The sequence below is a fragment of the Capra hircus genome, chromosome 3 (assembly GCF_001704415.2).
Source record: "Capra hircus breed San Clemente chromosome 3, ASM170441v1, whole genome shotgun sequence".
Classification (NCBI taxonomy): domain Eukaryota; kingdom Metazoa; phylum Chordata; class Mammalia; order Artiodactyla; family Bovidae; genus Capra; species Capra hircus.
The window spans coordinates 107,680,686-107,823,078 of NC_030810.1; the positions used below are offsets into that span (position 1 = coordinate 107,680,686).

Here is a 142,393-nt window from a genome sequence, read left to right on the forward strand (position 1 = left end):
ACAGTATTTTAAAAAGCAGAGACATTACTTTGCCGACAAAAGTCCATTTAGTCAAAGCTATGGTTTCTCCAGTAGTCATGGATGGATGTGAGAGTTGGACCATAAAGAAAGCTGAGCACCGAAAAATTGATGCTTTTGAACTCTCGTGTTGGAGAGGACTCTTGAGAGTCCCTTGGATTTCAAGGAGAAACAACCAGTCCATCCTAAAGGAAATAAGTCCTGAATATTCATTGGAAGGCCTGATGCTGAAGCTGAAGCTCTAATACTTTGGCCACCTTATGCAAAGAGCCAACTCATTGGAAAAGACCCCGATGCTGGGAAAGACTGAAGGCAGGAGCAGAAGGGGACAACAGAACATGAGATGATTGGATGGCATCATCGACTCGATAGACGTGAGTTTGAGCAAGCTCTGGGAGATGGTGATGGACAGGGAAGCCTGGCACGCTGCAGTCCATGGAGTTGCAGAGTCGGACACGACTGAGAGACTGAACTGAACAAGGCTGGGCGTCTTAAGGAAAAGGAGAACAAGAGAAAGACTGGTATAGCAGCAGGAAAGCCCAAGGCCTGACATCTGGAAGAACTTACACTATTACCTGGGTTCAAAGACACAGAACTGGAGCAGGAATGAAAGCGAGCCCCTTTGCTGGAGGTGCTTTGGCAGAAGGGGTGCTCCTCTCACTCTTCTGGGCTGCAGTCGCTATAGCAGTGGGAGAGACACGGTGACCTCCAGCAGCTCCTCACTCTCGGGGACTCAGGGTTTCCTTTATGGTCAGGATTATTTTCCAGGCTGAAAATCAGAATCTTGGCCTTTCCCTTTTGAGTTTCTGGTGAGCAGCAGGAACACAATCCTCCACCCCCTCTGGGGGGAAAGAACACAGTTTATAGAATTGTTCTGCTGTTCTTAGCCCTCATTGAGACAAAGAATTCATTTCCGTCTCTCAGGGTGGCTTCTGCTGCTGATGGTCATAATTTGCCTTCCTCTCACTCCCTGACCTCTTGATCTCTTTGCTTTTGCGCTCAAAAAATTATTAACATTTCACTTAATTCCATATACAACCTCTGGCTGCTTCTCTCCTTTTTTTTCAGGGTGAAGGAGCATCCTTAGGGATTACTTCCTCTACCTCCACACCAGCACACTTCTCTGTGGGCAGGGCCCTGGGCATGGGGATCAAGACTAATCCAGCAGGAGAAAGACTGGAAAGGTCCCTGCTTTGGGGACCTCCCAAACTGAAATTAATCACAGCTAGCATGCTGCGATTCATGGGGTCGCAAAGAGTCGGACATGACTGAGCGACTGAACGGAACTGAACTGAGCACTTACTTCTCACTGGGTGCTCTGTACTGTTGTAAGAGCTATGTGGATATTGACCCATTTAATCCTCCTAACCACTCCATAAAGTAAGTACTATTATTATCTCTGCTTTCAGATGAAGAAATCAAGGATTAGAAAGGGGAGGTAAATAAGCTACCCAAGGTAACGCGGAAAGTAAGGGGCAGAACCTGGATTAGGATCACCTTGGGTGGTTTCTATGCTCATGTGTCTTGCTTTCAAATATTCTGCTGCATCTGCTGTGGAGAGGGGTTCCCAGCCTCTTCCTTGCCCCCGGGTAGCTCCAGACTGAGAGGACATGCTTAGGTCTTGCCCCAAAGGCCCCAAGTTTGATGAGGAGGCAGATATCCTGACCTGGGGAGGTTATGTCTAGTCTGATGGAAAAGACACAGGCTTTGCTTCCAGGACCATCCATCAGATACTGGAGACTCAGCCCCATGATGTCCCCAGCTTGACAAAAGTTATGTGATTAAATTCCAGTAGACTCAGTTAATCCAATTAGAATTGTGAACATTACCATGTGAGACCGTGAGAGAGATTCAGTTCAGTTCAGTTCAGTCGCTCAGTCGTGTCTGACTCTTTGCGATTCTATGAATTGCAGCACGCCAGGCCTCCCTGTCTATCACCAACTCCCGGAGTTCACTCAGACTCATGTCCATCGAGTCAGTGATGCCATCCAGTCATCTCATCCTCTGTCATCCCCCTTTCCTCCTGTCATCAATCCCTCCCACATCAGAGTCTTTTCCAATGAGTCAACTCTTCACATGAGGTGGCCAAAGTACTGGAGTTTCAGCTTTAGCATCATTCCTACCAAAGAACACCCAGGGCTGATCTCCTTTAGAATAGACTGGTTGGATCTCCTCGCAGTCCAAAGGGCTCTCAAGAGTCTTCTCCAACACCACAGTTGAATGGAGAAAAGTTGTGAGAGCTTGACTGGGGTCCTCCCTACAAGGAGGGGAGGAAGAAGCAGGATTAGCAGGAATCAGAACTGCTGGTGGAGGGAAGAGGGCACAGCACCCCATGGTGTGTGGTCTTGCTGAGGTCAAAGCCTGGAAAGCAGGGGTTTGCTTCCTGGTTCTCAACCCAGGCTGCCCATCAGAATTACCTAGGGAGGTTAAATCCCGATGCTTGGGGATTCACTATAGAACAATTAATTTTGGGGAGTGAGGCCAAAGCACTGGTGTTTTTTAAAGGCCCCTCAGGAGATCTAATACACAGCTGGTGTTGAGGACCCCTGGCTGGAGATAGGGTCTTAAACTCTGGCATCTGGAATGTTGACTGGCTTTTGTAGAGGGGAGTCTGGAGAATTGTGTTTGCTGTGAACAGAGCTGGTAAGAATCGGAGATTAAAGGGAGCAGGCAGGGTGGGAAGTTAAGGGACCAGGAGAGGGGAGTAAGATTACTACTTTGGCTGTCAAGAATCTAGAGAAATTTGGCTTCTCTGTTGCTGGGGTTTCGAGGTGAGATAAAAGGCCAAGGGAAAGGGAAAGCTCTGATAACCCAGTCCCTCGTCACATTGAGAATCACCATCAAACTTGAAGAGCAGAAGGTAGACAGGAAGCACTCACTAAGCTAAGAATATTCTCTTCCTTGAGCCTGGATTTTTTTCTTCAAAATTTTTCCTAAATCGTATCACCACGGGCCTCCTTTCCATGCAGAATAAAAAGGAGAAAAGGCCATCTCACCGATATTCCAAGAACATCCTTTCCTCAGGGCCCTTCTATTAACTTGCTGTTTCTACCTACCTGCTACAGTCTCCCCTTAGACCTTACCTGTGTTTCTCAATTTCTTCAGGTATCTGCTTAAATGTTATTTTAGCAGAGCAACTTTCCGTGACTCTGGAAAGAGTAGCAATTTCTCCTTTCCTTCCACTCCCTAGTCATCGTATCCTGTATCATAGCATTTACTACAACCTTGTGTTTTCTATTCTTTTTCTACTGCCTCTTCCTGCTCTCCAGTATAGAATACTCTGAAGGAGGGACTTTGTTAAGAAAAAAAAATTTTTTGTTTGTTTCTTTTTTCATTGTTATGGCTCCAGGGCCTAAAATTATGACTGGAACATAAGCAAACATTGAAGAATGCAAGATGGAAGAATATCTGCAAAATGCAAGATTAATAATGAGTAAATTAAAAGCCCTTATATGTCTGCATGGTGGTGTGTGGCTGTTTGTATGTATTTGTGATTATATTTATTCCTATTTCTCTGGGTTAGGTATACGCTTTATTTTTAAACTGTGTGTTTGACCGTACACATGTGTTTTAGAACATATGAAGGACCCTCTGGTCTGGGCATAGAATGCTTCTGAATGTGAGTTGGTGTTTCTGTGTCCTCCTATGTGGATGTGCCTGGACCATTCAGCCTAGTGTCAGTTATCTGTGGAAGAAAGAGGCATCATAACTGCCTCAAACCAGCAGAGGGCACCAAAGAGCCATGAACCTTGACTCCGGGGGCTGAAATCGGGAATCTTGGCGGGTAATGAGGGACCCAGGAGACTTAAAATCTGGGAGGAAAGAAGTGGAGACCTCTCTAGACCAATTTTGTAAAGTTGTGCAATTCATGTGCGATTTCTGTTATGTATCCTCAACTCATTGCCTAGGACCCAGAGGTTCAGGCACCCCGAGTCCTGTGAGCAGAAGCATCTAGGTAGGGGTTGGGAGAGAGGCTGGTTGTTAAGCTGGTTTCTTCAAGAAAGAGGAGACCCCCATTGAATGCCTTCATCAGTCTCACCAGGAATTCCTTCTCCCCAGCACCCAGAACCCTCAACCCCAAAGGATCTCAAACTCTGTGCTTGGTGATCCTCCTGCGGCTGCCCTCCTCTTCGCTATTTGAAGCCCTCCAGTTGAGTACTTCTCTTTCCGGAGGGGAAGAGAAGATCAACAAAGGAAGGAGTCATTTACTCCTGTCCTCCACCAGCTGAGGACTCCAACACAGCCTGGCCCCACTATGTGCTGGGTGAGGCCCCCTGGCGGGGGCCTCAGGCCAGTACAGGAAACAGCTGGAATTCTCCAGCTTTGCCTTTAGTAGGTGGGAAGTGGAGTGATTCCTTCCCCACCTCCAGCATTCATTAGTCAGTTGAGAATTCCCAATTTGAGAATCCAGAGGTTAGATTCTGGGTGTGGAATTAACAAGAGAGAGAGGGGAAAAAAAAGAAAAAAGGATTTTAAGCTTTTTGATTCCATGAACCACCGCCTGCCCACCCCCTCCTCTCCCAAACACGCTTACACACACCCAAACACAGACAAACACTCACACACCCTTCCCCACCACAGTCATCCCCTGGGCTAAATCTGGTCCTCAGCCCATGCCCCGCCTCCCCAATCCACTGCCTAGTTCGGTAGCCTGGGACCAGGGCTGTGTATATAGATGGGAGGGAGGTGCGGGTGGGCCGGGGTCCCGCCGTCTCTGCCCCAGCGCCTGCGACTCTCACGTTGTTACCCGCTTTGCCCTCCACCGCTTTCTCTCTTGGCGCTCTGTCCATCTCAGTTGCAGCGAGGGGTGTGAGTGTGAGTGCGCGCGCACTGGGGGGGCAAGGGGAGGGCTGTGGAGGGAGGCGCCGTCGGAGGGAGAGTAGACGTCAGGAGGAGGGACGGAGGGAGAGAGGGAAGGAAGACAAGCGGGGAGAAAGGGAGAGCAGAGAGCGAAAGAGACCCGGAGAGATAAAGCTCGAGGCGAGAAATAATAAAAGGGCGAGGGGGAAGAAAGGGGGGCGAGGGAGAGGGAGAGAGAGAGAGACGGGACCGCGAGGAAGGAGAGATAAAAGAGAAGCGCAGGGAAGGGAAGTGAGTTTGTGCGCGCGAGTGAGTGTGCGTGTGAGTGTGCAGGGGCGGGCGCGGGCGGGCGCGGGCGGGCGGGGGGCGGGCTCCCGGGCTCCCCTCCTCCCCAGCCCGCTCCTCTCGCTCCCTCGCCAACTCCGGGCCCCAGCCGCGGGCGGGCGCACGGCGGAAGGACAGCATGCTGAGCCTCCTCGTCTGGATCCTCACTCTCTCCGACACTTTCTCCCAAGGTAAGCTCCCCACCCCCCTGCTCCGCCCGCTCCTGCCCTTGCTCCCCCTCACGCTTCCCCCCCGGGGGCCGGAGTGTGCGCCCCGACCCGTGGAACGCCGAGGGGCTCGGCCGCCGGCGGCGGGTCCCCGGGGGTCGGGACGCCGCGAGGTGGGGGCTGGGTCCCCGCGCGGAGTAACGGGGGCTGGCGAGGAGGAGTTTTCCGTTGATTTGCCCAAGTTGTTTCCTCTGGCTGCGCGGGAGAACGGAGAATCGGGGCCGCAAGGGCCGGGGGTCGGGGTGAAAAAGGGATCCGACCGCTCAAAGTCTCTTCCGGAGCCTCTGGCAGCTCTACTCACCTCCACCCTCCGAGACCCGGAGTCCGGACGCCTGGGTCCCGGCGGGGGGAAGGCTGGGAAGAGGGTGGGATCTCAGATTCGGGGGGCCGAGGTGCGCGGAAAGCGGGGGACCCAGGCTCCCGAAGATGTAGCTGAGGGAATCCCGGCCCTCCTTCAGCCCAGCCCCTGGCGTGGCTGAGTCTGAGCCGCGGCTCCAGCCTGCCTGGGGCTGCCCCCTCCAGAGGAAGGGAGGGGTGCCTCGGGGCCTCTGGTGGGGATTTGAACCCTTGCCCGCGGAGGCTCCCAGTCGGGAGTGGAGTTCCAAAGGCAGCTTCGGGCCCGCTGGGTATGGAAGTGGCCATTCGCGGGGGCGGCGGGACTGGGGGCGGCTAACACCCTTGGGTCAGAAAAGTACCGATGTCGGGGCTTTATTTGGGACCGGCTGGGAAGAGCCTGGGAGATGGAGGAGAGGCTGAGAGATGCGGGAGAGGCTGAAAGAGATGAGGATGTTAGTGCTCCCAAGGCTGGGCTGGGGGGCGGCAGGGGGACTGAAGAGACCGAGGGTCAGACTTCAGCCCCTACTGGGGTCTGTTTCTTGTCTCTTGGATCTGACTCTAAGGAAGACTTAACCCTGCTGAACTAGCCGCCCCCCCCCAACTCCACCCCCACCCCCACCCCCAAGATGGAGCTGACACACAGAGATTGACATACAAACACCAAAAACCAGCCCTAGACACTGAGACAGACTATTCACCTACTGAGACAGACATACCCGCGAGCATTCCCCACACGGAGACAGACACATATACACAAAGACATTGACACATCCGAGGAAGACAGATTCCTCCCCCGTATCGGCGTGTTCATGCACCCAAACACACACACCACAACTCACAGACACAGGACATGGATGCAGTCGGGCATTTGCGAGGACACGACATGGACCCACACACAGAAACCCTTCTGTGAATCCCAACCCTCCAGGAAACAAAGAAACTTGAACAGGCATTCCTATAGGCAGATACCTATGGAGATGTTCAGGCAACAAAATGGAGGAGGTGGTCTCCTCTTGGGTGGCTTTGGGAGGGTGGATCTGGGAAGAGGAAAGTTATGGGCACAGAGCACCCCCAGGCGCGGCCCTGCTATCGGTTCCCTTCCTGGCCTGGTGGGTGTGTGTTAAGGGGTGGGATGTTGTATTGGACCCCTCCCCTCTCACCCTGGCGGGCCCTCCCTGGCTCTGAAGGCTGATCCTGGCTGAGTTGGTGGGGGCGGGCCTCCAATCATGTCCCCTAAGGCTCCCACCTCCCTGCGTCACACACACGCATACTTAGCATTTGGGTAGGGCCCACGTTCATAGTGTGAGTGGGGTGGAAGTGGTGCTGGGGGAAAAGGAGGCCTGGTCCTGGGGTTGGCAGGCCAAGCCAGCCACTTGGCAGAAAGTTGGGAGGATGACTTAAGTTCTGACTTTGTTCAGCCAGGCTGCTAGAGGAGGGGGAGGGGAGGAGGGCCCACCGCAGTGGGGGAGGGGTCAGCTGGGTCAGTACTGGTATGTGCTGGGGGCCAGCGTCTGTCTGCCCCTTTCCTGCAGCCTTAATGTGTCAGCAACATGGATACGAACAAGCTTCAAGGAACAAAAGCTGCAGTTCGCAAACAGGAGAGTCATGTGGACTGAGGCAGGATGGAAGGGTCCGAGAGAAGAGTGTTGGTTGCCTTTCTGTCTTGGTGGGGGAGGGGTCAGAGGTTAGCTGAGCTTCCATCACCCATCCTCCTGCAGGGGTGAAAGCAAGACCTGATGAAAGTGTACAAAAGTAGTTGGGGGTGGGAGGGGGGATACCAAAGGGAGCGAAAGGGAGAGGATAGAGCAGAGGGGAGAGGAAGTCACTCCTGAGTGTTCCTGGGAGACTGAGCAGAGACTGGAGGGGAGGCAAGGTTGGAAGGAGTGGGGACCTGGGGAGACAGGGATGCTTACGGGACAGGGCTGGAGAGGAGGGAGGTGGTGACAGGACCTCTCTCCTCAGCCTTCATCCTTAGAAAGAAGGAGTTGTAGGCAGGGACTGGGGCTGTGAGGGGAGAAACTGAGGGGGGTCACCAGACGTTTGGGGGAGGGTGATGGGCAAGTGTTGAGAAGGTGGGAGGAGAAGGCAGTTGAATTGAGGGGAGCGGAGAGGAGAGAGGAAAGGAACGTTCGGCCTAGGCAGAGAAATAAAAATCGCGTTTTAAAGAATTTCAATGGGCTTCATCAATCTTCATTTTTCACTAAATAATTTTCTGTATCTTATCTAAATGAAAACCATTATCCTTCCCCCCGTTTCCATCATGCGCTGGCTCCTCAGACTGATTGCGCTGAAAATTGAAATATTTATTCATTTTCTGGGAGATTTTCTCGCTCCCCAGTCTCAGGGAGGAGAAATTGAAAAAGAAAGATTATAGCTAATCAGAGCAATGTGGGATGACAGGCCGGCTCGGGGCGGGAGCTGCCTCCAGGGGAGGGTGGAGGTGGGGGTAGGGGGAAAATATGTCCCTCCAGCTCCTAGATGTCCCCTGGGCATCCCTGCCACCACTTGGCAAGGTGGCAAGGAGTAAAGGGAAGAGGCCCCAGGGCCTCCTAAATTCCCAGTAATCAACTGCCTGAGAACAGCTACACCCAGACAGAGAACAAGAGTCTGGAAAGAAGAGTAGCTGGGAATGGACTCCCTTCTCACCGTGCCCCCTCCTCCCCACCGCCCTGCCCCCCACCCCCCCCACCCCCGCACCACACACACACTTCAGATGGCCCACATTTCTAACCCAAAGCAGGATCTTGAGGCTGGGAAAGAGCAGGGGGAGACATGGCAGAAATCAGGATACCTGGTCCCTCTCCTTGACCTTGATTGGACTTCTGCTCAGACCCCGAGAGAAGGGTGTAAACCCAGTTTTCAGGGCCTAGCATTACCTCCAGCTATTGCTCTGGACCCCAGAAGATCCTGGATCAGGAAGAGGAGGAGAACGTGTCTCGGCCTCCCACCTTCTGCTGGCTCCCATGGTTTCATGGTTGGTTGTCTCCTCTGCCCTTGGCTCTCTGGTGGGTAGGAATGAAGCAGCCCAGCTTTGTCCCTGGCTCTCACCCCATCTTGACCTGAGAACCAAGTGCTCTGATGGAAGCTCCTGTAGAGCTTTATATCCTTGGGAACTAAGTCTTCATTTCTCTTTTATCCTTTCACTTTCTGACACGATGCTAAGTGTGCAATAAGTGCCCTTAAATATCTGATCAATTGATTGACTCGGTGAGAGCGCTACGATGTTGGAAGGAGGCAGTACTAAACGGTGGTTAAATCACAGACTCCTGTCCAGCTCCCTGGCTAAACCCCTTTCCTCCCAGGCCGCTGGATAGTTGTGTCAGTGTGAACAAGCTGTGTGCTTTCTCTGTGACTCAGTTTGCTCGTCTATACAGTCAGGATAGAAATAACATTTCATAGGGTGGCAATGGCGTGTTAATCCACATAAGGTGCTTGGAGCAGGGTCTGGAAAGACATGCCCTGCCAGTGCTTCTGTTAGGACTTTGTGGCTGGACACGGGCAGCCCAGTTGCTTGCTGCCTTTCCAGCTCCTCCTTCTCTTTTTGTTTTCTCTCCAGCTGCCCAGATTCTTGGTCCTGGGCTCCAGCATCTCTGCTTTGTATCTCTTGTGGAGAGAACTGGGTTGTGGAGGACCCAGAAGGGGAGGCTAACCAGCCTTGCTTGGTTGGCAACCTCAGGAAGGGTTTGGGGAAGAAGAGGACCAAATGGAAGAGGTTGGCATTCTAGTGAGAAGGAGCCAAAGCTCTTATGAGAAATGAGGAACACTAGCCCCGAGGTGGCAGCATTTCAGAGTCTGGAAATCATACGGATCATTTATGGAGCCCTTGTGCTAACTACTTTATTTGCATTATCTAATTTAATCTGTACAACAGGCCCCTGAGATCGGCTCTGTAATTATCCCCATTTCATGGCTGAGAAATCGAGGTTTAGACAGGTTGGGTATCTTGACGGTATTAATGGTTGGGGAACCAGCTCCCCTCAAGTACTGCCCCCACCTTTCTTTGACTGGGATCCCACATGCCAGCAGGGACAGATGCTGAGCCAGGACAGGGTCCTTCCTGATCCAGAGCTGAAGCAGAACTCAGAGGGAAAAGGAGAGAGTGCTCATAAATGGAAATTCATTCAAATTCCTAAAACCATCCTCCGTTCTGAGATTCTGTCCTACATTTTTGGGTGTTGAACAGGTTTTTCTTTGGTAATATAACAGTGCCCATAAATGTCTTTTAATTTTTTGTTTGTTTATATTTTTGTATTTATTTGATTGCTGCAGGGTCTTAGTTGCAACAAGTAGGGTCTAGTTCCTTGATCTGGGATTGAACTTGGGTCCCTTTCATTGGGAGCATGAAGCCTTAGTCACTGGACCGCCAGGGAAGTCCCGTATAAAGGGCTTTACTTGGCCAATGGAAAGGTTTGCAGTTGCAAATTACATACAGCCTTTACAGGTCCATGAGCTGCAAACTTGGGAACTACCCCTGCAACATGCAAGATTGACTTGTGGACAGTCATGCAGGGGGTGGGGTGCTGAGTAGGGGCCTGGGGAGAAAACCAAGACAGTCAGCTTCTAACTCAGCCCAGTCCCTGGCAGACACAGAGGCTGGGGTCTGGTGTTCTCATCTGCTTTGGCAGGCCCTGCCTGCCCTAGGGTAGGGAAAAGTGACTGTAGGAGAGGTGGTCTCCCAACCAAAGCCTCAAAGTGACTTCTTGTCGAATCCCTACTGTGCGCTCTTCACACTCGTTGTTGTTTATTCCTTATAACAACACCCTTGTGAAGGAAATGTTACCCCCATTTTAAGGATGAGGAAACCAAAGCCAATTTTAATTAACTTGCTCAGGGCCATCCCTGGAGTATTAGATCTCAGATTCAAACTCTTTGTTTTACTACAAAGCCCATGGTCCCCTGGGCACCCTCCGCGGCAGAGGCACCTGTGCAGTGGCCTCCCTTCGGTTGAGGTGGCTCTGGAGGGGAAAAGAGGGCATCTTCCTGCTCTTCTTCCCCACGGTGACCCCGTGCTCCTCCTGGTGCCTGGCTCAGCCTGCTCCCCAAGGGCTCAGCCAGGACGCCTAGCCCACCTGCATCTTGCTGTCTTGCTTGGATGACCATCTGTTTTATTTAGTGGGGAAGGGAACTCCTTGTCTGTCAGGAGCAGGAGGTTTACAAGGCCGCAGATCTCTTCTTCCCACTTGTAGAGTCTTTTTAACTTTGTATTGTTTAGTCACTGGGTTGCATTGGATACTTTTGTGACTCCATGGACTGTGAGCTGCCAGGCTCCTCTGTCCATGGGATTTCCCAAGCAAGAATCCTGGAGTGGGCAGCCATTTCCTTCTCCAGGGGATCTTCCCCACCCAGGGTTCAAAGCTGCATCTACTGCGTTGGCAGGCAGATTTTTTTTTTTTTTTTTTTTTTTTTTTTTAGCCACTGAGCCACCAGGGAAGTCCTGTATTTATATAGTGCGTTCCAATTTTAGCAACTTTTTCACATGTACAGTCTCATTTGGTAGATATATTACAACTGTCCTATGATATGGGCAGTGTAGTTATTATTTCCCCCATTTAATACATAATAAAACAGTCTTAGAGAGTTGAAATGACTTGCTAAGAGGAGGTTGGGCTGGAGGGAGGGGATAGGGGGCAAATGCCTCCATCATCCCAATTTTGGGGATGGTTTCCAAACAAGGATAGGGACATTCCTGTCCATGCATCCAGAACTGGGAAGGCTATGTCCCCTCCCTACCTACCAGCTCCTGCCTGGTTTCTTCTCAAGGCCTCCAGGCCACTTTACTTGGCCCTGTCCTGGAAGATGCTTTGACCTGGAAAGGGCTGGGATTGGGGGCAGGGGAGCAGCAGGCAGTGGTCAGCAGGAAAGAAGAAAGAGGCTGCCATGTCCTCAATTCTGAAATGTAATGTCAAAGAGAAGCTGTCTCAGGAGTCAGGAAAGAAAATGAGTCCATTCTAAGTGAGAGAGAAGGTGGTTCTCTTCTGTGGAGAGCCTGCTTTGTATTTTGCTTGCATTAGTGACTCATTTAATACCAACAGTAAGGACTTGCCAGGCAGTGTAGGGGTTAAGACACTGTGCTCCCAATACAGGGGGCATGAGTTCAATCCCTGATCGGGGAACTGGGATCCCACATGCCTCCCAGCCAAAAATAAAAAATAATTTTAAAAATTTCTTTCAAGTACCAACAGTAACCTGTTAGGAGTTATCCCCATTTTGTGAGTGGACAAAGAAAAACAAAGAAAGAAGTTAAGCAGATTGGCCAACGGGATCTATATAAGTAGTGACAGAGCCAGGACCGGATCCCAAGCAGGGAGGTTGGAGTGGGAGGCAGGAATGATTCCAGAGAGAAGCCCCTGAAGACCGATGGGCACACCCACCCGTTCCACACTGCCGCGGCACGCAGCTCTCACTCTGCAGTGTGTGTGTCCACATGCACACGTGTAGATTCCCTCGTGGTCTCCTGCACACTTGCATACACAGCCGCTTCTCACCCCCATACACCTATGAACAGGTCTCTCCCTTTCCCCCGGCCCATCCATTCACCAGAGAATACAGCCGTGTTCTGTGTCCCATTCCCTTGCCAGCCATGGCAGCCATCCTTTGAAGAGTCTTTGAAGGCACCAGCTTGTGTCTTGTCTTGCTCTGAAGATGCACACACTACAAGGTTAAGAAAGTTAGAAACCTCAGGTTCCCCATTGTGTGATTCTGGTCTCTCTCTATCCTGCAGCCCCAGCTCTTACACCTTCCCACCCACTGATTCACAGACAGTGCAACCTGACCGAGTTCTTTGAGCTCCCGGGATGAAAGCTGACTTTCTTTTTTGCTGAAGATCGCATTTTTCTTTTTCTATCCTGCTCTCCCCCACCCTGTATCAACTCTCTCCAAGCTCCCAATTTCTCCCCCTCCACATTTAATTTCTCCAGCAACTTTTATTAACCTCTGTAGTCTCAGGGAGCTGAAGCCTCATTCCTCTCTGCCCTCCTTGAGTCCATTTAACAAAATTGGGATCATATTGAAATAAATGGGCCTTGTAGCCAGCCAGCTTCCTCAGGATTCAGGGTCTTAAATCCAGGGTGGAACTCTGTAGTACTCCCTAGCAAATCCCATTAGTTTCCCAGGAGATGCTGCTGCTGCTTCATTCCTCCAGGGCCCTGACTCTGGGAAGGTGATGGAAGAATCTCCCAGAAGGTCATGGGGAGTGGGTTTGAGGCAGCAAGGGACAGCAGGTATCAGTGCTCTGTGCTGGCAGGGCTGTTCCCGTAGCCTGCCCCGCTCCAGGCCAGATTAGGAGTCACACATCCCTCTTCCCAACTGGCCATGTGATGCTTTTCTTCTCTGCCTCTTCTTTCCTTCTGAAGCAGTTGCAGGAGTCTATCCTCACTGTGTGGGAAGAGAGTCTGGACTTGGTTCCTTTATCCCACAGAAATGTGTTTTGTGCTTATGCTGTGTTCCAGGCACTAGTGTTGCCAAAAGAATAAAATACTGCCTTTGCCTTTAAGGGTCTCACTTTGTGATTTAGATGCAAAGTACTTAGCTTCCGGAGGTGTCAGTTTACTCTTCCATAAAATGGGGAGAATTAGTTTTTTTCCAAGTCAGCAAATGTACATTACTATATATGAAACATACATTATGTAGGCATTATGGGGAATTAAAAAAAAAAACCCACAATATCATATGGTCCCTTCCCTTTAAGAAACTAAGATGTACAAATATATGCAAAGGTTCCAGGTAATGCTAAGTGAAGTCGCTCAGTCGTGTCTGACTCTTTGCGACCCCATGGACTGTAGCCTACTAGGCTCCTCTGTCCATGGGATTTTCCAGGCAAGAGTACTGGAGTGGTTTGCCATTTTCTTCTCCAGGGGATCTTCCCAAGGTAATGCTAGGCTGGGTGCATTTGGTGCCAGGAGAGCAGTGTGCGCAGTCAGAGCTGGGGAGCTTGCTGTGGGCTGAAGAGGCCAGGAAAGGCTTCATGGAGGAAGCCGGTCTAAGGATGGACAGGATGTGGATGTGGCAGGAAGAGGGAGAGCATTACCAGGCCGGCTGAACTTCCCGAATCAAGGTGTGGCTGCCGGAATGCGCAAGGTCCATGGAGGCTGGTGGCAGCTGAGGATTTGGGTTAGGGAGAAATAATGAAGGTGATCCAGAACAGTAGTCTGGGGCCTGACCCAAAAAAAGCCTGGAAATGCCAGGCCTGAGACCCTCCTGTAAGAAGGAAGAGACAGGGATTTCTGTTTTTAAAGCAAAGAGAAAGAGAACTTGCTCAATCGTGTCCGACTCTTTGCAACCCCATGGACTGTTGCCCACCAGGCTCCTTGGTCCATGGGATTTTCCAGGCATGAATACTGGAGTGGGTTACCATTTCCTTCTCCAGGGGAACTTCCTGACCCAGGGATTGAACCCAGGTCTCCGGAATAGCAGGCAGACGCTTTACCATCTGAGCCACCAGGGAAGCCCTTTTAAAGCAAAGGAAGTGTTAAAAACTTTGTGATCCCTACTTCATTCTTCACCCAACCCTCCTCTCCTCTTAAACTCCTCATCTGTTGGAGCCACTATAGAGGTTTGTGTGCCTATACGCTCAGTCCCTCAGTCATGTCCAACTCTTTGTGACCCCCATGGACTGTAGCCCGCCAGGCTCCTCTGTCCATGGAATTCTCCAGGCAAGAATACTGGAGTGAGTTGCCATGCCCTCCTTCAGGGGCTCTTCCCGATCCAGGGCTCAAACACCCATCACTTGCGTCTCCTGCAAGGGCAGGCGGATTCTTTACCACTAGTGCCACCTGGGAAGACCACTGTTGAGATTTACAGCCCCTTAAGTTGGCAAAAAAAAAAATGAAATGGGCAGATGGTCGGGTTTGACTGGGTAGAAATGGGCAGAAAAACTTAAAATCAGTTCACCTTGGGAAGTCTCAGATCTGTGACCAGAGTTGGGGAGGCTTGAAATGATGAGATCTTTTTTCTCTTCGAATCCTCAGGTCTAATAAGATAAAGAGGCAGAGTTCAGTGGTGAGCGCTGCAGCTTGGTGGATACCTAGGTTCTTTGTCCTATGTTCTTTGGGAGCCTGGGCTGGGTCTGCACTGCCCAGAGTCTAGGGGAACCACCTGGTTTCATCAGAGGGCCAATCTGGATTTATTTAGTCCCTGCAGGGTCAATCCTGGGCCATTTCCTCTGGTCAGTGGCCAGAGATGTGTGTGCATTTGGGGGCTGAGCCTAGGAGATTCTTCAAACCTCTTCAAGGAAGCTGTCTCTGGCTTTTCAAATGGAAACCTTTGAAGATTCCCACCATGGGAGTGAGCTATAGGGGTGAGTGCCAGTGTCCCACTAAGCTGGTGTGTTTTTAATGGCTGGGCTGGGCTGGGTATGCATGTAGGCACCAGAAATCCAAGGTAAGTGAGATTTGGTCCTTGTCCTTGAGCTACTCTGGGGCGGGTGTGGGAGATGGATGTATAAACACATATTGACAATACTATAAGATAAACGCTGGAAGAGAGGTATGTGAAAAATGCTGAAGTCTAGCTATCGGAGAGTGGGGAGTGGAAGAGGCCGCCTGGCAGGGGGAGGGCACAGCCACAGATGTGAGGCCGGGGCTGCGGCTGGAGCCTCTGGAATGCAGCGCTGTTCAAGATATCCCGGCTCGGACAATCCCTGATTGTGCCCCCTGCTCCGGATGGAAGGAGCTGAGGAATCCGAAGGAGTGAGCGAGGTCCCTCCCGAGGATTATGATTTCCAGGAACAAAGGCAGTTTATATAAAGCGTGCTTTCCCCAGATCTCCCAACCTCTTGTGTCCAGTTCCCTCTTCCCTATCCCTACTCCCACCCTACTGAGCTGATTTCTAAATTAACTTTGTCCTTGGTTGAGTCCCCCCTCCCCTTTCCTGAATTCTCCCAGGAACAGCCTGGGGCCCTGCTCGCTCCATTACCCAGCATTGTCAAGCCATGAGGTGCTTTTAACTGCTTCTTCCCATTCGATTCACTTAACTGGGAGGTTATTAAAAGGAAAGAAGCTGAGATGGGCAGATGGGGGCAGAGAGAGAGAGAGAGAGACAAGGGAGCGGGAGCAAGCAGACTGGTTAGGTGAAGCCCCAGAGAGAAGTCGGGGTTTTCTTCTTTGTGATTCCCTAGTCGTCCAGTGGACTCCTGGGTTTTAATCCCAGACCCTGAGCAATTGACCTCAAACCCTGTGTTCTGCTCTGAGCCTCAGCCCCTACCTCCTTGGAAATCTATCTGCTTGACCGCACTGTGGGGATGGTTTGAGGGGACTCCCAGAAGCCCCTGAAGCCCGCTCCATCTTTGTCCACCACCTCTCCCATAATCCTGTTGCCAGCGCTGCCGGCTCTCCAGCCTCCATCCCCAGTCGGCTACTGCCTGGATGATGTTTGATTCTACACTGATGTGCCTATCACCCTGCACACATCTGGGACTTCTTCCCTTACCAGGCCGTTGGTGAAGTGAGAATACAAATTCATTTTAATGTCAGTTTGAGCCAAATATAATTAGAAGGGAAAATATGACTTGGCAAAAAAAAAAAAAATTTAATGCATTGCAAAGCAAGTTGAAATGACTTCTGGATTATCTGCATTGCTGCTGCTCTCCATTTGTGCAGAAAATTGAGAGAGGAGCCCGTAGAGCCCGTAAAGCCCGTATCTAAGGGATTTGGTTTGTGCATGTTGCCTTTGGTTTCATACCAGGGTCGTGTCCTAAGCCTGGTCTCTTTCAACACACCCTTGGAATTGGATAACGCCTCAAGTGCCCTGGGACCTCCTGACCAGAGGGCCTATGGGAAAGGCAGAGAGGCTGCCACCCGCGTGAGCAGGACCAAGTCATTTCACTAGAGCCTCAGTTTTCTCATCTATAAAATGGAGACAATAAGACCTACCTTAGAAGGTTGCTGTGAGGACTGAATGAAGGAATCGATGTTAAGGAACAGTATTTGGAACACAGTCAGTTTTCAGTAAATCATATTGCACAGTGCCTGTTTTTTTATAGCTCATAGTCCAAGGCAGATCAGTAGGATGAGTGAAGAACAAATAATGGTGCAAATACAGATAAGTCAATGTGAACCAAGCCAGTGATGTTGGTAATCCCTGAATTTATGGTCTCTGGAGTGCCGTGCAGTGGGAGCTTTGAGATGGCAGCAAATAGAAAGCACCTTGCTTTAGAATTAGGTCTGATCCTGGCTCTGAAATTTCAGTGGGCTCTTCATTTTTGTGAGCCTTAGTTTCCTCATCTGTTAAATGGAGTGATAGCAACAATTTACCTCTACTTTAAGCCCTGGGAAAGCACTCCTTGGGCAATGCACAGTAAGCAGGACCAGAAGGTTTAGGTTTAAATCCCTATCTCTCCACAAGGTTTCAACTCAGTATGTTAGAACAGTGATTCTCAAACTCCAACATGCTTGTGAAGCACCTGGGGAATCTGGTTAAAAAGTGCAGATTCTGATTCAGAAGATCTGGGGTCGGGCGGGATTTCTGTGTTGGCACCAGGCTCCCAGGTGATGCCAATGCTGCTGGTCCTTGGACCACACTCTGAAGTGTTAAGAGGATGTGTTTCCTCTAGGGAAATAGAGCTTCAGCTTTCTAATGGGAAGCAAGGAAAAATAGAACTCATTTACCTGAATTCACTTTTGGTTGTATAACGGAGCCTGGATGGGTCATTGATTCAGGACCATCGATATGTTTGTTTTAGAGAGGCAAGCTGTGCGACAGGAGAAGGGGCAGTGCGTGCCTCAAGCCTAACCTGCCCAGCCTTATTCCCACCACCTCCCACGCTCCCAGCTACCTCTATTTCACCCCTCCAAGTGTTCACCAGCTGCTGGCTGCAAAGTTGAAAAGCAACTAGCCAGTATGTTGGTGGAGACATGCCTCCTCCATGCCCGAGCCAGTCAGTCCTCAGTCAGCCTTCTCCCTTCATTTTTTAAATGAGAAGAGTGACTCCTCAATAACCCAGCTCTCATTTGGTGCGGTTTTAGGGGGAAAAACATTTTGACTGAGCTGCTAGCCAGGGCCTAGGCTTTGTTGGCTTTGGCTTGAAGGTTTGATCATGAGCAAAGTGAGATCTGGGAAAGAAGGTGGATTGTAGACCTACTTGGGGTCATGGTTTTCAGGGAGGAATGGAGGACCACCCCTGGGCAGGTCATTTTCTCACACTCATGTAGGCCTAATGGTTGTTCAGGCAACATGATGAGCTGACTCACTCCCTCCCTTGGTGATCTGGGTGCAGAGCCTCAGGCTGTCGAGACAGGTCCACGGGCCAGAGAAGAGCGCCTCTGCCCTCAGAGTTTTCTGATATAATGGGACAAGTTTGCTCCGTATATCTAGGGAATCCTGCCCACTAGGGGAAAGAAGAACCTCCAGAAAACTGACTACACTTTCAGCCACCTCCAAGTGCAAACTACGCACATCCATCCTGAGGAGTTTCAGAGTAAACAAAGAAGGAGGTAGGGTCAGTCAGACCAGGCTTCCTAGAGCATAGATCCTAGGGTCAGGAGTGAAGGTGGAGGGATGATTCTGCAAGAATCTGAACACCTCTGGACTCTCAAGATCTCTCTCTTTAGGCAGGACCAATTTGAATCAACCTGGATGCATCCGTGTTTGTCCTTTTTCTGAAGAGAAGGGAATTTCGTTTGCTCTCTCTGCCTGCTCACCTTCATATCAATTAATCCCTGGCAAGCAGAAAGTTCTTTGTGTCTAACCCCAACCCTTCCTGCTCTTCCATGGAAAAAAAAAAGCTGTCTTATTTGAGACTATAATTGAGTAGGAGTCCAGTATTCTTTATGCCTGGAAAAATAACATTTCCCCTTTTTCTCTCAGTGCAAGCCTAGAGAGGCCAGAGGTGACACTGTCTTTGAGGCCTCAGTTGAGGTTGAGCAGCTTGTCTCTAGGGAGCAGGTCTACTTCCCAAAAAACCGCCAAGGCTCTCTATCTTGCCAGTGTCCCCAGTCAGGGCCAGAGCAGTAGTGTTCCCAGGAACCCGGCTGAGCCACCATGCCATTCCTTGTCCAGTTTCCCATTCTAGTTGCTTCAGTCGTGTCCGACTCTTTACGACACTATGGACTGTAACCATGAGGCTCCCCTGTCCATGGGATTCTCCAGGAAAGAACACTGGAATGGGTTGCCATGCCCTCCTCCAGGGCATTTCCTGACTCAGGGATCGAACTCGTGTCTCCTGCATTGCAGGCGGATTCTTTACCACTGAGCTGCCAGGAAAGCCACACAGGGATGTCCTCAACCAAGCCATCCATGCCTGGGTGGACAGGGTGGATCCCAAGTGACATCAGTGTGGGCAGAGAAAGAAAGGGATAGGGTGTCTGCCTTTGGAGATCTACTAATCTGATGGAGTGTGGACTAGGATACCAGACTGTATTGCTGCTGCTGCTGCTGCTGCTAAGTCGCTTCAGTCGTGTCCGACTCTTTGCGACCCCATGGACTGCAGCCCTCCAGGCGCCTCCATCCATGGGACTTTCCAGGCAAGAGTACTGGAGTGGGGTGCCATTGCCTTCTCCGACCAGACTGTATTAGATCAGTGCAAACTCTTAGCCCTAAGCTTGAACTTGAGGGCGGAGGCTTGGTTTCTGCTGTCAGATAGCTAGTTGTAATAGAGGAGACAGGTTGCCATCTTCCTCAGGGTCTAAACACACACAGATCATCTAAATTAGGGGGGCATTTTGAACCCTGTTGTACATTTGCACAGGAGAAGATGGAAAGAGATACTAGAGCTGTGGGATCGGTCAGGGAAGGTTTCCAGGAGGGGACAAGAAAGGAAAATGGACCCCAGTGGGAAGGACTGGTAGGGCAGGACCCAGTGGGAAAGAAGAGACTGTTCTTACAGGAGGGTTGGGTGGGAGAAGAGTGGGAGCTGGATGGGGGAGGGCTATCCAGCTAGGGCCCTGTGGGCTGCTGGCTCCGGGAGCCACGAGCTGTGGTGTAGCCTTGTCAAGTCGTGGCCCCTGCAGCATTCGCACCGGCCGCGTGACATACTCCCACATGCCAAGGTGGGGAGAGGAATGGTGTTACAGCAGCTCCTGGTCCCTTGAGGACAGGGGAGAATGTGAGTCCTCAAAGAGGAGGAGCTGACATGTCTGTGGGGAGACAGGCGCCTGGCCCTCTGGTCCTTCTGGAGGAGACAGTGGGGGTGTTCCGAGTTGGCTCTGCTGTGGAGCCTGCCTGGGGGGCAGCCTGTCTTTGTCACGGGTTGCTACCCTGTTTCAAGGGTAGCCACAGCCCGAGGGCCTGGAAGTGCTGCCCGGCGGCCTGGCACGGGACAATCTGTCCACCAGCGCAGACGCGCGCTCCACTGCGCCGGGTCTCTCCCTGCCCCCAGCTGGATGCTCCCTGGACCCCTTCCTCCCGCTGTCCTTCCCTGTCTGTCGGTCTGTCACTCGGCAGGAGTGAAATGTGCCCTACTCCTGGAGCATTTGGTGCTTGATAATTTGTGGATTATAGCTAACTCTCGATAAAGATTCCCCTAATTGCTTGGCTCACCTCAGGTTCTATCATCAAAGCAAAGCCGTGAGGCCCCCCTCTCGCCCTCCTTTTCTTTTTATTATCTCTTAATTAATCACTCTGGCTTTCACACTTAGCAGATAATTACAGTCTCCTGGGCACGCAGCTCATTTTCATAACCTCCTGCTCCAAGCCCGCAGCAGAGGGGGGAGGGGAGGAAGCGGGAGAGAAGGGGAGAGTGGGAACAGAGATGCTGGAGGGAGGTGGGGGCAGCTGGCTGCAAGTGCTGAGACCAAGGGAGGGGAAGAAAGGGACGTCAGGCAGCAGCACTGAGCGGGCGCGTGGATTGCTGAGCGGAGCACCGGCCCAGAACCCCTGGTCAGCCCAGCAGGCTGGTGGAGGCTCTGCTGCTGGTGGTCAGGGATATGGTCAAGCTCCCTGGGGGAGGCTCCACCTGGTCCATCAGAGCTGATGCAGCCAGAGCTGCACATCGCTGGCTGCCTTGGCCTCCCTGGTTGTGTGGGGGGATGAGGTAGGGTGGGATACAGCAGGAGGTGGTGTGGGCTGGTGACCAGAACACTCGATGAGGAGCAAGAGATGGTCCCAGTGAAGTTCATCGACCCTATGCGGAGAAGTGAAGTCTGCAGCGGTGAGAAAGGATGACAGGGAAAGACAGGGCAGGGCCACCACCCAGTTAGGACCCACGACTTGGCCTGGGAACATTTTCTGGGGAGAGCGGGACACACATTCTGGGGCTGAATCCCAGGGCCATGTGCGCTAAGTCGCTTCAGTTGTGTCCAGCTCTTTGCAGCCCTATGGGCCGTAGCCCGTGAGGCTCCTCTGTCCATGGGATTCTCCAGGCAAGAGTACTGGAGTGGGTTGCTATGCCCTCCCCCAGGTGATCTTCCCCACCCAGGGATCAAACCTGCCTCCCTTAAGTCTCCCAGGCTAGCACGTGGGTTCTTTATCAATAGTGCCACCTGGGAAGCCCACTCAGGGAATAACCACTCCATAATGGTGATTGGATGAAGAAAGGGAAGGCCTAGCTCTTAGACTCACACCTTGCAGGTGCTGTGCCAGGAGCTGACAACATGCTCCATCTCACAGATGAGGAAAACTGTGACCCAGGAAGAAGAGGTAAGGGAGGGAGAGAGCACTGTTCCTGCTGGGCCCTCAGCCCTGGCATAACCACAAACCTTGGGGCTTTCCTTGGGCTTCCAACCTGAAGATAAACAGCAAGGAGGATGTCCAGATGATGCATTTGAGAAGACTGAGAGATAGTAGAGTTTACTCAGAGGGTTAGAGGCAGAGCGGGACTGGAACCCAAAGTTCTGGCAACTCACCGCTGTTCCCCACTGCTGTTCATCTCGTCTCTGAGGGCAGGGCTCCTGGTCTGCAGGACGTGGTGGAGAATGGGGGACATCCATTCTTTCGCTCTCCGTATGGAATTTTCTTTCTTCACCCTAGCACAATGCTTGGTCTTGAGAAAGAAAAGAATTGGGTCCTATCAACCTTTTTGCCATTAACTAGCCATGAGACCTTGGAATTGTCATATATCTGAGTCTCAGGTTCTCCGTTGGTCAATGGGAACCTTGGAAAGACTGCAGACGGTATATGTACACAGAGTTCCTGGCATATGACAGGTGCTTAACAAATGGGAGCTGTGACTGCTATTGCTATTCCTATTGTTATCACCACATGGAAGCACCTAGCCCATGACCTTAGAAACCACATCAAACAAGTTAATTTTTTAAAAAGCTGATGAAGGAGAGAGAGTGCTTTGTTCACCTTCCTCAGTAAGGGAGGGCACAAAATTTCTACACTGTGCCACTTCTGGGATGTACTCTTAAGCAGTGACAACCCAGGTCACCCTGTCCCAGTGCAATTTTTCTTTTCACAAAGAAGTTGTCTGTTTCGGCCAGGGCTACTTCCAGCTCACAGCTTATCGGCATCCAGCTCCAGGTAGGGTTGACATCCTCCCTTTGCTGACCTCTACGCCTCAGACTGCCCACTGGACCTGCAGCAGAGCCCCTGTGCCAGAGGGTTAAATGTGTCCAGTCTCACTCAGATGGTTTGTAGCTTCTGTCTCAGCTCCTGGTTTCCCAGGCTCTACCATAGGAAAGTCTACATTCAGGAGGCAATATGGAAGGAGCACTGGGTTTCGAGTCTAGCGGTGAATTTTAGCTCCATTTGTGGTTGTCGGGACGTGTGCCTTATGCGGTGACCTGAGCCTGTTTTCTTATCATAAAATGAGAAGGGTAATAATCTCCAAGATTCTGGCTGCACCGTTTTCTGACTGTTTGCCATCCGGGGGGAGTTCACATAAAGGACTGCTTCTTCCTGAATGAGGCCCTGGATCTCTCTGATTTGGTTTTTGAGCCAAAACCAGAGGGATTGATTTCAGAGAGCCAGCGTTGGGGTGCCCCTGGAGAAGCATGGTTTGTTTAGGAACCAGGGTGGAAGCAAACTTTTTATACATTTTTCAGATCTGGTCTGGACTCTGGGTAAGGACAGCAGAAGTACCCTTCTCCCTGCAAACACACACACACACAGACACACACACACACACACACACACACACAGAGTCTGCTGTCCTTGGAATGGAGATGATCCAGCCTGCTCTGGGAAGGTTGGGGACCCTGGATCAAGGATGTGGGTGCTCGTGTATGCCTGTTGATAAGAGTTTGTTCCTTAAGAAACGTGCTCTGATCTCACCCTCAACTTTAGCTTTGGTCTGTGAAAAGGTTTCGCAGAGTCTTGTGGGAACATAAACATTTGGCAGATTTCTTTCCCTGAAAGCTATTTCTTCTTTCTTTTTCTGGGAACTTTCGCCAGCAAGATCAAGGCCCCTCCACCCTCCCCTCCTCCCTCCCTTCTGCCTGAGACACCCTACCCCCTCTCTCCTCCTCCCCACAATGAAAACAAAGTCATCTGGTGGGTACTGGGGATCATCGCAGAGCAAACTCAGCCAGAAGAAAAGAGTGAGGCAAACAGATAGCTCTCCCAAGAGAAGAAATTATAAGAAGGGAGGGGAGAGAGAGAAAATAAGCAAATGGCATCAGTGGTGAAAAGTGAATTCCAGGCATTTAAAATTCTTTTGGTTTTAATCATCTCAGAGGCCGACCAGAGCTGAGCTGTTGGGGGGAAGGGAAAAAATGAAAACCAGGGCCCTCTCCTAGGAGCAAGAGCCCAGGAATTTCAGTCTGTAAAGACCTAAGGCCTGCGCTATGTAAGCTTCTCCATCCTCACCCTCCACCTCCCGCATCTGATTCTCAAAAGGGTTACCTCCTCCAAGGGCCTTTTCTGACTAACCTTCCCTTTATCTCATTTCACAGGCTTAGTTTATACTCAGTTTTAAAGCACTGACCTTTCAGTTTTCTACCAGATTGCAAGTTCCCCAAGGCCCTGGATTCTGTTTTGTTCAAAACAAAACAAAAATAACAAACAACAAACCCCAGCCTCTTTCATAAGTCATGCCCGGGCCTTCTCAGTGAGGGTCAGGGCCCCCAGAGAAGCTTCTGGGCCTGTTTTCCTCATTTGTAAAATGGATTTGAAGAGAGGAGCTGAGCCTGGAAGAATCTCCAGGAGGAACTGGGAAGCTGGGAGGGAGCCTGGCAGGTCCCGGCGCCTCCTGTGTGCTGAGTTCTGTGTTGGGTGCTTCGGTCTCGAGGCCTGTCCTTTCTTCTTGCCCCCCTCCCTCAGGGCTGGGGCTGGTTGTTAGGAAAAGCAGCAAATGGAGCCCGTGGACACCGGGGTTGGGGATTTGGGGGGTGGGTCACAGATTCTAAGTTCTTCTCGTTCCCTGGCCAGAGGGACAGGGTTGTTTAAAGGGTCTGGATATCTTGACAGCCTAGTCAGCTGATAGGTGGCGAGGCATGGAGAGGAGCCCACCCGAGGTTTCAGAAAAGTGTTAGTTGCTCAGTAGTGTTTGACTCTTTGCGACCCCATGGATCGTAGCCTGCCAGGCTTCCCTGGCCATAGGATTTTCCAAGCAAGAATACTGGAGTGGGTACCCATTCCCTTCTCCAGGGAGTCTTCCTGACCCAGGGATTGAACCCAGGTCTCCTGCACTGTAGGCAGATTCTTCACCCTCTGAGCCGCCAGGGCCTCCTCCTCTCCTAGCCTGACCCCTCCCTGTGTGCTCAGCATCTTGCTTCTTTCTGAGCGCCCTCCCTCTCCTCCCCCTCCTCCGCTATCTCCTTCACCATCTGGAGGCGGCTCTTTCCTTTCTCCTGACCACTAGGTGTTTCTCCCACTTTTCCACGTCCTCTTTCCCTTTCCCTTTCCGACTTTGTTTCTTATAATGCACCTCCCACTGTCTTCCCCCAACAGGACTATAGACATTGAAAGCTCGAGGGTATATTTGAGCTGATCTTAGATTGAGTGACCTGGATTTTCATCCTGACTCTTCTTGGGCAAGTGATATGCTATTTTGGAGCCTTGGTTTTTTCATCTGTAAAACAAGGAGTCACTAGCTTCCCGGGTGGTACTAGTGGTAAAGAACCCGCCTGCAGGAGATATAAGAGACACGGGTTCAGTCCCTGGGTCAGGAAGATCCCCTGGAGGAGGGCATGGCAACCCACTCCAGTATTCTTGCCTGGAGAATCCCTATGGACAGAGGAGCCTGGCAGGTTACAGCCCATAGTGTTGCAAAGAGTTGGACACGAATGAAGTGACTTGGCACTCACAGATGATGCCCTGGAAGTATGCTTGAGCTTCTGAGCAAAAGGGCAGGATCTGGAGTTCAGCTTGGGTTCAGATCCAGAACCTGCTGCCATCATGACCCTGTGCAGGTCCCTCTACTTTGGTGTAGAAGAATAGCAGCATCTGCTTCGTAGAGTGGTGATAAAGATTGAATTAAATAATCCGTGTAGAATGCTTCGAAGAGGTATCTGAGATGCTTTAAGTGGTTTGTGATAGCTCCTATTGCTGAATTGAATCCTAATATTTTGTGGTGTGGAGTGATGAGAAGAGCCCTTGGATTTATGAAGACCTGGGTTCAGATTCCAGCTTCCTTCCTGATTTTCTGTGTGACCTTGTGCAATTTCATTTCAAGTTGTGAAGATAAGTTAATGAAAAGTCTCTGGGGACAAGGGGACCTTCTCTCTTGATCTTGCACCTGCTCCACCCTCTGTGCCTAGAAAGATGCCTGACATGGGCACTCAGGAAATGTGTGTGACCTAAATCATAAGATACTAATCTATGAATGAGGACATTGAGGCTCTGAATGGGAAAATGAATTGGTTGAGATAGATACAGCTAATGTTTGGTGTGTTTGCATGTGTGGGTGTGTTTGTGTGTGCGTGCATGCAGGGAGAGGGGGTGCTGTTGTGTACTGTAGGATGTCTAGCAGCGTCCCTGGCTTCTGCTCACTAAAGCCAGTAGCAACACACTCTCCATTCACTGGTGTGGCAATAAAAGATGTCTCTTTACATTCCCAAGTGCCCCCGGGATAAAACCACCCCGAGAAAAAGTGAGAGTGAAAGCTGCTCAGTCATGTCCGACTCTTTGTGTCCCCATGGATTGTAGCCTTCCAGGCTCCTCTGTCCATGAAATTCTCCAGGCCAGAAGATGAATGGGTAGCCATTCCCTTCTCCAGGGGTTCTTCCCAACCCAGGGATCGAACCCATGTCTCCTGAATTGCAGGCAGATTCTTAAGCATCTCAGCCACTGGGGAAACCCAAGAATACTGGAGTGGGTAGCCTATCCCTTCTCCAAGGGATCTTCCTAACTCAGAAATTGAACCAGGGTCTCCTGCATTGCAGGTAGATTCTTTGCCAGCTGAGCTACCAGGGAAGCCCCGGAAATCAAGTCTTCTGACCCCCAATTCATAGCTTTCTCTAAAATGCCAGATTGTTGTTTATTTCTCCCTTTACCCAAGTATTTAACCTTGACCTGTATCATACAATTAAGAGAGAATGGTTTATGTTGTTGAGGAGTAAGTAGACTATTTCAATCTCTAGACCATTTTAGGAATGATTAAGTCTCCACTTAGACCATAACTTACCAACAGAGGGGCCAGGAAATGTCCGGGTAGCTGGCAAAGACAGCCACTTGGACAGTCCGTTCATGGGGAGTGAGTGGAGGCCCCGACTTTCTTTAGAAACATGTGATGAGGATTTCTGGGAGGTCTACCCCACCTCTGCCTTGAGCAGATAAAAGCAGACCCCTGTGGTGCCAGACCGTAGGACTAGCTCTTTTGGGTCTCAGGCACCTGATTCACCTCCCACTTCCCTCAAATACTTCCCTCCTCAACCTGGCCCCTACCCCCAACAGCTATAGCTGCTGAGACTTCTCTGATGTCCTTGGGCACCTTAAAGTACAGAAAAATCAAAGATTTAATCCAGCCCTTGAAAGTTGCCAATGAAAACCAAGACTCAGGAGTATAGGTGACTCACTGCCCCAGAGCAGATACTAGAAGTTCCCCCTTCACCCTGCCCTGCCCCCCATGCACAACACACACACACACACACACACACACACACACACACACACACACACGCCACCCAGCAGTTTGGAAAACTACTGCTTTATCTCCACAGACCTCCCTGTCTCCTCCCCCACCATTCCCAATTGCACAGATTAAGAAGTCCTTTCTTGGTGCCTGGGGGGTGGGGGGATGGGGAATAGATAAGGAATCTATTGCCCATTAATTGCTAGAAGAGTTGAGGCCCATAGAGGAAGGTGGTGGTCCCCAGAGAATCTTGGGTAACACTGGTCCTGGGACTACCAACAGATCACCTCCCCGCCACCCGCCGCCACCACCCCCACCACCACCAACTTCCCTTATCCTTCGACCTCTGCCCCTGTCTCTCCTAAAGGGCCTTGTCTTGCTGTCATGGCAACCAGGGGATTAGGGCCATCTAGGAAGCCCAGTGACAGGGGAGAGGGCTTAGAGGAGAGGCAGGTGAAAGGAGGAAAGGAGAGAATGAGGTGATGATAAGGAAACTGAGTCGGGTGGGGGGAGAGCAGGGCAGAGAGGAAGGTGAAAGGAAGGGAGGGGATGAGAGAAACCTCATCCATCCTAAGAGAGAGAAGGAGGGAGGGGCAGGGAGGGAAGAGAGAGAGAGAAACCTCAACTTTTATTTAAAATCAGAGAGCAGTTGTACGCCTGGAGTCGTTGCCATGGCAACGGCAAAGAAAAGGAGATAGAGAGCTTGTGAAGCCGTGAAAACCCAATAGGGGTAAATGTTTAAAGCCAGGAACAAAAACCATTCAGAGATAATTAAGTAACAGGCTGCAGGTTCCAGACTCCTGCCCATTGTCAGGGGACTTGGCCTGAGATGCCAGCTTGCTCTACCTCTCCTTCTCCCCCGCCTTTATCCTTGTCCTCACTCACCAAGAGGATTTCCAAGCAGCAGCTAGGGAGCCCCAACCCTCCTTCCAACCTTATTCCCTTTAACTGGGGACTGCCCCTCTCACTCCAGTGCCAGCTCCCTGGACCAAGGCTGGACAAGCTTTCTGTCCTCCCCTATTATGAAAAATACAGTCTTTGTAGGGAAAAAAATGCTTTGGTCAGATAGAAGAACTTGTGGATGCTAAATTGCTAGATGGACAGTTAAGTTGCGGACTTTCTTCCCTTGGAGGACTTCGAGGTTAAGGGGTGCAGATGTCGCAAGCAGGCTGACCTCTGTGCTGACTGTCACCCTCTGGGTCTCTGAAATGCTGGGGCGTCTGGGCTCTTCCTTCAGAGGTGGAAGTCTGGGAGCTTTGCTGGGGCTGTTTAACTGTGTTTAATTCTACCTCTAATTCCTCTTTGAATGCTCCTTAGGATTTTTTTTCCCAGCAGGCTTAATCTCCCCAAGCTTCAAGATGGCCAAAAGCTAAGCTGATATTTTGAGGGTTAGGTATACTCGGCAGAAATAAAAAAGGAAGAAAATGCCAAAGTACTTTTTTGTATTTTAAATGAGTCTCACTCAGTCACCTCACTCCCACCCTAGACATCACAACAACTGGCTGGCCCCTTGCCCCGTCTCCTCAGGGAAATACTCTTTTGAGTTCTGCCTCCCCCTACCTTCAGATGCCTCCCAAGAAATCCTGGATATCAGAGAAGGCTGTGATGTTCTTTCCTTCCTCTCATCTCGGGATGCAGTTCTGAACTGAAGGCCAAAATAGCTAAGTTGCAAGAGTCCTGTTTTATATCTATAGCCTTCCCCCACCCTGCCACCCACTGTTATCACCCACCTCCAGTCCATTCCTCCAGATACTCTCAATTTTATCCTTAGACTAAGCCAGCCGGTCAGAGAGTGGCAAACCGAGAATGAATGGTTTGAGCCCCTCGAAGAATTGCTTTTACTGAGCTGAGCCTTTGGCACTGTGCCATCAGCCTGCACTGAGGAATGTTCTAAGGGGCAGCCCTGTGCAATTCCTTATTTTATTTATGGTAGGGACGTTACCCAGGACATGGTTATACACAACACAGTGAACCTTGTATGGGGATCCACAGAAGAAAGTTCTGTAGTGGTACTTTTCCTAAGGTACCGGTTAGTGTTTATTTTACGGGTACTGTAAATTGCATCACTAATTCTGAATTTTTTCCTCTGCATATGCTGCTTGGAAGCTAAAGGCTAATCTTGCAGGTCCTCTCTGATGAGGGACTGAGGATCTTGTGGCAAATATTTAGTATATAACTTTACCTGTCCCTCAGTTTATTTCTCCAGTGCTTACTCTCTTTCCCTGTTTGCCTAAGCATCACCATCTGTGCACAGTGTCTCATGTCATCTCTTCATTTACTGTTTTTTTAAAAGAAATATTTACTTATTATTTGGCTGCACCGGATCTTAGTTGCAGTTGGGGGCACTTGGAAATGTAAAGAGACATCAGTGGGAACTCTTAGTTGCGGCATGTGGAATCTAGTTCCCTGACCAGGGATCGAACCTGGGCCCCCTGCATTGGGAATGCTGAGTCTTAGCCACTGGACCACCGGAGAAGTCCCAATTTATTGTTTACATAATTGACCCTGTGTGCGCTGCCTCGAGTCTTTTTTGTAATGAATAAATGAAATGAGTTAAAATATATAAAACGTATAGCATAGTGCCTGGCACACAATAAGCTAGCAGCTACTGAAATGTCAGCTACTATTTTAAGTAACAAATAATATAAGTTGTCTGTAGTCTTCCTTTTAGAGGTGCTATAAAGATGGAGCAGAGGCTGTGGAGAGCTGAGTCCCCCAGATTAAAGTCCGTCTGTAAATACAGTTAACTCCCAATTGACCCAGTAGCGGGAGAGCCTTGACAGAGATAACACTCAGCCACTGTTTCTTTTTAATCTTTTTTTATTTTTTTAACTTTGGGATGCATCATGGTGGTGCTCATGATGATAATAATCAGATTTACTTTGCTTATTAGAGTTGACTTGGACGGCTATTTAAATGAGTTTCTAATTCCCTGCTCACACCAAGACTGACAACCGAGACATTCTGGGTGGCAAAAGGAATCAACCTGCCTGGGATTAAGATTTTTCCATGGATAATTCCCAGAGTGCGAAGCCTATATGCGAGTAACGGAGAGCTGATAGCGTTTCGTTGGATGTGTGACGCCCAGCCAGAAGAGGGTGAGAACTAAGCCCAGGGAATGTAGTAGGGTGAGACAAGGAGAGGCTGACAAAACGTGACCTCTGCTTCCGAGCTTGGTGCAACCTGATCTCTGTTGTGTGAGGTTGGCCCTTTTTTTCCCAGTCAACCTTTCATTGAGTCCTGGAGGAAGAAGAAAGCACAGACACAAGCAACAAAAAACAGTCACCCATAACCAACTTGTTTTGTCCAGCCCTGCATTTACTGAGCATTTACTATATGCTGGGCATTGCAAAGTACGCGGTATGCTAGGAGAGGAGAGTTCTCTTTATGGCCTCAGGGTGGGCTTCTGGTCTTTCTGTTGGAGAAACTGTCCAGTGAGCACACAGTCCTGAAATGAGCACCTCCAGTCACTCGTTATATTCCTCCTTTCCCCCTTCTGCGCGTGCATTGCTTAAGTCCCTTTTAAGCTCTTCTTTCCAGGTTCCTCTCCAGCCCTCCCTCCTTTTCTATTACCGTTCCAGGGTCCTTTTCTCTTCAAAGTTCTTTTCACACTTTTCAAGATCTTTCTCTTTTGTTTCTATTAAAATAATTATTTTAAGAAAGAAAATAGCTTTGTATTGTTTTTTTTCCTCTACCTTCTCTTCTTTGAAAAAAAAAAAACTCTTTCCCAATTACTTACAAGAGGAAAAAAAAAAACCCAGCAGCCCTCCCAGTCTCTCAGTTCTTTTGCTCAAAAGACAAAAGATCCTTCAGAATTAGAGAGAAAGGGGGGAAAGAAAAAAAAAAAAAAAAAGGATTCCAGTTAAAAATCCTCGTCAGGGTCAAAAACCTGACAGAAAAGCTTTGTTTGAAGGGAATGTGAAGGGGGGGGGGAGGAGGGAACTGGCAACTAGCAACTCTCAACCTCAAAAGGCAAATATCTTGAGGGTTGAAGGGAATCTGGAGATAGTGAGCATTCCCACTGAAGTATTGGAATAGCTTTGATTTCCTTTTTAACCAGAGAGTCTTCTCCTTCTGAGGCTACTAGAATATGCTGAGAAGAACTCAGCATATTGGGAAGGAAAGAGAAGATGGAAACTACTGTTTTAATGTCATCTGGTTGAGAATTGCCAAGAGTCAGAGTTGGGATGAATGGAAAGAAAATCCAGGCCTTGAAATCTCAGGCCCCAAAGGGCTACACTGCTGTTCCTGGATTAATACTTTCTGAGAGCGAGAACAGGGAGGGAGTAAGCAGGGTATAGGCACTGGGGGGGACCAGGGGAACTTACACCGTGAAACCCTAGGAGAGATCTGTGGGCAGGGGGGCGGCCACAGGGCAGGGTTGTCCTGCAGCTTGGATGGAGAGAGATGGCTGCCCACCTGGGAATGAAACCTGAGAGGGTGTGTACTATATGGAAAGAGATGGAGGTGGGGAAGCAAAGTTCCAACTGATCATAGCTTCTCCAGGACTTACGGGCATTAAAGATTCAGAAATGTCCTTTAAATTGAGGAACAGTGAAAGCAGGGTGACATGGGGCATTACTGAAAGAGTGTCACGAATGAGAAGACTAGAATGAGGAAGAAACCACAAAGCTGGACACCTAGACAAAAACGAAGTGCAGAAAGAGGACAGGATCCCATATAAATGCCTACCTTCCCAGGAGGCCATGCTGATGCTGGTAGATGGGGCAGCTTGAGAACTGTTTGTAGCCAGTGTTTAAATCCCAGGCTGCTTTTGCCCCAGCACCTGGTATCCAGCCATCGATTGATGTGTGACAAGGGAATATAAACCCATTTTAATATTAGCCTGAACAAAACATGATTAGGAAGAGAAATTTGCTTCAGCAGTTCTGGCTGCTGCAGCAAAGAAGTTACGTAAGGTTTACATAAATGACTTGAGACCACCTTCCCCATCCCATTCCCAGGTCTCTGACTTGAACAAAGAAGTAGAGGCCCAAGAGCCTCCACCCTTGCCTTCTGAAAGTTCCAGAGACAGACATGCTGCCTGGGAGCAGAGCTAAGACCTTCAGCCTATAAAAGGACATTGAACAAGGGCACAGATCAAATAATTCAGTACATAATGACATACAGGCAAAGGGGAAAAGGGGGAGAGGAGGGCAGGGAGGGGCAGATTGGAAGGGGAAGGAAAAATTGCTGAGGCAAAGTGTGGCTCCTGACTCCTCTCCTGTGATGGGGGAAAGCAAAAAAAAAGAAGGAGCAGAGTTACCCTGGGACAGTTGCCGAAGAACAGGATGGATTTAGGAAGGAATTAACTCTATATGTCCTGTGTTATTGTGGCTACAATTTAAGGTGGGCCAAAGAAAGGAGGCGGAACATCTTGGCAGGGACTCTTTAGGTGATTGGGAAGGACTGAGGGAGTCGGTGGCAATGGGGGTGACTCTCGGGATGACGTTCCTGTGGTACGGAGACGTCCCAGACTGAGCTCCACGTGGCCCCCTTAGAGCAAGCTCTTCAATCAGGGTACTTCATCTGGGTGGAGGAAGGCAGGAGTGGAAACTCCAGGCCTAATTGCTAGGTCTCTCTCAGCTCTTCCAGGGAGCACAGGGCAGGAAATTCCTCAAATTCCAGGCTTGTAGGATCATTGCTGAGCGTAACCGCAGAGCGAGGGAAAGAGGCAGAGAGGCAGAGAGGGCGTCCTCTCCATCTTTTTTTCCTCCCCAGTTTTAAAGCAGCAGCAAATTAGAAGGATTTAGCGGGGCTGATGGCTAACAGAGAGGTCCCAAACATAACAGTCTCCTGTAAGCAAAGTTCCAGGTCTGGGAGTCCCAGAGAAGCTAGACCTGGATTGAGTAAGTCTGAGGTTGAAAATAGATTGCTGTGGACTGGGAGAGGAATTTTTCCCAGGGTGATTTTTTTGTTTTTCTTTTTTTCTTTTTAAAGCTCTAAGGAGTAACTAGTGGAAAGGAACTTGCTTTAGTAGGGCATGAGCAAGAACTGTCTTGTTGAAATAAATGATGGTGGAGCAGGGAGAACATTGAAAGAGATCTTGGCGGTTTACAGAGTTTCGTTTTGCTCAGAGGAGATCAGTCAGGTCTCCTCCCACAGCACTGGGTGGGGGGGGGGAACCAGTGCTGTTCCTCACGCTGTTCCCTGCACTGCTCATACATGTCCTCAGCCTCCATGCTCATTCAGACCAGTGACCCCTCTTCCCACCCCAGGCCCTCTGAAATCTGGATTTGCCTCCAAGATGTACTTTTAGTGCCTCTCTCTTAAGTAGTCTTCTCTGCTCCCTCCAAAAATCTGTTCTTTCCTGGGAGCTTCTAAAGCAAATTGCTTGAATTTCTTGATTTGGCAGTTATATTCTGCCTTAATCATAGTGAGTTGTTTACCTCTGCCTGTCTCACCAGACTGGAGGATAGAGTGTGTCTTGTTCCTATTTGTAATTTCCCTCTTCTCCCCAGCACCAGAGTGCCTCCTGCACAAGTCCACACACACATACACACACACACATATGCACACACACACACACAGCTGTTGAATGAATATTCTGGTCATTGGCAGGTCCCCATAATGAAATTTTAATTCAAAATCTGGTTCCTCTTCCAGCTAACCACTTCTGTTCCTCCCTATCACTTAATATGTGCTCAGAGAATGCAAACACTTTTTTAATATTATCTTCAGTAGAACATAATTAGGTGCCACTAAAAATTCATTATCATGCTTTCCAAAGCCAAAAAGAAATGACTTTTCATTATCCATACCACCGGTCTTCCTCAGTGGTACCAATAACTGAGATGCGAGTGTTTACACCAGCACTGATGGTGGGACCCCAGCGGAGGGCAGTGGCGCTCACTGGGGTGGAGGGGGCAGGGGCATGGCCCTCGGCCTCTGTACGCCTTGCTTCTCAGTGGCTGTGCATTCTGGGATCTGTCCAGGGCAATTAGTGTTGGTGCTCTCCCCTCAGCAGCAACCTAAAAATGGCCAAAGTGGGCTGGCATCAAGGAAGTAGCTCCACCAAAACCTCAAAAATTCAGTCCAAAGTGTTGTACCCTGGATTTCATTCTAGGGCTGTTGCAGTCATTCTTGGGACAGAAATAAGGAGCCTTTTTGGTTCTTCAGACCCACACGTCCCCTTTTGTTATCAGATCTCTCTCCTGGGCAGCAAGTGCAGATTTTTCACTGCCCTTGAGTGTGGGTTCTCCACCAAACAGTTCAGCTGGCTGCATGGTGTCAAAATGACCCCTTGGTTTGGATACTTCGTTCAGCTGGCGAAAGGATCGCAGTGAAGACATTGTCTTGGTCTCCTTCCTGATTACTGAATGAGCTGTGTGACTTTGAACAAGTTGCTTAACCTCCCTGGGTCTCAGTCTCCTCTAGTGAGGAAGTTGGGCTAGGTGAAAGCAGAGGCTCTTTTTAGCTGTTGCTTTCATGTCTATATATAAAGTTATTATGTTTTTAACTTTCTTCCCTTACCTGTGGGAAGACTGAGAGAGGGGTCTTTATGAAGGGAGTTTTCTTTAGTCCTTTCTGTGCCGTTGTCAGGCTTCAGGGGTAAATTATACCTCTACTCACCAGGAGAGATATATATATAAGAAACTACAGATAAATATAACGTAACCTGAGGCGTTAAATACTGAAGGGACTGCACGTAATGCTGGCTGTGGTTATAGACGGTGTGGTTTGGCCAACCTTCCTTAAAAAGGTAAGTCTGGAGCAGGGCGCAGAAGGAAGAGACACGGCTCGGATTGCAAGGCAAGAAAGAAATCCAGTCCAGGTGTGTGGGCGGGGGCGTTGGGGGTGGGTCTTGGTGGGCAGCTATTAAAGCCTTGTGCACCTGGATTCTCATAGGCAGCTATTGTGGGTTCTTGAGAAGTGGGTCAAGATAATGAAGTTTGAGAAGCTGCAGTCAGATCTCTGGGCGAATGGAAGTGGGGAAAGTCAGAAGCAGGGAGGATGCTGAAGGGGCCATTATCATCCAAATGAGATCAGTGGGATGCCAGCAGTGTGGAAAACTTTGTAAGGATCTGGAGGAAGGGAGTCTCAGAATTTTATCGGTTCAGTCATTTAGCTTGTGGTAAACACCTCCATGTGTTCTGGCATGTCAGTTCTGGAGGTGCCTAGTCCGTGGATGAGGATACTGAAGATCAGATAAGGGATGGGGCTAGTCCAGTGCCACGAAGCTGATTCTGCTGAAACCAGGGCTGGAAATCTCACATGCTGATTCCCATTCCAGTGCTCTTTCTATGACAGCTAAGTACCACCCAAATTCCTTGAACTCAGTTTCCCTATTAACTTTGAGATAGCTTCTGAGGAGTTCCTCTGAATTTAGACTGTGTGACCTTAACACCCCCAGGGAGCTCTGCAAACGATGGGCTGTCCCCAACAGTCAAAAGTCAGGACTTGCCCCAGATGCTTTGCCAGCTGTCAGAATCCTAGGCTCTGAGATTTAAACTCCCCACACAGCTTCCAGCACCGATTGCCCAATAACTTGATCGGAAGGGAGGAAGGGGATCCAAGTGTTCAGGCAAGTACTGCTCTGCTGGGCTCCTCTCCTGCCTGTCCACATCTGTATCCCTTTGAAGAAAGTGAGAACATCTGCGAGCCTTCTGCTGAAGTGCCGTGGGCCCTGTTTCCAGGCTGCTGCTTCCTTCTGTGGATTCTAATCCGAGTGTGCCCAGTGCGGGTGCAAGTGAGGGGAGACCTAGGACTTGGTCCAGGAGGATCCAGGAGTGACCGCCCTAGATGATGCTAGGGTCCACAGGTGTCTTCTGGAGTTCTATTTTGGAGTCCTGTGTGGCTCCCACAATTTCCTCTGCACAGCTTTGGCCTGCAGCCATGAAGTGGGCCGAGCAATTGCTAAGTTCCTGGCCTGGAAGTCCATGCCTTTCTCTTTTGGCCTTGGAAAACAGTAGAAGGTGCAAGTTGTACCCCTAAGTGATTGTTTTACATCCCCATTGTCTTTTGGGAGTGATAGGGAGTGACAGGAGGGGGCTGACCCCAAATGGACATGGCTGTGCTTTATCATCTTTATCAATGAAAACCTCCATCATCTTACTGAGGGTGAGGGCTCCGCTGCTTCAGAGGGTCAATAGTGTGTTTTCATTTCAGTTAGTTTCAGTTCGTCAAGCAATTATTGAGTGCCAGGCACTGTTTGGTGCTGAGGAAACAGAGATAAATACAGTATGGTTGCTTGCCTTCAAGGCACACAGTTGAGTCAATTTTTATTTAAGACCAACAACACATCGGAGAAGGCAGTGGCACCCCACTCCAGTACTCTTGCCTGGGAAATACCATGGACGGAGAAGCCTGGTAGGCTGCAGTCCATGGGGTCGCGAAGAGTCGGACACGACTAAGCGACTTCACTTTCACTTTTCACTTTCATACATTGGAGAAGGAAATGGCAACCCACTCCAGTGTTCTTGCCTGGAGAATCCCAGGGATGGGGGAGCCTGGTGGGCTGCCGTCTATGGGGTCACACAGAGTCGGACGCGACTGAAGTGACTTAGCAGCTTAGCAGCAACAACACATATCTCAGACAGAGCAGAGACTGACTACAGGGAAAGGTATTTGGGGATAGAGAACAAGGGACAGTTATGGAAATCCCCTGCTAGCAGACCAGGCCAGCTATTCTGCCTTCTCTGAGGGGACGGCAGCTTCAGGACAGTGGAAGAGCACAAGAGGAGGAGTTGGGAAACGTGGGTGTCTTCTCCTTGCATTACCATACTGTATGCACCAGGCAAATCATGTAACTGCTCTGGCACTGCGTCCTCATTCTAAATTGTGTGTGTGTATTAAGTCTCTTCAGTCATATCAGATTCTTTTCAACCCTATGGGCTGTACCCCACCAGGCTCCTCTGTCCATTGGATTCTCCAGGCAAGAATACTGGGGTAGGTTGCCATTTCCTCCTCCAGGGGATCTTCCCAATCCAGGGATCAAACCCATGTCTTTTGTCTCCTGCATTGGCATGTGAGTTCTTTACCAATTCTAAACTGAAGGGCAATTAAATAATTTCTTAGATAGCTTCCATCTTTAAGAGTCAATCCAGGAAGACTTCCTGGAAGAAGTGCAATGTCTCTGTTTGAAAAATGGGGGAGGGAGGAGGAATATTAAGTTACTGTTCTGGAAAAGGTATCCGTGCTGTGTAGTATCATCTGGAAAAAATAGGTGGGAAAGGGTGGAGGGGGGGAGAGAATGGAGACAACAGATTTTTTTTTTTAATATATCTTTTAAAAATATTTATTTATTTGGCTGCACAAGAGACTTAGTTGTGGCATGCAAGATCTTCAGTTGAGGCATGTGGGATCTAGTTCCCTGGCCAGGGATTGAACCTGGTCCCCCTGCATTGGGACTGCAGAATCTGAGCCATTGGACCATCGGGCAAGTCCTGAGACAACGTGTTTTGAAAAGATACTGTGAATAAGTAGCAAGGGAACTGGCAGATCTGGAGGATGAGTGTGGAAAGGCTTTTGGACCCAGTGCTTAGATCATACGGGTTTGTAGAGAGAAACTTGAAACAGACATAGCAGATGCAATCCGGATGTTTTCCTTAAGCAAGTATCCCCTCCAAGGCTCTGCAGGGTCCGCCCTGACCCCAGAATAAAGGCAGCTCACCACCAGCTGTATTTTTAGGAGAGACGGTGGTGTGGCGAAAACTATGACAGTGATTCCTCAAAGGCTGGAATGGCTTGCCCTCAGCTGAGGAAACAAGACCAAGAAAAAGCGGTCCTCCCAGCAGCTGTGGGCAGCCCAGGTGTGGCTGGCTGATACCCTGTCACCAAGGCGGCCATGGCAACTGCTCCAGAAAGCCCCTTTGTATCTGCCTCCTCTGGGTGGAGAAGCCATCGTGGTTTCTTCTCCGTGGTCCTGACTCCACAAGCTCTTCCCTGCCACTGTGTTTCATGTTGGGAACTCACTAGTGGGTTGTGAATGGAACAGAACACTTAGGATGAGACAGGTCATGAGTGTCCTCCCCCAAAAATCCCCCCATTCTCTCCTGCCCACCAGAAAAAGGACAGAACGTATACAGATTCCTCAAAACGCACCTTTCTTTCAGTGTGGTGGGTGCACTGAGTAGGAGAGAGTGAGAGCCAGAATGGAGGGGACACAGTAAGAAAAGGTGAAAGAGAGAAATAGAAGTGGACCGAGAAAGAAAACATGGGTTTCCTTGGTGGTTCAATGGCTAAGACCCTGCACTCCCAAAGCAGGGGTCCCAGGTTTGGTCCCTGGTCAGGGAACTAGGTCCCTCATGCTGCAATGAAGATCAAAGATTCCGAGTACCCCAGCTAAGACCCGAGGCAGCCAGATAAAGAAAAGAAAAGAAAGCAGAAGAAAGAAATGGAGCAAAAGCACAAGTGAAGTGAAGTTAAAGTCGCTCAGTTGTGTCCAACTCTTTGTGACCCCCATGGACTACACAGTCCATAGAATTCTCCAGGCCAGAATACTGGAGTGGGTTGCTATGCCCTCCCTCCTCTAGGGGATCTTCTCAACCCAGGGATCGAACCCAGGTCTCCCTCATTGTAGAAGGATTCTTTACCAGCTGAGCCACCAGGGAAGCCCCAAAGAACAAAAGAGGCAAGGAAATAAGGCTTCTGAGGTTGAGCATGTAGCAGGAAGGGCAGGTGGCCCAGAGAAATTGGCTGAGACCAGAAGCTGGGAGGCCAGAATCAAGAGAAGATGGTCTTGGGGGATGGGAGGAAGGAAAGGTCCCGGGGCAAAATAGGCAAAGAAAGAAGAGGAGAAACAGTGAGATGAGGAGGGAGAAGTACAGCCAAGAGTGGTGCAGAAGAGAAAAAGGAGCAAAAAGGTTAATGAAGAGGGGAGGCCAGAGGGGTGAGGGGACCGAAGAAGGAACCCGGAGCAGAGAGGAGAGGGCAGGGAGGGAGTGGAGTCACCGAAGAGGCACGCCTGGCTGGGTTAATGAGCCACTCTGCCTCTCCCACTCCCCAGGAGAAGTGCACTAATTATGCCTCCATCCTCCCCGACAGGAGGAGGTTGGAAATGCCCTCACCCAGCTGAATGGCCGGTGGAGTGAAGGGTGGGAGGAGGCCAGGCTGGGGTCAGGGGCAGGATGGCAGATGGCGCCCCTGCCCCGGATTAATCAGGCCTCCCCCGGGCTGGTGGTGGGCAGGCACGTTGCCAGACGTGGGTGGTGCGGTAGGAGGAGGCACACCTATCTCAATTGGCCTTGTGGACTGCTGTCCTCTTGGGAGTGTGCTAAGAAAGCCAAAGAGCTCGTGAGAAGCGGGGAGGAAGGAACTGCGGGCAGGGGTTTCTTCTCCCCGGCATGGGTTATTTTCCCCTGCCCAGGATCACTGCTGGTACTGATGCTCTGCCTCAAATCTCAAAGGCACTAAAGTGAATCAGAGGCAGGTGAAACTCTAGCCTCAGGCTGCCCCAGTGTAGCCGCTACACTGTTGTGCTGGATATCAGAGGAGCCGAGTTTCATATACTAACACCTGGACTCACTTATCTGCACTCGTGTATCATACACCCTCTAGGTGCCGTGGAGGATGGGGGGCAAATGGGAGCCTAGCAATGTCCCATGAGTGGTTTATAACCTAAACCAGGGAGAGATGGGGACAGTATACTTAGGGAAATCCAAGGGAGTGAAGCACTCTATGGAATTCCAGCTGTGTAGCTTTTAAGGTCTTGAGCAAATTTCCGAGCATCCGTTCCCTTGTGCATGAACCATGTGCCAGGCACCTTTCTGAGCAACATTAGTACATTTATGCATTAACGATCTTTGGTTGTCCAGGTATTTTTCATCCCCATTGGACTGAAGAGGAATCTGAGGCACAGAGAAGTTAAGTGACTTGTCCAAAGTCTCACAGCTAAGACATAACAGAGTAGCTGCGATTGCAGTCTGTCTGGCCTGAAGGTCCTGCTGCCAACTACCTGCCTTGCTCTAAGGCCTTTCTCTGAGATGGAGATGATGAACTGAGTGCAGGGCTGCGGGGAGGAGTGGATCCGTTGGAAGCATCTAGCGCACACTGGGTTTTTGATACCTTTGTGTCCTATTGGAGCAAGGCAGTAGATGCTATATTGCCCTGTGAGTAGCAGAGCCAGAAAGCTCAGAGCAAGGACAACTGACTTCATTTTTGGGTGCTCTGGGAAAGCTTGACCATCAAAGAGAATTAATTGTAGGGGCAGGGCAGGGGTAGCCCCCAGGGAAGAAATGATAATCCAGAGACCACTTCAAAAAGGGCCAATACTCCTGCCTTCTCACTCCACCCCCTTGCTGGTTTTACTAATTCAATTTCTTCCGACTCCCCTACACAACCCCACCCCCAACCATTGCCAAGTCCGTAACAGAAGGCCAGCTCACTCTTGCCTCTAGGCTTGGAACAAGCCACCATTGTCACTACCTGGAATGCCCTCCCTCACTCTACTGCCTACCCTTGACCTTCACTGCGTGCAAAACCAGCCCCAGCACTCCAGGAAGAACTGTGACTTGATTTGCCTGCTGATCGGAGTCTCTCCTGCCTGGGCCCCTCAGAGTGTCTGCACTAGTCGGTTTATGTTATTTTATTGTATTTTTTTATTTATTTGGCTGTGTCAGATCTTCATTGAGTCATGTGAGACCTTTCATGTGGTGAACAGATTGTTTAGTTGGGGTGCGTGGGCTCAGTTGCTCTGAGGCATGTGGGATCTTAGTTCCCCGACCAGGGATTGAACCAGCATCCCCTGCATTGCAAGGTGGGTTCCCAGCCACTGGACCACCAGCAAAGTCCGCTAGTTGGTATATTGCTTGAACAATCCCTCCCCAACACTAGGGAATGTATAGATAACCGTGTGTATGTATGTCCCATCCAGAATGAGTAGAAATGGATTGTTGTTGGTAGTTTAGTCTCTAAGTCATGTCCAGCTTTTGCGACCCACCCCATGGACTGTAGCCCAATGCAGCTTAAATGAATTGAGGGTTAATTTGGGCTATTTCTTTTAGCTGTTGCAAAGGTGGATAAAAGTCCAACTTATCATTCTAGCAACTAGCTATCGAAAAGATCTCTGGTGTATTCCATTTGCCAGTAATGTGCCAGGCCTTCAGCCAGCACAGGGAAGCCAGTGAACAAGTTTCCATCGCTGGGGGGCGGAAAACACGGGAGGCGTTTTCCCCTGAGAAACCTCAGGGTCAGCTCAGATGACATTTTTTTCATTAATTTTTCTCTCTTTCTTCCTAAATAGCAGATATATAACACCTTTTGGTTTACAGTTTCACAAACCCTTCTTTCCATTTTCATTACAGACCCATGAAGTAGGTATCATCTCCATTTTATAGGTGGACAAACTGTTACCAAGAGAGGATATTTATCTTCTCCGGAGCCAGGTAGAGCCAGGATGCAGACGGTGCTTTCTCTCCAGGTACTAGCGCATGTTCCCCTGCACAGCACCGTGTCATAAAAATTACCCTGCCTGGAGGCTTCATTTCTCCTTAAGTTAGAATAAATGACCTTTATCTCTGTGGTCATCTGCTCAAACCTTTATGAAGCACATAATTGTGTCTGGCTCGGAGTGGATGCAGTACAAAGGGATACGTATGGCCCAGCCTGTGCCCTGTGGGGCCTGCAGTCTCAGCCAAGGCACTGACATGGATAAGCCTGTACAGGGCATGTAGGCAGCAGAATAAAAACAATAACCTAACATGAATCGACAGCAAAGTATTTAAAGACTGTGCGAGGCAAGGATGAGTACGTTTTAGGGGTGGGACAGGATGAACAACTCTTGCCAAGCTGCCTGGGCAGTACTCCACAGTGCCAGACCATGGGAGTGCCTTTTCAATCCCCATCCTAATTCTCTCTCCTCTTGCTATAACAAAGTGTGTGTGTGTGTGTGTGTGTGTGTGTGTGTGTGTGTGTGTGTGTCTGCACATGTATAATTCTTCAGGCTGCCAATGCACAATTTGGGTTGGTTGTAAGGCAAGTAGTTATGGGAGTCCTATATTTAGATAATGATGGGGAAACTTTTAGCCCTCCTGTAGCAATATAGTAAAATTTACTCTCCTTCAATATACATCAAGTTTATCTCTTAACACGGGCACTTTTATGAGATGGAGTGAGCACCTGTAATGTAGGGAACAGAGAGAGAGAGAGAGAGAGAGAGAGAGAGGGAGGGAAGGAGGGAAACTGAAATCAGAAAGATATGAATTTTAATCCTCAACCTGCTAATATTTAGTCACATTCATGACACTGGGCAATTTATCTGAGCTGGCTGAGCCTCAGTTGCCTTGTGTGCAATTGGGAAAATTATCTCTGCCTCGCAGGGCTGTGGAGAGAAATAAGTGACATTGTGTATATAAAGCACTCTATAACCTGAAGGCCAAACATATTTTTGTTAAAATTTTTAATATGTTTTTAGCAGATAATGCACATGGCACAACATTTTTTTCATGTGAGAAGGTAAACTGAAAATCTCTTTCCCATTGTTGGCTTCTAGCCACCATTTCCCTTTTCCTTGTGTAGTTTGATCCTCAAAATTTCTGTATAGTTGGCAGGACAGGGTTTTTTATCCCTATTTTTTAGTAATGGAAACTGAAGCCCAGAGAGGTTAAACAGTTTGAAAACGGTGGAATTAGAACCCAGGTCCTCCTGTTAATAACCCAGCTCGTTGTTCTCTGTATGTCACACCAGAAGGCTTGGTCAGAAGGCCCCTGCAAGGTCTTGACCCTTGTGATTTTGGCTCAGAGACTTTCAAGAATCTTATGAAAGTTGTTGACTTCCCCTGCAATGCCATTCAGATTCTCCCATATAATTTTATGTGATTTCTGTAGAAGCCCTCCCCATAATGCCTTCCTTATATCCTCAACAGGTGTTAGCTTCATGGGACTTCTCTGGAGAGCGATGGCACATGCCCAGTAACCTGCAAGCAGAGACTGCTCCCCACGAAGCCCAGGGTTCTGGTCTTGGAAGATCTGGGTTCAACTCCCGGCCATGTATGCCTTAATGACCTTAGACAAGTCTGTTAATTTCTCTGAGCCTCACTCTCCTCAACTATTAGATGAGGTTGGTATTCTCTGCTCCCAGTGAGTTGGTTACTAACACTTATAAAGTCATTTTGAAAACTGTGAAATTATACACAAATCTAAGTATTATTTCTCCTCGTAAAGCCTGGAGGAACTGCCACAACCAAAAAGTAGAGTCATACTTGGAACTTCACCCACTAACTTGGAAAGTGCCCGTTCTGCTTGGTGGAGGCTGTCTAGCTATACTGCCCTCTCTGGAGCTGGCACTCAGAATCGAGGTCCTCAGAACTAGGTGTGAGTGCTGACTCATGTAGCTCTGAGCATCCCATCATCAAATTTCAGCTCCATCTGCTTGTCCTGGTCCAGAATGAGTGATAATCCCACTGTTAAGACATCTGTAAGATGGAGCCGCAAACAGCCTGGTAGACGCAAGGCTGCTGCCTAGGAAAGCTTCCCCTCCCCTCCCCCATTCATTAATGATTATGGGAGGTTTTATTCCCCCCAACTAAATTGTTAATTAGATATCATTCTGAACAGGGATATTACACAAATGAATTAAACTCAAACCAATCAACAAGCCAGTTCTGTGCTTCAGGTCTCCTGAATGCAAAGGGAATTGAAGGCAGTAATGGGAAACAAACAGTAGGATGTCTCCCGTAATATAATATGTAGGAAGGTTCCCTTTGCTTCCAGCGCCACGCCTTTGACAGCAGAAACTTTTCCTCCTGCTTCTTTTGCCTTCATATTCCTTCCTCTTTATTCCTTTCTTTCTCCTCCACTCGATGTGCACACACACACACACACACCATCCTGGACTGCCCAGTGGACCGTGGTACTTCCCAGGTAGCCTAGTCTTTAGGCTTGGGGCCAGGGTGGGGATGAGAAGAGACTCTACCTGACCCCAATCCTAATCCTTTCTGTCACTCAGCATGTTTCAATGTGGATTAGTTGATAAATCTTTCAGAGCCATTAGTTTTCTTATTAGAAGATAGAGTACAGAATATTTGAGTCCCATGGGTATGCAGTAGGTACTCAATAGATAGTCTGTTGAGTCGAAAGGACTCTACGCCTGGAAGCATTTTGTGGCCTCGCAGTGGTTACTGGTTATTGGTTACTCCCTGTGGGCAGAGAGGAAAGAACCAGAGGGGAGAGTCCCATTTTGAGGGCTCCCGTTTGATTGGGCCTCCCTGGTATCTCAGATGGTAAAGAATCTGCCTGAAATGCTGGAGACCTGGGTTTGAGCCCTGGGCTGGGAAGATCCCCTGGAGAAGGGAATGGCAACCCACTCCAGTATTCTTGCACGGAGAATTCCATGGACAGAGGAGCCTGGCAGGCTACAGTCCATGGAGTCACAAACAGTCGAATATGACTGAATGACTTAACACTGTTTGATTGGAGGAATGATTAGAGAAGCCTGAAAAGTCTTAAGAACATGAAAATGAGAACAAGACAGGGTAAAAGTGAGTATTAAATACTTGGCTTGTAGTGGCAGCTGGGGAACTAGGGTAGGAAGGAAAAGTCAGGGGAGGGGGCAGGTTTCTTTCGCCATGGGAAGAAAGCCCATTACACAAGCCTGGAGAGGATGGGGTGGAGGCTGGGTCTGTGCGGTTGAAGAAGGAAGTGGGGACCAGGAACAGGGAGATGAGGTTGGTATAGCCAGGGGGCTGGTTGTGTAATGGAGGCTCTCTGAGGGCACCATTGACTTTCCCCTAGCACCCCAGTGCCTGATGAATAGTAGGTACTCGAATGAGTGTATGAAGTTGGATTTGGTGTGATGAACTGTTAGGGAATTAGGACTCCACCCATTATTCTCTGGGATCAGTAGGAGTCAGAAGGGTACTGAAGACAGAATTTTTAAATTGCTTTCCTTAGGAATGGGATGCAAAGGGTGGAGTGTGGAAAAGGAAGTCCATTCAGAGCCTTCCCATAATGTCTGAGGAGAGATGAACTCTGGCTATCCCTTTCTCTATTTTTCCCCCCAATATTTATTTATTTATTTGGCTCCTCTGGGTATTAATGTGGGATCTGTAGTTGCAGCATAAAATAAGAAAGTGAAAGTGTTAGTTGCTTAGCCCTGTCCGACTCTTTGCAACTCATGGACTATAGGCCCCCAGGCTCCTCTGTCCATGAAATTCTCCAGGCAAGAATACTGGAGTGGGTTGCCATTCCCTTCTTGAGGGAATCTTTCCGACCCAGGGATTGAACCCAAGTTTCCTGTATTGCAGGCAGATTCGTTACTGTCTGAGCCACCAGGGAAGTCCAGCATGCAAATTCTTAATTGTGGCAATGAGATCTAGTTCCCTGACCAGATGTTGAACCCAGGCCCCCTGCATTGGGAGCACAGTCTTAGCCACTGGACCACCAGGGAAGTCCCTGGATATCCCTTTCTTTAACTCCAGATCCATCTGCTCTACCAAATGAAAGGGCCCCCCAGCCCCAACCAAGCACCCTTTCACTGGTTGTCCACAATCTCTTTACAAATCATCCCAGGCAAGGATAGGAGGTTGGGGGAGGGGGGTTCTCTGCTCCCTTTTTGGAGTGCCCCATCCCTGTTCCTATAACTCCACTTTATAGGAAGCATCATGGTTCTTTCTGAGTGGTCACCTGCCTTCTTCTCTCACATCACCCCCCCGGTTCCAGGCCAGATGGTGAGCTTTTTGGTCTCATTATTCCACCGTACCTTCTCTTTCTTGCTTTGCAGCTCACTTTATTGCTGATCCCTACCACCACCCCAATCAGCAAGTTGTTTGATCGTTGTCTCAAAGCCTGCTGTTGCAGAAAGAATCCATTTTCTCTTGTTTGGCCCTTGAAAAATGGTTACTAGGACTGTGGAGCTGATGCTCCAGGGACATAATATGAAGTTTTTCTTCATCCTTCTCTTCTCTGTTTCTTGGAGCCTCAGATTCCCATAGGTTTTTCCTCTCCCAATTTCCATTCTATTTCATAGCCAAGTGGTTGGCATTCTTCATGTCCGTGAACCCCCGGGCTCTAATAGGATCCTGAGCAATGCCTCAAATAGAAGAGTTGTTGTCACATCTCTGTTACCTAGCTACTTGGATGTTTTACATTGTGGTACACATGTGTGTAAGCATGTAAGTGTTATGAGTGCGTGTCTTGGGAGTCAGGATATGCGGGTTCATAGTCTCCTCTTACTAACTGTAAGACCTCGGGGCATCACCTTGAGCCTCAGCTTCCCAGGGCTGAGTTTTTGTGATTCAGAAGTAAAAAGAAAGTGATTTATGAATTATAAAGCTGTTCATCAAATGGAAGGGATTTTTATTTCTGGGTAACTTTATGTTAGTCCCATTGCCCCTTATCCAGTCCATAGGGGTCAAGAGACCAGAGGCCTTTATGGATCATCCATAAGTTGGGTAGTTAAAGAGTAGACATGTTTTAGATAATGTGGGGCTGCTTAGTTATTACTGCAGATCACCCATTTGTTTCTCATGCTACCAGATATAAATGAGTATAATTTTTCATTGAAGAAATTGAGGCATGTTAGGGTAAGTCAACATTAGATTCTGTGTTTTCTACCTAGCGAACATTTATATTGAACTGTGTGTGTTTTGTATTTAATTTTGTCTTTGTGTTGTTTTTCTTGCATCCTTTCCTTCTATCCCTTCTTAGAATGTACAAACTGTGGCCATCACCCCTGCCCCTTGGCTAGGTAGCTATTCAGGCGCCCTCCCTACCTCTTGTAAGGGATCAATTACTTACTATCCGGCAGTTTCTTTTTTTTTTATGGAAGGAAATCTGTTTAGAGCAGCCCCCTTGAGCCAGGAGGCCCGGGCAGTGTGTGTCACAGAGAAGGGAGGTCTGTGTGGCCGATGTCCCATTTGTGACTTCATGCACACATGCTTAACTGCAGGGGGTTTGGCCCCCACCTCTGACATCCCTCTTCCATCGGTGGAGGGCCAAGGGTACCAGGAGGGAGACCAGAAGACCCTGACCTTCACCCCAGGTGGGTAGATACAGAGGAAGCAGGGGAATCAGAAGGAGAGAATGAATGCATAATGAGTACCTACTCTGCACCAGACAATCTGCTAAATATTCTGCCTGCCCATTTCATTTAATTCTCGTGGAACCCTGTTAAGTAACTTTATTTTCTGGGTGAGGTGGTAAGGCCCAGTTAGGTGAGAGTGGAGCTGGAATTCAAACCCAGACCTATCTGAGCCCAGGGTTCCTAGTTCTTTTGAACTGGTCCATCCTCTCTCAGGGCTTCTCTGATGAAGGAGACAGGCCCTGTCCCTGCTAGATGGAGACTGGCTGATAACTGGGATGGGGGTATTTGGATGCTTTAGCCACAATCTGTATCCTGAAGCAATAGTGCTAATAATTTGGTAAGAACACACTTCTAGCCCTCAAAAAGACATTCTATTACCCCAGTGTCCCAGGAATCTACAGAGCCCTACGGAACCACACACTGCCAAGGAGATCTGGTTTCCAGGGATATTTATGCTTTGGCAGAGTGTACACATGCAGAAACACACACTGCCAGCCTGCGCAAAAATTTCAGAGACCCAAGGTGTCAGGAGGTACTTCCCTGAAAGTGTTAGTTGCTCAGTCATGTCTGTAACAGCTAACAGGACTGTAATCCCCCAGGCTCCTCTGTCCATGGAATGGCCAAGAATACTGGAGTGGGTAGGCATTCCTCTTTTCTAAGGGAACTTTCTGACCCAGGGATCAAACCCAGATCTCCTACATTTCAGGTGGATTCTTTACCTCCAGAGCCAACAGGGAAGCCCCTTCTCTGTATAACCAAGTGTAACCAAGGGATACTGGGATAATCCAAAAATGTTGTGGTTGGTTTGTTTGTTTTTATTGAAGTATACAGATGATTTATAGTGTGTTAGTTTCAGGATTATAGCAAAGTAATTCAGATATATTTATATATTCTTTTTCAGATTTGAAGTTTGTTGGGTTTTTTTTGATAGAGAAGAAATCTTGGGCCTCGACACTGCAAGACAAGGGGCACCAATAACATAGACTGCAATGCAGAGGGCTCCCCCTGGAGCACAGAATTGGAGTGCAGAATGTCAAAATATGTGTTCATTCACTCATGAATCATTGTTCCAGACTTCTTTTCTGGTTTGACTCATTGAGGCGGATGCAGTGTTGAACTTGTAGTGCTGAGTGTACATATCAGCTGAGGGTGTTGAGAGGCAGTGGCAGATAGTTTAGGCGGTTTAAGGAGCCACGTTAGGATGAAAAACGCACAGCTCCCTTGCAGACCTGGGCACGATGAAACATGCTTCATGCTTAGGTAACAAGGTCATCTGTTGGGTAACCCGTACTTACAAATGGTGAAGGGGTATAATAGTGTGCTAGAGATGCCGTAACAAAATACCTCCGACTGGGTGGCTTTCACAAGAGAAATTCATTTTCTCACAGTCATGGAGGCTGGGAGCCCAAGGTCAAGGTGTCAGCAGGGTGGGTTTCTCTGCCTGGCTTGCCGAAGGCTGCCTCCTTGCTATGTCCTCACATGGTCCTTCCTTGTGGGCACATCCATGGCATAGCTTTTGCATATCCAAAATCCCTCTTCTCATGGGGACTCCACTCAGATTGGATCAAAGCCACCCTCATGGTCTCATTTTAACTTCATTACCCTTTTAAAGGCCCTGTCTTCAGCAGCAGTCACATGCTGAGGTCCTGTTAGGGCTTCAACAGGAAATGTTGCTGTTGTTCAGTCACTCAGTCATGTCTGAGTCTTTGCAACCCCATGGACTACAGCACACCAGGCTTCCCTGTTCTTCACCATGTGCCGGGCTTTGCTCAAACTCATGTCCGTTGAGCCAGTGATGCTATCCAACCATCTCACCTGTCGCCTCCTTCCCTTCTTGCCCTCAATCTTTTCCAGCATCAGGGTCTTTTCCAATGAGTCGGCTCTTCCCATCAGGTGGGGAAATTCGGGGGATATAATTCAGCCAATAACAGGGGCACAGAGAATGGAAACTTGCAAGAAAGAAAGTAAGAGGGTGCATGGAGCAGAAAATGGTAAGTTCTCCCACAGGAAGTGCAGCTTGTGTGAAGGAGATGAGTTCCTGGAGCCTGGTGTAAACTTGGTCGGCCTGCAAGTGCAGATGTCCTCCAGGTCCAGTGAGGGCTTTGTCTCATGATGCCAAGGACTCCTTCCTGATGGCTTTCATGTGCCCTGGTCTAAGGCTGAAAGGGGAAGAGAGAGGGCAATTTGAGGTGGAGAGCAGGCTGACTGGACGAGAAAGACTGGAAGAGCAGACCCATGAAGGAGTCAAACAAGCGCAAGGACGCTGGGGGTGAGGGTGGTGAAGGCCCCCAGGCTAGATGGTGTGGCTTTGATCTGTCTTGCGTCTGAGGAGCCTTGGCAGGTCTGCAGGGGACCTCTGTGAGCACTGGACATTAATGGGTCCTGGGGAGGTACAGTCTCAGTTCTGCCCTTGAGAGTTGGCTTTCCTATGATAGAAAAGTCCCAAAAGATGCCGCGGGGCCACTGAAGCATAAGAGACCCCTCTGGGGCCGTGAAGCCTGCTAGTGACTTGGGGCCTTCTGGTGACGTGAGGTCTTCTGATGACAAGAAGCAATGAATTCACATTTGAAGTCCCTGACACCTGGGTTCAAATTCTGGTTGGCCCTTAGCCAAGTTACTTCATCTCTCTAAGCTCTGTTTCTCCACTTGCGAAAGGAGCTAATCATATCTCCTTCTCAGGGTGGTGTGAGCCTTAAATGAATCGGTGCCTATAAAGTGGTTAGCAGAGTGCCCAGCATACGTCAGTGTTAAATTGGACATTAGTTTAAATTGTTAGCTGTCAAGCCCCTTTGCTCCTTCCTTGTTTGCAGTACTCCTCCTCCAGGAAGGGCTCTCTGACTAGGTGCACAGGACTCATGTGCTCTTGCAGGCTGAACCTGGGAACTTTGGCTTCCCAGGTAGCTGTTGGCTTGTTGTCCTAAGTGTCCTAGAAACATGGTCTCCAGAGCAAGGGCCTAGCTCCTCCTCTCCCCACCCCTGTCTTCGAGGCCCAGAGCAGATTCCTGCCTGCGGGATGCAGGGCTGAGCCTGGGGGTGCCTGACTGATTGGCCCCCTGTGACTCACTCCCATTTCCTCTCCAGGAAATCATCCCAAGCTCTGTGTCAGCTAGACGCCAGGTCGGACCAGCAAGCCAGCCGCTGGCAGCTCTGCTTGAATTGGGGGCTGACTCTGTGGCTGCAGACCTTCCTGGGAGGCTCTCCTGGGGCTGGCCTCTCCTCTGCCTGGCTGACTGGGTGGGAGGCCGCTGTTTCTTCCTCAGGAAGGTGATGCTGCCTGAGGGGGTAGAGATCTGGGCATGAGTCTCTGCTGAGTGCCTGGTGCTGTTCTGGGCCTTGGTGATCAGTAGTGATGAGGTGAGTGAGGCTCTGCCCTGGTGTGTCTGGAATGACCTGGTTCATGGCTGTGAGAGTGAGTCCAATAAGTAAATTAACAAGAACATATCAACTAGTAATAAACATCATGATGAAGAAAATTAATAGGGTGACATGAAAAAGGCTGACATCTTCTAGTCCTTTTCTGACATTCCTCATTCAAGGAGTGCTTCTTGTGTAATAGGAGACTCTGTTCTCTTTTTTTTTTTTTGGCTGTAAGTGGCCTGTAGGATCTTAGTTCCCTGACCAGGGATCGAACCACATGCCCTTTAGTGGAAGCATGGAGGCCTAACTGCCAGACTCCCAAGGAATTCCCAGGAGAAATTGCTCTTAGCTCTCAGAGAACTCACAAACGGAAAATTGAACACAAATAGGGTTCCACAGGGTCTGATGAGAAGGGAAAAATCCTGTGTCACGTGGAGCAAACAGTTAACTGGCCCACTTGATTTAAATACTCCAAGGAACTTTGTTTCCTTCGTTGCTTTAACGTCGCAGTCTAGAGACGTAGGATGCAGGGGGTTCTCAGGAAACACTGTCTGGCTTCAGGGGGCTGAGCCGGGATTTATGGAAGTGGACATTACAGGGAGGAAGAGCTTCATGTTCAGTTGCAATGTCATGTCTGACTCTGCGACCCCGTAAGCTGCAGCCAGGCTTCACTTTACTGTCTCCCAGAGTTTGCTCAAACTCACGTCCATTGAGTCAGTGATGCCCATCTCGTCCTCTGTCATCCCCTTGTCCTCCTGCCCTCAATCTTTCCCAGCATCAGGGGCTTTTCCAATGAGTCAGCTCTTTGTATCAGGTGGCCAAACAGTTGGATCTTCAGCATCAGTCCTTCCAATGAATATTCAGGGTTGACTTCCTTTAGGATTGACTGGCTTGATCTTGCTGTCCAAAGAACTCTCAAGAGTCTTCTCTAGCACCACAGTTAGAAAGAGCTTCATAGACTGGTTTTTTTAAAAAGAGTTTATGGCCAGAACTGTCCAGCAAACAAAAAAAGGGCTGCTTCAGGAGGCAGAGAGCCCCGCAGCCCAGGAGGGTTCAGGATGAGCCAGGCTGACCACACGCTGGGCACACCAGACTGGGAACTTCGGACTGAGAAGCGGGGGTGGGGCAGAGCGACCTCCACTGTCCCAGCACCGAGACTCTGCCATGCTGTCACCACCTCTCTCCAGGCCCAGCCTGCCCTGTCGTGCATCGTAAATGTTTGGACTGTGGTGACGATGCCTGTGCCTTGCTTGCAGTGGATTTGCCCACAAAGAGGAGCCCTGCCTGCTCCACATGACGAGGGAAAATCTCCTGAAAATAGACTTCCCTTCCCTGACCCCGCGGCTCTGTCCCTGTTTTATTTTTTCTGCATCAAACTGCCAGCAGTAAAATTGCTGGACGCAGGGCATGTGCTGTTTGCTTCCTTTATGGCTTCTCATTGCCACCAGTTGGCCAGTGGAGAAAACAATTAGCGGCGTTGGCCTGAGACACGGGCTGCAGGACAGGAGAGCAGCCAGTGCAGAGCGGGGTGTGGGAGCCAGCCAGGCTGGGGAGGTGAGGGTGGGACGAGCGTGCACTCACGTCGCCATATGCCTACAACCGTCCATCCCGTGCCTACAACCGTCCATCCCGTGCCCACACCAAGTCATCAAGCTGCTTTTCCTCTGACCACTCCGATTGTTCCTGAGCCCGCTGTCTTTGTGCTTGTGCCTGAGCGCCGTGCTCCCCTGCCTCCCCACTCCTTCACGTCTCCTAATGGGCCAGTGATGTAAATACAGTCTGGCTATGTACTGATTTTCTATTTCTAGGCCTCCTTTCCAAATGGCCTAGATGTTGCTACCTGTGTTGGTGTGTTGGTCTCAGAGGGAGGTCCCGGAAGGCAATGGATGTGTCTGTCTTTATCCTTTATAGGGAGCCGTGCTTGTCACCTCTGGGTGTTGTTGTTATGTTTTTTGGTTTGTTTTGATGTGTTTGGCGCTTTGTTTTTTGGCAACCATGCCATCTCCTTGAGAGCTGATGACTCGCTCATAGAGCAGAACTCCGAAGAGAGGAGGCAGGTGATGCACAAGGGGCTCTCCTGCTCAGAGCATGAGAATGGGTGTCCCTCGTGTTGCTCGTACCCTGGACAGTTCCTCCATGGCTACTCCTGCCTGGGGGAGTGATGTAATCCTCAGCTCATTCATTCATTCACTTACTTACTTCTTCAGTTAGCCATGTTAATGAAGATCTAGGAAACCACTCCTGGGCTGGCAGAGAGTGAATGTAAATGTAAGACCCCACCTCTAACTGGATGTCTAGAGGGAGAGACAGAATTGTAGGCAGAGTATGCTATAAAGCATAGGACGGAGACCCCGCAGCAGAAGTCAGAGGTGGTGGTATGGAGAGGACCAGAGACGGGGACTCAGACCTTGGCTCCAACGTTTGCTGGTTTTCTGACCTTCTTGAGCCCATGTTCAGTGAAGTGATAATGTCTACTCTCTAAGATTGTTGTGAGGGAGAATTAAGCTGGATAAAGAATCTGCCTGCCAATGCAGGAGACATGGGTTCGATTTTCTGGAGAAGGAAGGGACGATCTCCTAGAGAAGGGAACGGCAACCCACTCCTGTATTCCTGCCTGGAGAATCCCATGGACGGAGGAGCTCAGCGGAGTACAATCCATGGAGGAGCAAAAGAGCTGGGCATGGCTGAGTAACTAAACAGCAAACAAACAAATATGTAGTCAGCACCCTGTCATTAGGGACCCCTCTTGTCCATGTCTGGGGAGAATATAAAAGGAGTGTCTCACTTTGCCTGGGAAGTTAGGAGAGCTTCACAGAGGAGGTGGTTATTGAGGTTGATCTTACAGCACAGAGAGCAGTTGCCCAGGTGGAGATGGAAGGGAAGAACATTCCAGAAGTGGGAACTGCCATTTCCTTAACTCGACCCTAGTAAGGAAAAGGCCTGGGGAATTCCCTGGCCATCCAGTGGTTAGGATTCTGCGCTTTTAGTGCCAAGGGCCCACGTTCAGGCCGTGGTCTGAGAGCTAAGATCCCACGAGCTGTGTGGCATACCCCCGTCTCCCCCTGCCCCCAAAACAAATAAAGGCCTGGCCTCTTCAAAGAAGGAGGGCCAGAGTGTGCTGTGGGATCACGGCAGAGATAAGATGGGGAGGAGAAGAGGGATCTGGTTTTGGATGGCCCTGGGTGTCCAGCAAAAGATTTTGGGTTGTATTGCAAAGAGCAGGGACATGATGGAGGTATTTAAGCAATACATGAATCGATTTCATGTCTAGGGTAATAAACTTTAGGGGGCAGTATGGAAGTGGGGTGAGTGTGGGCCTGGGAGAGAATACAGAATATATTAATAGTCATTCAACCAACATTTCCTGAGCAGCTGTTATGTGCCAGGCATTCTATGAGCACTGGGATACAAAGGTAGAGAGATTCCTGAAGGTGACAGGTAGATGGTAACACACATTGTGTTGTGTGGTGTGGTGTTGTGTTGTGTTGTAAGTTGTGGTGAGGGTTTTACTGGAGAGCAGCCCTGGCCCTGTGGAGGCCTGAAGGAGGGACAGCTAATCTGAAAGGCTGTGGACAAGGCTTCTCATTCACCCGCACGGATGTGCACACGTGGCCCAGGGCCCAGGGGTATCATGTACACAGACAACCACACCAGGTGGTCCTGGTATTGAGCTTGTCCACGAGAGCGAGAATATGAGTTAGAACCAAGGGAGTAACAGCTCAGGAAAGGAGGCCTTTACCTCCAAAACAGTGTTCTGGAGTTGGAATTGACCATCAAATTGAGGTAAGGATTGAGGGAGAGGGAGGAACCCAGCCTCTCTAGGGAGCAGTCCCTCAGGAAGGTCCCGAGGCTCCAATCTAAGGGACAGGAAGGGTGGTAGAGCCCCTGGTGGGAGTGACTAGAGGAGACTCCCCTTGGGCAGGAGCTGCAGTGTCGGGGCTGACCCCGGGGAATGGAGGCTGACTGCTCTCTACCTCCCTCTCCTTCCTCTTCAGATTCCTCTTGTTAATCCTCTCCCAGAAGAACCAGATTGCCTAACCATGTGCAGGACAGCCAACAAGTCAACCTCCTACTGTGCTTTTTGTACGTTATGAAGCCCTAGGCTGGTGTTAGGATTTTAGCCATCATCCTTGTGGGCAGCAGGCTGAATGGATGGTTGGAGGGATTGGGTTTGGAGAGCTGGAGATGGGATGGTTTAGGCAGTCAGTCAGTTTCAGAGCTTCTTTCAGGGGAAGGAAAGTGAGAACAAAATTCAAGGGCCTTCACAGAAGCTCAGAGAATTTGCTGTACTACCCAGCACTCCCAGAGCTCCGGCTGCCAGCAGGGTGGCGTGGGATGAGGACCAGGAAGAGGAAGAAAGCTCTTCAGAAACCAGAGACCAGAGGCAAGCCCAGGGCTGCGAGCGGATGCGTGATGGTGTGGCCCTTCCCCAAGGGACAAGTGTGTGTGTGTGAACATGAAAAAATAAAAATAGTGAGTAGGGAGGGATAAATTGGGAGATCGGGATTGACATATACCCACTATATAAAACTGGTGACTGAAAAGGACCTCCTGAATAGCACAGGGAACTCTACTTGGTACTCTGTAATGGACTGTATGAGAAAAGAATCTTAAAAAAGAGCAGATGTATGTGTAAGTGGCTCATGTTGCTGTACACCTGAAACTAACAACATTGTAAATCAATTACACTATACTCCAAAAGGATTTCTAAATAAATAAAATAAACGGGGACACAATTGCAAGGTGTCCTATTAATCAACTGGCATCTCATCTACCCTCTCATAGCAGGAGGAAGAGGAATACTGTCTCCAGGCCAGCACTCCCCCACTCCATGCTCCTGTTTACCTCCACCCTTTGCTTGGCCCCTTCTGCACTCCTCCCTTCCCCCAACCTGTGGCCTCTACCCCAGCCGGGATCAGATATGGCCTTTGTCTTTCTGCCTGGCTGCTCCCTTTCAGGGCATAAAGGCCTCTGTGTCTGCGATCTGGGAACACCGATAGTTCAGGGGAGCCCGAGGGGCAGCTTTGGGAAGTCAGACCGGGCTCCCCAAATACACGCCTCCTCTCTCCACCCACTGCCCCTTCTCCTCATGCTCTTTGCCTGGCCTGGATACCCCATGGCTGTGCTGTTCCCAAAGCTGTGGAGGAGGCTTCCGCTTTCCTGGGTCCCTGCTTAGAGAGGGGAGAGAGGGGGAAACAGAGCAGAAAATGTGTCTTCTGGAGAGCACTGAGGAGCTGGGGCTGGGAGCCACAGTACGGAGCGGAGGCGTCTCCCCCTGCATCCCACCCCACCCCCCCCCCCGCCCATACTTCTTCCAGTACCAGCTTTGGGGGCACCTAGGGGGCTGGGGCTTCTGGCAGCCCATGCTTGTTGGCCAGTGGGGGCTTCCTGTGAGGACACCTTGTAGTCACTCCCAGGTAAGGGAAGGTGCCCATGACTAACTAGCTTAAGGTGAATGGAGAGCCATGGTGTGGATGAAAAAAGGGCTAAGGCAACTTCACATCATTGTAGAGTCATAATTGTTACTAATAGCTACCATCTACATAGCAGTTGTATGGTTAAGCTCTTTACATATTTTCAGTTCCTCTAATCTTTGCAGTCGTATTTTGCAGATAAAAGAAACTGAGATTCAGAGGGTGGCTTCACTTGTTTACAGTTACACAACCACTGAGGCAGTATAGCACTGAGGTTGGGCTCCTTGCCCTTTGATGCCAAAAAGAGCCAGTGTTTAAGCTTATTTTTCCATTCTAGCACTGCAGATTCCTAGACAAGTTAGGAATTAGACCAGTTACTTAAGTTCCCTTAGACTCCACATTTCTGTCTGTAAAATGGGGTTAATAATATGTTTCATAATGGTGGCCGTTGAGGATTCAGTGAGACAATCCCCGCAAAAGGACACGCTTGATGTCTTGAATATTCATTCGTTCATTTAGCAGATGTGAACTGGGTGCCAGTCTGATGCCAGGGATGTGCTACATGCTCGACTTATAAAAGTGAGCACAGTAGCCATGGAGCCTGGCTTTTTGGAAACAAGCAACGTCTGTAAGGCCTGATAAGTGCCGTATAGAGGAAGCATGATGTAAAAGGCAGGTATAAAAAAAAGTGGCAGAACAGGAGATTAACCCACTTCTGCCTGCCTTGAAAGGCAGGGAGGTAATACCCCAGCCTACTGCTTCAGGGCTTACTGTCACATCTTCCGTGGAGGAGGGGACAGTCCTCTGCATGCACTGGGAAGTCCATGCCAGAAGAGCTTCCATCCTTTCTGGACACCCACTTAGTAGGAAGTGGACATACTGGGCTTCCCTAAGGGACAGTGGTAAAGCTTCTAGAAGTCATAACAGATTCATTTATCCATTCAGTGTTTTTAAAGTACCAAGCACTTTTTCTAAAGGGTGAGGATACAGCAATGAACACAGCAGAGGCAAAAATTCCTGTCTTCAGGGCTTTTATAAGGTTCACGTAGGAAGAGAGACAATAAATAAGTTAGTAGGTAAAATACATTGTAAGTTAGATATTGATATGTGCTATGGGGATAATAAAGCAAGAGAGAGGGAATCCAGAATGTGCTGGGCTAGTGGTGCAAATTTAAGTAGAATTTTAACGGAAGAACTTACTCAGAAGGTGATAATTGAGACAGATCTAAAAGAAGTGATAGAACGCCCATACTTTTGACCAACTGGCTATAAATTCAGGGGTTCCCACAGCTCCTTCAGTTTCAATAATTTGATAGAGCTCACAGAATTCAAGAAAGTGCCATACTTAGTTAGAGTTTGGAGTTTTGTTTATTTATTGGCCACAGCAGGTGGGCGCTTAGTTCCTAGACAAGGGATCAAACCTGCACCCCCTGCAGTGGACCTGTGGAGTCTTAACTACTGGACCACCAGGGAAGTCCCCAGTTTTATTTTTAAAGGATACAAATCAGGGCCAACCAAAGGAAGAGACACACGGGGCAAGGCCTGAGAGGGTCCCAGGTGCAGACCTGTGTCTTCCAGCTGTGGAATGAGGCCATCACCCTCCTGGCAGAAGATAGGACACCCTCCCATCAAGGTATTCCCCAACCAGGAAGCTCCCCAGTGCCCAGAGTTTTTTGTTTGTTTGTTTGTTTACTATTGCTCCAGTCTCCAGCCTCACCCTCTCCTTGGAGGTGAGCAGGTCAGGTCTGGCTGATATCAGTGGCCCAAAGCCCCAGCCCAAAGCCCCACGTGGTTGGTCTTTCCAGCAAGACCAGCCCCATCCAGAATCAGTCACTTCATCAGCATAAAGCCAGGTAGGGTCCAAATGCCCACTATGAATAACAAAGACTCTCCTATCATTTGGGGAAATCCCAAGAATTTAGAATCCCTGTCCCAGGAACCCAAGACAAAGACCAGACAGGTTATTACAGGACAAGAACCTTGAAGGAATCCCAAGGATTTGGGTTCTTACTTTGAATAAGATGGAAAGTCAGTGGCAGGTTTTGGGCTGAAGTGACATGATATAATTTCTGTTTCAACAGGGTCACTATGTGAGGAGTGGAGAAGGAAATGGCAATCCACTCCAGTATATTGCCTGGAAAATCCCATGGACAGAGGAGCCTGGAAGGCTACAGTCCACGGGGTCGCAAAGAGTTGGACACGACTGAGCGACTTCACTTCTTCACTATGTGAGGAAAGGGTGGAGGCAGGAGACCCTTCAGGAAGCTATCGCAGTAATCCAGACACAAGATGATGGCTTGGTCAACTGTGGTACCAGCGGAGGCCTCGTGGAGTGGCCCTTCTCTGGAATTAGCAGGATTCGTGGCTGGATTGGGTGCAGGGGGAGAGAGAAGGAGCAGAGTGCAGGGTGACTCTGAAGTTTGTCTTGAGAACCCAGAGGAATGAAGTTGTCATTTACTGAGAGGATCGGGTTTGGGAGTGGAAGATCAGGAGCTCAGTCTTGGACATGTGAAGTCTGAGATGCCAATTACACATCCAGTTGGAGATGTTAAATAAGCAGATTTGACAGGTGTGGCTGGAGTGTGAAGGAGAGATCAGAGCTGGGCAGAACTGCTAGAATACCAGTGTAGAGATGGTATTTTAAATTATATAACTGGATGAATTCACTTAGGGAGGTGAATGGAGTGGGAAGACAGCCAAGGAAACACCCGTGGGAACTTTGGTGACTCCCAGTGAAAGATGAGGAGTTACTAGCCAAGGAGGCTATGGATGGGGCCAGGGAACAGGAAGGGAACCAGGAGAGTGTGGGGTTCTGCAACCTAAGGGAAGGATTGCTGACTGTAATAATTGCTGCTGATCCATCAAGCAAGATAAGGGCTAAGAGGAAGATAAATGTTGGATGTAGCAACTTGGAGGTTGCTGGTGACCTTGATCAGAACAGTTCTGATGTGAGTTTATGACAGAGTGGGAGAAGTGTGCATTACAGGTACCCTAAAGGAGAGCAGAAAAAGGGAGCTGGGTGTGGGATCCAAAGAGTTTTAAAAGTGGAGAAAATGTAGCCCATTTGTATGCTGATGCCCGTGGAGAGGAAATAGCAGTTTAAGAAACTGGGGATGTTTGGTCCTGAGAAGAGGAGACTCTGGAGCATGCCATAACTCTTCACGTGCTTAAAGGACTGTCATATGGAAGAGAATCAGATTCGTTTTATGTGACTCCAGAGAGAAGAGCTGAGGGTTAGAAGCTGCAAAGAGGATTGTAGCATAGCCTCAATAAGAATTCTGTGTCCCCATTTATTTACTCATTCAAGAAATCAATGTTGAGCCTATAAGGGAAGTAAATTCAAAAAAGAGAGGATATATGTATATCTGATATAGGTATAGCTGATTTACTTTGCTGTACAGCAAAGTAAACATTTTACTTTGTAACATTGTAAAGCAACTATACTCCAATCAAAATTTTAAAAATTAAAAAATCTGAAAAAAGAAAATCAGGGTTGAATGCTTGCTTTGTGACAGGCACTGGCGTAGGCACCAGGGAGGGTATGAGGAAGACTCAGCTCCTTTGGCCAGTGGATGAGAACAACACAGGCTGACAGCTGTAATAATATGTGTGGAAAGTGCTGACAAGGGCCCCTGTACCTGACTGGGGAGGGGTCCGGGGTAGGGAATGGGGGTTCAGGGAAAGGTCAGGCTGGGCAGAGGAGTCGTAAATGTTCGCCGAGGATCTTCTGTCTCCTGATAACTGAGAACCTATTTGGCCTAAATAAATGAGGCTTAAAAAGGTACTTGAGCCTCAGTTATCAGGTACATTTTCTGGATGACTAGGCCATGTAGATACAGCCTTAATAAAAATGATGGCTGATAGGTGGGTGGTGCTTTATCATTTACAGAGCACATTTAATCCTCAAAACAGCTCTGCCAACATCGTTCTGTTATCCCTGTTTTATCGTCAGGCTGACTGAGGCTCAAAGATGTGAGCCTTGCCTCAGGTTGCATCATTACTCTAAGAATGGAGCTGGGGCCAGAACCAAGTTCACAAGTGCCCTGTCCAGTGCGCACACGCTCCCCGGGGCTGCCAAAGGCTCAGCCATGCTGATTATAACCTGCTCTGACCCACGCAGGGAAGGGCTCTGGTGCCAGAGTTTGGGTCTCTTGTGAAATGTCTCATACTCCATGCCTCCTCCCCTTATTTCTTGGAGCTTTCCACAGTCTGTTTCCCACAGAAAATAATCTGCTCTGATTACGCCAGTGTCCTGGCCTGTGCCCAGGACTTTCTCTCCTGCTGCTCCCCTCTGGCCCTGACCCGTCCCCTTTTCTTGTCTTGCATCATCATTCTCTTACTTCCAGGAGATCTCTGGAACTCAAGAGTTTGGCTTAAAGCAAGATTCTTTTGACTTCCTGGATCAACAGTCCTTGGGTTCCTCTGGTGTTGATAAAACCTATAGTATCCAACTCAATGGACTTGAACTTGGGCAAATTCCAGGAGGTAGTGAGGGACTGTTGTGCTGTAGGCCATGGGGTTACAAAGAGCTGGACACGACTTAGCAAGTGGACAACACTAACAATAGCAACCAAACAATTAAAGAGGGTGAGATATACAAAAAAAATGTTGGGATGGAAGGAAGAAGGATATCGGTAAGGATAATAGAAATAACGGTGATGATGATGATAATAACAACAGCTTACCTTGGGCTTACTACCTATGAGGAAGTACTAATATTATCTCTGTTTTACAAGTGGGGAAACTGAGGCACAGAGAAGGCAAGCCAGCTGCCCCAGGTTAAGCAGCAGAGTCCATTACTAAGTCAACATGTTGAGCAGATGTGCCATACTGCCTCCCTTAACAGGAAAAAGGAGGAGAAAAACAAAGACCCAAGGATGCTTTCATTCAGCAGGATTTTTTTGAGCCTTCATGGTGCTGAAGCTATGGCGGAAGAAATAGATCTAGTTCCTGCCTTCAGTGAACTCACAGCTCCAGCATCACAGAGCATCAAAGTGGGGAGGATCTCAGAGATGCTGTCCAAACTGGGACACGGGGAGGTGAAGCAAAACACCTCCGAAGGAAAAGGGAACATGCACCTTTGCCCACATACAAAAATAACATAAAACATACAAGTTGGCAGTTCAACACAGGCCCTTGACAACTGCAGCCAAGTACCTGTTGTCGGAAATTTGTGGCCGGGTGCTGCCACAGGCAGGGCTCAATGTCCTTGCCACCCTCAGCTGGAGGGGAGTTGCAAGGCTAAGAAATAGTATGATGTTGGCCAAGAGCGTGTAAAGTGTTGAACTGTGAGGAAGAACAAGCAGTCCAGCTTGGAAGGGGTAGAGCTTACTTTTAAGGGAGAAGTAGAAGGTAAGGGAAAGATGTTAAAGGGTGTGGCCCAAGCTGAGTTCCGAGATACCAAGAGAAGCAAAGCAGTCAGGTGGGACTCCTCAAGAAAGGCTTCCTAGAGGAGGGGACCTTCGGGTTGCACTTGAGAGGAAGAAACACTTGGATTAGCAAGGGATGGGGAAGAATGAATAAAATATTTGTAGGACAGGGTGGTGTGGGGAGTGGAAAGGGAGAAGAAACTTACCTTTTGAATTTAACAGCTGTTAGTTGAGCATCTGAGAGCCAGACTTCCATGATCATAGTTAGGATGAACTAAAAAACACAGCATCCTTGGACTTCCCTGGTGGTTAAGTGGTTAAGAATCTACTTGCTGATGCAGGGGATAGGAGTTCGATCCCTGGTCCGGGAAGATCTCACATGCTGCGGAGCAAGCCCACAGGCTCTAGGGCTCTGCTCTGCAACAAGAGAAGCCATCCCAATGAGAAGACCACGCACCGCAATTAGAGAGTAGCCCCCACTCTCCACAGCTAGAAAAAAGCCCACACAGCAATGAAGACTCAGCACAGTCAAAAATAAAGTAAATAAATAAATACAGCAGAGAAGATCTGAAAGATAACATCAACCACCCCAAAGAAACTGACAACTATAAAACAGTACACCTAATAACTGAAGAATAAAAGTTCATTAAAATAAATTAAAATACAGTATCCTCAAGGAGCTTATACTTCAGTGCTTCATGGAGTCATATGATGCACAAGCAATATGGGAGCTCGGGGTGGGGTCTAGGCCCAGGCTGAGGAGTTAGAGTAAGTTCCTGGGGGCATGAAGCCTGAACTGCCTCCTGAAGGTTGCCGAAGAGTGAGGCAAGTGGTGTAAGGGAGGGGAGTGTGCAAAGGTGGCAGGCTGGAGTGGGAGGCAGCTCAATGTGCAGAAACCTCTGCCATCTGAGATTTCTAGAAAGTAAAGTGCACATTGGAGAGAGCAGGAGATGAGGCTAAAGTAAACAGCAGCTAGGTCAGGCAGGACCTAACCTAATTTGAACTTCATCTGAAGTCACTGGGGAGTCACTGAAGGGGTTTACACAGGGTGATGATACCAGATTTGTCTTCTGGAAAGATCATTCTAGCAACTGTGTGGAGAACAGATTTAAGGGGAGCAAGCTGGAAGCAGAGGAGCCAATTAGGAGGTTATTGCAATAGTCCTGGGGAGCAAAGACAAAGACTTCAACCAAGGGAGTTGGCATGGAGAGGGAGGGATCGGATTGAGACCTAAGCAGGTGGAGTGTTCACGGTACCTGTTATGAGCTAAGAGAGAAGAAAATGCCTGGGATGAGTGCCTGGGGAAATTGCAGGGTCGGTGAGCAGAAGGCCTAAGGAGATGAGGTTGATGATGCCGAGATCACAGCAGTCACTGCTTGCTTGTGACCCAGGGTCGGAGTCCACGGCTTATGCGGACTGAACCGGTCTCAAGTACCGGTGAATAATTCCTAGAAATCCCTGGATGAAGACCAAGGGCTTGGCAGTTTTTCAGGTTTAAAGCCACAAATCAGTGTCTGGAGGTGGATATTGGGTGGGGGGACTGTCTGTGTGTGTGAATGGTTGGAGAGCGTTTCTAGAACATTCGACCAGGGATTCCTGAGTTTTAAGGACTTCCGCACCGCTCATGTGTTTCTGCACCTCAGGCTGTAGCACTGCCCTCCAAGGCACTGGCAGCCTCCTGGTGAGAACAGAGGGTCAGTCCCAGCTCCCTCCATCCCAGGCTTTTGCCAGAAGTCAGAAATACCAGATAGAGGACTTGGAGGCCCACAGAAATACAGAAGAATATTGCTTATGAAAGCAAGGACTCACTTAAATCTTGAGAGGCCACTCAGCACTGCAGTACAGAGTGTTCAGTGCTCAAGGAATCTTTATGGTGGCAGGGAACTGGGGAGGGTAGAGGTGGAGACAGCACCTGATTAGGAGTCTAGAGAGACCGGAGTTTATGTCCTGGCTTTGCTGTTGACTTTGGAGGATTCACTTCACTTCTTCGGGTCTTAGGTTTTTCATCTGTGAAATAAGAGGATTGGATTAGATCAGCTCATATGGGTTTTTTTCCAGCTCTAAAATTCTGTGATTCTGAAGAATGCAGTCAGATAACTGCTGCCCATTTGATCTCTCCCCAGTCTCACTAGCTACACTTTTTCCAAAATCTTGCCTTTTCTTGATTCTTGAAAACTCAAGAGCAGGAAGTCCTTCGTCATGTCTGCCCTCCGTTTCTCCTGCTTCAGCATAAACCTTGTTGGGGAGAATGAACATCTTCTCGCTGTTGCTCAGAACAAAGGCTCCCTCCTCTCAGCCTTCAGTGTTGGCTGAAGAGTGTCCTCATCTATTCTGCTGATGGAAGGCTCTGGCGAGTGGAGAGCAAGGAGCACGTGGGCAGCCCCTGGCAGCTGTAAAGTTCGCTCACACACTAAGTGCCTTCTCGATCCTTCCACCCCGTGCCTGTGCTTATTCTGTTTTCTCCCCTTCCCGCGGCCTTTCCTGAAGCCAGGGGAGATGTGAGAACCTGGCTTTCAGCTCCTGTTTTCAGCTCTGGTCATCTACGGTCACAGACGATGAGCTTCTACTATTATTCGTTCATGGCCGCTCAACAAATATCCATGGATGACAAAGCTGATGTTAACGGAATAACAACAACGACTAATATTTTAAAGTATTTACTGTGTGTATACTTCATACAGGGGCTTCCCTGGTGGATCAGCAGTAAAGAATCTGCCTGCAGTGCAGAAGACACAGGTTTGATCTGGGTCAGGAAGGTCCCCTGGAGGAGGGCATGGCAACCCGCTCCAGTATTCTTGCCTAGAGAATCCCAAGGACAGAAAAGCTTGGGGGGCATAGTCCAAAGGGTCATAAAGAGTCAGACATGACTGAAGCGGCTGAGCACGCATGCATACCTCGTATAATCCTCACAACTATTGACACTACCAGTAAACAAATCATAGCCACAATAATGCCAACAACTAGGGTGACTGTCACTCCACATGACTTCTGCTCATCTCCTCTTTGGAGGGACATAGAGTGGAGGCCGACTCTCTTCTCCCTCCCTTCTCCTAACTCAATCTCCTCTCTTGCTTACTCTTCCCCTGGAGTGGATGCAGGAGTCACTTCCCTAAAATCCACCCTTCAGTGGCTCCCCATCATCAACAGGGTCAGATTCATTCTCCTTAGAATGACCTTGGAGGGCTGCCAGGCTATGCCCACCACCACCACCAGGATTCCCATAATTGCCCTCACCTGCTGTCTGGTTCCCCAAGCTGACCATGGTTTCCCTTCCCCTTCCTTAGTTACCACATTTTCCCAACCATTAAGTCCTGTTGATGCTAGCTCCTCCCTGTATTCCATGTATTTCCAAGCTGTTCCATTTCTCTTTATCTACTGTCTTGGTTTTACATCCTTATAATTTCTCTCCAGGAACAGGGCTGCAGCTCCCTGCTGTGCCACCCTCCCCTATGACTGGCAGAGTATTTTATCTAATTCTTCATTTGCTCCTCTCAACCGCTGTGTTAAAATCCAAAGTCTTGGTCCCCCAGGTAAATCTCTTTATGATCTGGCCCCAGCCTGCCTCCCTTGCCCCATTTCTCTTTCTCTCTTTGTCTCCCTTCCTCATCAGAACCACTTGCAGAGGGACTTCCCTAGTGGTCCAGTGGTTAAGAGTCCATGTTTCCACTGCAGGGGGGCATGGGTTCAATCCCTGGTCAGGGAACTAAGATCCTTCAGTCATGCAGTGTGGTCAAAAAGAAAAAAAGGACCACTTGCAGATCAGAGTTCACCAAAAATCCTTGCCTCTGAGCCCTTGCTCACCTTTACATTCTGCCTGGAGGAATTCCTCCACCCTCACCCTAGTGCCCCTCTTATCTACTTTTCAGTGAAAGTCACTTAGTTGTGTCCGACTCTTTGTGACCCCGTGCACTATACAGTCCATGAAATTCTCCAGGCCCAGAATACTAGAGTGAGTAGCCTTTCCCTTCTCCAAGGGATCTTCCCAACCCATGGATCGAACCCGGGTCTCCCACACTGCAGGTGGGTTCTTTACCAGCTGAGCCACAAGAGAACCGGAGTGGGCAGCCTATCCCTTGTCCAGCGGATCTTTCGGATCTGCTTGTAAACACCTCCCATTTTTCAAATCTAAGTGATATCTAAGTAATATCACCTCTGATAGTATTCCTGATCACCAACCTTGTAAACATGTCCCATTTTTCAAATCTTGTAAACACCTTCCATTTTTCAAATCTAAGTGATATCTATCTAAGTGATATCGCCTCTGATAGTATTCCTGATCACCAACCTCCACCCCTCATCCAGTCATGTCCAGCTCTTTGTGACCCCATGGACTGTCAAAGTGTTGGGAATGGATTGGAGCTGAGGGTGAGTGAGGGTGAAACCAGGGGCAGACAGCTTCAAGTTGACAGAAATTCTTCCACAGAAGTTATCAGCAGGATTTCTCACCGACAAGTTGCCCGTGGATGCCTTTGGAAACATCATTATTGCTATTATATAATTTTTGCTTATTCCAAACTGCATGCTGAGTGCTGAGCAATGTGCCAATGGCCAACCCAGGCCCATGCCAGGAGCTCCTCGTGACATTTCCTTAAGGTGGCTCTCGAGCCCACTCCCCATCCTCCTACCATCTCAGGGTTGGAGGTCTTCTCACGGATCTTCTGTCCAACACCTGCTCTCTGTAGATGAGGATTTGGGGGCCTGGACAGGAGTGCTGGCTCCACCACCATCTCCCTGGTTGTAAACGGCAGAGCTGGAGTTCAAGCCAGTTCTTCTGATTTACAGCTGATGCACTTTTTGCTACTCCCTCTACTAAAACCTGCTCCCACCAAACTGCTGTGAGAATTCCTCATTCATCTATCTTCCTCCATTCTGTTCAATTCAACAAATATTTATTTTATTGAATTTCCACTCCTGCAGAGCAGACCGTGCCAGGGAATATTGAAACGAGAGAGAGAGAGAGAGAGAGAGAGAGAGAGAGAGATGGGGAAGATGAAGTTCCTCGTGCTGACAAGTTTACTGCCTAAACAGTGGGTGGAGGTGGGGTGTGAGGGAGGCGGATATACAGAGGGAGCTGCCTGCTGCCCCCTTTCCTGGTCCATCCACTATCCCTGTTTGACCACTGATGAAACAGGGGCTCTGAGCTGGCACTTGGTGCAACCAAAGCCCCAAGGACTTGCCACCGTGCCGTCTGCCTTTCCTTCTGATGAATGAGAAGGAGGGAGAGGGAAGAGGCTGGGAGTCTCTTGCTGGCCCACCTGAAGAAGCAGGGAGCTGAGGAACGGACCACACTCAGGGAGGGAGGGAACCGCTCCTGAACTGTGAGAGCCTGACATTTGCTGTCATCCCCAGCAGCTGTTCACAGCACTGCAGCGCCTCTCGCCTCACCCCCTCAGGCGCTTGTCCACTTCCTTCTGGAAGAAACACAACTTAAATCCTTTACGTTTGTGGCCCTAACAGAGCTGGGCGGGTGGGGGTGGGGGAGGGGTTCCAAGAGATAGAAACTGGCCAGTCTGGGGGACCTGAAGAGTGGTCAACTTTGACGAAGGACCGAGGAGGGGGTCTGTGTCAGCAACTTCAGCTCCTCCAACCTCCTAGGCGGGAGCGGCAGCCCCTCCTGGTGCCCTGGCCGTCCAAGCACTGTCTTGGGAATGCCAACATGCCATTAATTTGTGTGCCCTGCAAATACTTTATTGGCATATCATGGTGTTGAAAGTCATGTAATTATGAGCAGAATTTATATGTCGCCAGGGCTGCCTGGGCACCCTCCCTTTGTCTCCGTCCAGGCACTGCAAATATTGAAGGCTGCCTTAGAAAAGAATCAACCCCACCCGCCTTTATATCTTTGCACCCCGTAGATAAGGTTTTAATTGAAAATCAGTTTGTCTGTTCCCCGTGCCTAATAACGAGCCTCGTGCATGGCTAATGGAGCACATGGGCAGGAGCCCAGCACCCTCAAGGAAGACCAGGGTGGGTCCTGGGATGGGGGAATGGCAGTCACTTTGACATCTTCTCCCCTCCCACACTCACTTTGGGAGGTCCTCTGGTTTCTTACTGATGAGTAGGTGCTGGTCTTTGCAGTCAGGATTCCCCTCATCCCCCTCCTCCCTCCCCATGTCATGGCCCGTGATTCTCCAATAAGGACAGGATGCAGCTCACTGCCTGCTTCCTCCCTTCTGCCCAGGACACACTCCTCCCACCCCTCATCCTGCCCACTCCTTTCCTTCCAGCCCAATTGGGCGAAACACCTCCCTGTTTGTCATCACGGCTCTCTTTTTCACCTCTGGGACTGCCGGGAGGCCTCTCACCCCACCCAGGACACTCGTCCTAAACTCCTCCTCGCACCGCTTCCCCCACCTGCCCTGAGCCCTCTTGTTCCGTGAAGCAGTGGTGACTTAGGGCCCATCATCCTTCTAGATCTGCCCCTGTGTGTCCATCCTGAGTACTTGCCTCATCATCGGACTGGAGCATCCTCCACCCTCTGTAACCCCTCCTGCACCTGAGGAGGTGCTCAGCATGTCCTGGGGTGAGGGGCTGGGTCACAGGCTCTGCCTTCTGCCAGGGACTCCTGGCAGAGTGGTTGATCTGAAAGGTTGATCAAGTGGGAGAGGGAAGGGTCAGCTTGATTGCCTTGCCTGGGGTAGAGTGTTTAGTTTGAGGCTCCAGGTGGAAGAAGAGCCCCCAGGACCTGCTGGGCATGGGCGCCCATGGCCTCGACCCCCCACTGCCCTCTCTTGGCCCCTAGTCACATGTCACTTCTGTCACATTTGGCTCCAAAGATCATTCCCCTGCCAGAGACCAGGAAGAAGAATTCATTTCCCAGCTTCAGCCAGGCGACTGTGAAATATGATTTCTAAAGTGTTAATAATGCATCACGTTTAGATAGCACTTTACATCTTGCAGAACGGTTGGCTGGGCAGGGGGGGCTGGCAGCCTGGGCTTGGGGCTGTGGGGCTGGCTGCTGGCTTTCATTTCAGGACTTCTCATCTGGAACGCATGTCTACTCCTTGGGTGCTTTAGTTTCTCTTTCTAAAAGAGTCTTGGCCTTCTTCAAGGGTGTGGAGGTGCCCTCGCCTTGCCACACCCCACCCCCTGCTTCCAGACCTTTGTTTATCTTCTCATCAAAAGCCCCCAGCACTTCTTTCTTCATCCATCAAACCCTGGTTAAATGACTGTTGTGTGCCCCGTCTGGGGATGAAGAGATGTTGCAGTCCCCAGGGCTCTTGGGATTGGATGGGATAGACATGTGAGTCCCCCAACCCCAGCACTGTGGCCTACAGTGAAGGCAACTGAGGGTTTGACACCCACCCACCCTTCTGCTGGATTTTAGGGTTGAGGAAAGTGTGGGGTGCTCTCTGCAGACTGCCAGGGCTTCCAGCTTCCAGGGGAGCCCAGCTAGCTCACCACTATGGACTTGGAGGGGAAACCCTGCCTTGTCTTTGGTGGTCTGCTCAGAGCCAATAAACTTTTAGGGTCCTTGACCTCCTAAGGGCTGGAACCGTTCTGAGCTCTCACACATCAGCCCCTGTGCCTTTCACATGTGTCTAAGTACGCTCATCTTTTCATTCCTTTCCAAGGCATTTTATAGACCTCAAATATTCCCCTCTATCTATGTCACTAAACCCTTTTGTACCTATCACTGCAAGGGCTTGAGAAATCTCTCCAATTCCCAGCCCACACCCATAGCCACTGCTTCCAGGAAGACTTCCTAGAATGATCTGAGGAGAACAGAAGGCATATAATCGTTATGATGGGTTGCCCCAAGTTCCCCCATGGCTCCCATCTCAAAAGCCTTTCCCTTGACACACTGGAGTCCCAGGGTGCTGCCCTCTCTGTAGCAGTTGGCCCTGGAAAAGTATACGGAAATTCTATTTTTATAGAATCATATTTATTTTTTGGAGACTCGGATCTCTCATTTCAAGGAGTCCTGCCCAGCCACCAACTGTCTCTGCAACCTCTTTGGACCTGCGTGTCCTCATCTGAAAAATGAGGGGAAGAGGGTCACCAGGGCTTTCGCCAGCAGTGTCTTTGATGGCAGTCCTACTTCAAACAATTCCTTAGTGAATTATTAGGTAAAGAGAAGGAGCCCTTTGATAAGTGTGTAATTGCCTTCCAGCTGATTGGCTTCAGAAATTAAGCTGGGGGTTGTGTTTTCCTGGAGGGTGGCTTGCCTGCGCTCTGCAGTGACATCATAGACTGCTCCTGTCCTCAGCCCTGGCTGTGACCCATGGGTCTGGCCCAGGGTGGAAGCTCCCAGAGGGCCAGGCCTGGGGCTTTGTGACTGTTTGCCCTTCACCCTGTACCACTGCACTGGCTGGATGCTAACTCAAAGCTCTGTGAGGCCGGGGATGAGGAGGATGCTTCTCGCCCTCAGCCCTTGTGACTCCTCCACTTCCCAGGAACACAATTCCTCACAAAGTTTTCCCAACGGGTTGTGCTGCCACTGCTGTTGAGCTGACACCATAGCTGACGAGTTATTAAAAATCCTTCATTATTATTCTGTACCATCGCTCTCCCTCCTCCCTGCCTGCCCTGCCCCAGGCTTCCAAGGCCCATGGCTGTCACTGAGAAATGCCTGGAGGCCCCAGCCGTGCAGAGGCAGGCTTTTCCACTCCCTCCCTCAAAGTGGCCCCCGCAGAGGCGGCAGCTGGCCGGAGGCACTGAGTCTCACCCAGGGCCGGGGATTCTCGCACCGGAGTTCCCCACCCGGCTTTCGGCAGAGCCCAGGGAGCTGGTGCAGGTGTTTCAGTCAGAGGTCTTTCTGTCAAGAAGTGGTTGGAGACCGATCTCCCAGGAATCTTGGTTAGGGAGACATCTTAGAGGTGTGCACATCCCAGACAACATCAGGGACTGATGCTTCATCCCCTGGGGAGAATGACAGGCTAACTGCATCCTCCCACTCCCTGAGCTGGGGGGTCCAAACCCAGCTCATCCATCACACTTCCCCATTATCAGTTTTGGCTGCAACAAGAGCAGAGTACTCGGCTCCTCTCCCAGGCACTGCGACCACGGGTCCTGAGAGATGGAGGAAGCCTTGCTCCTTGGAGGAAGGATAGACCAGAGGGACCTGTTCCCTGTTCCAGAGTCAGGGGGCCAATAGGCAAAGTCTCTGGGGCATCCTGGCACCCTCCCAGCACCTTCCCTGCGGTGAGGCTTCCCATAGACCCCCCTGAAGGCTCCCTGTGCCCCGTGTCCTGGCACGTGACCCCAGGGTCGGAGCTGTGAGCGGGAGATAGATGTAGGGTCTCTGCTTCCTGGCCTGGAGCCCATTCACTTATTCTCTGTCATATTTCTCTCTGCTCACGCTGCCTCTTCAGATCTGACTCACTCTTCCTGGGGTCTCAAGCATTAGGCTCCTTTGGCTAGAACCTCACAGTTGTGTTCCATCCCACTTTGTAGGACCCTGGGGGCAGAAAGTTCCAAGCAGAGAAGAAAACCTCCACGATTAACCTGAGAATTCAGGGCTACCTTCCCACCTTGTTTTGGCCTCCAGGTGGAGTTGCTGTCTTTTATTTGTCTCTACCCTTGATTGCCCAGATGAATTTGAACCACCTACCCAGAGGTGGAGGGAGATAAAAAAAGAAAGCAGATTATAGTTAATGAAGTGAAATTGTAGTTAAGAACATGGCCTTTAGGATTGTGGTAGGAAGAGAGTGAGAGCTGGGGCCTGGAGTAGACCAGTGCACAGCAGGGCACTGCGGTAGGCAGGAGGGGTCAGGCTTGAAACAGGGGCGGCAGTTAAGGGCGAGGGTAAAGATTTGGTTTCTGTGTTCCTATATTCAATAAACATCTGTTGATCACTTCTGCTGACCAGACCCTGAGGGAATCTGAGATGCGTTACCTTCTAAAAGCTCATGTTCTAGTTCAGATATGGGGTTAGAATGATTGTTAGGACAGGTTCAGATTGGTATGAATGTTTCGGTTGATGCTGGGTTAGGGGTTCCTGCTTGAGGTTAGTGTGGAAGGAGGACTCAGGAGGGTTGATGTGGGTAGATGTGTAATCGGTACAGGTCGGTGTGGGGCTTCCTCCAAGGCTCTGCTCCTTGATTCCCCCCTCCCACTGCTTACCCGAGCCTGTCTCTGCTGTCTAAGGCATCCTGGACTTACTGGAATCCGTTTAATGACAGCAACCATCTGCTCTCCCTCCTGGCGATCAGCCCCTTCCTCCTTCTTCTTCGGCACCTCCTTCCGCCTCTCCTGGCAGGTGTCCTGCATCCTGCCTGATACTCCTGTCCCCTTGCGGCTCATGTCCTGGGCATCTTCGTCCTTTGCCCCGCCTTCTCCATCTCCCCGCCACACGCGCCCACCCCACTCCTTTCCCCTGCACACGGCCCACCTAGCACAGGCTCTCTCACTTCTGTGGGCATATGTTTGGGGCCCTCTGTCTCCAGCGGGGTTCTCCTGGTTCTCTGGCCTCCCCTCGTTCCCCCTCTTACCCTGAAGCAATATTTCCTCATGACTCCCCTCCCCGTTTCTCTTTTGATCCATTTTCTGGGGTCCTGTCAGAAGTCCCCCGCGGCTCTGATTTCAGCCTGCCCTTCCTTCTCCGTAGATTCCTTTCAGAGAATCTCCCACCCCATCCTTCCAACTCACTGCCTCTTGGGCTGGAGAAATTTCTTTTCATCTCCCCTCATCAGTCATGTGGGGCAGATCTCGGCCGGGAGCAAATGATTTTGTTCAGGAAAGTCATTTCCATGGGACACAAGGGGTTGAGGAATGCTGGAGTGGGGGACCTGGGGTCCAGAAGTGATTCTTTGTCCCTTGTTTCATTCCAAGGTGAAATAGAGTGACTCCAGGGCATCCTTTTCCTCCTTCCATTAGCCCCACACCAAGATCTAGAGGGTGGCTGGATGAAATGCCAGGGTCTCAGGCGTGGCTTAGGAAGGAAGTTCCAGAATCATCTGAGTCAAGGTCACACCACTCCCATCCCCATCTCAGAGAAGCTGCACATAAGCTGCACCAGAGAGCCAGGTTTCCAGCATCCTCCTTGTCTTTTTCTTGCTCTTGGAGCTCTCCTGTTCTCCCATGGGAACCTTCTCCCACCCCACCCTTCCATCCTTCCTTCCAGAGCTGTGAGCTTGATTGACTCTGATACCGGGCAAGGCATAAGCTACTCGTTGGAATGCACGGCACCCTGTCCCCCTCACAGGGAGATAATCGAGGAGGAATATTGGCTCGTCCAGGAAACGAGGTGCTAAATTTGTTGTGAGATTGGTGTCACAAGCAATCAAAGGGCGCCTCTCCCCATCGAGGGCTAGGCAGCTAAATGAGAAATCATTAGGTTATTGCAGAGACTGGGGACAACAGAGGTGGAGGAAGGAGAGGACTCCCCCCGCTTCCAACTCTCCATTTCCCTGGGGGGCAACACAGGGAGATCAAAAAGGGAAAGAAAGAATCAGAGATGCAGAGAGAAAGCATGAAGGGAGAGGCAGGCTGCTTTCTCCAGGGTTTCTCCTGTATCTGAATGGAGGTCTGTGCATCCGTCAGGCATATTCCTGGCTTCTCCTCTGGCATCTGGGCTGTCCTGAGGCCGACACAGAACGCAGGACAGAGAGACAAGTGAGCAGGGCTGGGTGTCTCCAGGTCAGTGAAATTCTTATAGAAATTTTGTAGCAGAAAGGTTGAAAAGGGCACGAGCACATGGGAAAAGCTGATGAGGGCACAGGCCAGAGGGGCTGGTTTGGAAAGGATGAGAGAGGAAGATCAATACTTTCTTCATAACCCCTCTGGGAAGACTGCCTGGAGAACAGGAATTTGAAAGATTTGTAGCAGACACTGAACGGGAGCAGGTGTTGACCTGCTAGATGTTGGGGTGGCTGCACATGTAGGGTGCTCTCCCCTTTCTGCTAAATTCCTGCCTCCTTCATGGGAATAAGACCAAAGAGCTGCTCTGGCTTCCACATGCTTTGGGGAGCAGTCCCCGGTGATCATGGCCTAGAAGAGAAGATCTCTCCATGGAGTCTTGCCTCGGTCGTCAGCACCAGGTCTTCCCGTCAACATTCTGTAAACTTCCAACAGTTGTTGGATGAATGATTTGGTTTTCCTGGGTTTCTCTGTTCTTGGGGCATTTGTGTTTCCTTTGGCAGGCAAACTGAGTCGGGCAGAACAAGAAAGATCAGGAGCAGACAGAGAGACCAGTGTTCATCAGCACGAAGACCTACCTGTGGGTGCTCCCTCCCCTGTGCTGGCTGCTGCAATTGGATGCCACCATATTGAGACCTGCTCCTCCAGCTGTTAATTACAGAGCCTCCACTGCTGGGCTCCCTCAGCTCCCCGCAGCAAATTAACATTCCGTGCCCCTTGCACGTGTAGAATGAACCAAGTTAGATAGATCGATTGAGCTGCCGGATGGAGCTGCTTTTACTTTGTGCAGGATTGATCCAGATGACCCCAACTTGGGGCCTCTAGAAGCGCCTTTGCGGGAAATCTTTTTAATGGAGATTAATTGGAAAAGCCCCGAATGTCCTAGTTATAGGCAGAAAGCGCCCCATTCTCCGTTTGGGTGGCTACGTACCAACACTTGTGTGTAGATGTGCACTAACACACACAAGCTCACTAGACACGTGCATGCAATCAAGGACACACCGAGCGCACAGTCTCACACACACCATCCGCCTTCAGACAGCCACCTTGGCCCTTTGGGTCCTTCTAAGCCCATCCCCAAATCTCACCAGGTAGACACAGGGTGAGTCTGTGCAGCCTGGATCAGCCCCAACTGCTACTTCTGTCTTCCTGAATCTAGACCTCTTTCTATGTCATGCCCCTAGTCTTTCTCAACAGCCTAGAAGTTTCCGGAGGGCAGAGACAGGAATGCCCAGAAGGAGAAACTGTTTAATTTTTAGAGATATGACCTTGGTTCTAATTTCTTTATCTGCTTAAATTCCCTCCACTTCCAACTGCTTGCTGGTCTTTTATGTCTCCATGACTTGGCTCACGCTGTTCCTTTTGTCTGGAATGCCCTTCCCCCAGCTCTCTGGCTGTTGAAATCCATCTTGTCCTCAAGACTCAAGGCAGTTCTAATCAGTAAATGAGTGTTTACTGGATACTTACCGTGTGCCAAGCAAGGTCTACAATGTTTAACCAGTACGATGTAGAAAGGACTGAGAACTAACAAAGGGCAACAAGACAGGGGTCTCAGCCCAAGGGCAGACCGGGTGGAAGTCAGACATGGGGAGCATTCACTGATGTAGAGCTCTTTCCTTGACGTCCCTCCATCAGGGCCCTCATCGCGCCATCTTGCCCGGATACTCGAGTGGAAGCTAGGCGGTGGCAGGAATAGGCCTGTCGTCTTGTTCCCTTTGCATCCCAGAGCCCAGGGCCGGTTGGTAGTAGACACTCCTAAAATGCTTGCTACATGAATGAATGAATGTCGAATTGAGTTGACGTCCTCTGGGTGCAGGTGCTTTATCCATTAATTCAGGTAATCATATGATAAACATTTATTGAGCACCTATTGTTTGCAAAGCACATTCTGGGACAAACACAACCAACATCATATGTGTCACTTTAAGGAGTTTGCAATCTCTTCATGTGAAAAAGGAGCGAGAGTAAAATACAGTATAGTTAGTTACAGAATAAACTGCAGGTCTCAAGCTACACGAAACATTGAAGTTTCATGGTTATTTGCCATGGGACCAAAGTCTTGCTTAATCCTTGACTGCCAGCCTAGACGGTTTTTTTGAACTGTTTTTTTTTTTTTTTTTTCCCCTGCAAATGGCTCTGTTTAGAATTCCTTCTTTTAAACTTAAGTTCTGCGAATCATTTAAGTCCACCTTGATTGAACTGTTACAAATTGATTATTTGATAGGTGTGTGTCCAAGGTAAGATATGAGGTGTGTGAATAGAATCATAAAGAACCAGAATTGAAAGGGATCTTAAATATTATCCAGAGTCCTCTGGAACATTGCTGTCTGGTAGTCATCCACCCTTATCTTAAATACTTCTAGGGACAAGGAGCTCATTGCCAAGTGCTACTAGAAAGTTCTTATGTGAATTAAAAAAATCTGCTCCCCTGGGAGCCACAGTCATTAATGTCCATTCTAGGGGTTTGTAAGGAAGGTTCAGTGATGGAGCCTGGGGGTGCGCCTTTGTTATGGGTGTGACGCATGTCTGCCAAGGCAGCCTTTCTCAGAGGCACTAGTACAGAGCCAGAGCCAAGGTCAAGGCCACTCGTCAGAGCCCCATGCTCTCCCAGGTTAGTTGCTCACCTGGCTCTCAGAGTCAGGTAGTCCGTCTGGAAGTACTAGAGAATCTGCAGAGTCCCCTGTGCTGAAGGGTTCCTGATTAAGGTCTAACACCTGGATCTGACCTGCTGCTATTTCTTTCTTTCTTTTTTATTCTTTAATTTTGAGGTGGGTGGAGTATGAGTTGATGCAAAAATATAACAAAGGTCGTTAAACTTAGCAATGGAGAAGTGTCTGCAAGAGGTCCTGTCTGGTGTCTGTGCTGTGCTTAGTCACTCAGTCTTTGAGACCCCCAGTAGCCCGCCAGGCTCCTCTGTCCATAGGGATTCTCCAGGCAAGAATACTGGAGTGGGTTGCCATGCCTTCCTTCCTCCAGGGGATCTTCCCTACCCAGGGATCAAACCCAGATCTCCCACATTGCAGGCGGATTCTTTACCATCCGAGCCACAAGGGAACCCATCAATACTGGAGTGGGTAGCCTATCCCTTCTCCAGGAGATCTTTCCAACCCAGGAATTGAACTGGGGCTCAGAAGACCCATATTTCCTTCTGGATCTTTTGGTTTCCAGTTAAAGAGGAGAATGCCCTCCTTTCTGCTGCCCCAGCCCTCACGTTTCTGGATTTCTCAGAGTTAAGGCTATTTATTCTGGCAACTTGTTGGCTCAGATGGTAAAGAATCTGCCTGCAATGCAGGAGACCTGGGTTTGATCCCTGGGTCAGGAAGATCCCCTAAAGAACGGCATGGCAGCTCATTCTAGTATTCTTGTCTGGAGAATTCCATGGAACCTGGGATGCTACAGTCCATGGTGGTCACAGTCCATGGTGGTCACAGTCCATGGTGGTCGCAACGAGTCGGATGCAACTGAGTGACTAACACTTTCACTTCCATTCTGGCGACTGTTCCTAAAAGTGCCGGGAGACTTCTATGTCTGGGGGCTAGCCTGCATTTCTTCCTGGGCTTCAAGCTGGCCAGGGGGCCTCAGGGGCACAATCCTCGCTACTCTCAGATTGTATTCTGAAGCCGTATTCATAACATGGTAACTAAAAATGTTAAAGCAAGCCAGGGCGCTTTCAGAGTGGAACTTGTAGGGGCCCCTGTGCCTCCCTGCCTGAGAGGGGAGCCAGAGGGAAGTGGTTCATGGTGGGAGGAGGGAATGGGGTCAGACCCCAGGATGGACTTCTTGTTTCCCCGGGGTTGGTAGGTGGCTGACAGGAGACACGCTGGCTTCCCTCCTGGTGGGCACACTGCTGCCCAGGACAAGTATGCACTAGCCCTCTGGGGCCTCCTATGGGAGGGGGAGCACTGACTCGGGCCCCCTTTGGTTTGTGGGTAGACACCAGGGCCTTTTGTGAGCTGCCTTAGGAATTACCTCAGATCCAGCCTACCTCATCCTCTCCTCCTCCCCGACCTTGGCTAATCCTTTCCAAAATCCCTTCCATTTCTCAAGGATTTCACTCCTTTACTTTGACCTAAATGCTCAAGACCTTCAGTTGAGGCCAGAGGGTGGTAATCCGCCCCAGATCTCCCCGCCCATCTGCCTGCACAGCCCCCAGGGGCCTCTGCTGCCCCCGCCCCTTCTCCGATTTCCTATCTCCATCCCCGATTTCCTCTCCCAGATGGTCCATTACACCTTTCCTGACTCTCACTTCCCGCTTACAAATGGTGTTTTCCCAGCTTCTCCAGTTTCTCCCTTGCTGCTTCCCCAACTTCCTTTAGGGAAGGCAGGGTGCCCAGGTAAAGATTCCTGACCACCACTCCCCCCCCCCATCTTGCCCCCATCATCATCGCAGGATGAGGAGATTTGGGGCTGCACCCTGACCCTGGGGAGAGGAGCCCTCTGTAACTTGGAGGCTGCCACCAGAAGTTTGGGGAGCATGCTTCCCCCAGATACCTTTTTCCTTTTACCAACCCCAAGCTTCTTCAAACTAAAGGTTCTGAACTGGTGATTAAGGTCCTTTCCAGCACCAGCCTTCAGATTCTCTTTCTAATTAAACATTCTCTTTCTCTGTTCTATCTCTTTGTCTTGTCCTCTGTCCCTTCTCTGACTTTGTGACTGTCCTCTTCGGCTCTCTCTTCTGCTTCCCTCTCTCTCCCTGCCTTTTGCTGTCTTTCTCCATCTTACCCTCCGTCTTCTCTCTGAGCAAAGTCCTTGTCGGCCACCTGCCTCCTCTCTCCTGCACTGCCCTTCCCTCGCCCACTGAAGCCAGATTGAAATTCAGTTTTTCAGTAGACCATCCACCACCCCTGCCACCCTCCCCACTTTCTCCTCCCGCCTGTCATACCTGCTCCAGCCAACCCCACTTGGGCTTGCAACGCTGTTGTCCTTCCCATAGAACACTCTCAGGGTCCCCTGCCAGGGCGTATTTGCATAAAGTTGTCAGATCAGGTCTGGCCCAGGTGCCTCAGGCTGGCAGGGCAGAGGGGGCTGGTCAGCCAAATACAGCAGGGTTGGGGGAGTGTTCCCCGCCGCACCTGCCCGTCTTTTTTAGTTCAGGAGCTCAACATCCTTGTGAGTGGGTCTGGGCTGGCAGGTCACTTTGGAGACCCAGGATTGCCTGCCCTCTTATCCTTTCTTTTTCTTTTCCCACCATGAACCTGCTGGCAGGGAAGGGAACCAAAGACTGGCCTTTCTCAGCTGCTGTCTTGATGTCATAAACTTGCAGCCTTCCTTCCACATGCCTGCTGGACGGAAAGGCCAGGATGGCCCCAGGTGTGCCGACTCTCTCACAGTCCGGAGCACTGGGCTGAGTCCTTAGAAATGTCAGCAAGGTCCACCTGAGGCCCCAGAAGCGCAGGGGATGCAGTAGAATCTTAGAACCTCATAGCAAGAGAGGTCTTTCAGAGCCTAGTACTTTACCCCCTGCTCGTTACAAAGAGCTGAGACCCAGAGAAGGGAAGCGACCCCTCCTCCCCACCCCCCAAAGTCCTGCTGCTGGGTGGGGTGGAGTCAAGCCCAGAAAGCCCCTGCCTCCTGACTTGTGGCCCATTGTACGCTGTCCCTCCCGGCAGGCAGCGCTGGGCCAGTTCCCCTGGCCTCTTTCAAGGTTCTGTTCTTGCCTCTTGCAGTGACTAACATGCTGGCCCAGACCAATAAACTCCTGTGTCCTGTCGCTGTGAATACCAGCCCTGCGGCCAGTCTTTCTGGTCTGTTCAATGCAAGGAAACCAGGCCAGATTGTGGCCACTTGTAAAAGCCCATCTGGTCCCTGGAAAGATTCCCCTTCAGCTGTCCCTACCAAATCCCAGCCTTGGAGATAGACATCAGGGTGGCTTGGCCAAGCTGGTTGAAGGGAGGGAAGGGAAACTGGTTCTTCTGCCTCTGGCTTTGACCTTGTGGGGTGAGAAAGGACCAAACCTGGGAAGAGGGTGAAGTTGGAGTTGAGGCGTCTGTTCCTCAGGCCCGTGCTGCCCACTGGGTCTTTTCTACTCCAGACTGTGAAGTGCAGGCAGAGTACTTTGGTATGGTAAATGCTGGTGGGCAGCAGGGTCGGGGCGATGATAGTCTTTGAATGCTTAGTAACTTGTCATGGGGCATCCTTCTGATATCTATATCACCAGACCTCTACTCACAGCCAAGCCCGAGATTATCTGCTGGAAGCAAGTCAGTGCAGCTTTCTGACCCCTGACCCCTGACTTATCCAAGAAGGGGCTTATAGTCACTGGGTCACATCGCATTTGGACACTTGGATTCTAGGCTGGGCCCTGTATAAAGCAGAGTCTACAGACCCACACCCCTCATGCCAGTCAGCTAGATGGCGTGGTACTTCCCTCCTGGCAACTTCTCTTCCAAGGGTCCTGAACCTGCTTCTCTCTCTGCCTCTACGTCTCCACTGTGGGGCAGCCAGGATCTCTGTCTTTTCTGCTAGGTTCCATGTCTTTGCCCCGCCAGCGCTTGCTCTTGCTTGCATTTTCTCTCTCCGCAACCCCCCTTCCTCCCTTCTCCCCCCTGCCTTCTCGCCTCTATCAAAAGTGCAAATCTCTCTTTCTTCTCTCCTCTCCCTTTTGCTGGCCTAGCCCAGAGAATCGCAATCCTCTTTTCTCCATGAGAGAATCCAACCAAGGGGAGGGGCCCTCTCTGGCTGTTGTATTTTTCATAGAGAGGGAGAGGGGATGGCTGGGGAGGGGGAGAGAGCCTGAGGGAGGAGGGGAGAGCAAAGATGTGAGGGCAGAGGGAGGGTGGCCGGAGGAAGAGTGGAGTGTGGAGAGATTTAGTTCCATCTGAAAGCTGTCGGTGCGAATCAAAGGCTTCCCTTTGAACCAGCAGCGATCTGGAGTGGTGAGCATGGGGACTGCTCCGGCCCAGGGGGTTCATTACTGCTCGTTTGATAAATCCGGGGAGACAGGGCTTGGCCTCCACCACCCCCATCTCCTGCAGCCCGGCTTCCTTGGAGGCTCCTGTGCTTGGCCCCAGCTCCCTCTCTGGTTCCCAGCTGGCCTGGCGGGCAAGGCTCCAGGAACATGACCACCAAGGTCTATGTGCCAAGACATGAGTGCAGAAAGGCACCCGTGCAGTGTACTTGAATGCAGAGGTGCAAGAAGGTGTGTGTGTGTGTGAGCACCAGTGAACATATGTACCTATTTGTACATGTGTGCACAAGAAGTACACAACTGTGTCTGAGAATCCGTCAGCATTTCCAGACTCTCTGCGGTAGATGTAGAGGTCACTTCCTAGTTTTCAGTCAAAAATGGGATTCAGGGACTTCCCTGGTGATCCAGTGGCTAAGACCCCGAGCTCCCAGTGCAGGGGGCCTGGGCTCGACCCCTGGTCAGGGAACTAGATCTCACCAGTGCAGACAAACAAATATAGATATTTTTAAAATGGGATTCAAGGACTTCTCCAGTGGTTCAGACTCCTCGCTCCCAAGGCAGGGGGCACAGAGTTAGATCCTTGGCCAGACAACCGAGATCTCACATGCCACATGGGGTGGCCAGAAAGAAAAATTTTTTAAAGGGATGGAAATCTCACTGTCTTCACCAGGCCTCTGTGGAAGCCTGGTCCCCAGTCCCGGGAACACACCCAGTGGGAGCAAATGTGTTCACACGCAGAGGTAGGGACACGTGGCCTCTTCTGTGCTGTGCGGAGGAGGGAGGTGGAGAGCCAGCTGGGCTGGACAGCAGTGTGGCCCCAGGATGCTCAGGGTGGGGATGGAGGGGTGGCATGGTGCTGAGAGACAGGAGAGGGTGTCCTGGTGAGGGGACCCTGCCAAGGGGAGACGGAGAGGCCCCAGTCTGCACAGTGGCCAGAGTCTGAGCTGAGAGGCCCAGGGGATAGTGAGAGACCAAGCTGGAGAGATGGCATTGTAAGGGAGCCGGGTGTCCTGGCCCCTCACTGTGCTTGCTGGCCCAGACTCTTCCCAGCTGTGTGCCTGGAAGGAAGTTGCTTATCTCTTTGAAGCTTGTGCCCTTGTTAGGCTAATAATGGTTCCTACCACATGAAGTTGTCAGGGGCATTGAGTAAACTAGTCTCAGAGCGATGCCTGGTACAGTGACTGGCACGCCATAAGCAGGGCCTGTATGAGCCCCACGACTCCTACTGCAGGGTGTTGGCGGCTTAACGGATGGAGTTTTGCGATCGACTGAAACCTCCAGGTGCTGGTAATGGGCCTGCCAGGCTTTGGACCCACTCTCTGTTCACGTAGGAACACTTACACCAAGCCTTCTCTGATGGATGGTGGCTGCAAGTGGGGCAAAGCCTGAGTGGTTACAGAGTACAGGCCAGATCTGAGGAGGGGGCATTGCCCTTCCGGGAGGTAAACACAGTTAAGATGCAGGTCTGAGTGTAGAGCGGAGATCAGAATAGTACATGAGTGTAGAGGTCGGGGGCACCAGAATTTCTCTGGGGTGGTTGTGGTGGGTGGGTTGGGGGGTGGCATGAGTCCCATACATTCAGGAAATGCTTCTTGGATATTTTTATGGCACAGCATGGTACCAAGAGCAGGGCGTGTGTGTGTTAGTCATTCAGTCTTGTCCGACTCTTTGCAATCCCATGGACTGTAGCCCACCAGGCTCCTCTGTCCATGGAATTCTCCAGGCAAGAGTACTGGAGTAGGTTGCCATTCTCTTCTCCAGGGGATCTTCCTGACCCTGGGATTGAACCAGGGTCTGCACATTGCAGGCAGATCCTTTACCATCTGAACCACCAGGGAAGCCCCAGGGAGTATACTGCCTAAAAGTCCTGAGTTCATCCTCATCTCTGCCGCTCCCTTATTTCCCTTTACTCTAACATGGAGACCATAACCTTCATTGGGCTGGGAACAGTGTCTCTGAGGCATGTGCAGCGGCGCCCAGTACATAGAGTCTTCTAATCGGGAGTTGGCATTACTAAGGAATGTTGCTAGCTCTGAAGACACAAGAAAGGAAAATTCAAGCATCTCTGTTCTCCAGGGGCTCCCAGGAGAGTAGGAGAGGCAGAAACGCACACACGAGTAACTTTTAATCCAAAGCAGGCTGTGATAAGTGCTAAAACGAGCTCAAACAATGGGGAGGAAGAAGAGGGGAGGAATCATCCCAAGATGAAGGCCAGGGGTGCTTTGAGCTGTGGGGTAGGGTGGTGAGGCCCAGGGTTAACTCGGAAGGAAGGAGGGCTGGGGGGACATCAGGGAGGAGCCCAGCGGCCTTTGCCCTATGGCACCCCTCTTTTGCTCTTCTCATTTCTCCCCAAGGTCCCTCTGTGTTCCCCTTGCCCTCCCCATACTGTTCAGCTCTTCACCTGCCTGCAATCCCTGCCTGAGCCTCCTTGGAATCTCCTGTCCTAGTGACAATGCTGGGGCAGGGGCACCTGGAGTCTGAGATGCCCCAGCCTCGTGGGAACATGTCTAAAGGATGGAACCAGTCTGGAGATGAGGCCCTGGCCCCCTGTGACCACACTCACCATCGCCTCCCTGCCCTGCTGTCCTTGTCTTTCCCTGCGTCCCCATCTGCCTGCCATCCTCAGCCTGCCTGCTCTCCTGCCTTGGGTTTCTGTGGCTCCCTGGGTCTTTGTATCACTAGATCTTTGCTGGTGCTTGTCTCTCTGTGACTCTGCCCTGGACGCTTGTCTTCTTTTTTCCTGGGCTTTTTCCAACCAAGATCTCTTCTTCTTCTCTTCCTGCTTCTCCTCCATTCTCCTTTCTCTCTCCCTCCGCCGGGTGGGTGTCTGTCTTTGTCTCTACTTCCCAGCGTCACCGGTGCCCCTGCCAGGCTCCCCGTTGGTCTGTGAGTGTGCGAGCTCCCGTGCACCCGTGTGCAGCACACTTCTTCTCTGCCTGCCTTCACAGCGGCTGCTTGAGAGCTCACCAACATCTGCCAGGGTCTGAAGACAGGGAAGCAGCAGACTGAAAGCAGAAGGGAATTCGCTTGGACACACACAAGGGGCTTTGCAGTTGCTCCAGACTGGAGCTGCCAGGCAGGAGAGGCTGCTTATTCGAGGGCACTGCTTTTGCTTCCGAGGCTAGGCTGTCGTCAGCATTCTGTTTGTGTTCAGGCCCTTCTTGATCCCCCTCCCACCTGGCTCCCCATCCCACATGAGACCATTCCCCTGCATTTTCAGTATTTCCTGGAAGTAGTGTGTAGACGTGGCAACGGGGCTGGCATTTCACCCCCACGCCCACTGCCAGTCCCAGTGCAGACTCCGTTCTGTGTCACATGTCACAGCCGGTGGAAGACCCAGGCCACCAGGACTTCGAAGGCATGTGTGTGTTCTCTGATTTGTGTGTATGCTTGTGAGGCTGCTGGTACCAGTTCCTGGTGCCTTCTTGACATATACCCAAGTACCTCCTTTTCGGTTGTAAAGCGACCTCTCCCCTTCCTATTGTGCCTGTTGATGCCTTTATCTCTCTGCTCACTTTCTAGGCTTTTTTCTCAGCAGTCCCATATCCCCTCTTCACTCACCCCCATCATTGCACCAGAACCTTCCAGAGTTCTGTTCCCCTTCCCATCCCAGCTCTGCCCCACATTCCCTGCTTCAGGGAGCCCCCCAGGCCTGCCCCCGGCACTCTTACTCCTCTGCCTGCAGGGAGAACCCTGTCCTGCCCTCCCACTCTCCTGCCCTGCCTGCCTTTGCCGCAGTCTATGAGCCTGACCAGGAGAAATGGGGTATCTGCCTCCTTCCCTGATGGGGTTGCACGGGCAGGACTGTTTATTCAGGCATTTGCTCATTCTCACTCCATCAATCAACAGACTTATTCACAACACCTTTGTGTGCCTGGCAGTCAGGCCCTGTGCTGGGTGATGGGGCAGACGCTCTGAGTGACACAGTCCAGACGCAAGGAGTTCTCCCTGGGCAGGGCAGGCGTGGGTAGTGCAGCTTGGACTCACCCACTAGCAGAGGTGGGGAGTGGGTACAGAGGGCTCTGAGGCCATTTGGGCAAGCAGGGAGGACTTCACAGGGGAGGTGATTATTCGAATTCCAAGGGAAGGGGAGGGAGCAGTGTTCTGCCCAGGAAAGGCCTGTATAAGGATGTGGAGACAAGGACAGAAGCCTGGGGTGTACAAAGAAGAGTGAGTGGGCCTTGGCCATGGCGCAGCAGGCTTAGGGCTTTCTCCTAATCGTGATCCAGGTCAGGACAACCCACGGGCATCTGAACTGTGGCTTAGATACTGTCTTGGCTGCAGAGGCTGTGTGGGGGTCAGCCAACACTGCCTGTCACTTTTGCAGGCTCAGGATCCACAGGACCTTTCCACTGAGTTAAACTCCTGAGACCCTTTGTTTCTCTTCCTCTTGACTCTCTTGGGAGTCATTCCTTCCATCCCCCTGTCTCCAGACTAAATTGCTTCAACCAAGCCTACGCCAAGAGGGAACTGTATTTCAAAACCCCAGAATGACAGATGTCATCTTTGTCATGTCACAGCTCAGGTTTCCATCCGTCCCTCTGATTATCTAACTGCCCAGGATAAATAAGTTCATAGCTACCATTCAGAGAGCACACGCCAGGGAAGGTACCAGGCAAATCATCCACCTCTTCCCATTTAACTCTCCAGCAGTCCGAGGTAGGTGTCATTGTTCCCCAGTACACCAGTAAAGAGAATGAGGCTCAGAATAACTTGGCCACAGTCACACTGGTAGGAAGTGCGTGGCAGAGGCGCTACACAAACCTAAGTGTTTCCTAAACCTCTACTCTTCAAAGGGACTTTGCAGTCCTTGGCCCAGACTTGTCACTGTATAGGTGAGCACACGGAGGAGGCCGGGAAGGGGCAGTGACAAGGCCAAGGTCACACCACTCCCTCTGGCGAGACACCCACCCATCTCTGACTTACACTCCTAGGGCCTCCCGCCTCCATCTTGCTGCCTCCTTGACCTACCAGTGGACAAGGAACCAGCTTCTCACTGTCCTCAGGGGAGTTCAACAGGAGACTAGGGTGTCCTCGCCCCATGCAGGAAAGCTGTGAATATAAATCCCATCTCTGAGCCAGGGTGCACAGGCGAGCCCTTGACTTGGGCTCCGGGGGCCATGGGAAGGAGAAACGTGAGTGTGGAGGATTTGCAGCCTGTAGCTGCACTAGAGAAATGCGCAATGATATGAATAAATTTGAATAATAATGAGGGCAATGCCTGAATTAATAATACGGGCTGCTCACCTGACCCACCTCTCCCCCAGGATATCAGCACCTGCCACCCTAATCCCAGGAGATATGGTTGAGCCTTTTCCTTTCCCCTTAGAAGATATAGATGGGATGTCAGATCAAGAGAGTTGGGGAGCTGCTGTTTCTAACTTCCTGACACCCTGCAGACCCAGAAAACTGGATTTACACACTTAACCAAGAGAGGCTGCCTGGTCATAATAAATCATATGCTGGCCATCAGTCCACTCCTAGCTCTGCCCCTTTCTCACTTGGTCTCCTTGATATGCAACAACCGATGTGGATGCCAAATGTCCAGGGAGATTCAGAGAGAAGAGACAGTGTGGGCCTCGGCCTTGTGGAGAGGTTCCCATTCTAATGGAACAGGTAGGGGGGGCAAAGACTGCCACCCACAGTCGCCCTCTACCCACAAACAAAAGCATGGACTTAGACTCTGATAGCTTGGGAGAGAAAATTCCATGGCTAGAGCTGTGACAGCAGAGCTGAAAGGTGGGACAAGCTGTGTTTGCCCAGGGAACTGAAAGATCAGTCTAGGAGGACTTTCTGGAAGAAGCAGAAAGGTGAGGCAGTTTTGGAAAGGTGAGAAATAGAGCTGGAGGAGCAAAAAGAAGAAGGGAGGGATGAGAAGATAAGAGTCCTGTCCCTGGTGAATAACAGGGAGGTCTTGGAATGGGCGCGGGACCATTCTTTTGCATACTCAGTAGGAGTGATGGAGGATCAGAGAGATTTTGGAAAGCTGGGTTAGGAAAGAGTTGAATCTGAAGACTGTGGTCTCTAAAAGACTTGGAAGCTGGGGAGGGAAAGAGGGGGAGGAGTCCCCAGAGTTCCGGGGGAAAACTGATTTGGGTTACCGAGTGTGACAGATCGGGGACGTGCGTGGGAAGCCCCAGACCTCTCGCTGGGCTGTCCCGCAGCCCTTCCATCTCCTGGGGCCCAGCGCGGGAAGCTGACAGTCACAGTGCAGTGCCCAGGACTGCCGACCAGCGGTGGCTGGAGTGGGTGGGTGGGAGCAGTGGGGGGGTGGGCGGGCAGAGGGGAGAAGAAACCCGAAATCCAATTCCCTGCTCCATTTAGGCTCCGCAATTAAAGGCAATTACTCTGCAGTTCTCTAATCAAATGCTCCCGGCCGAGCTGCCAGCCGGGCAGCCATGTGTAGCTCCGGCAGCCAGAGGGAGAGTGGAACGAAGTCACGTGGCCCTGTCAGCTCCCACGGGGCGGGAGGCTGGGCGTGTGCTGGTGTGTCCATCGTGTGTATGCACTCATGCCTCCAGAGCTCGGGGGCAAGGGGTGAACACAGGGGACCGGATAAACATACAGGAAGTGGGTTCAGAGCTCCTTTGTCTGGGATCTGCCACCAGCCACCCAGGAAGCTTATTTATACACATACAGGTGGATGTGACTATCCCACAGGATGTGCCATTGTGTACTCGCTGGGTGCGTCCAAGGGGGAATTGCGGTTGGCGTAGTTGCACACGCGCGTCCCCTTACATTGGCTCATGTACACAGATCCAAGCGGGGATATGGTAGGATATTCATCTCAGGGATTGCGGGCAACCATGGTATCAGCAGCGGCGTGTGCTCTGGATTCGTCACCCAGTGATGTGGGTATGGGGACGGGGGAGCCCTGGTCGAGGTGGTCGAGGAGGAGCCCAGGCTTAGGCTCAGGTTTGCATCCTGCTCTGTCCTTAACTCGCTGGGTGCCCTTGGGAAAGTGACTCTCCTCCCTCCTCAGTGTCCTCGTCTGAACAAGGAGAGGCTTGGACTAGCCTGGTCTCTGAGGCCTTTACATAACACTGCACCACTTTCTATGCTTGCTGAGCACCTCAGCTTCTGAAACCCAGTCCCATGGGCCGTGGAGGGAAGGAAGAATCTAGGGCCAGCACATGGCTTCTTGGAGGGAAGGGTTTGGGGCTGACATGGGGTGGGGACCAGAGGGTCCAGCTTCCTGGCCTGCGGCTCTCTCTCGGGCCACTGCGGGGTGGGAGCGGAAGCCTGGGAGGCACGGCTTCTTGTGCAGCCCTCTCCTCACTCACCTCCTGACCCTGTGCCAACTTTGGCTTTGACAGGGACCCAGACCCGCTTCAGCCAGGAGCCAGCCGACCAGACCGTGGTGGCCGGACAGCGGGCCGTGCTCCCCTGCGTGCTGCTCAACTACTCGGGGATCGTGCAGTGGACCAAGGATGGGCTGGCACTGGGCATGGGGCAGGGCCTCAAAGGTGAGTGGGGCAGCCCAGCGCCTAGCCTACCCCATCTTGGCCTCCCTCCCCTCACCAACAAAGAGTACTGGACTCAACATCCTTTCATTCCCCACCACGTTCCTTCTCTGGGCTCTCCTCCCCTCTCCCACGTCTGTGTGAGTCGGTCTGTCTGCCTGCCCCGAGCTCGCTCTCTACTGCTGTCCAAGCTCCACAGCTCTGCCTTTCCTCCTGGGTTGCAGACTGGCTCACAAAGGGCCAATGGGAAGCCCAAGGAATCAAGGGAAACCAAAAGACCTTTACATAGGACAGCTTTAGACAGACAGATACCACGAGAGGAGCTGCAGGCAGCCAGGCCAAGCAGGAGGGGCTGGGAGGCTCCAGAGCCCCCTGCAAGAGCCAACAGAGGACATAGCAGCTTCTAGGTCCTGCAAGTGTTTCCTGCCAGCTTGGCTTTGCTCCAGCGTCTCTCTTGCCCCCTGCCCAGGCAGTGTCTGTTCTGTGGCCACAGATTCATTTTAATTTCAGCCTAAGCTCTTATTTATTCATTTAACAAGCGCTATGGAGCCACTTCGGAAACAAACATAATGTGTCAAGGTGGGGACAGGGGGAACCCTCCTTTATTCCAAAGCAAGTAGAGATACTTCTGGAAAGGCCACCTGGCAGAGTGGATGGGGAGTCAGAACGCGCCTCTGCTGCCTTCCAGCTAGGTAACCTCAGGAAAGCCACTTCACCTCTCTGGGCCTTAGTTTACCACTGTGTAAAATAGGCATAGTAGCTGCAGGTCTGGCAGCTTTATAAAAGTGTTTGTGAGTTTTGAACCAAATGAGAGAATATGTGAAAACACACTGCTCGCTGTCAAGCAGTGTAATGGTAAAAGCGTGGGGAGGGATTATGCATTTTTTTATTCTTACTGTTATCCAGGGCTTGAGACTATTTGCTGCAGGTTCTGTGCATTAGAGCAGGTAGGAGAAATTTGTCTGTATGGAGCAATCTCAATGAAGGAAGGAGAGGGGCTGGCGGATCTATTGATGATGGAAGGAGAAAGAAACTGGGAGAGAGAGAGAGATCAATAGATATGGAGTGAGAAGAATCGATAGCCTCTGAACAGAGGGAGGCAGTGGGAGGGAGCTGAGGGTAGGGACCATGTAAGCCGACAGAATGTGAGGGGTGGACAAGAGCCTGGAGGCAGGAGGGAGAAGAAGGCTGGACTGGAGAAGCACAGAGGTGCGCCTGCCACAGCCGGGCGAGGCTCCTGCAGGTGAGGGGCTCCTTGGGGCGCAGGCAGGACCCTGCTTCTTGCATCCGTCCCTTGGTGAGTGAGGGTGAGACCTTCGCCCGCCTTGGGCTTCCCTCTGGCCCCAGTGAGCTCATGTCTGAGCTGCAATGGCCTATATTTCCTAGCGCCCACACACCCTCCCCTCTTCCTCTCCTTTTCTCCCTGCTGTCTGCCTTTTTTTTTTTTTGCCTTTTCTTTCCTATTATTATGAGAGACATTTGTCTGCAAACAGCTTCGGAGATTTCATCTGCTCCTGCAAAGCTCCCCCTTCTGCTCTCCCCCATCTCGTCCTGCTTTGTGGCTCCCCGCCTCAGCGGAGGAGGCTGTGACATCGCAGTGTCTGCACGGGGACCTCATCCCCGTCAAGGGCCCCCTGGGCCCCAGGAGAGGGTGGAGGGAGGGGTGCTGGCTCCCAGTGGGACCCCTGGGCCCTGATGTGGGGAGAGGATGAGCCCTTCGGGGCAGGGCGGTCCAGGCGAGCCCCAGGCTTGGGCTGGGCTCACCTAGGCTAGCCCTTTCTCTTCCTGCAGCCTGGCCACGGTACCGCGTCGTGGGCTCTGCAGAGGCCGGGCAGTACAACCTGGAGATCACAGACGCCGAGCTCTCTGATGATGCCTCTTACGAGTGCCAGGCCACGGAGGCCGCCCTGCGCTCCCGGCGAGCAAAACTCACCGTGCTCAGTAATAACCCCAAACATCCCGCATGCACCACCGCCCCCACCCGCCACTGCCCTGCCACCTCCTCCTGCCTCTTTTTCTTGGTGTCCTGGCTGTCCCCCACTTCCCCAACATCCTCTTGCATTTCCCAGCTTCTCTGTCTCTGATCCTGGCCTCATGTACTGTCCTGACTATCTCCCTTGCTTTCCCTCCCCCAATCCTTTAAACTCCTTCCAAAGCCAAGTTCAGATAGAAGAAAAAAAAGTCGGCACGTGGGCACCCATTCTGGACACGTGGGCTATGTGAGCTCTGGCATCCTCTCTGCCCCCGCCTGTGCCTCCCGGGGACTGGGCTCCGCCTTCAGGACATAAACTGCCCCTGCCAGAGTGGGGGCATGGCAGGGCAATGGAGACCAGGCCTCTCCTGGCAGATGGGCTTGTTGGAAGCTTCTCCCTTCCTCTCCCTAGCAGCTGCCCCAGAAACTGCTCCCTTCGCTCCTTTCCCTCCACCCAGCCCCTCTTCCCTTCTCGGCCTCTGTTCCTGCCCTCAGCACTCACCCAACCTTCTCCACTTCACCTCCAGGCCTCCTCAGGGGACTGCGGAGCAGAACTGGAAGGATCAGGCCTTGAGGGCTGAGAAACGGGGAGGGGGTGGGGCAGGGGTCCTGGCTGAGTCTGCAGGAGCCGCTGGAGCCAGGCTTGTCTCTGAAGCCTGCTGGCTGCCGCCCACAGGGCACAGAGCAGATGTCCCTCTGTGGGAACACCCGGGGCCATTTGCATAATGAGGGGATCCTCTCCGGCACGCACGTAGGACCCAGTACGGAATGAGGCCAGCTCCGACACGCCCTCACCCCCCACCCCCCCGCCCCCGCTCCCCCTCCCTGGCGGCACCCCCAGCTCCATCCATCTTTCTGTCTCCCTCAAGCTCTGGTGCTCTGCCTGGGCCTCTGACTCTGCTCCTCTGGTCTCCGGCTTGGCTCTGTCTGCCTGTGACCCTCTTCCTTCCCTTTTGTCATCTGCTCCATCCCTTTCTCTTTGCTGTTCCCATCTGATCTGTCCTGCCCTCTCTCTTTTCTCTCCCCAACCCTGAAATCGTTGAAGTGGGGGATCCCCCCAGGAGGGGTGGGAGGAAGGAGCGGGGAGCTGAGCTAAGTGAGTCTGAACACAAGGAAGATTCTTAGCTGGGGGAGAAGGGTGGGGACGCAACAAGTCATCCGAGCATGGTGGGAAGAGGCCTGGGCTGGGAGTCAGGAGACCTGGGCCATTCTGGCACCATGACCCTGAAGAGGTCATGACCTCTGATCATCTGTTTTCTCATCAGTAACATGGCATAATGATGCCGGCCTTTTCTTAGCAACTGCCGCTTTGCTGCTCCCTGAGTGGGGAGTTGTAAACTGTGAAGGTCTGGGCAGATGTGAGGTGTCAGAATAAGTGAGCACCAGAGGGACCCGGCAGTCTGTTTCTCTGGATGTAAAGGCCCTGAAGGACCAGGACTCCAGGCTGGTAGATGACTCACTTTTCCTCTCTAGTGAAGACACATGGGGAGAAGTAGCATCGAGCAGGATGGAGGTTAGGGGGCAGGAGTTAGCTGACCACCAGGGGTAGGCGTGGAGTGCTAAGGCATTAACTTCCCCTCCTCACTGGAGAGGGTATGAGCCCCCATGCTGGACCAGGCATTCCAAGGGAACACGAGATACTTACGAGGCCTTATCTCTTCTGTTTTCCTCCCTAACTGCCTCTGCTTAAGTCCTGGAAGGTGCTACTTCCAGACTGGAGACTGCCATTTGAATGAGGGGGTCCTGATACTGTTCCTTCCCTCTCCTGCCCCAGCACAGGGAGGGAGAAATAGAGAAAGATGGGTAAAGGCCAGCCAAGACCCTAGATATATAACAGGAACTTAGTAATGACATCCTGCAACTTGGTTCATTCAAGGAAGGCTTCCTGGCAGAGGAGAATATCAATGGGAACCCTTGGTGGAGAAGTGTCTTGTCTAAAATGCTTTCAAGTCAATGAGGGAGGTAGGTCTACATGAGCAGGGAGCTGGCTGGCTTATCTGGAGGGTGTTGACGATGTGGATCTCTGTAGCCTATCTGGGTGTTTCAGGTGGCTGAGGCTCCAAGAGTGAAAGAGATGGAAGATGCACCCGTATACTCCTTCCCCCTCACTCTGTCCCCTCCTCGTCTCTCTGGAACTCTCACACCCCCTGCCTCCCGCAGCCACGTGGAGGCAGTGAGAAGGCAGGACAGTTTGTGCACCTTCCTCTGCTCACCTGCCTGTGCCCAGCTTTTGTTCATTCAGGGCTCAGAGACTGGGCAGGACCGAGCGGAGAGCGTGCTGTGTTCGGTGTGTGGAATTGGCCTCCCTGCACATGGCCAGCCTCGTCACCTCCCCTCTCCTGCAGCTATACCCTTTGGTGGTCAACCCCCCACCCCAGACCAGCCCAAGCCACAGAATGGCCTTGCAGCGCTCTGAGCAGCTGCCTCCCACTCCCTGGCAGACAGACAGACATAATACAGACCCACGGCTCCCTCATTATTCACAGCAATAACCTCGAGTGCAGTGGTGATGAGCACAGCTCTGGGTCAGCAGTCCTAGTCCTCGTCCCAGCCCTGCCGCTGAGCTCTGAGCACACCGGCCTGACCTGTCTGGACCTCAGCGCCTTGTCTGTAAACGGGGGGTAGGAGGCAGTCAATGGTATTTACCATGAAAGGATTAATGAAATATACTCTGTGGTGAGGATGCAATGAAATCCTATGCACAAGGCGCTTGAGCTGACACCTGGTGAGCAGTCAGTGAGTGGTGGAGATGTTGTCGATCATGTTACAATTTACAGTCAGTTTCACACCCTTGATCTCTCCTTTCATTCTCCCAATAGGAACTCTGGGGAACAAATGTCAAAGCTTTTTGAAAATTTACAAACAAGGAAACTGAGGCCTCAGTCACGTAACAGATGTCAATGCTTTTTGAAATTTTACAAACAGGGAAACTGAGGCCTCAGCCACGTAAATATTGATATACAAATTTAAGTTTCAAATCCTAAAAATGTGCTCACAAACACACTCATGGGGACTTCCCTGGTGGTTCAGTGGCTAAGACTCCAAACTCCCAGTGCAGGGGGCCCTGGGTCCTATCCCTGGTCAGGGAACTAGATCCTGCCTGCCACAACTAAGGCCTCACTCACTGGAAAAGACTGAAGGCAAAAGGAGAAGGGGGTGGCAGAGGATCAGATAGGTGAATGGCATCACCCAGTCAATGGACATGAGCCGGAGCAAACTCCAGGAGATAGTGAAGGACAGGGGAGCCTGGTGTGCTGCAGTCCACGGGATCACAAAGAGTCGGACATGACATACAGACTGAAAAACAACAGCCACATTAAAAAAAAAGAAAGAACCACCTGGACACATGCCATCTAACTAAGCTTAGTAGACACCTCAATGGCCATATTTTCTCCTCCCCAGATACCAAGGTGGGCTAGTGACGAAGGTGGCAGGTGGGCGGTCTTTCCCTAAATAAAGGGTGAGGACCAGTGTTACAAGGGAAGGGAGAGCTGATGGGAGAAGAAGCTTTCCCCTCTTCTGCCCAACGAGGACTGTCCTCCTGGGATATGATAGCACTGTGTGACCTCAGAGGGCCCCCACACAGACCAAGAGAGCATGAGTGGCAGCTCCCTGTCTCTCTGCCTTTCTCTCCGCCTTTCTCTCCCTCCCACCCCATTGGCCAATCTGCATCCCTCTGCCATTGGAACCATGTACACTAGCGAGCAAAGAGGAAGAGCCCGGGATGCAGCAAGCAGATCACTGGCCAGCCAGGAGCTGGAGGCGCTGCTGGCTCTTGTCCGAGCACTAACATGGACACATTGCACATGTCACACGTGACGGCCCCTCTACCGCCCTGGTCCAGCCTGCACGAGGACCCTGGGGATGGGCATCGTATGTCCCTGTTGAAGAAACTGACCTGGCAGCCTCACCCGAGGTCACTTGACAGACGAATAAAGGCGCCAGGACTTGAAACCAGGGCAGCCTGCTTCTAGATCCCGGGCTGGTCCCACCCTCCCACTCTGCGTGCACCAGTTGAGCAAAGTGCTGGGATGGGCTGCAAGAGGTTCCTCTCCCCGGAAACCCCCAAAATGGAGACCATCATCTCATAAACTCCAGGACAGCCCTGCCCATGACTGGCCTTCATGGGCACCCCAGGGTCTTCTCTCAAGGGCTCCCTTCGAAAGCACCTTCTGCATTTCTCTGGTCTTCCTGGCAAAAAACCAAACGAAACCCTTTCACATTGCTGGCTGATGAACACGAGGTAGACCAAATATCAAAATTATAATCAAAACCCTTCCGTCTTTATCCCATCAACTACTTATTCCGCTAGTAGCCCTAAGGATGCGTTATCAACCAGCCTCTGCACTAGATCTTAGGGCTTTAAGAGAAAAAAGAAGCAGCCCCTGCTCCCAGGGAACTTGCAGTCTGGTTCACCTGAGTGTTTCAAAGCCTGTGGGTATAGGACAGGGAACTATTTCCTGTTAATATTTCAGACATCTGACTGACTTGATTCCTTAGGCATTTAGCCAGAGCCTGCTTTGGTCATGTTCTAAGCACCGGAGACTATAGATATTAATGTGATGGAGTTTCTGCTTTTCCAGGGATAATGGTTTTGTTGGAGAGGGGACACGGATAACCCTCATAAGCAACCCAAAGACAAGCTATTGATAGATGGCACTTGGAGCTTCGAGTGACTGGCTGGGAAGCACAGAGGCGGTGGTTGAGGAGGGCGATGTGGCATGGAAGTCCCTGTGCAGCAGCTGGGATGTGAACAGGATGGACACAGAGAAGCTGTGAGGGAAGGGAGCAGAAACAAGAAGAGGAGGTGGGGAAGTGCAGGACCTGACCTGGGGAACACTGGTCACAGGTCGAGAGGCTTGCAACTCATGCCCGTGGCAGCTGGTAGACATGGAAGGTGGTTGAACAGGGAAGTGGTACAGACGTGGCTGGTCTGTAGAAAAAATAACCTGCCAGCCATGATGGATGGGTTGAGGCCAGCAGGGGCTGGAGGCAGGGAGTCCGTTTGGGAGGTGGCTGTGATAGAGCCACTCACCCAGCTGCACCAGCGTGGAGGAGCAGACAGGAGGGAATGGATCTAAGCAGCTACGCTGGAGGTAGCCAGCTTTCTGTGCCAGGTCCCCCAGGCCACAGGAGCAGCAGGTTCAGTGATCGTGAGTTAGGGTGTAAGGATGGCACCGCTCCACCAAGGGCTGGATGTGCGGTAGGAGAGATGACTCCAGGGCTGGGCTTTCGGTCATCAGGGCACTGTTGGCCACATCCTGCACTGACTCTGCTCTGCTCTTCCCCACAGTCCCCCCAGAGGACACCAGGATTGATGGCGGTCCTGTGATCCTGCTGCAGGCGGGCACCCCCCACAACCTCACATGCCGCGCCTTCAACGCCAAGCCTGCCGCCACCATCATCTGGTTCCGGGACGGGACGCAGCAGGAGGGTGCTGTAGCCAGCACGGTGAGACCCTGCCTGCTCCCCCAGCTCCTCGAAGGCCACCCTCTAGGTCACCTTTCCTTTCCCACATGAATCTGACCACAGTCTAGGGGGGACAGTCTAGGGATGTGGAAAGGGGCCTTAGAAGTCATGCGGTCCAATCCTCTTATTAAATAGCTGGGCAAATTGAGGTCTAGACAAGAGAATTCTCAGGGCCATTCAGCAGTTAGCAGAGACTAAGAATAACAATGAGAATAGCTACATTAATTAAGCACCTATAGTGTAGCAGGCACTGTGCATGCTAAGGTCTATGGACAGTCTCTCGTCATCCTCACAGGAGTTTCATAAGTTAGCTGTTAACTTCCAACTCAGAAAGAGTGAATTGATGTTTAGAGAGGTTGGGTGACTTGCCCAGGGTCTGGATTGGAATGTAGTCTTTTGCTAACGAGCCTCTCAGACTCTCTTCCCCCAGCCTCTAGTTGGTGCATGTTCCCAGTCGGCACAACTAAGAGCTTGGGGAAGCAAAGATTATGTAGACGTTTCATAGATGAGTAACCTGTTGCCGAGAAGGACATCAAATGACTTGCCCAGGATCACACAGTGAAGCTGAGGTGCAGCTGGAGTTAGAACCCAGATCTCCTCTTTGGAGCTCCTCTTGCCAGCTGGGGACAGGCACAGGTGTACCCAGCCGCTTGCCAGATGCTGCAGGAGACACTTCTCATTGAGGGGAGAGACCTTCCACCTGTGTGGCCCCAGGGACTGCCTGGATTTGCTCTGCCCTCGACACTCTGTGTCACCTCGGACAATTCACGTCTCTCTGGCCTTCAGTTCACCATTTGACAAGCAGTTTGGCTTTGGTGGTGCTTAACTTTCTTACCACCAAGAACCCTGTCATTTTTCCCCTCTATGGTTACATGTTTTGAAATATTTTGGCAACCAAACAAGCCAATTGGTCAATGGCCATTTTTCATCTACTGCCCCTTCCTTTTTTTACATTTATTGAAGATGGAGCTTTGAAGCAGCCCGAGGAAGCCATGTTGCTGCACTGGACTGGTGCTGCCCCAGTACCGCATCAGGCCTAGTGAGATGCTTGTACTGCTGTCAAACTGTGGGCTGCCACTTTGCCTAATATTATGGTTTCCCCTAGGCAGTGTGCAAACAGCCTTGGAAAACAGCCCAAGGGTCCTGTGATCTTGTCTGGGGACCTCAGGTTGGGTATCATGGAACCATTATGAGACTTTGAGCCTGTGAGTCCCTTCCCTGCCCTCAAGGAATTTATGGTCTAGCAGGAGAGAGCCATGCACAGCACAGTGCCTAAGAGGTTAGGCGGATGTGACCAGAGCAGTGTGGCGGACAGGTTGCCTGTGAGGGCCACACGTTCAGTCTTGGAGAGAGTCCTGAGAGCTGGGATTAGCAAAGGAAGACTTTCCAGGAAAGGATGGGCTTGGGTTGGACTCAGGGAATTCCAGGAACGAGACTTAAAATGATGGAGAAAACTATACAAAACACAGAGTGAACTCTAATGTAAACTGTGGCCTCGGTTTGGAACAGGGTATCAACGTTGGGTCATTACTTGTATTATGTATCAGATGTAACATGTATCACACTAGTGCATCATGCTAATAATAGAGGAAACTGGGGTTGGGGAGGAGGTAGGGGCTGGGGGAAAGGGCAGAGCTTCAGGTTAAATGCCCCTCCAGCAAACCTAGCTCTGTGTGGGTCACCCCAAGAGCAGAGGAAGGGGCTTTTAGCTTGACCGTGTCTCCCACCCTTATTCCCCACCTCATCCTCCTGCCCCAGGAACTGCTGAAGGATGGGAAGAGGGAGACCACTGTTAGCCAGCTGCTCATCAACCCTACAGACCTGGACATTGGGCGTGTCTTCACCTGCCGCAGCGTAAACGAGGCCATCCCCAGTGGCAAGGAGACGTCCATTGAGCTCGACGTGCACCGTGAGTAGGGCCCCCGGGAGGGGGGGTGGGGCGGGGCGGGTCAACGTGCACCCTGGGGGGTGGCACCCTTTGGGAAGCACAGAAGAATCCCCCAGGGGCCCTGGGACAGATGCTCCTTTCCTTCGACCTCTTCGAGTTCCTGCTTTGAACCGTAGGCTTTGAGAGCTGGCACAAGAGGCATCAGCTGTGAGCCAGGCAGTTCCCGGGTTTAAACCGTGTGACTTTGGGCAATGACGTAATCTCTCTGAGCCGTAGTTTCTAATTCTGAATATGTGCAAAAAATAAAACGCAGGCCTACATCTCCTTATCGGAAATTCCAGACCAAGAGTGATTGGGTGGCAAAACCTGAACGGAAGCTCTTTGTAGTCTTTTATTTAATAACTCAATTGGAATAGCCATACATTTCACTATTAATGTGTGTTTCTATGGGATGTTGCCCAGATTCTGCTGGGGGTCTTACACAGTAAATGGTCTGTGGTCACCATAACCTTTCTAGCATTTGAAAAATTCCAAATTCTGAAACACATCTCATTCCAGGGGTTTCAGATAAGGGATTGTGATGACCTATACCTGGTTCTCAGGGTTGTGAGCGTTAAGTGAGATATAGTGTAAGAGCATCTCACATGGAGTATGCTACTGGGTAAGTGCTCAATAAATTCCCACTGCCCAAGAGTGGAAGTGTGGGCAGCGACTGGAGAGACGCCCCACCCCCATCCTGGCTAGTGAGCCTAGCGAACCCACACTGACGCCTAATGGTCACAGTTGGTCACTACACCATCTGACTAATTTGTCCCTTTGGTATCATCCTTGGTCCTCACCCTAGTCGGCCCTTCGAGGCTCCTGGAATAAAGGTGAGGAAAGCTTATTTACTGGAGCTGGTACACTGCAAACTCAAATTCCCAGATCACCACACGGGTGAGGTCTCAGTGTATGTGCTAGAGAGAGAGAAGAAATTTGAGGGACAGAAAAGATCCTGACCTGCTGTCCTCTGCTTTGCAGACCCTCCTACGGTGACTCTGTCTATTGAGCCCCAGACGGTGCAGGAGGGCGAGCGTGTCATCTTTACGTGTCAGGCCACAGCCAACCCGGAGATCCTGGGCTACAGGTAGGAGGGGAGGGGCGGGGCGGGGGCACACCCTGGAGAGGGACACTGGGAGGCCCTTGAGGTCCGGAGTGGGGGACTGGGGAAGACAGGCCGCTGGATGTCGGGGAGAGGGCTCCAAGAGGGCTCCAAGGCCTGACCCTGCTGTGTTGCCTCCTCCAGGTGGGCCAAGGGGGGCTTCCTGATTGAAGATGCCCATGAGAGTCGCTATGAAACCAATGTCGATTATTCCTTCTTCACGGAGCCCGTGTCCTGTGAGGTTCACAACAAAGTGGGGAGCACCAATGTCAGCACTCTAGTCAATGTCCACTGTGAGTAGCTGCAGGGGCAAGGGCTTTAAGGGACCTGGGTTGGGGTGGGGGAGGCTCTGTGGGGCTGAGAGACAAGGCAGGAGGAGGATTGGAATTGCACCCCCCCACCAACCCGATGAGCTCAGGACCCTGATGATCTGTTTCTCCCTTTCTACCTCAGTTGCCCCTCGGATTGTAGTTGACCCTAAACCCACGACCACGGATATTGGCTCTGATGTGACCCTCACCTGTGTCTGGGTTGGGAATCCCCCCCTCACCCTCACCTGGACCAAAAAGGACTCAAACATGGTAAGAAGCTCTCCACCTCTCCTGAACCCTGGGCGGTAGAAGCCTGGCCACAGGTTGGGAAGAGGGGCTCAGGGGGCACAGCATTCTTTTTCAAGTTGAACCTGGGATATTTCCAAGTTCTCTGGATTTGGAAGAGAAGGACGGTGCTTGCAGTCAACCCCGCCCCTCATTGGCAGACAGCTGGCTGCTTCAGTGGCAGTGAGAGGGACAGTGACCTGTGGGTGGGATGGGGAAAGGGGGCCGGACTGGAGCTGCTGCTGTGGCAAGATACCTGGTCAGTGAATGCTGCCTAGGAGGGTGGAGTGGCCAGGGTGATGCGCTAGAGAAGGCTGAATTCTACAGCTCTGCAGAGACCTATTGGAGAAGGCACTGGCACCCCACTCCAGTACTCTTGCCGGGAAAATCCCCATGGACGGAGGAGCCTGGTAGGCTACAGTCCACAAGGTCGCAAAGAGTGGGACACGACTGAGTAACTTAGCAGCAGCAGCAGAGACCTATATGGGACAGTTTGGGCCAGAGTTGCAGAAAGAGGGATTTTAGAGGGAAACTTCCTCATTTGGCAAGAGAAACACTAAGAGAGGCCACCAGCAGTGGCTGCATCCTCTTTTAAGAATCACGGCAGCTTCACCTGCCCTCAGGCACCTCCACCCAGGTCTGCCCACTCTTACAGAGATTCTGTGTCTAAATGCTAACCTCTTTAGAGTCAAGGGATGGACCAGATAAGATTCGGGACTCTGCTTCCCTTCTGGGAATTCACTTGTGGCCCTTCCTGCTTTCTTTCCAATGCCTCCAATGTGGGGGCCCACACGGATCTAGGGGCCCAGGCCTCCTGGCTCCCCACCCGAGGCTGCTCTCTCTGCCCAGGTCCTGAGTAACAGCAACCAGCTGCTGCTGAAGTCGGTGACCCAGGCCGATGCCGGCACCTATACCTGCCGGGCCATTGTGCCTCGGATCGGAGTGGCCGAGCGGGAGGTGCCACTTTACGTGAATGGTGAGGGGCCTGAGGAAGGCAGGGGGTTGGGGGGGGGTGCCCAGGGGCGGGCTGCTGGAGGTTCCAGCTGGCCCTGACCCTGTCCTCTTGCTTGCAGGGCCCCCCATCATCTCCAGCGAGGCCGTGCAGTACGCCGTCAGGGGCGACGGCGGCAAGGTGGAGTGTTTTATCGGGAGTACGCCACCACCAGACCGCATTGTGAGTGGGCCAGGCCTCGGGCCAGCCGCTTATTTCCCTACCTGCCTCAGCCTCCCCTCCGGCTTTCCCAGGCCCTTCCTATGCCCTGCGCTTCTCATCCCCTGACTCTGTCCCTCTCCCTGCTCACACGCCACCTCCTCTCTTCCTTGTTGTGTGACCCTGAGCCAGTTACTTGGTCTTTGGAACCTCAGTTTCCTCATCCATAAAATGGGGGCAGTGATCCCTACTGAACAGGGTTGCTGTTGCCTTAGTGTGAAAGGCCTGGTGAAGTCTCCTTGGATGCGCTGCTCGTTCCCCTGGGCTTTCACTCCTGCTGGCTCCTCTCCCTCATCTCCTCCTCCTTCCTCAGCCTTCCCATCTCTTCCTTGCCCCCTCCCCTGCCCTCCGCCCCAGCCCTGCCCCATCAGTTCCATCCCACCCAGCTGCCTACTCCCCTCGCTTCTCCCGCCTTCCTCCTCCTACCAGCACCCCGCCCGCCGCTCTCCACCCCCTCCCTCTCCCCCACACCACGAGCCATTAATTCCTTCCGTGACCATTAACCGTCAAACCCCTCATCACATTTAATGACCATTTGGCTAACTCCAGGGCTGCCCAGGGACACTTCATTACCACGGCCGCCTGGGCAGCGGGCGGCTCGGCTCCCGGGGGGCCTCGCTTTCAGAGCTAGGAGGACTGATCCCTGGAAAAGAGCCAGTTCTCGGAGGCTCCCTCTCCCTGGGGCTCCACTCTGAGGGAAGGGACACAATGGAGGGGGCATGCCCCAGCCTGGAGTACGAGGGATGGAGGAGCCCGGGAGAGACCCCGCCCAGTGATAGTTCCCACTCATTTATACGGGTCTGTGGATGGGTCTCCAGAGCTGGTGGGTGGGTTCATGCGGGGCTGGCTGTGGGGTGGTTAAAGGCGAGGCCGAAGATATGTTTAGTTAAGAGCCTCAGACTATCAGAGCTGGAGGGAAGCTGGAGCACTATCTATCTAGCCTGGTCCTCTCCTTTTATAGGTGAAGGAAACTGAGGCCCAGAGATGGGAGGGGGAGGCCGCCAGGGCTCAAAGGGAGGATCAGGCCAAGAGCCCAGAGTTCTTGGCTGTCCGTCCAGGACTTGTTCCCACATGTCGGTTCGCTGGATCAGCTGGGGTTGTTACGAAAATAGAGATTCCCAATAAGAGAAGCCTGAATTCTAACTTGGGAATGATGTGTCTTTGGGACACTGGTCTACCATCTTCCAGGTCTGCTGGCTTCCTGAATCAAATTGCTCTCCCTTGCCTCAATAACCACCACCACTAAATAGAGATATTCCTGGGCCTGTACCCTAGAGAGTCATATTTAGGAGCTAAGCCCCAGGAATCCTCATGTTAAAGCGTGTCCCTACGCTTATCTGAATGGTCACAGCATGTGTCTCAAGCATGTTTGGAAGCTGCTGCTCCTCTTAGATGGGAGGTTTGATGTCAGAGTTGGAGGCAGCAAGTGTGGCTTGGGCTTGTTGTAGGGTGAGTGTGGGTCTGGGCTGAAGGGCACATGGGGTGAGGATATGGCTGTGCCTTGTGGTGGGTCAGGTGTTTCCACCACTTGCCTCTTCCTCATCCCATCCTGCCCTTCCCACCCCAGGCCTGGGCATGGAAGGAGAACTTCCTGGAGGTGGGGACCCTGGAACGCTACACGGTGGAGAGGACCAACTCGGGCAGTGGGGTCCTGTCCACGCTCACCATCAACAATGTCATGGAGGCCGACTTTCAGACCCACTACAACTGCACTGCCTGGAACAGCTTCGGCCCGGGAACAGCCATCATCCAGCTGGAAGAGCGAGGTAACCGCAGCGCTGGCTATGTCTCCAGGGCACAGGGCAGCCTGGGGACTCCGCTTCCTCTTCTCTCCAGGGGCATGGCTCAGAGACACTGCTCTCTTTTGGGCCCACCACAGCCTGGTCTTGTGCTCAGCTGGGAAACCGACTCAATTTTTAAAACATTCATTGAGCATCTGCTATGTGCCAGACCCCGCACTAGGAGCCGCAGGGACAGATGTAAATGAACACAGTCCTTGCCATCCGGGAACTTTCAGTTTAGTGGAGGACCTAGAGGGTGGCAGGAAATGACTTCAGATGCAGAAAAATGAAATGATCTGTAAAGGCAGTAACACTCCATACTTCACTAGGTTGGTATGAAGATTAAATGAGATGATATTCGTGGAGTACTTGGCATAGAATAGGAAGCTTTGGTTCCCCAACCTCTTCCCAGGAGGTGCTAGTGGTAAAAAATCTGCCTGCCAACGCAGGAGACACAGGTTTGATCCTTGCATTGGGCAGATCCCCTGGAGAAGGAAATGGCAACCCACTCCAGTATTCTTGCCTGGAAAATTCCACAGACAGAACCACCTGGCAGGCTATAGCCATGGGGTTGCAAGAGTTGGACATGACTGAATGCACGCACACGCACACGCACACACACACACACACACACATGCACGCACGCACCTTTTCATAAATCCTTAGTCTGATAGGAGACACATATTCTCTCCCTTAAGGCATTTCTAGCCTGATAAAAGAGACATAATGCTTTTGAGTTTCTTGGAAGCTCCCAACTCTGATGAGGAAGAGTTTTTTTTAAGTAAGAACTAGCTATTTGATGTGGTAGATGGGGAGAAGTAACCGTGGCGGGGGCGGTGGGGGGATGCAGAGGAGGAGGTCTGTCTTAGCTAAGGGCACCAGCAAGAGCAAGGAGTTGGTGGGAAAGAAGAGAGTAGACGAGTAAGGACCACTTTGCAGGAAACACTTCTGAAAGGGAAGAGCCCTACATGGATCTGATCCATCCAGGACAGACAGGAAGGGAGAGAAAACTAGAGGCAGGATTTCTGGGTCCTTCTCATCTCCAAGGAGCAGGGGGATCCAGCCAGAACTGCCTGAGCCCTGGGAGGATAGGTGCAGATGGTGCAGTCACAATGGTGTGGATGAGCAAGGCAGTGAAAGAGGTGGAAACACAGGTGCCGATGGGGAAGTCTGGGGACAGCCAACCTCAGACAAGACCCAGCCCAGGAAGGAGAGACAAGTCGCCCAGGAAGGAGAGACAAGTCTCCCAGGCAGGTGGGCTGCAAGAGAGGGACAGACAGACCACCACGGCCAGGGTCAGGTCGACCCCAACTCTGATAAAGTTGAAGTGAAGGTCTAAATCCAAACACAGTGCAGACTTCCTCTCAAATCCCACCTTGACTTTAACTGAACTCAGCTGAAATGTAACCCTGTGCAAAGTCCAGGGGGCCTGGAGCTCAGATGTTGTGAGCTTCAGCCATCGCTGAGCTCAGATCCCCCGTGTGACCTTATCCTCACCCTCCTCCCTTCTTTCCCACATCTGAAGAGGTGTTACCCGTGGGCATCATCGCCGGGGGCACCATCGGTGCAGGCATCCTGCTCATCTTCTTCTTCATCGCCTTGGTGTTCTTTCTCTACCGGCGCCGCAAAGGCAGTGAGTATGGGCCCTGCTGGGGCCACAGCCCTCCTGAGGGTCTCTAACAGGCAGGGCTTGGGAAGGGCGAGGAGGGATTGGCAGCTGCACTCTCCAGGCCAGGTGGGTCCAGGTTGCGGCCCTTGTCCCCAGGTCGCAAAGACGTGACCCTGAGGAAGCTGGACATCAAAGTGGAGACCGTGAACCGGGAGCCACTCACGATGCATTCTGACCGGGAGGACGATACTGCCAGCGTCTCCACGGCGACCCGTGTCATGAAGGCCATCTACTCGGTGAGCGTCCGCTCCTGCCTGGCCTACCCTCTTCTTCACACTCTTGGGATCAGCCCCACCCCAGGTCACTGAAACTGCCACTCTCGGCTCCCTCAGTTGACCTATTTTGGTCCCGTCCCCTCCCCGCCACACACTCTCATCATACAGACACATAAACATGCACAGGCTCCCCAGGCTAATTTTCTCCCAGCAGAGGACAGGCAGGTGGGACCTACACAGGCTTCCTTCACCCCATTCTCCCCACAACAGCATGTCAAGAGTTTTTTGACCCAACTGGAAGTTCTCTGGCCCAACTGCCTCAGTGCTCGGATGAAGAACAGCCCCAGAGAGAGGCAGGGACATACTCAAGCACTGCACATTATCACAGAATTGGTGCTAGAACCCATATCTGTGGCCACTACACTCCAGAGTCTCTGCGGGGAGAGGACGCAGGGTTCAAGTCTGCCCCTGCCCCAGACCCTTCCTCTTAACAGGTGGCCTCTGGGTGTGGGGATGGGGTAGGCAAGGCAGGCGAGAGCAGGCGTCCATCTCCTGACGCCCAGCTCCTGCTCCTCTGCAGTCCTTCAAGGATGACGTGGACCTAAAGCAGGATCTGCGCTGTGACACCATCGACACCCGGGAGGAGTATGAGATGAAGGTGCGGACTGGGGGAGGGCCCGCATGCAAGGGTCCCCTGGAAGGGCAAGGGACATGGATCGAGGGCCCCAGGGGTGGCCAGAGCGGAGGTGAGGGCAGATGTGCGGAGGAAGGTTCAGGAGATTACTGAGGGAACGGAGGAAATGAAGAGTTTATTGGCTGAGAACCTGGGCAGAGCCAGAGGAGGCCCAGAAGGCCTCGATGAGACTCCACACCCCTCCCCAAGAGGGACCCGCCTTCTCATCCTCTTCTCTCATTGCCACCCAGGACCCCACCAATGGCTACTACAATGTGCGTGCCCACGAAGACCGCCCGTCTTCCAGGGCAGTGCTCTATGCTGACTACCGTGCCCCCGGCCCTGCCCGCTTCGACGGCCGCCCCTCCTCCCGCCTCTCCCACTCCAGCGGCTACGCCCAGCTCAACACCTACAGCCGGGCCCCGGCCCCCGACTACGGCCCTGAGCCCACGCCCCCTGGTCCTGCTGCCCCCGCTGGCAACGACACTGCCAGCCAGCTGTCCTACGAGAACTATGAGAAGTTCAATTCCCATCCCTTCCCCGGGGCAGCAGGGTACCCCACCTACCGGCTGGGCTACCCCCAGGCCCCACCGTCCGGCCTGGAGCGGACCCCATACGAGGCATACGACCCCATCGGCAAGTACGCCACCGCCACGCGATTCTCCTACACCTCCCAGCACTCGGACTACGGCCAGAGATTCCAGCAGCGCATGCAGACGCATGTGTAGGGCGGCGCCTGGCCGGGGCATCTCTGCGGGGCAGAGGAGAAGGCTCTCACAGCTGTTCCCTGATATTCAGGGACATTGCCCGTTGTTGCTCCCGTCCTGGACCCGCCTTCCTCCTCCCACCGCGGCAGGCAGGGAGCAGGTCTCCCGGAAACACCCCGTCCCGAGGATGGTGCTCTGCGCATGCCCCAGCCTCCTGGGCCTGCCCTTCCCTCTTCTTCGGGAGGATGTGTCTCTTCTGACCTGCACTCTTGCCTGGCCCTAGTCTGGGGACTGGGAAAGTGAAGGTTGCGGAGAGCAGAGGGGCCACTTTTTAGCATTCCCTTTCTATGCCGCCCCTCTGGTCTCACGTAAGCGGACAGGGGGCGTCCTGTGGAGAGGAGCAAGCTTTGGCCCAGGGGACACGGAGTGTCGGGGTGGGTGGCTCTGGTACAGATAGATTGCCTGGCCCGTCCCATCTGTTGTCCGCGTGACACCTTGGGTGCGTCTCTCCCTCCTCTGGACTGCAGAAGGGACCTTGGATTTGTTTTTTTTATCCCTGGCACCGAGTTCAGATCCAGCCCTCATTCAGCTGGGATTAAAATGCCAAGTCATCTTGGCTGCCCACTGTGGACCCCTGTCCCTCTGCCTGCAGAGGGATCCAGGTATCTCTCCTAACGCTGCCCTTTCCTCCTCCTCCTCTGTGCTGGGCCAGCCGGATAGGTCAGGGGGGTCGTGATGGAGAAGGATAGGTCAGGAACCATGTCCTGAGTCACCAGCAAGACAGCAGGGTGCTATATAGCAGTTTCCAGAACCCACGCTAGAGGGAGCCCATCCAAGCCCCCTCTCCTCTCCAGCAGGCCCCACTTCCTGCTTTAATAAGCCTGCCTGGGGAGTGGTGGTGAAAGTGGGCATGCTATAGGCTATTTTTCAAAGACAACAAAACACAATTAAAAAAAAAAAAAAACCCTCACTTGGGGTAAAAAAATAAAAAGAAGCTGTAGGGAGCTCCCCATCCAAATACAAGTCCCAGTGGAAAGGAAAGGGGGAACCTGTTCTCTATCAGATTTCCAGTACCTTCCATTACTCTTTCAATCTCGAAGCACTTTGAATCCATTTTTAAACATTCAGGTGGTGAGACCTGTCACCCGATGGGCTTTATAGGACCAGAAGAGGGCCTGGCTGTCAGGCTCTGCTGTCCTTCCCCAGAGCTGATCAGCTGGTTAGAGAGGCTGCCTTCTGGGGGACGTCTGTGGGAGATGTTCTCTTTAGACGGGTTTTCGTTTGTTACGTATCTTCCCCCCTCACCCAGCCCACCCTGGACCAATCAGATTATTTCCTCCACTTTCAGTGCCTTGAGTGTCCGGCTTTGGTTGACCGGCCCTGTGTGGGTGGCTGCACAGGGATCCGGTACGGTCAGCGCAAACTCACTGCCAAGTGTTGCAGAGTTTAGGGGACAGACGGGCGAGGGGACCTAGTAAGAGAAAGGGCTGACCCGGTAAGGTCACGCGGAAAGGCACTGCAGGCAGCCGCGGCCCACGAGGCCTCCCAAGCCCACCCTCACCTCCATACACACACCGCACCACGCCCACATACGCATTCCACATTCCCAGCCGCCACCTCCTGACCAAAGAGAACGGGCGCTCCAAAGAGAACTCACTCCTCTGCCCCGGCCTTCCCTTCCCAAGAAGCGTGGTCTGCTCTTCCCTTAGCTCAGCCCTAACGGGAGGGTCCTCTTACAATTCCCAGAATGCGTTTTGCCCTATCTCGTGGTCGCCATTCATTAGTCATGTTCGCTTTAATGAGTTACATGCTCATCAGCCACGGGCCATCGCCACCTTTGCAGATGGGTCTGTGGGGTGACATTCCTCGCTATCCCCTGGCAGTAAGGACAGCGCATACCCTGTAGCTCCAGTTCTGGCCTCTCAGGCTGCGTCTACATCCTCCTCCACTTCAGCACGGGCAAGTCCCACGGACCGGCCCTTTCAGAGGCCTCATAGGTTCACAGCATTATTCCATCCTTATCCCTGGAAGCTGACTCCTTCCTGCACAGCCCTTTTCTGTGAGTTTGGTGACATGGTCCCATAAGGATGCAGGTCCCTGTCCAAGTTCCGGCATATTTTGATGATTTTCACAAAAGCCACGGGGTAATCTAAACAGTTAAAATCTAAAGATGGTGGCTTTTAAAACAGAAGCATTCCAAATGATTTCTGTTTGGGGTTTGGCCACGTTCTCTTGTTTCCTCCTTTTTGGTTACAGTACTGGGTCCATTCTGTTGGTGGAGAGGAGGAGGCCCTGAGGTCGCAGTAACTCAGCTGATACTGCAGGGACCATGGGTGTTGGAAGCCAGATGGAGTTACCTCCCTGTTCCCTTACTTCCCTGTGAACACCGTGCAAGGCACAGGGAAATGTCAGCGTTCGGGACTGCCTCCACCCCGTGCAGTGTTTACTCTGGGCTGATCAGAGTGGGGACCGACCTGTTAAGCCAATGGAATTGCCTTCCTGGGGCGTGGCAGATGCCCTTGAGCTTGGGCGGTTTTTACCCAAGGCTGGAATCCTCCAGCACGGGGCCTCGACCCTTGATGTGGTCACTTCGGTGATCCTGACTGCCTTAGACATTCTAGTGTTGGTGGGAAGAGCAAGGCATCCGGAGACGTGCGACTCGGTTCTGAAGCTGCCATTTACTGAGTGACCTTGGCTTAACCTCTAGGTTCACTGCCCACTATTTTCTAGTCTTCAAGATGAAGAGGGAGAATTGTACAAACCTCAGATTGTCTGACTCTTGCGTATTTTCATTTGGTGAGGTGGAAGGGCCTGCCGTTCCTGACAAGGATTTGGTAACAGCAGGTGGATGGGTTGGGGGGAAGTTGAAAGGTTCTCCTCTTGAAAGCAGCTTTCACTGTGGACTTCATCCTCTTGTCAGAAGTGTTGTGAATGAGTTTCCAGTAAAAACCCCTTGATCTCAAACAGCAGCAAAAAGAATATCCTAAACCTCGGTGAAATTGATGTGGGAGTATCCTTTGGACATTGTGCTGTTCCCCACTCAGAAGCCTGATGGGTTTGCAAAGGTGTCTCTGGCCAAGGCAGGGCATTGTGAGTTTCCTTCACTGTGCCCCCAGGTTCCAGGTAACCTCTGTGGGGAAAAATGGAAGCAGCCACACTCTGCTCACATCCTCTGGAGCACTCGCATGGCCCAGAAAGCTGGTCTCACTGAGCAAGGGGAAGCCTGCCGGGTAAGGTGTCTTGAACTAGAGGGCAAGGTGTGAGAACAGCTGACCTGTCCAGGAGCAGTACAGAAGGGAGGTGGTAGTGAGGAGAGAGTCCAGCAGTTACTGACTTCAGTTCTGTGTCTTGAAGAGGTTCTTGTAATTCTGGATGACCCACAGTCTCCTTGTGGAGGGTCCAGCTTGCATCCTAAATCCAGAATCCCCCACCAAAGTCTAGCCACAATATTTGCTTGGAGCGAAGTCCAACGTGAGTCAGAAAGGAAAGCAGCGCTATGCTGGCACAGATACCTTGCCTGCTTGGGATGAAAGAGGTTAGTTTGATCTCACCCCAACCCTTCTCCTCTCCAAGCACTGCACGCCCTCCTTGTCCAGGTACTGCTTTTCTGGTAATTTTGAGGGCAGCCTCTTCTGCTTGACAAGATGGAGCACACTGCCCTGGAGTCTCTTTTGCCCTAGTACCCTCTCATTAAATGGGTGGCTGGCTGTCAGGAGCCACAGGTCCTGGGCTTTCTCAGATGGAATCAGATGGCGTCTTAGTGTATTTGGCTCATGTGCACTGCCATTGTACACAGGCCACTCGGGTTTGGAGAAAGCCGTGTTGAAGCCGAGACCTCCCCCAGGTGTGCTGAACTGGCTCAGTGGCATCACTTCCTCACTCTTTGCTAAGAGAGTGATTCTGTCCCCACTGTATGCCAAGCGCCCAAGCCTCAGAAACCCTGGCTTCTCTGCCAGTTTGGTGCTGCATGTCATGAGCCAGGTCACCCACTCTGTGCCTCTCCAGGCCCTTCTGCACGGCGGGCAATCACTTGAAAGGCATTAGTGAAGCGTCTGACTCTGGTGGGGCCAGTGAGGAGGTGATAACAGACCACTGAAGTGCACAGACCAAGGGATGTAATTGGAAAGGCATTTATTTTTGTGAAGACGCTGTAAAATTAGCATTTAAATTTCCCATCCCCTTCTCCTGGCCTTCCCCTTACCACTGCGGCTCCCTTCCTGGAGGCCAACCTCTTTCTGAAAGGTACTGGCCTCACTTATCAGCTGGGTCCTGACACTCCGCCTCTGGGCTTCTGGAGAGGATGGAAGGATGTGTAGCTCAGGATGTTTCAGAATTAAGGAGATGGGGTGGGGAGGGAGGATCACATTTTCTTGCATCACTGTGAGGGAGCTCCAGGCCCTGTCCCTGGAGGAATAATTGCTGCGCAGAAGTCACAGGCCATACTGGGCGATTCTGGTACAAGCTTGCCCTTAAAAATAATAACAGTAATGATAATAACTCCGTTTGCATAGAGCTGTCTGTCACTCATTCCTACCAATCTCCTGTCCCCTAATCCTGGCTTTTTGCTGTCCCCAACCACTGGCCTTTGCAAGTGTTGGTGGGCCAGTGGGGGCCTTCTTCATCTGGAGATTTTTAGATGCTGTCTCCTGGGAGTACCCCTGACTCTGGGGAAGAGAGCAGCCAAGTTGCCAATACAATCAAACTCTGACACAGTCTTGCTAGCAATAGTGACCCAGGAGATTTGGCTGCCTCCAATCACACCAGAATGAGGTCCAGGGCTCCCTATGGTCACATTTTCTAACCCCACTCTTCTTGGGATTACAACCTCCATTTCTGGCTCCAGTGAAATTTTCTCCACCCAAGCCCCGATAATAAATGGATCCATGATGATAATTAAGAGAAAAAAATATTATTTTTGTTAGGACAAACCATCGTAGATTTTTAGCAATGTGTATTTCTGTCCCTCACACCTTTTCCTATTCTGCCTTTTTTCATTTTCCTTTTTTTTAAATATTATGTACTATATTTTTAGTCTCAAACACACTATATATTATATATATTTAATTTTTTTATATATATAAATATAAATGTTTTAAAAAGTACCATGTTTTGTGGTGTTTAATGTACAAGCAGCTCTAGTTACTTAAAAGCTTGGCTGATTTGGGGTGAAATGATCTGAATTGGAGGAGAAGATTGATTTTGGGATTGAGATGGCAGAGACTGTCTATTTGTGTCACCTCCAGGCCGCAGGGCAAACACGTTTTATTCACCAGTTTGTGAGTGTCGCAAAAGCCTGAGGCCAATTGTGGCAGTTCAGGGACAAACAGCCAGAGGCTCCCTGCTTTTGGAACACAGCATCCAAATGTTCAGTGCCAAATTTGATTATGGGGATAGGAAGGGGAGACTGAATCTGGGATCCAAATCCCAAAGGATTTGGGAGTGTGAGGGTGAACAGGACTGATTTCATTTATTTTAAAATGCAGTGGTTTGAGTAAAAATTCAAAATTGCCGGGTCACCAGCCCTTTGAACTTGAAGTGAGACAGAATGAAAAAGCAGATGGCACAGCAGTACACACACACAGGCCATCCTGCTGAGAAATTCTGGATTCCCCAAGTTTAGTAGAATTTGCAGAGATTTTACTTTGCTCTTTTCACAGCAGTGTTAGAGGATAACTGGCAAAAAAAGAAAAAAAAAAGCTGCTTTCAGATAATGTTTTTGAAAACTATAAATCACAAAAAAAATACAAGGGTTTATTTCCTTTATCCAGGCTTCCCTGGTGGCTCAGACAGTAGAGACTCTGCCTGCAATGCGGGAGACCTGGGTTCGATCCCTGGGTCGTGAAGATGCCCTGGCGGAGGACATGGGAACCCACTCCAATCTTCTTGCCTAGAGAATCCCATGGACAGAGGAGTCTGGTGGGTTGCAGTCCATAGGGTCTCAAAGAGTTGAACATGACTGAGCAGCTAACACATACACATTTCCCTCATCTGGTTAAGAGTCCAGCAAGCCAAAGATGATCCACAGCAGCCTATTTGTACACAAGGGACATGAGACAGTCATAGACAGATAGGGACATAGGAGCTGAAAGAAATACTTGAGAGAGAATGCAGCCCATTTCCAAGAAGATTGTAGAGCACGACCAAGAGCTACTGTGGAGGGAGGGGCAGGATGCCGTGGGGACTGCAGTGTAAGTGTATCCTGGACCATGAGCCTGTAGGTAGTCCATGGGGAGTTCAGTGATGAACGCCTGGATGAGCATGAGAGTCCCATGCAGTGTGAATCTTGAGTCTGCAGCCAGGTAAGTTGAACTGGCACAGGTGAAATATGGCATGATAGTTGAGATTCAGAGGTAAACAGAAGAACTGAAAAAAAAAGAGAAGAAGCAAGTTTATGCAATCATGAAGGCCCAAGTGCGTTCTGTGAGGCCAAGTAGTGTTAGGCAGGGTATCTCCTGTGCTGTGTATGTGCTTGGGATATACTTTATTTGTCTCTGCATCCCCAGAGCCCAACCCCAGGGTCAGCAGGCACATGGGGACAAGTCTGTGAGCTGTATAGGGCGCCACATGCTGCTTGTCACACCAAAGTTCGTGTGCTCTAGGTCCAAACTGAAACACTGGAGTTTGGAGCAGAGAAAGAAGACACCAACCAAGAAGATGGGAAACGTAGGTTTGTCATCGGTTCATCTTACTAGCTGGCTGAGGCGTAAGATTTGGGGGGAATGAGGGTGGTAGGGGGCATGACCTTCTCTTTGGTTGGTGGTAGATCACAGTGTGGTGTTTCAGGAATCTTAATAATCAGCCTCCTGGTTCCATCCAGTCTGGGGTCTATGGATTTGTGGTCAGCATGTAGCCATCCTCCTCCACCTGGGTGGGGAGTCTTAGTTCCCACAGAACAACTCAAAGAAGTGTGTCCGATTAGCTATGTCCCTCAAGAGGAACTAGGACTCCTGTTTCATCACTAAACTATTGTTTCTTGACTGCTTTCCCCGTGTTTGTACGTCCCCTCACTTCCCTCATTAGTAACTGCTGGAGTCTGCCCTTTCGAACTCAGAGAAGGCCTAGGACAAATAAGAAATGGGGAACACAGGCCCCTAGGAGGGTCCTGCAGGGTCCTGTTCAGTTTCAAGTCCCCCTTTTCTTTGATATTCCTCAATCCTTAAGGGAACAGGGGTGGGTGGGTGGGACAAGAAATGAAATAAGGTTTTAGATGGTGAGATTAATGATAAGCTTGGCAGGGGGACTCAATTTTAGAGAGAATCCATTCATATCTAGGCCACAGGAGCCTGTCTCCTGTATTAGACCTATTCCTGTGCAGGGGCCCAGGCCCTTCTTCAAGTCACTCCTAGCCTGAGGGCAAGTAGTAATGTCACCAACAGCTGCTTTACCACCACTGTCTGCAGAGTTTAACAAGCTACTCTCTCCTTGAGAGTTCTCCTGCCTCACAACAGGAGCTCTTGTCCTTCGTACAAATCTGCTCCTGTCTGTACTTTCACACCGAAAGTGTGACCTTCAAAGTCCTCCAAGATCACCTTAGATCACTCAGCCCTCCCTTTCACTCACCCAACATTTCAACACAGTCTAACGGAATCATGCCTTGTTTGGAGTAACCCCTGCACTTTGCTGCCTCTATGCTTTTGTCCAGGCTCCTTTTTTGCCTGGAATGCCCATGTCCTTTGACTTTCTTATTGCAAATTTTACCCATATTTATGGCCCAGCTCAAAGGCCATCTCTCCCAGGAGGCCCTGCCTGATTTATCACGTACTCACCTTCTCTCCCTCCTGGGAAGTCTTAGGACAGGTGGCTACAACTCACCGATTTCATTTGCGACTGATTGCTTTGATCACAGGGTTTTGTGTATAACACATCAGTGCTTTCCTCTTAAAATAAGGGCATTTGAAGGTAGGGATCCTATATCTTTTTGTTTGTTTGTTTTGTTTGTTAGTATGCTCATCACCCAACAGAGTCCCTGGCATATAGTTGCTCAATATGGGCTAAAGGAATACAGGGATGGAGAGAAGGGAATCAAGCCCACCAACATAATGCATAAAGGAAATTTACCCTGGAGGAGTCCATCCTTGATGAAGTGGGATAGCATGGTGATTAAAACATGGGCTCTCAAGTCAGGCTGACAGACATTACCAGTACTCACTAATACTGAGTCCTCTATTTGAGTCCCCTGGCTATTGGGCAAGGCCAGCCTGACTAGTTTTGGCCAGTGTTCTGTAAACAGAAGTGACATGTCACTTCCAGACCAAAGCATTTAATTGCTAGTGAGACCCTCCAGCTCTTTCTTTGCCTGCCATAGCAACGGGAGCTCATTTATTCCAGATGGTATAACTTCAGTGGAAGTCCCTCGCAGCCTGGGTCCCTGAGTGGTAATGTGAAACAGAACCCTTTTGCCAACCCACGATGAACATGCAGTTTGAAGGAGAAGTGAATCTTCGTTTTGTTAAGATACTGACGTTTTGGAGCTGTTTGTTACTGTGACATTGTTGTGCCCTATCCTGATTGATACACAGCTTCACTGTTTGCTCCTGCTTCATCTTGGATAATGTTGGGGATGAAGAAGTTTTCTTCTACCCTTCTAGGTTCTTCAAACTTGTTTAAGAATTAAATTGACATGAGGCCGGTTAATAACAGCAAATCACCCAGAAATTAGTAGCATGTATACAGGGTAAAGATCTAGGAAAACTGAGTAGCTTACTTGACCAAAGCCCTTTCCTTAAATACCATCCTCAGCTAAAGACAAAAGAGGAGGGTGAGGGTGAGGAGAGTCAGTTATGGAAAGTTATAGTCACCCAGCAAACAAGGGTGATTATGATACAGATTTAAGTTTTTGTCTTCTTCCTTGGCAAGAACTTCTAGAGAGTTGGTCATCCCACTGTTCCCAGTACAGGGAGAGAGACTCTCTGGCCAAGTGGAGGTTTCCCTTATAGGTGTAAATGTTTCTTGTTGTTCAGTTGCCCAATCATGTTCAACTCTTTGCGACCCCATGGACTGTTTCTTACAACAGGGCAATTCCTACTTCCTTTAGAGCCCCTCCCAAGTCTACTGTTTCACAGAAAATACCCAGATTAAAACAATAGGCCAAAAACATATTTTAGGGTGGCAAATTCTGTTCCCCTACAGTAAGTTACTTATCTCTCTGCATCTCACTCTCCTCCCTGTGAAATGGACTAGTAGTTCCTTTTCCCATATAAAGTGCTTAGCAGAGTTCCCAGCAAGTGAGTATTCAGTAAATGTTAGCTTGTATTAGCCTGGAGAAAGGGGAGCAGGGAGCATACGCCCCTTTCTCCTCTGCCCCTTTTCCTTAAGAGACATCACAGAAGATGTCAACAATTGCCAAAGGGTAAATGACCATGGCCTCTGGAATGAGAAGATTTAGGTTAACATCCCAGCATTGTCTCTTGATGGAGAAGGAAATGGCAACCCACTCCAGTGTTCTTGCCTGGAGAATCCCAGGGACGGGAGAGCCGGGTGGGCTGCTGTCTACGCAGTCGCACAGTCGGACATGACTGAAGCGACTTAGCAGCAGCAGCAGCAGCAGCAGTAGTGTCTCCTGAAACTCTGATTCAGGGCAAGTCAGCACATCTTTCTGAACTGCCTTTTTTTATCTGTACCATGTTGTGAACACTCAATGAGATGAGGTACACAAAAACCCTTTGTAAATTGCTAAAAGCTATTCAAATGTGAGTTGATTACTTAGGTCTATTAACACTCTGGCATTCCACTCCCACCCATCACCACTCTCTGCAGCATGCATGCCACACACCTTGCTCCTACAACCATACCCCAACCCCTACCCTTGTACGCAAGATCCTGGCAGCTCTAACAGCGGCCTGGTATTGATACAATGTTCCCATCCGGCTGGGATGACAGAGACCGACTTTATGGTCCCCAAGGTTCTAAAACCAAAAGACCCACTCTGCAAAGCAGAAACCTGGGGGAGGAGCGAGTTCACTTCATGGCACTCACTTTCCCATTTCTTTTACTCATTGTAATTAACTACACAGAGGCGACCTCCTGGGGAGAGCAGCGCCATCAGCTCCCAGAACTGAACCAAGAGCTTTGTCTTTTTGTTCCTCTCCACATAATACTACTCTCTTGGTGGTCGCTATGCAAACACATCCTGCATTCATTTGCAAACTGGGGAATATTTCATATTTTGAGACTCAGATAAATGCTCCATCTCCCCAGAAGAGACACCGGTTGGGACTTCTTTGCAAATAGTCTCATGTCAATCCTCCTAGTCTGGCTGCTCAGTGATATTGTAGCCTGAGGGATGACCAAAACCTTGCTCTTCTCAGAGCCCTCACAAAAATACATGCTTACCTGTGGAGAAGAGAATCTCAAAAATTGAAGGCATCTCTGGAGCCAACTACTGACCCAAAGGAGGAGGCGCTATTCTGCCTCAGAGACAAGCAGGCTTTGCGTCAAGGCCGTCAGGAGACTCGAAAACAGGGTGGCTTTTTATGGAGTCTGGGCTTTGGAATCTGAATGTTTGGGCTTCCCTCCAGCTTTCCCAGGCACCAGCTCGATGCCTTTGGGAAAATCATTTGACCTCTTTGGGCCTCGGTTTTCTTGCTGATAAAAATTATTCCTTCATTCATGCAAAAAGTATTTATCGAACATTCCCCATATGTCTGGCATTATTTCAAACCCTGGGGGCTACAGCATGGAACATTGCAAAGTCCCTGCTCTTGTGGCACTTATGTTATAATGATGTGAGAGGGACAATAAACAGATAAGTGTGTGTCAGATAATGGTAAGTACTTGGGAGAGACACAGAGCTGAGTACAGGGGATCATGAGGGATGGATTGTGTTGGGTGGTCAGAGAAAGCCTCTGTAAGAGGACAGGTAAACTTGGAAAAAGAATATTCCAGGCAGAGGGAACAGCAGCTGTGAAGATCCTGAGGCAAGAAATGACTTTAAATGATTTAAGGCTCAACAAGGAATCTGTCCAGGGAAAGTAGAAAGAGGTGGTAGGAGCTCCTGTTAGAGAGAAAGATGGAGGCAAACAGATCCATGAGAACTTGTAGACCATTGAAAGGACTTTGGAAATTATTCTGAGATGGGAAAATGAAGTAAATCAAGCCATATATGATTGCAGTTTTCACAGATCAGAAATGGTCGAACATCAGCAATTTTATATGGTTCAACCTAATAGATGTAAACATTGCTGTTGCCGTTTAGTTGCTAAGCCATGTCCAGCTCTTTTCAACCCCATGAACTGTAGCCTGCCAGACTCCTCATGCAGTATTGTTAATTTATTATTACTACTTTTTTAAGAAACCAAGTTTTTCTATTATTTCAGCAGGATTAATTAAAAGACATTTCTTCCTTCCACTGAGCACAAATCTGCCTCCTTGCAGTTTTCTCCCAAAGCTGTAATTCTGCCTTCAGGGCACTGCTGTCCGTAGTCACCACCCCCTTTTCCCAAACAACTCTTTTGATATTGAAATGCAGTTGTCAAGATGTCATGCTTCTTCTGAGATACCTCTTTTCTGAGTTAAATATTTCTGATTCTTCATTTTCTCTTATGATATGGTTTCCTGACTCTTCCACATCTGCCCTTTCGAGTGAGTTTTGAACAACTGCTAGAAAACAACCTTACCCACTTCACCCCACTAGTCTGAAGGACCATTCCCAACCTCAACCCAGTAAGGTTCTCTATGTTCCTTCACTTTCTTACAGTCAATAAGTACAGACAGTATCTTCTGACTCTTCCCCAAAAGAAGGTGGAGGCCCCTTAACCTTCCAGTGACCCTGAGTACTACCCCTTCCACTGCAGTGAGAATACCAGATTCTCAGACAGTAATCCCTAGAAGATGGAATAAGAGGGATTCCCAGGTCTGGCACCTCAACCTAGATTCTCCAGGATCCTCCAAGACTTGGAATGCTCTGTGTGGAATGGCCTACTTGGAATTTTTTAATGGCTAGCGTCACAGTGTTTCAGACTTGGCTTCTAGGATTTAAGATCTGTTAGCTGTCTGGTTTTGAAACCGTGCAACTCAGATTGGGGTTTGAATCCATGGCCTCTTAACTGAGATCACACACCTGGTCTCAGGAATTAATGAAGCACAGATTCTTGATGTCTCCTTACAGAAAGAATTCAGAGGCAAAGTGATAGGTAAGAAGCGGGTTTATTTAGAAACACTCCGCAGACAGCGTGTGGGCCAGACCAGAAGGTGAGAGCAGCGCCAGGGCATGGGGTTGTGTTTTCATAGGGATGGGTAATTTCATAAGCTAATGAGTGGGAGGAGCGTTCTAGCTATTTGGGGGAAGGGGTGCAGGCAGATTCTTCATTGTCTCAGCCACCAGCATAGGGAAGAAGCTAACATTTATTAAGTAAATGTGCCAAGCACTTTCATAAATGTGATTACATGCAACGTTCAAAAGAATGGGCCTTGGAAGCCAAGCCTTACAGGGAATTTCCCATTCTCCATCCCAGGTCTCACGGGGCCAGCTCAGAAAAGCTCAGCAAATAAACCCAAGAAACTTCCAGCTTCAGAGCCCCCAGGCCTCCAGCTCTCTCCTTCTAATAACCTAAAGTACTATTAACAATCTCTTCACTTATTAAAGCAATATTTTTTTTTTTTGGATGCCTGTCCCTTTGGTCTGACCACATGTCACAGAATGAAGCTGGAATGCCAGATCATCCTTTAAAAGGGCAGCCCCTCCCTAGGGTAGGAAAAGAGAGACAGACCTCATTGTTCAAAACTGCCCCTTTCTTTCTCTTAAAAAAAAAATTTCATTTATTTGGCGGTACCAGGTCTTAGCTGCAGTGTGAGGGATCTTTGATCTTCACTGTTGCTTACTGAATTTTTAGTTGAAGCAATGGAACTCCTAGTTGCAGTGTGTGGGGTATCATTCCCTGACCAGGGAGCAAACCTGCGCCCCTGCATTGGGAACACAGAGTCTTGGCCACTGGAACACCAGGAAAGTCCCAAGAATTGTCCCTTTCTGATGGGAAGGCATAGCCCCCCAGTGCTGGGCACAGGTTCGCCTTGGATTAGAAACTCCATGGGGAGGAGGAGAATTCCCTGGTGGTCCAGCGGTTAGGACTCTTCACTGTCACTGCCAAGAGCCCAGGGTTCAATCCCTGGTCAGGAAACTAAGATCCCACAAGCCATGTGGCCAAAAAAAAAAAAAAAAAAAGAGAGAGAGAGAAAGAAAGAGAAAGAAAAAAGAAAATTCCATGGAGGTAGAAAAACCTTAGGGCCAATGTAGATACTTTGGGAATTCTGGTAGTTTGAGGACAAAAAGTCTAATATTTGAGTTCAACCATGTGGGCTGGTTGTGCTCTTAATCAGGGAACTGGGATCTGTCAATGATGATGAACTCCCTGAGGACAGGGAAACATCTTCACACTTTTTATCTGTCAAAAATCAGGGAGAATTTGGACCACTGAATTGTGAGTTTGCTTCTAAGCACTAACAACTAGGATTCCATGATTCTGATATCTTCTAGGGATACCAACCTAGTGGCAATGAAGCAACATGGATTTTCGGGACAGTACATTTCCAAATGCTCCTCGCCAATTTTCCATTCAGAACACTTGGCTTCTGTGTAATATTTATGGCAAACCGGTAGCAAGAAGAAGAATGGAAGTTTTGTGACCCTAAGTCTTTCCCACCAGAACTTGTTTCCTTCATACTCGGCATGGACTTAGTGCAGCATCTCTGACTCCTGGGCCTCCATAATTACAGGAAAGAAAAAGAAAAAACAAAAAGTCAACTCATTCCTATTTAAAGACTCAAATCAGGAGTTATCTCTTCTGGGAAGACCTCCACTCCTATGACAGATAAGTGATAACTTGCTTGTCATCCCAAAGCATCCCCCTAATACACTCCCCTCCATTTGTGCCTCTGTCGTTGTTATTATACCCAGCACAGCTTACCAAAGTATTGACACTTTAAAAAGGAATTGTGGTGCCAGCTGTAAAATTTAAAAAAAAAAAACCAACTTCTTCCTTTCCATAATATGGTGCCCTCCAGCTAATAGCCAAACTCTTTCCTTCCATTCCCAGCTAAGTTTCTGGAAATCCAAGGCCTGTACTTTCCCACTTTTATCACTTCACCCTCTGGACACACTATAGTCTATCTTCTGATCCTGCCAAACCTTCCAAATGGATCTTGCTCTAGTCATCAGATCCAGTGGTCACTTTTCAGTTCTTTTTTTCTGTTACAGTGTCACTTTAAAAGTTTTATTTATTTGGGAGCCCTGGGTCTTATCTGCAGCATTTGGGATCTAGTTCCCTGACCAGGGATCAAACCCCAGCACATTGCATTGAGAATGCAAAGTCTTAGCAATTGGGCCATCAGGGCAGTCCCTAGGATCATTTTTTTTCAACGTGGCTGCCTTGGATCCTAGTTGCAGCTCCTGAGTTCTTCCTTGTGTCATGTGGGAGTTTTTCATGCCACTCTCCAGTTGTGGCTTACAGACTCAGTGGTCGCAGCACTTGGGCTCAGTTGCTTCAAGGCATGTGGGATCTTAGTTCCCCAACCAGGGACTGGATCCACTCCTGCATAGCAAGGGGGATCCTTAACTACTGGACTAGCAGGGCAATCCCACTAGAATCATTTTTTTAAAACAAAAATTAATCATGATTTTCATACAAATACAAAATAGATGTGTCAAAAACTGTATTTAATCATTCATGAGAGAGATACAGTTAGATGTTTCAACTGGTTTAAAGGAAAATTCAAAATATCACACTTAGATAGGTCAACCAGGACTTCTGAAATGAATCTTCGTCCACGAGGCACTAATCAGTTGCACTCTACCATACACAACTTGTTTGCATTTCGATGGATAAGAATCATTTGCATTATTAGTTTTCCACAACTTAGAGGGTATAAAACAGCAAATAGACAGTGAAGAACAGAGAAAACCTTGATGGGGAAGTTAAGCAGGACGTCCATCCATCTTTTTTTCTCCCTTTTAAAGCCTTTCCCAGTACCTCCTTGACCTGTCTACTGACGACCATGCCTGAAACCCTCCCTCTTGCTCTGCAGTGTCCTCCTATACCTGCCTACTCCTTCTCAGCAGAAGTAGCCTCTTCCTCTATCTGTCCCTTAAATGCAGGTAGTATCCAGTGTATTGTCTTGGACCCTCTTCTCCCTCTACTGGGGCTTTTGAAGTTAATCTCATCTATTCTTTTGTCTTTAAGTCACTAGAGTTACACTGATGACTCTCAACTTTCTATCTCCAGCATAGCTTCCTTCAGAGTCGCAGGCCCTACATTTTTAAAATACTTTCCCAGAACCTCAAATACAACATGCTTTACCTACAAATCCACCTTTTCTTCCTTGGATAAAGTCACCTTCTACCCACTTACTTAATCTAAAACCTTGGGAAGCAAGCTTATCTTTTCCCCCTTCCTTCTGCCTCATATCCAGTCAGTCACCAAGACCTGCAGATCCTGCTTCCTTGCTGGTGCTGAGTCTTGCTCCCCATTTCCATTATGCTTGCCTTGGTTCAGGCTTTCTTCACTTGTCTGGATTAATACGGGAGACTTCCATCTGATCTTTCTGTCTCCAGCCTGATTCCGTCTAATCCATATTTGACTTGGTTGCTAAACGATCGTCTAAAATGCAAATCTGATGTGATACTCTTGTCCCTGAAGTCATCCCATGCATGGCCCCCTGTCAAGGTCAGAACAAAATTAAGCCCATTAACAAGTCAGTCAAGGGCTCCATGAACTGGCCCTCTCTGTCAAGCCTTATGTATGGTTCAGTCCATTTCTAGGATTTTAGGAGAACACTTGTGAGTCTACTTACAGTTCCCCATCATGTGGGGCATGCCATTTCCTGCCTCCTTTGAATGGGTTCTCTCCTTGAAAGAGAGAGAGAACTCTCTTGTTCATCCCCCTTCACCTTTTCTAAGCTAACCCCTGGTCTTTGCCTCCTGCCTGGAGATTTTCTCACCTCCTGCACTGTCTTGATATGGGTTCCTCATGGGTGCTCTTTTCCTGTGCCCCTATCTCTGGACGCAGAGTCACAAACAGGTTTGTGATTGTTGGCCTATCTCAGGAAAAGCTCTGGCTCCCCTGCTTTTTTTCTTTCTATGCACTCGGCACACTGGCTTGTCACTGTTTACTTGAGTGGCTTCCTCATGAGACTGGGAGCTCCTTGCAGGCAAGGACTAGGCTCCATATGTACCCCCTTTCCCCACTCATGTCTTCTTCCTACACAGTTTCTGAGGCTGGCTAATCTCCCCTGAGGAGGTTTTGAAATCATGTAACTCAGACTGGGACTTGAATCCACAGTCTTTTAACTGAGATCACACACCTCATCTCAGGACCTATTGAAACTAGGTTCTTGATGTCTCATCCCAGAAAGAGTTCAGTGAGAGACAAGTGATAGGTAAGAAGTCAATCTGTTTAGAGAGAGTCATTTCAAAAGGTGAGAGGCTCCCAAATACAGGGTGGTTAGTTTTTATGAGCTGGATAATTTCATAGGCTGGGCTTTCCAGGTGGCACTAGTGGTAAAGAACCTGCCTGCTAATGCAGGAGACATAAGAGCTACAGGTTCGATCCCTGTGTTGAAAAGATCCCTGGAGGAGGGCATGACAACTCAGTCCAATATTCTTGCCTGGAGAATCCCATGGACAGAAGAGCCTGGTGGGCTACAGTCCATAGGGTTGCAGAGAGTCAGACATGACTGAAACGACTTAGCACGCACATAATTTCATAGGCTAATAATAGGTGGGAGGATTATTCCAACTATTTCGAGGAAGGGGCAGAGATTTCCAGGAATTGGGCCACTGCTCATGTTTTGATCTTTGATGGTCCTCCTGGTAATTGTCATGGTGCTGGTGGGTGTATCACTTAGCATGCTAATGTATTACAATAAGCATGTGATGAGGCACAAGGTCCACTGAAAGTCAAATCTTCTACCATCTTGGACCTAGTTGGTTCCAACCAGTTTTTGTCATGTTCTGTGGCTATGTCATTCTCCCAAAGATTGTGCCCTGCCCCCTTCCCTCCTGTCTCAGGTTCACCCAATATATAATATCTATGTATAGTTCCTCTGCCCTATATAGAATCTCAAGGTAGAACAGGAATTGCAGGAAGCCAATAGTAAGTGGAAGAAAAGAACCTGTGATGAATTGATTCGGATCTCTAGTTTCATTTTTTACACCCATTCATTTTTTCATTCAGTGCCTCAGTGCTAAGTCTCTGGGGTATACAGATAAGTAAGCAAAGCTTTCAGCCCTTCAGAAATGTGCAGTCAAATAGCAGAGACCTGTATGCACGTAAATGTAATATGTGATGTAACTGCGAGATACCAGGAATCTGAACACAGTGCCACCTTAGCAAAAGGAAGAAAGCCATTGCTTGTAACTGTTGGGGGTTCAGAGTGAGAACTGCTGCCCTCTGACAGGGACTGGAAGTATGAGAAAGCCTGCTTTTTCGAAAGCAGAAAGGCATTCCAGGCAGAAGCAAGTGACTCGACAAAGACAGAAGCTCTTGGTGTCGTTTTTCCTGGGATCAGCCAACAGTCAAAAACTTGTCTGTGGACTGGATGCAGATCGGCATACGGGTGCAAACCGGTGTTGAGAGTTTGGAGATTCTCCCAGACCTATCCCCATGCGCCCTTGACCTCCCGGGCACCCGGTGCAGCCACCCACGCCGGGATAGGGACTCTAGGCTCCGGGAGCGGTGGCGGCGGGCGGCGCTGCGGACCCGGCGGGCACCGCGGGGCTGCCTCTGCCCGCCGGCAGCCGCGGCCTCTCGGTGCGCCTCTCCACGCCTGGTTTATTATGCACGAGGCAGGCAATTTGCCTTTCGCCCCGGGGACCCATCTCGGAGACAAGAAGGTAGTTTGTTCTCTGTAATGGCTTCTGCTGGAGTGTGGCGGGGCCGGGGCGCGAGGCGGGAGCAGGAAGTTCGAGTGGGCGGGCGGGGAGCCGGGAGTAGGGAGCAGGGAGCGGGGAGAGGAGAGCGGGGTGCGCAGGGCGCCTCCCAGCGGCCACTCGGAGCCCGAAGCCAGAGCGGAAGAAGCCAACTCGTTTTCTCTACCCTTCTTTCTGCTGCCTTTTTTGCTTCTTAAGCGGTTTCCTTTTTCTCCCATTTCCTTCTGTCTTTCGGCTTCATATTCCTTGAGCCTCACTTAGTGTTTCCTTCCCTCTCCCTGGATTCCTCCCTATCACTCTCTTCTGTGTGCTGGGACCGGAGATGAGAGGGGTAAGAGGGATACAGGGATGATTAAAACAGTCATCTCTCCCCGCGTTGAACTGAGCCTCGCCCGGTGAATCTGGCTCCCTCTTTCCTGGTCTCGGCCACCTCTGCCGCGCTTTTCCCCTTTGGCATATTCCTTTTCAGTTTCGTAGTCAGTTCTTATCTCTGTCCCTATGCCCACAGGAAGACACCCTCAGTACCCTGCCTATCATTTCCAGGGGGTGAAAAATCAAGATTGATCCCAAGGAACTTCCCTGGTGTTCCAGTGGCTAGGACTGGGGCTCCCAATGCAGGAGTCCCAGGTTCAATCCCTGGAAAGAGAACTAGATCCCACGTGGTGCAACTAAATGTGTGCGCTGCAACTAAAGATTCCGAATGCCAGAGCAAAGATCCGGAGTGCCCCAAACTAAGACCCCATGCAGCAACCCCCCCTCAAAAAAAAGGGACTGATTCCAAGAATGAGCATTTCCTCCTGATTCACCTGAAGTGTTTCCTTCCTGAAGCCAAAAGTCTTCTAGGACAGAGAGAAAGAGAGAGAGTAAAGAGAGATTGAAATCCAGAGACTGCCAGGCTGGCATCTCTTGGGATTATCTTCTCTTAGTGAGGGTTGACTAAATCAGCCACTTGACCATCTTCTCAACTGTAAGTTTCATTCACAAGTCTCAGAAAGAAGGTGGAAGTTGCCTGTCTCTTTCAGAATTATTCCCCGAGATTTCATCACCCCCGACCTCTTTACTGCGCCATCAACCCCACCAGTTCAGGCAATGGAACTTGTGTCCATGCGGGCATCTGCATAGCAGGATATGAGCGCTGAGTGAGCGGTGAGTGCTTGCTGTTTACATTCAGGTGGATGAGCTGTGCGCTCCTGATCCTCTCCTCCTTTCTGAACCTCAGTTCTCTCATCTGTAAAAAATAAAAAGGTTGCATTGGATGGGCTTGGAAGTACACAAACTGTGCTAATCCATGACTCTCTGTTAGAGGTAGAGACTGTCCCTAATATCCCAGGTAGGAGACTGTCCTCTATGGTCATAGATTCAGGAAGGTTCTCTGTACAAGGGGAGCCTGTGAATGGAAGGGAGTGTCAGGGTAGGAGGGGCAGGGAAGAAGGAGCAGGAGTCATTTGGGCCAGATGTGTCTGAAAGAAGCAGGGGATGAGGAGCTGGGCTGGGATGCAAGTGTAGCCTCAGGAAGAGAGTGTGGGGACTGGGAAACTTGGAAAGTGAAGGGGTGGGGGTTGAAGCCCAGAGCTTGAGGACACCTTAGGTGATGTCTTCAGTGTGGAGGAAGTTGAAGGGCTCTCAGGGAGCGAGGAGGGAGTGGGAGGAGGAGCCAGAAGGGCCCCAGCAGGCCTGGAGGAGGAGAACAAGAGACACCCTGGACCAGGAGTTGAGCAGGGACAGTGGTCTATGAGCCTCAAGGACATGTGATTTGGAGAGTCAGGAGGAGCTGTGTTGTGGAGGACCTGAACCTTCCTGCTGAATCCCTTCCAAGCCTGCTGTCATCTGAGGACTCTGTGCCCCGAGGTTTACTGGACTTTCTTATTCCAAAGAACTTGTGGTTTATGCCCAAGGGGTCTCCTCCTTCTCAGGAAAGGACAAGTGGTTTCTTTTGGAAAGGCAGGAAGACCCTGGGTGTGTGTGTTTGTGTGGGGGCCGGTGTATGTATAGCAAGGTCTGTGTAGGGAATGGGGATGCACCTATGGACTGGGGTGTGCCTGGATCAGGGCGTGGATGTGTGTGTGTGCACGTGCGCCCACAGGAATGGGGATGCTGCTGGGGCTGCTTGGGGCTTAAAAGCACCTGCCAGAGCCCAGCCGCAGCTCTGGGAAAAGAGGGAGGAGCCAAGGGAAGGTTGAGAACCGGAGACGAGTGATATAAACGGAGCAGGCCCAGGCTGCATGGCGGAAGGAGAATGAATGGGCCTGACAAGGAGGAGGAACCTTTCCTCAGTTACCGATGTTAGGAAAGAGAACAAAGGAACAGGGAGGAGGCACAGCACAGAGGGAGAGAGGAGCCAAATGGAGGAGGAGGACGGGGCAGAGAGGGCAGGAGGAGAAGGGCAGAGCTTGTCGGAGACTGATCCGAGAAGGCGAGGCTCATTCAGCTCAGTAATACTCGTGTACCTGCCCTGGGCACTGTGAGGCTGGGGAGGGAAAAGTCAGTTCCAGCCTTTCCCCTGGTGGAAGATGCAACCACAGGTAAGTCCACTATGAGATGGGGAGGGGGAAGCTGCTAACCTCACCTGGGATTTCAGAGGAGGTTCTAGGGAAGAACGAGCAGCATATTGAGATACACGATATAGATACAGCAAGAGGAAGAGTGTGGCAGGCTCTGTGCTAAAGAACGTGGTCCAAGAGAGAACTATCGATCACAGAAGCCTCCTCACTGGAGCTCTCCCTGCCCCTCGATAGAGGACATCAATCACTCAGTCTTGGTGGGCTGCCCAATATGCAGCACATATTCTGCTCTGCTCTTTGGTGATACAGACCAGTCTATGTCACACTCAGTGCCAGACCTTCCAGTGATGCTCAATAGATGCCCCACGAATAAATGACCGAACAAGGACAATATTTTGTTTTCAGTTTTATTGATGAGGGAGTCAAAGATGTCCCTCAGCTTTGGAAGAACTGAAAACTAAATTCTTTGTAGATTCTCTGGGTTTAAACAGTCCGTTTTTCTCTTTCTTAAAAAAGAAAAAAAAAAGTATGTTCATAGGTTTGATTTATTTTTATTAGCTTTCATGCTGGTCAACATAAAATAATTATAAGAATACAGTGAAAATCACCACCATTTAATTAATTAATTTATTTAAAGTTTAGAAAGTTTGTAGGCTATATACATTATCTTCCACGTTTTCTCCTGGGAACATTAAAAAATAAAATCCTGTCATGCAACAGAAAAAGTTTTAATCGAAAGAAGAAAAAAGGGGACGATAGGGGAAGGAAAAGGGCGAAGATAGTGGGTGTGGGGAGAATGCAGGCAGGAGAGACGGAGAGACCCTCCCCCTCTCCGTGAGAAACTGCAATTTCCACCAGCTCCCAGAGCAGAACGAGGGGCGCCAGCTGGGACCCCTCCAGGCTCTGGGCGGCTTCTCCTCTAGAGGGCGCAGCAGAGCACCTTGTGTCGGGTCCGCACGGTCCCTGGGGGTCTGGCATGTGGCCTCTCATAGAGCAACTAGCTTTGGACGAGGCGCGGGGAGCACGCTGACTGTCCCTGCGTCTGTCATCGCCTAAGAGAGCCACGACACAGTCCAGAGAAGCCTTTGCGCTTCAGCCAGGGCCCGCCCCTGTCCCTCCCGGCTCCACTGTCCGCCCAGCTGTGGATGAGTAATGGGTCAGCCGCGCTCAGCATCGCCCCCTCCCGCTCTTCCACGCCCCCTGCCCCCGCCTCCCCCGCCCCCCTCCACCGCACGCAGCGTCTGGAGGTTGCCGTACTCGGAGAAGGGTAAGGCCGAGCACAGTTTGTCTCTGTGTAATTATCTGTCAGGTACAGCTTGTGAAGCCTCGGCCACCTCCCCCCAACCCTGCAAGAAGATGAATTACACACATGCACTTGGAGACACGGATGGCACGACGTTGCCCTGCACCCCGCAGCGGGCTCGTCTCTGCGAGGAACGCGCTGCTCAGGCGAGCCCAGGACTGCTGATAACCTGCACTGCGGCCGGACACCCATCCTCCCTCCTCCCGGCCCTGACGCGTTTGCTTTCATCTTTTTCAGCCCGAGTGCCTCGCCTGGAGAGAAGGGGAAGAGCCATTTGGCCGCTAAGAAGTCATGGATGCTGAGAGGGAAGGAAAACAAATTCTTAGCCCTTTCTGATAAGAGGCGTTGGAGATGGGAGAATGGCCTGAACGTTGCCTATAATTTCTAAAACAGACTGTAAGGCAACTACGATGCAATGACTGACTCTCTTCTCTGTGACCGTGATGGCGGCCAGTGTACACTCAGCGGATCTGGGGCCCATGCTGAGCTCTTTACACACGTTGTTTCATGGAGCTCCGCCAGGAAGCCCTGTGGGATGGGTGTTTTTTTGTCCCCCCTGCGGAGATGAGGACTCGGAGACTCAGAGAAGTTGAGTGACCTGCCCTCAGTCACACAGCAGGTTGTGCCTGACTTGAGGCCAAGCTCTTCACTATTATGGGGTGGGGCTCCGCGGAGCTGTAGACCTTGAAGGCAGAGGTCAGGAGATGGGCTGTTGCGCATTTCTTGTGTGAGCTTCTGTTTCTTCCTCTTTAAAATATGCACAATACGGTCATCTTCTCTGAATTCTTGTAACAGTTAAACAAGATAGCAAGTCAGTGTAGGAGAAAGGAGACACCGCACCCTTCTGCCGTCTCTCCACTATCTCTCTATGCAGGGAGCTTGGCGCTATGAGCCTGGTTGGACACAGACACCCCTGAGGACTCAGAGGAGCATTTGGGGTCGGGGGCCTGATCCTTTCTGTGTGCAGGACTCCACTGGCAGTCTGGTGAAGCCGATGTTCCCAAATGCATACACTGAAACACCCAAGATTACGAGGGAAGCCAATTGTACTGAAATACTGTTATCGAAAGAGTTAAAACACACACACGCACATACACACACACACACACACACCCCAAATTTCTGACAGAGTAATCTACCACTGTCTTTAGCAAGGCATTCAATAACCAGATCTAGCAGCAGATCTAATAACTACCATAATTTCCAAGTTGTGATGAGTGCAAATAATATTTCAAGAGACCTGCAGCAACTGAGAGAATGTGAAAGCATCTTGATTTCAGTTAGTGACAGGAGCACACTGCTAATCCAACTGGGGCTCACAGTGGAGAAATACTAAATTCACTTAGAGGTTAGTGAGATGTATCACTCTCTCCAGTTTGTTCCCAGAACCCATTGCCCCCTAAAATCTATCCATGGATCCAGGTTAAGAGTAGAAGTCACGGGCTGAAATACATGTTAGTGTGAATTACAAAGTACAAGTTAAGAGTAGACAACTGGGGAGACAGGCCTTCCCTGGTGGCTCAGATGGTAAAGAATCTGCCTGTAATGTGGGAGATCTGGGTTCAGCCCTTGGGTTGGGAAGATCCCCTGGAGAAGGGAATGGCTACCCACTCCAGTATTCTGGCCTGGACAATTCCATGGACAGAGGAACTTGGCAGGTTACAGTCCTTGAGGCCTCAAAGAGTTGGACATGACTGAGCAACTTTCACTTTACAATGGGGGAGATCAAATGAAGCCTTCCTTGAGACAGAGAGGTCTGGCAGCACTTGGGCCTTCCTTTGCCTTGTGTTTATACACCGAATAAAGGTATATTTGGGAATATACAAGGCGTATCTATGAATGAAGCAACCAAGGAGTAGGGTGGTTCAGGGATCTGCTTGAGAGCCCTGAGGAATAAATGGAAGTTAGCTCAAAGTCTTCAGTGCCCCAGATTCTGGTCCTAGGTGGTCTCCACCTCACTGTGGCCCCTTTTCCCTCCGCCTTCTGTTGGGCTCTGCTCCCCCCTCACCTCCACACTGCCCTGTGCCCTCAGCTGCCACATGGCTCGTGTGGCTCCACATGGCTCAGTGCTGCACAGCTGTGGGCTGTGAGGAAACTGCCTGGGAGGGTTTGGGCTGGGTGCTAGGAGGGAATCGAGCTCAGAACAGTGGTGGCAGGTCCTTCAAACTGAAGAGTAAGGCCATTTTGCATTTCAAGAAAAAGCCACCTGTATTTACTAGAGGTCGAGGAAGTGGAGGCCAGGAGCCCTCAGGCTGGATAAAGTCAGCCTTGCAAAGTGGTTGGTGATGGAGCTGCCCACATGCCATGTCTGAGACGTGAGATGGAGGTGGTGATTCCTTCACCATCCCAGGCTTCTGAGGCTGCACAGTGGAGAGAATGCAAACCTTGGACTCAGAGGGTCTGGCTGTACCCCTGACTTGCTTAGAGATCTTGAGCAAGTGACTTCACTTCTTTGGGCCTGTTTTCTAACTATGAAAGAAGATGAATGAGAATGTCTTCCTCTCTGTTCTCAGGAGTTGGGGGAATGTGAGCAAAACCACTTTGTAAGCTATAAAGTGTTACATAGGTATTAATTCTTATTAACGGGAAAGTGCGGTTCTTCTCAGGTCACATTTGTATGGTTGTCTTCTAGAGCCATTAAATCAAGAGACCCAGAAAACTCTAAGGAACTTGATCTTGCTCAGTCACTGGGCCTTTCTCATCCAAGTTAAGCATATATATATATATATAGGCACACATTCAAAAAGGCTTGCATATCTATCTATCTATCTATCTGTATATATCATGCATGTGTGTTAAGTCACTTCAGTTGTGTTTGACTCTTTACAACCCCATGGACTACAGCCTGTCAAGCTTCTCTGTCCATGGGATTCTCCAGGAAAGAATACTGGAGTGGGTTGCCATGCCTTTCTCCAGGGGATATTCCCAACCCAGGGATGGAACCCGTGCCTCTTATGTCACCTGCATTGGCAGGCGGGTTATTTACCACTAGCATCACCTGGATTTACCTATTTGGCTTTTCCTAAGGTATAAAATTATTAAAAAGCTTATAGCACCTCAGACTTCACAAAGATTCTTTACACCATTCTCCTTCGAGCCTCATAATCCTATGAGATGGTTATGCTTTTTTCTTCTTTACTGATGAGGAAACTGGGGCTCACTTATACAGGGAATTAGTGGCCAAGTGGGTCCAGCAACCCACTTTATGACTCCTAGCATTTGCTTTCATTGACATTAAGACAGGCTTATGGAGCCAGCACTGACAAGTTGGGGACTTTGGGAAGGTCATGTACACATTGCTGTATTTAAAATCTATAACCAACAAAGAACTACTGTATAGAACATGGAACTCTGCTCAATGTTATGTGCCAGCCTGGATGGGAGGGGAACTTGGGGGAGAATGGATACATGCATATGTGTGGCTGAGTGGCTTTGCTGTTCTCTTGAAACTGTCTCAACATTGTTAATCGAGTATACCCCAGCAAAATATTTTGGGTGTTAAATAAATAAATAAAACGCTAAAAAAACAAACAAAAAAACCGAGGGTGGGGACTGAGGAGATAACACGACTTTTGAAATCTTTACTTGAAAACAGCTCACTGAGACTCTTCAGGGTTGTTTCAAATTTCATCCACAGGGTTTATCATCCCTGTTGCCAGGTTGGCTGCCCTTACTGGTTGTTGGAGAATGTGACAGAGGTTTCAGGGGCTTCCCTTGTGGCTCAGCTGGTGAAAAATCCACATGCAATGCGGGAGACCTGGGTTCGACCCCTGAGTTGGGAAGATCCCCTGGAGAAGGGAAAGGCTACCCACTCCAGTATTCTGACTTGGAGAATTTCATTCATGGACTGTATAGTCCATGGGGTCCCAGAGTTGGGCATGACTGAGCAACTATGATTTTTCTGGCAGGTCAGCTCCCCTTACTAGTTGCTGGAGGAATGTCACAGAGGTTTCAGGGAGACACTCTCTGAAAGGAGGCATTCTCTGAAGTAACTTTTTCTGTTCTGAAAGTGCCAAGCTTATTTTTTGTCCTGAGTGGGCTCTGCTGTTCTACTTGTGGGGGCATGCTGCCCTCAGGTGGTGACAGAGGTAAACTACAGATGCACAAAGGTTTCTGGGCCCTCTCTGTGGCACAAGGCAGTCTGGTAGAATTGTCACTCTTTGCTGACCTTGGTATGGGGATCTGCCTCAGGCACGCAAGGGGACTTTGTGCCTGCAGACAGTGGCTTCCAGTAGCATAGCATCTTCATACTCCACTATGCTCCATCCCCCAGACTCTAGGGTCTCTGAAGTGAAAGTGTGAAAGTGTTAGTCAGGTCCAACTCTTTGAGACCTCCTGGAGCTCACCAGGCTCCACTGTCCATGGAATTCTCCTAGCAAGAATACTGGAGTGGGTAGCCATTTCCTTCTCCAGGGGATCTTCCTGACCCAGGGATCGAATGTGGGTCTCTCACATTGCAGGCAGATTCTTTACCTTCCCAGACAAAGCCAAGAGCAGATCTGAGGTGAGATTGGAGAGGCCATTGTTCAAGAAACACAATACCAGGAGACCTTGAGCAAATGTTTTGCATTTTATCTGGAGTACCTTTTCTTTTAGTCTCAAACTATCTTGTGAGATAATATGCCCATTTTGTAGATAAGGAAATGAAGACCTAGAGAGTTTAAATTCCTACTTCTCAAACTTTTTAGTTTCATTATGCTCTTACACTTTTAAGAAGTATGGAGAACCCCAAGGAAATTTTCTTTATGTAGGTTATATTTATCTATGTTTGCAATATTAGAAATTAACACTGAACTTTAACAAGAACTTATTGATTCATATAAAATAACAACAAACATGTGTTAATATAGATAAATTTTAGAAAAGAGGAAGAAGAGTATTGTTTCACAGTTTTGTGAATCTAACTCTTGACTTACTAGAAGACATGTCATGTACCATCTCAAAAACTCATGAGGGAATGAGAATGAAAAAGGAAAATAAGAATTTACTGTTCCTATGAAAATACTTTCAATCTTTCGATTTCCTGAAAGGGTCTTGGGGGAGCCCCAGGGATCCCAGGATCATACTTTGAGAGCCACTGGCTTAAATAATTTGGCTGTGGATGCATAGCTAGTGTGAAGTGGTGGAGCTAAGATTTCACCCTATGCTTGTCTGATCTGACCTGCTCTGGTCTCTCTTCCACACTCACTATTTCCCTCACTTCCCCTCTGGGCATCAGGGGCCTCTTCTGTAAAATGAGAGTGGGGTTCTGGATGGCCTAAGGCCCTTCTGACGCTGATGCTTCATGGTGCAGTCCAGACGGTGGCAGCTGATTCCCAGGCTGTAGCTTGTTTAGGGAATCCGCAGTGTTTGAGCTTCAGTCAGCTCAAACAGTTAGCGCACCTAACGGACTGGAGAAAGAGCAGTGGCGGTGTGTGTGTGTGTGTGGGGGGGGGGGGGGGCGGGCGGGGTCCTACTCCCACCTGCACATCCTCCTGGAAAGACAGCTCTGAGAGTTTAAACTTTTCCAAGGAAACAGCTTGTAGCATCATCTGTTTCAGCCCCTGACACAGCTCTCAGGGCCAGGAGAATGGGAAAAGGCAGAGATCCTCATCTCTACTACCTGCTTTTAGACCAAGTCCTAGGATGTACCTCTCTGGATTCCACTCTCCCTTAAAAGCTATTGAGCAGAGAAAGGTTTACAAAAGGGCATTTCAAGTGGAAGGAATAGAATGAGCAAAGTCACAAAAACAGGAAAGTACCAGAAATTTCATGTTTTGTTACTCAGCTGGCATTTTTACTGGTCTTCCCATTCAGTCTCTCCTCTAATTTGCCTGACGCATTGACTATGTCAGAGTAATCTTGTTTAATGTTTATTTCACTTGTCACTTCCCTTGTCAAAAATCTTCACTGGGTCCCCCTTAGTTGAAATCCAGCACTCTCATCTGGCATTCAAGGCCCTTTCCCACTGACTGGTACTCTATTCCAAACCTGATTTCCCATTGCTTCCCTTCATGCATTGTTTGGTTGACACACTGTCCCTTATGTCTATCATATGCTCCTTCCCACTCCTAAATCCAAGCCATATATTTTCTTAACAATTCCCCTGCTTCAGGGAGCCCCTCACCCCTGATTGATTTAGCCCACAGGGGTTCCCCAGGCTTCAGAATGCTTAAAGCTTTCCATTAGTACCTCATCCCTGGCCTTTCTCAGAACCCGCCTGGCACTGTGACTGAGAAAGCCCTCAGTCCTAACTGGCTCAGAAACTCCCTGCAGAAGGGAGCAATGTCTTATCTTTTCCCACTACCTTTCCCCTCTGGTTCCTATTACCCACAAGGAAAGATTGAGGGTAGGAGGAGAAGGGGGTGACAGAGAATTGAGATGGGTGGATGGCATCATTGACAATAGACATGAGTTTGAGCAAATTCTGGGAGACAGTGAATGACAGGGAAACCTGGCATGCTGCAGTCCATGGGGTCGCCAAGAGTTGGACATGACTGAGCTACAGAACACCACCACCTCCTATGCTATGGTGTATGCACTATGGTGCACTATGGTGGTTGGTATTTGTCGACTTCATCCCTACAAGTGCAGGACCTGGAGTTGCAGACAGACCTCTTTGAAGGTGCTGGGGAGAAGCCAGAGGAGGTGACAACAGAGGAAGATGCAGGGCACGATATCAACTCATGCTAGTGGCAATGTGGAGCAAAGAGACTTCTGATAGGGAAAAGAAGAGATGCCTCTGAGCAGATGTCTTAATCCTCAATGAATGCAGGAGGCAGCAGGGAGAGGAAAGATAATCTGGCCCTGCTGTGAGACATTGGATAGAGAATTAGCCTGTTTAGGAGTTGAGCCTTACTCAACTTCCCACCTGTGGGCGTAATGTCCTTTTCATAGTGTAGTTAAACAGAAGAGAGATACTGCTAAGAGCCAGCACATAATTGATGCTAAAAAATTATGAAATTTCTAGCCCAGAAGATCTGGATAAGAGGTTCCCATTATCGTAAATAACCTGATTATCGTCTCTTAGAGACTAACTTTCCAGCTCTCATAGAGGCTCCCCCAGCTTAGGAGGGGGTTGCCACAGGGGCCAGGTTTGCTGACTCTCTGCTGCCCTCAGGTGGCGATAAGCTCACAATGCAGTCCGATTGATTTGCACGTATTCAAATTCGGGGAGAAGGCAGTGGCACCCCACTCCAGTACTCTCGCCTGGAAAATCCCATGGACGGAGGAGCCTGGAAGGCTGCAGTCCATGGGGTCGCTGAGGGTCGGACACGACTGAGCGACATAAAGAGGAAGAGATTTGGATGAGTGAGAAGTTTGGGGAGAAGATCCTGGAGGGCAAAAGAAAATGGGAGGAGGGTGACTTCGAGTCCCCGGGAAGCATGGAGTGACCTGGCCCAGAAGTCTCGTAATCAGTCACAGCGCTGTTAATTCAAGGAACTTGAGGGGACTGAGCCATCCCCCTCACCATCATCCTGACTAGTTTTGCCCACAAGGGTGTGGTGAGATCCCGTCCCACAAACTTCTCCAGCTCCATAAGGTTCCGTGTCCGTGCTCCAGAATCACCGTCTTTCTGGCCCGTTCTTACAACAGGCCTGCTGATACAGGCTTTTGCACGCGCTGACCTCTGTCTAGAAGGCCGTGTCCCTCCGCCCACACCCATCAGCGTCTAACTGCAGCTCCGTTCCTCCAGGCAACGACAGTTTCCTCTGATACACGCTCTCACAAAGCCACATTCTCTTCCGAGCACTGTTCTCAGTTGATAATGAAGCGTTCATCCCTGTGAGTCATTGGTTAACATCCATCCGGCACTGCTGTGGAGGCTCTCCTATCCTGAGCTCCCAGGTCCGGAGCCGGATACACATCAAGAGCTTAGTAACCCTCTGCTGGATGGATAAAGGCATTGCGGGATAGGAGAGAAAGATCTGGAGGCAGTGAGGAGTGGTGAGGCTCTTTCTGCCAACTCTGAGGCATGACTGACCTTTCGCGCACCGTCCCTTCCCCAAAAAGAGGTGCGTAAGAACCCCACGCACCTCATTTCCCACTCCAGCCCATCCTACCTCACCGCCCCCCCGCCCCCAACCTACTTCCCAAGCAGGCAAGGTGGACTGAGAAAAAGTGTGACAGTCGTCTTGAAGGGAAGGTTAGCCGCCTCTATATAGGGTCCGCTCTACCAAAGGGGAGAGGGATACGGCTTCCTTGGCCATGAGGCCTTGAGTCCTCTTGCGGGCCACCTGTAATCAGACTCTGCTGAAGCTGGTCAGCCCTCAAAACACACGCCACCACTGCCAGGCACTGGAGGAAGCAGGTGTGAGGGAGGCGCATGTGGGCTCCTCTTGGGTCTGATAGCATAGGGACCTCTCCCCAGCAACGAGTGAGCAAGCTTCTTCATTTCTATGGGTTAAAGTGAAAGGGAATGAATGACCATGGGTTGAGACCCAAAGTACACAACCCAGATAGCGGGCATTGTGTACTCAAGCCTAATTTTCTGAGGGTATGGATTTTCAAAACATTGTGGCTTTAATTTAGATTCCATTTGAAAAGGAAGTTAATGTGTTCCAAATTCAGAAAAGATTCTTAAAAATCAAACAAAATTATGGTTTTAGAATATGATATTTTAAAAATTTGCCAGCCCACAAAGTTGGAGGATGGGGAAGAAAAGAGAAAAAGTACTTGGTACTTCAAATTGTTTTCTGAGAGGAAATGCTGTTTATTCCCAGAATTAGGTGAGGAGGAGGGGGAGTTTTACCTAGAATTCAGAGTAGGTGACCCTTTCAAGGATCTTCTGGAACTGAGCTTCCACTATGGTTTTATTGTAGAGTTTGAGATGCTATGAGTTTCTAATAATTTCAATATCCCAGAGTCAACATATATCCAATTTTAAAAATTTGGGCTTTGTAAGTGATTTTTTATCCTCCATGTGTTTTTCCCTTTCATTTGTTAATGCAAAGATCAAAAGCCATTTATAATTTCAGTCTGGAAAGATCCACGGAGAGAAGACGTTTAAATTCAGGAGTTGGAGAAGACAAAGAGCAGCAGAGTGCGTGTGAATTATAGCGGAAGTGGTCATAGAGGAGGAGGCCAAGGGGGGCATCTGGCAGGGGGAATGGAGTGCCCGAAGCAGTTCTTTCCCATGCTCTACCATTAAGACAGCTCCTAAGTGGTCCACCTCTTGGCCTCCAGGTCTTCACCTCAATGGAGTCTCCACCAAGAATCATAGGTCTTCACGCCAGCAGTGTCGCCTCCTTTCTTTGGTCTGGTTCTCTGCTCTTGTTGCCTTTGTCTTTAGTTACCTTCCAGACTAGGACAAGTAGAGTGACCAGAGTCATCAAGAGTGCAAAGAAGAAGAGGACTTTGACCAGGGAAGCAGGATCAGATATGGTAGTGGTCAGTGTATGCTTGTCCCATAAGAAGGCTGGAAGCTGTGGGGAAGACATAGGTTTCTCAAAGACAGCTGAGATATGCGGTAGAAGCAGACTGCCCACACAACCAAGAAAACACGAGGAGAATTGGTCTTGCCCTTTGTAAGAGCTTAGGAACGAGTGTCAAATGGTTGAACTTGTTGCTCACATGGGGCCATTTTCCTTCCAATGTAACTGAACAGGCAGATCAGTTTGCTCAGCTAGGTTGAACAACTGCTTCCAAAGCAAACACAGGCCTGATATGTAGTTCAACTGGCAAGACTTCTGAGTGGTAGGTGGGGCTTCTGAGGCTTTGTGATGTCACCTGAGGATAAGGTGAGGGTCTGACTGAAGGTTCCTGTCCAGAACACTCCGTCCTCTGGGCACCACCTCCCTTCATATCTGGCCTCCAGAGTGAAATGGGAACTCCCTAAGTGCCCGTGAAGTTTCCCCTTCAATCCTCTTTCATTAAAAAATTTTTCATTTTGAAATTATTTTAGATATATAGGGATTTACAAAGATAATACAGATAGATTCCATGTATATTTCACCCAGTGTTCCCCAGGGTCCCCCAGTGGCTAATCTTGTGTAACTATAGTACAAAATCAAAACCAGTAAATGGACTTAGAAACAAATGTGTGCATATAGTATATGAATAGGCATTTTATCATGCAAGTAGTTTCAACCCTAAAATCAAGGTATGGAATGATTCCATCGTCATGGAAATCCATTGGTGTTCACATTGTCAGTTGGAGATAAGTGTAGAAAACTCACCTCCCTTTAAGTCCCTTTACCACCTGCATTTACAATATAATTTTATTAAATATTTCTTCTACATTCTTTGAAATTAACATTTAGATAGTAACAAAGATCATGGCATCTGGTCCCATCACTTCATGGGAAATAGATGGGGAAACAGTGGAAACAGTGTCAGGCTTTATTTTTTTGGGCTCCAAAATCACTGCGGATGGTGACTGCAGCCAAGAAATTAAAAGACGTTTACTCCTTGGAAGAAAAGTTATGACCAACCTAGATAGCATATTCAAAAGCAGAGACATTACTTTTCCAACAAAGGTCCATCTAGTCAAGGCTATGGTTTTTCCTGTCGTCATGTATGGATGTGAGAGTTGGACTGTGAAGAAGGCTGAGCGCCAAAGAATTGATGGTTTTGAACTGTGGTGTTGGAGAAGACTCTTGAGAGTCCCTTGGACTGCAAGGAGATCCAACCAGTCCATTCTGAAGGAGATCAGCCCTGGGATTTCTTTGGAGGGAATGATGCTGAAGCTGAAACTCCAGTACTTTGGCCACCTCATGCGAAGAGTTGACTCATTGGAAAAGACTCTGATGCTGGGAGGGATTGGGGACAGGAGGAAAAGGGGACGACTGAGGCTGAGATGGCTGGATGGCATCACCGACTCGATGGACGTGCGTCTGAGTGAGCTCTGGGAGTTGGTGATGGACAGGGAGGCCAGGCGTGCTGCAATTCATGGCGTTGCAAAGAATCGGACACGACTGAGCAACTGAACTGAACTGAACTGATACTTTTCACTTTAATTTTCAAACGTAATTTAGAAAACACAAGAGGAGAAGGAGAGTATTATTTTCACCCAAATTACTCCTTTTGGATAATTGACTCAACTTAGGTCATTTATATTGTTCGATCTTCAAGCTCATTGCTCACTGATTCTTTTCCTCCTTCCCTTCCATTCTGTTGTTGAGCTTATCCATTGAGTTTTTAATTTTGGTAATTATATTTTCTAGTTCTAAAATCTCCATTTGGTTTTTCTTTATATCTTCAGTTATTTCACTGAGATTTTCTATTTTAAAATTGTTTGTTGAGACATTTTTGTGATTCTTCAAAATCCTTGTTGGGTTATTTCAGTATCATCTTGGTTTGGGCCTCTGCCAATTGTCTTTTAAAATTTAAGATGAGATTTTCTTGGTTCTTGGTGTGATTTATGATCTCGATTGCCTGCTGGATGTTTTCGGTGTAATGAGACTCCAATTTGTGTTTAAATCTTCTGTTTTAGCAGGGTTCCTCTGACATCATACTAGTTGTGGGTAAGGGTCATCACTTCACAAACACCGGGCAGGAATGAATGTCCACGTTCTCCACTCAGGCCCGTTTGTTCACCCAGGGGAGAGGGGAGAGGTCACTCCTTATTACAGGGTGGATGTGGGATTTCACACTTGCCAGGCGGCTTCCTCTGACACTCTGGCAGAGAAGGTGAAGGGTGTCTTATTACCTCCGGAGGGGGAGCTCACTACCTCTGGGCAGGAATGAAAGCTCAGGCTCCCCACTCTCCTCTTAAACTGCTCTGATGAGGGATGGGGTGTGGGGAAGGGTACCTCATTATGGCTGGAGCCTAGGGTCTCCACCTCCCTATAGGGTTGGAGGTGGGACCATGATTTTTTTCCATGGTGTTTGGCTGGAGTAAGGCAGTGATTGTCCAAAGGTTTTCTGTCTTGCTGAATTGCGTTTTTTCTTGTCCTTTGGCAAGCAGGCTTTGCTTCGGACTTCATTTTGACTGTGCCTGTTGACATTTCCAGGTTTTCTAGCATCCAGTCCAGGATATATATGAGGCAAGAAAACCCAGGAGCTCTTGTTATGTCAATCTTTGGGTTCCAAGAGCCCTCGCCAGTCTGCCTTCTTCCCACCTTTCAGATCTTCCTATGTTGATTTTATATGAAGTGTCCAGGATTTGCAGCTGTGCTTAGCAGGAAGAATAGGGAGAAGTGAATTTACTCCAAGTGCATCTACCCTATCCTGGTCTAGAACCTTTTGATGCTATACCAAGATTCAGGCAAGTGATGGTAGAATGGGAACCAAAGGATGTGGAGGGCAAAGACAAAGGCCGGAGTCCAACCCTAGCACCTTCCAGCGTGGGTGACCTTGGTTAGATCACTTAATTTTTCTCACCCTCCATTTTCTCATTGGAAATGAAATTATAGTGATAATAACAAATCTACAGGTTTCTATGAGATTGCAACAAGCTGACAAATGCATAATAACTTTTCAAACCATAAAGTTCCATACGGATGGGAGTTATTTTAAATACAAACTAGGAAGGAAGGGAAGTGAGGAAAGAGGTGTTTAGAGAATGTGAAGCAGTTCAAATTTTCTCAAGTTCATTCTCTCACCTCTCCTATAAACTTGCAAAGATCTATATATGAATTACCTCCCTTCCCCCAAGATATCTATGTCAATCACTTGGAACACGTGAATGCTACTGTATATGGCAAAAGATCTGATTTAATTAAGGATATTGAGAGGAGTTTATACTGGATTATCCAAGTGGAAAAACAGAGCAGAGAAAGATGCAGACACAAGCCTAAGAACCAACCCAGAAAAGACAAGGGATGCGTTCTCACCTAGGGCCTTTGGAGGGAGCATGGCATGGTGTTGACAATACCTTGATTTCAGCCTTATAGCCTCCAGAACTGTGAGAGAATAACTTTCTGTTGTTTTAAGTTTGTGGTCATTTGTTACAACGACTCCAGGAAACTAAGACAGGAACCTTACAGGTCATCTACTCCAATGCTTTCATCTAACAGGTGAGGAAAATGAGGCAGGAGAAAAGAAAGTGACCAAAGTCACACAGAATCTGCCTGCGAATGCAGGAGATGCAAGACAGCGGGTTGGATCCTTGGGTCAGAAAGATATCCTGGAGTAGAAAATAACACCCACTCCAGTATTCTTGCCTGGAAAATTCCATGGGCAGAGGAGCCTGGAGGCCAGACAGTTTGAACTCCTTTCAGTAGCTCCAGAGGAAATAGTCTATGGGGCTGCAAAGAGTTGGACAGGACTGGGCAATTGAGCAACTATAAACAAGGTCACACAGTTATTGGCACAATAAGTAAAGGACTGGAATTCTGGTCTCTCTTCTCCTGGTCCACTACAGCTAGTGGTCTGTGTCTTTTTAAAAAGAAATTAATCGTCTTTATTGACGTATAATTCACATACCATACAATTTACCCATTTAAAGTATATAGTTCAGGGGTGTTCCCTGGTTGCCTAGTGGTTAGGATTCTGGGATTTCACTGCTGTGGCCCAGGTTCAATCCCTGGTTGGGGAACTGAGATCCCATAAGTCGTGTGGCACAGCCAAAAAAAATAAACATACAGTTCAATTTTATTTTTTTTGTAGATTCATGGGATTCTTCAAACATTATCACAATTTAATTTGAGACTATTGTCATCCCTCCTGAAAGAAATTCTATATCCATTAGCATTCTTGCCTATGTCTGTTATCCTTCCTTGATTCAGGTATATTGGTCTTATCTCCCTAATCAGACTAGATTTCTCCGTCTCTTATCTTTTTTGCCCTTTTCTCCTTCTCTAGGCTGATGCTTTATTGGGGTTGTGGTTTGATTGCTGACACTAACTCACTTTAGATGAGGTGCTGAGGAGTCTTTGGCGAAGCTCTGGACTTGGCAGTTTCTTTTATGTTCCCCGGTTATGTTGCTGACTTGTAGGAAATGACCGATCAATTCATCATTCTCTGAACCGACAGCCAAAGATAAGCAGGTTGAATTGTCCTTCATGTATTTCTGGAGAGGTAGGGCCCGGAAATGAGTCACAAAGGCCAGCCAGTTTGAGCTCCTTCCAGGATCCTCATGGGAGATTCCACTGTGTCACCTACTATAGTGTTGAGGAAGACTGGCCGGGCCACCATCTGATGACGTGAATGGTGATGTGCGGAAGCCTAAGGAGAAAAAAGAAGCAGAGTGTGGTATTGGGGGAATGCTTTCTCCACATTTCTGATGTTTTCTCTCCTAGGACAGAAGCCTTCTACTGACACTCCTGGCATCTCTCTACTCAGCTTTCACTCCCTTTCTCCCAGGTGCAGGGAGCAGCCACCTGGATCTGCTTCTTTCCATAATTTTAGAGAGGCACACCCCCACAAGTCAGAAATCTATAGTTTTCCATGGATAATTATAATGGGGTGGTGAGTCATCTAATTTTTTAATAAAGGGAGTTTCCTGGAGGCCTGATGGTTAGAACTCCATGTTTTCAATGATGTTGCCCAGGGAACTGAGATCCGAAAAACCATGCAGCACAAATAAACCCAACTTCATGTTAGGAAGCCCACGGTGGCTGCACACCTAAGCCATATCTTCCAGTATGGTCTGTATCTGTTTTAAAGGTGAGCGTTGCCATCTGCCTCATTTTTCTATCTCCACTGGTACAGAACTTGGGTGGAGAAGAGAGGCCTGCTATGTACACAGGTGGGGAAAAGGGAAGTGTTATGCATTGACCACTTAGACCCTAACACATGTGTCTTCCATGAATGCTGGAGGTCCTGAGCTGTGATGGTGAATTTTCTGTGTCAGCTTGACTAGGCTAAGGGATGCCTGTATGTGTGTGTGTATGCTCAGTGGCCCAGGCATGTTTAACTCTTGGTGACCCCTTGGACTGTAGCTCACCAGGCCTCTGTCCATGGAATTTTTCAGACAAGAATCCTGGAACAAGTTGCCATTTTCTATTCCAAGGGATCTTCCCAACCCAGGGATCAAACTGTGTCCCCTGCAGCACTTGCAGTTGGCTGGAGGATTCTTTAGGATGCCTGAAACTGGAAGTCACACAGTTGTGTCCGACTCTTTGTGACCCCATGGACTGGAATTTTCCAGGCTAGAATACTGGAGTGGGTAGCCTTTCCCTTCTCCAGGGGATCTTCCCAACTTAGGGATCAAACCCAGGTCTCTCGAATTGTGGGCAGATTTTTTATCAGCTGAGCCATCCTGGAAGCCCATGAATACTGGAGTGGGTAGCCTATCCCTTCTCCAGGGAATCTTCCCGACCCAGGAATCGAACCGGGGTTTCCTGCATTGCAGGCAGATTCTTTACCAACTGAGCTATCAGGGAAGCCTCTTAGGATGCCTAGATAAATATAAACAATTTTTTCTGAGGAAGTCTGTGAGAGTGTTTCCAGAAAAGATTAAGATTTGAACGGGTAGACTAAATAAAGATTGCCTTCACCAATGCAGGTGGACGCATCCAATTCACTGAGGGTCTGGAAAGAACAAAAGGGTGAAGGAAGAGAGAATTTGCTCAGTTTAACTTGGGGCATCAATCTTCACCTGTCTGTGGACATCAGTGTTTCTAGTTCTCGGGTCTTTGGGCTTGGGCTGGATGAAACCTGCAGCTTCCCTGGATGAAACTCGTCCAGCTTGCAGATGGCAGATCATCAGACTTCTTGGCTTCTGTCATCTAGTGAACCAATTCCTATAGCACATGCACGCGCGCGCGCGCACACACACACACACACACACACACACACACACTCCTGTTGGTTCTGTTTCTCTGGACACCCCTGACTACTATATGAATCTCCTCACCTAGATGATGGTAACAGAATCTCAAGAGCTTCCCAGCTTCCAGAGCCTCTCCTGCCCTGTTAACAGAGAGCATTTAGTTTAAATTTTTATGCAGAGCATTTGGTTTAAATTTCTAATATGAAAGAGAGGAAATTAAAGTTCACTGAGCCTCCGTTAAGACACTATCCTTGGTGCTTTGATGTGTTATTTTATTTAAAACAATAACTCTAAGAGACAGTAATAGCAATAATTTATTGTATTATTTCTTTACGTAGCTTCTGGGCTAAGTGCTTTACCTGTATCAGCTGGCTTCATTCTCTCAAGCAACTGAAGCACAAAGAGATTGTGTAATTTGCTCAAGGTCATGCAGAAATTAATTCTAGAACCAGGCATTTAAACTAAAAAAACAAAAACAAAGCAAAACCCCAACATAGTGTTTCTTTTTTTTTAATTCCAAGTCTCTTTCTATTGTAGTGCTGTTATTACATCTTTTAGAATCCTAGGGCAATTCTTAGTTTATCTTGTATCGGTGCTAACTCATTCTTGGGGCTTGTAATATCCTCTCCTGATTATCTGCTCAATCAGCTCAGCCAGTATTTAAGGAGGGAAACTTGATCCCAACATGTCACCTTGCACTCCCATATTCTTTTCTACCTCTGAAGAATCCTTTCCACCTGCAACACCTCCTATTCTATTCTTTTCTTTTTTTTTTTAAGTTTTTTTTTTTTAGTGTTTATTTTGATTTATTTGGCTGCACTGGGTCTTAGTTGTGGCATGTGGGATTCCTCCCTTTCTGTTCTTTAAGCTCACTCCTTTCAGGCCTTTGTGCAGAAGTCTTCATTGTTGGGAGCTGTGAAGCCTTATCAACCATCTTGATCACCCTAAATATTCTCCCATCCTTTAAATTTGTTAATTCCTTTTTTCATTAGTTCATTTATTTTCTCATTCCCAAATATTTATTGAGCATCCATTTTGCAAAAGAGGCTAAGCCAGGAGCTCTGGGAGAAACAGTGATCAGTCAGAAGTGAAATTTTGGGGAGCTTACGTGACCACATGTGGCGGGGGGC

The 142,393-nt window shown here is 50.0% G+C and overlaps 1 protein-coding gene across 4 annotated transcripts; it reads left to right on the top strand.

The window, feature by feature from the left end:
• KIRREL (kin of IRRE like (Drosophila)) lies at nt 4,928–109,064 on the top strand. 4 transcript variants are annotated; one of them, XM_018046339.1, is made up of 15 exons: nt 4,930–5,333; nt 86,495–86,644; nt 88,433–88,582; nt 93,907–94,064; nt 95,841–95,991; nt 96,991–97,096; nt 97,256–97,404; nt 97,565–97,692; nt 98,509–98,683; nt 98,781–98,881; nt 100,485–100,683; nt 102,224–102,331; nt 102,464–102,603; nt 103,163–103,240; nt 103,507–109,064. In XM_018046339.1, exons 1-15 carry the CDS (start codon nt 5,282–5,284, stop codon nt 103,981–103,983), a joined length of 2,322 nt encoding a protein of 773 aa, XP_017901828.1. In that variant the 5' UTR covers nt 4,930–5,281; the 3' UTR covers nt 103,984–109,064. The 4 variants fall into 4 exon arrangements, with proteins under 4 accessions (XP_017901830.1, XP_017901828.1, XP_017901829.1 ...); XM_018046340.1 differs by having other exon boundaries at nt 4,931–5,333; nt 98,557–98,683; XM_018046342.1 differs by lacking the exon at nt 4,930–5,333 and adding an exon at nt 73,035–74,108.

Excerpts from the sequence above, each read along its gene's own strand:
- KIRREL (XM_018046339.1), top strand. The coding sequence starts at position 5,282 with ATGCTGAGCCTCCTCGTCTGGATCCTCACTCTCTCCGACACTTTCTCC. Across the intron at positions 86,645-88,432 it reads CATGGGGCAGGGCCTCAAAG|CCTGGCCACGGTACCGCGTC; the intron begins GTGAGTGGGGCA and ends CTCTTCCTGCAG. Across the intron at positions 102,332-102,463 it reads CTACCGGCGCCGCAAAGGCA|GTCGCAAAGACGTGACCCTG; the intron begins GTGAGTATGGGC and ends CCTTGTCCCCAG.